General features: G+C 33.4%; 2 protein-coding genes and 1 long non-coding RNA gene across 3 annotated transcripts; 2 read left to right on the plus strand and 1 right to left on the minus strand.

Moving 5' to 3' along the window:
* Positions 1–14,649: 14,649 nt before the first annotated feature.
* Positions 14,650–67,443, plus strand: LOC119080266. Its single transcript, XM_037188524.1, has 9 exons — positions 14,650–15,105; positions 42,858–42,967; positions 43,069–43,167; positions 43,691–43,826; positions 46,354–46,487; positions 52,478–52,622; positions 55,530–55,677; positions 63,061–63,281; positions 66,167–67,443. Exons 1-9 carry the CDS (start codon positions 15,045–15,047, stop codon positions 66,346–66,348), a joined length of 1,236 nt encoding a protein of 411 aa, XP_037044419.1. The 5' UTR covers positions 14,650–15,044; the 3' UTR covers positions 66,349–67,443.
* Positions 67,444–76,637: 9,194 nt separating this feature from the next.
* On the plus strand, positions 76,638–91,513 carry LOC119085705. Its single transcript, XR_005089337.1, has 3 exons — positions 76,638–76,648; positions 80,047–80,056; positions 91,200–91,513. It is a non-coding gene; the product is annotated as an uncharacterized LOC119085705 (long non-coding RNA).
* A 3,447-nt stretch (positions 91,514–94,960) lies between these two features.
* On the minus strand, positions 94,961–121,171 carry LOC119085682. The gene is made up of 4 exons (XM_037196129.1): positions 121,102–121,171; positions 120,175–120,373; positions 116,512–116,638; positions 94,961–96,011 (listed from the first exon to the last, which is right to left on the minus strand). Exons 1-4 carry the CDS (start codon positions 121,169–121,171, stop codon positions 95,055–95,057), a joined length of 1,353 nt encoding a protein of 450 aa, XP_037052024.1. The 3' UTR covers positions 94,961–95,054.
* Between the last annotated feature and the right edge of the window lie 23,008 nt (positions 121,172–144,179).

A 144,179-nucleotide genomic window follows, 5' to 3' on the forward strand; every position in this document is an offset into this window, starting at 1 on the left:
AGGCCTGACAAGATCTCTCATCTTTAATTTTTAAATGAGACAAATATTTTTTTTGATACCAACATCGAAAGTTGATACTTTCGCCTCGAAATCCGGGGCGAAAGTAAAAAAATGCAAGTTATGTGTTTGAGCGGGGGAGAAAGAAAGAACTACATTAAAAGGCCTGACAAGATCTCTCATCTTTTGCAAAAAAATATTGTCTCATTTAAAAGATTTTACAAAAAGAAAATCTATGAAATAGCATTACCACTCAATTTCACACCCAAATCACATCCACTCTAACTTAGTCAATATGGTTTAACGAAGAAAATCGTCGTCAATGTCGTTAATCATAACATGAGTATTGTTTTGAAACGTCAACAACCAACACAAAAATCAGATTTTGTGCGGAAATGTGCTTCTTGTACATTACAATCATGCAAACAAACAACAATATTGTCGTTTGGTGTGTTGTGAGGTTCAAAAGAGATGACCCAGTAGAAATAAAATGTCGGCGGTAAGCTTAAAAATTACGTTTAAGCGGAAACGCTTATATGCTTCTTCTTTTTTGATACCAACATCGAAAGTTGATACTTTCGCCCTCGAAATCCGGGGCGAAAGTAAAAAAATGCAAGTTATGTGTTTGAGCGGGGAGAAAGAAAGAATACATAAAGCGAAAGTCAATATACATAATGCGAAAGTCGACTACATAATGTAATAGTCGACTCTTGTCAATAAGTGTACTGCGATCAAAATTGAAATAAAGCGTGGCGCCAGTGCTCTTATTGAAATTAACATACGAAGTTGATACTTTTTGTTGCTGAATGATTTGTTAGTTATTTGTTAATTTTTGTGTGTGTTGTTGTTGTGATGGCAAAATAATTAAATTTTTGATATACCAGGGGGCTGCCGCCCCCTGGACCCCCGCATTTTCTGGCTAAATGCCTTCATATTTCAATATTTTGTTCTGCTGTTTGCGATACGTATCAACTTTCGATGTTGGTATCAAAAAAAATAGTATGAACGACTCGGGGCAAAAGTAAAAAAATTCAACCTGTGCGATTGAGGCCCTTGCCTTCGGCGCGGGCATCAACTCTCGCACACGGTTGAATTTTTTTACTTTCGCCCCTTGTCATTCAATGTACTATTTCATGCTTCGGGGCCGAAAATGAGGGCAATTTTTCGAATTTTCTCGGGTTTCCGGCCCTCTGCATGAAAACTCACATGTGCACCTGTTTGGGACGGTTGATTTAAGGCACTTTCGCTTGTAGACCTCACTTCGTTCGGCCTACAATCCGCGAAATTGCCTAAAATCAATCGTCCAAAACAGGTACACAAATGACTATTTCATGCTTCGGGGCCGAAAATGAGGGCAATTTTTCGAATTTTCTCGGGTTTCCGGCCCTCTGCATGAAAACTCACATGTGCACCTGTTTGGGACGGTTGATTTAAGGCACTTTCGCTTGTAAGCCTCACTTCGTTCGGCCTACAATCCGCGAAATTGCCTAAAATCAATCGTCCAAAACAGGTACACAAATGACTATTGAGAATGCCCGATATACGAGTTTCTTGTTTTTCGGGTTTCTGCTGACATGTGACAAAAAATCGCGAAAAAAATCGATCTGTCCCTCCCTTACTGTTTTCGTAATAAAAAAAAAAATAAACAGAAGTCGGCTCAAAAATATGTATGTAATGACTATTAGCATGCGAAAAAGGAATATTCATAGAAATTTCCGAGTAACGAACTTCTGAAAACTACTAACTTAGATGGACCTTGGGCAAAAATAAAAATGTACCAAATGAAGCTTATGCTCACTTTTGCATAGTGATTCGAAGATAAATGATCTAATTTTCAAAATATATAAATTCTGATAAGGAACTATTTACTGTTAAGTTATGGCAATCGAATGCACTCTCAGATTATGTTCGTTGATACCTAGTATGCTGGTCGTACATATTATGTTGCGTGAAAACATAGTCGGCATAACTTTGTAACATAAAATCATTCTGTAATAAATCATTCTACCAACCGGACGTGTCGAAGTTTATTCTGAATCACCAAGAGGTTATGCGCCCAGCTTAACCAGAAATAAGAAAAGACAATAGCAGTGGGCTATTGCCGGTAGCAGAGGGCTGTCGCGTTTTGTGTTGAAAAAGTCGTTAGCAGTGGGCTATCGCCGGTAGCAGTGGGCTATCGTATCTGAATTGGAAAAGTCGTTAGCAGTAGGCTATCGCCGGTAGCAGTGGGCTATCGTATTTGCATTGGAACAGCAGTGTGCTGAAATCGATTGCGGCAGTGGGCCACAACAAATTCAAAATGGAAATGGAAGACGAAAAGAGTGAAATCAAGAAGCTGTACCTGTTCAATGGAAAGGACTTCAATAATTGGAAGTTCCGAGTCGAAACGCTGCTCAAAGAACACGACGTTGAAAACTTTCTAGTCCAAGCATTGGATGAACACGAATCGATCGTAATAACGAATGTCGACACTGCAGCTGATCGAAGGAGGAAAGCTAACTTGAAGGAAACGTTGAGGAAGAAAGAGCGGAAATGTTTTTCATTGATTGTGCAACGAATTGGGAACGACTACCTCGAATATGTTAAGGACAAGACAAATCCGAAAGAGGCGTGGCAATCATTGTGTGATGCGTTCGAGCGTAAAGGAGTATCGAATCGCATGTTCCTTCGGCGTAAATTGTCGTCGTTGAGAATGGACGATAGCGACAGTTTGGAGACCCATTTGCTAAAGTTTGATAAAATCGTTAGAAGTGTGAAGTCAGTGGGTGCCAATATGGAGGAAGAGGACATTATTTGTCAGCTGCTCATTTCACTTCCCAAGATGTATGATCCGGTCGTAACAGCACTCGAAACGATGAAGCCAGAAGAACTTACGTTGGAGTTTGTCAAAGGACGTTTGCTCGATTGTGATGTGAAACGAAAAACCAATGCCATTCAAAGCAATCAAATGTTACATCTGTGGCAAAACTGGTCATTTTCAAAATGATTGTCCAGAAAACGCGAATCGACATTACCGAAACAATGGTACCGGATGCAAGAATTGTTGTCACAGCGCTAATCAAGCGCAAACAACTGAAAGTCGAGACGATGGCGATGGTGACGGTAATAGTTCTTTATAGACGAGCATACGATTGAGGAGGTGTGTTAAGTTATGGCAATCGAATGCACTCTCAGATTATGTTCGTTGATACCTAGTATGCTGGTCGTACATATTATGTTGCGTGAAAACATAGTCGGCATAACTTTGTAACATAAAATCATTCTGTAATAAATCATTCTACCAACCGGACGTGTCGAAGTTTATTCTGAATCACCAAGATTTACAAATTTTCAACCTGGACTTTTAGAATACCAACAAAATCTGACAATTTTTCGCTAGCTAACCTTGACGTTCAGAAAAATGTATTAACGTCGAGGGGTGACGCACTTCCATTTAATCCAAAAAAAAATTTTTAGTTTTACCGAAATAATTAGGCTACCCACCTGAAAAATTTGTAAAGTAATTGCGAAAAATATATTTGCACGATCCCCAGCTCGTTTAAGTACTCGTGAGGTATAGGAAATTTTTTTTTTGTTAAAAATGGTATTAAATTTATTTAATCCATTTAATCCACTTTACACCAAAAACTCCTAAAAGTGGATTTTTTCGCTTTTTAACATTGTAGTATGAGTTGTGGTACGTGGTTCGATCAAAATCAACAATTTTTAAGACTTCTACAGTATTTGATAAAATGGACTTTTTTCCTATTTAATCCATTTAATCCAATTTGTATTCCATTTAATCCATTTAATCCATTTAATCCATTAAATCCATTTAATACCATTTAATCCATTTAATCTAGAAGTGAGTCACCCCTCGATTAACGTGTCATTTTTTCACCTGTTGGGTGGGCCAGATCTCTTGACTGTTTGTCTGAGCTTCTCAACACTATTTTTATTGGCAATGATTTATTGATTTATTTTAATGAAATGTAATTTTGTATGTTTGTTGATGGCCACAAAAACGCATTTAGAAGAAGAACTACTAGAACGGTCTAATAAATCTCTCATTGATGATTTAATTCTGTTTAGTTTCACTGAGAATCTTCGAAAATTTGTATATAAAATGCCCCGGTAAAAAATGACGTATGTTTTCAATAAAATTTAAACTCGTGTAACTTCACACTCTTTAATTTTGGTTCTGTTTTGTTTACAAGGAAAAATCAAATAACAAGACTCCAGATCGTTTTAACAAAGAGTAGAAAAAGCTTCTTTCGAACTACTCCGAGATGGTTGAACCGATGCCACCCAATTAATTTTTGTTCTATTTATTCGGTCTTGTTTACAAGGCAAAGTCACATAACAAGAAAAATACTATTGAAATAGATACAAAAATTCTGTCAGCAACATCAGCCTGTTCGTTAGACCAACATAATCTATCGTAGAACCTAACCTCAGGAATTAATTCCGTTCTCCACCAAACATGTTTTTTTAAATCGGTTGAATTTTGCTCCAGTTGTCGTGTTAAAAAGAGCAGAAAAGGCTTCTTTCGAGAACTACCACCAGATGGTTGAACCGATACCACCCATTTTCGAACTTGACCAGAGTATTTCAATACTTCGTCGAATAAAAAAAAACGTTTTTGAAAATCGGTTGAACTTTGCTCCATTTATTCCCTTGACTGTAAGTCAGGGTCTAACGGCGGAAAATGAGGGTCCGTTACCAAATTTTTTTTTAAAGTTGTAAATGAGTGTCCGTTACCAAATTTTTTTTTTCTTTGAAAAAATTGGGAATGAGTGTCCGTTACCAAATTTTTTTTTAGTTGTAAATGAGTGTCCGTTACCAAAAATTTTTATTTTTGAAAAAGTTGGAAATGAGTGTCCGTTACAAAAAAAATTTTTTTTTGGAAAAAGTAAGAAATGAGTGTTCGTTACCAAAAATTTTTTTTAGTTGTAAATGAGTGTCCGTTACCAAAAAAAAAATTTTTTTTGGAAAAAGTTGGAAATGAGTGTCCGTTACCAAAAAAAAAATTTTTTTGAAAAAATTTGGAAATGAGTGTCCGTTACCAAAATTTTTTTCAGTTGTAAATGAGTGTCCGTTACCAAAATTTTTATTTTTGAAAAGTTGGAAATGAGTGTCCGTTACAAAAAAAAAAATTTTTGGAAAAAGTAAGAAATGAGTGTTTGTTACCAAAAATTTTTTTTAGTTGTAAATGAGTGTCCGTTACCAAAAAAATTTTTTTTTTGGAAAAAGTTGGAAATGAGTGTCCGTTACCAAAAAAAATTTTTTTGTAAAAAATTGGAATTGAGTGTCCGTTACCAACAAATTTTATTTAAAGTAGAAAATGATTGTCGGTTACCAAATCTTTTTTTTTGAAATGAGTGTCCGTTACCAAAAATTTTTTTTTTTTTCAAAAAAGTTGGAAAGTTGTCCGTTACCAAATTTTTTTTTCGAAAAAGTTGGAAATGAGTATCCGTTACCAAAAATTTTTTTTTGGAAAAAGTAGGAAATGAGTGTCCGTTACCAATTTTTTTTTAAAGTTGCCAAAAAAAACGAAATAAAGCTCCTTCAGGAAATGCTTGTAAACACTCTAGATCGCGTAAATTTGGTATGATTTTTTTGAAATTGGTTTCAATCGAATCGCAATTGAATTCTACGGGCTAAGTTCGTCAATGAGTTCAGCCGACCGAGTAGATACGGATTGGTGGAATGACATATCTGAGTGTAAGGGCAGGCCGCTAAATGCTTTTAGACACTCTAGATCGCGTAAATTTAGTCCGATTTTCTTGAAATTTGTTTCAATCGAATCGCAGTTAAGTTCGTAAATGAGCCCGTTTGGCCGAGGAGATGTGGTTTGGTGGGATGACATGTATGAGTGTTAATCAAACGAATGTTACCAAATTAGAATAAATGTACACCAAAAAAAAAGTTCTACGTTTAAATCGCCCAAAAACGCGATAAGACCAATGGTTTACTTATCCGTACACTATGTACATTTAAAACGTACAGTAAGTGTTATACAGGCTATGACGTTTAATTGTCAATTTGAGATTTGGTCGAAGCTTATTAATGATTCGTAATGGTACAATCATCTGTTTTTTAGTTTTACAAAAGGCTCACAAGCAAAAAAAGAAAAAGAAAAAAAAAACAAAAGCTTTCACTGGATTTGAACCGGGTATCTCTCCCACGCCAGGCTGAGACTTTCCAGCTGAGCTAACAGGCCGTTGAGAGAATCGAAGTGGTGCTTTTTAAGTTTCAGATTCGACGTAGCAAAATGTAAAAAATCGTTGAACTTGTAAATTTTGTAAAAGTTTTTAGACCCGTACGAAGTACTGGGGTCTTATAGGTTTACGCATACGTTTGTAACACGTCGAATTGGACTCCCTGAGTAAGGGGAAACCTATTGTGGTTGTCTAGAGATGCCAAATCCGCGAAAAAAAAAATGTCCGTCTGTCCGTCTGTCCGTCTGTCTGTCTGCACGATAACTTGAGTAAAACGCATCCGATTTTGAAAATTCTTTTTTTTCCCGTTTGGTAATGTCAAAAGACAGGCTAAGTTCGAAGATGAGTGATTTTAGATCGACCCCTCCCGAGCTGTGGCCCAATAAGTGCTTTACGGTTTTTCGAAGATATCTCCGGACATTTAAACGTTAAACTTGTAAGGGATACGTCAAATAAAAGGTATTTACAATACCGATCGACAAAAAAAAAAGTTTATGGAAGTCGGATGACCGAGTCGTGAGTTAGACCCCTTGGTGTGGAACAGGCACAGGGCGGCAAGCAGTTTTTGCTTGTAGGTCGGCCACATTTGAACATATTTCGTTCGTTTTAGCTTTATTAGATAGGTATTGACCGTACCAATCAGGGAGCTAGGTCTCTTGGAGTGAGCTCTTATCTGGCTACTCGGCCGTACAGTGAACGTGGAGTATTTTGTCAATATCTCGAGTAAATTTTGACCGAATTTCATGAATTTTTTTTTTGTTTGAAAGGTATTAACGAATGTAAAGCGTCGGTACTATTTCCGGTCTCCTAACAAAATGGCTGCCGGCGGCCATATTGGATTTTATTAAAAGTGATATAAAGTGGGAAAAATGATGCTTAGAGAGTTTCTGTTAACATGGAAATAATGTGTTAAGTGTGAGGGGTTTCAGGGATTCCATATATGGACATCTATATATACCTATATACAGCTATATTGAGCTATATACAGGCATATAGAGCTATATAATAGCATATTCCTCTGTGAAATGTTTATTTATAGTGAAATATAGTTAAATATAGCGGTATATAGCTGTTTAAATAGGAATTTATGAAATTTGTCTTCGTAGGGGGCTGTCTATATTGCCTCCGGCAATTTAGTTGTATATGATAACAAGGCAAAGAGTGGATAATGTAAGTGATTTTAAAGGGAGAATAGTTTTTCAGCAGAGAAGAAAATGAAGTAAGAGAAATGAAGAGTTTCACATTAAAGGCTTTTGATACGAATAGGTGTTTCGTACTGGTCGGCGTTAGCTATGTTTTTTTAATATTTCCAATCTCAACAGGAATATAATTTCAAATTGAAGATGGCAAAATAAAATCTATAAAAAGTAATCGTTGATGTTAATAACTGGCACGATGCTATAGATCATCTTCAAGATACGGTACTTTTACAAGTAACCTTACTTAAGTTTCGTTCATTCATTCATTTGTATGAGATTTTTTAACGCGGTGTCCTTTCTTATCGTGGAGCGGCCTTGAAGATGATCTATGATTTCTTAAAACAATTCATAGCATCGTGTCAGTTATTAACATCAACTGTCAAATGATAGTTTTCTACTAGCAAATAGTTTGTACTTGCCGCACCCTGCGAAACTGAAATTTTCATTTTCGCAGGGGTTCGCAAGTAAAATACCTTACGTAATTGTTTGGAGATTGTTATTTTGCCACGAGGGATTATAACCCTCGCCTTCGGCTCTGGCTACAAAGCTCCCTCTAGGCAAAATAAAAATTTCCAAACAAGGACGTAATGAACTATTCCTACTTTAAGTCTGCAGTCACATTTGAACCTAACTGGTAGTGGTAGAGAAACTAGCTGCAAATTATACTAGTTACTAGTATTTATTAATTTTCATTTATCAACTACCTTGATCGGCCTCTACCTTATATTTCAGATTATTTTGTTAACATTCAACCAATGAAAATTACAGTTTAGTCTAAGAAAATAATATAAAAAAGATATCTAAGCGAAATGAGGTCAAATTGGGTGAAATATGTAAATCGAAATAAAATTACAAATTATGTCTTAGAAGAGTAGTATGGACTCATTTAATGAAGCTCACATGCAAAGTGATTGATATTCGTTGAAAATTCATCAATTTTATTCATGATTTTGTTGACAATTTTGAATTGAAGGATGTACAATGAAAAGTCCTAGTTTGGTGAGCGCCCACGTTTTATGAAAGTGCCCATGCTCTGCCCACCGCCCGCGAATTTTGAAGCCCATGACGCCTATGCCCATGGTACAAAAGTCTCTACTTGAAACATAATGTCATAAATACTTCCCATAAATTACTTATAAATCTATCTTGGAAACCCAAATTATCTAATATCAGTCAAGGGGCCTACCCGCCAAAGGCCGGGACCTAGTCGTGTTAAAAAGAGCAGAAAAGACTTCTTTCGAGAACTACTACCAGATGGTTGAACCGATACCGCCATTTTTGAACTTGACCTGAGGATTTCAATACTTCGTCAAATAAAAAAAAGTTTTTGAAAATCGGTTGAGATTTACTCAAGTTATCGTGTTAAAAAAGAGCACAAAATTGCTACATTTAACGTTTTTTCATCACATTTCCACACATTTTTGATCATGTGAACGTGTTACGTACGGTGTATTTTCTTTTGTAAAACCCATGACTTACAGTCAGGGGAATAACTTTCGCGTGCGAATAGTCCTTACGATGCTACTTGCATGGGAGTCTAGATCTAGAATATTTTCTGACCTGGGCTGTTGAAATTTAAAAATGTTTAAATAATTTCTAAAAACAAAAAATTTAACCTTTTAACGGGTCGCGACGACCGCTTATAGGTGGAACCGCGCCTAATGGTCAAATGCAAAACGTCATTACAAATATAATAATTTAAAAAAAAATGCAATACAGTTGTCCGGACACCAACAATTAATTAACTGTATATTATACTGTTAACTCCTTTGATCAGTGTGATATCATGCTGTATACACATATTTACAATTGCAACGATTAAAAGCCTACCCCAACAAAATCTATTCCCCAACAACGTATTCCATACTCGGCAATTCGCTCATTTACGAACGAAGAGTATGTGAGAAACACTTGTTGTTCGATTTCATTCAATACATTTACCTCACAAAAATATTCATTTATCCTTTTACCGTGTTCAACATAGCCATATATATAACTAGCTATACACTATCCATACATCCACTCCATGTATACGGTGCCTGTTGAAATCCATGCCATGTTCAACGTGAAAATGAGAATAAAAAATGAGAACATTTTCATGCGATTGGCAAGCATGCGCTGATAATAAATTGAAAATTGCTTAATAAAAAGGGCGTTTATGTTAAACCACCGAATGCACCGAAATTTTAAACCTTTTTTTGAGGTGCACTTGGTGTATGACACAGACTATAGGTATATGTTCGTTCTGGGTGTCTATTGTATTACAAAACATTTTTCCGTATTTACAGAGAACATACAATTCTGTACAAATGGCGGAGATACGTGAATATAGTTCACAAAGCAACAAGTCCTCAGGTAAAAGTCATATACCATAGTAATGGTATTTAAGTTTGGTGTTAAATAACATCATGAATCATGCAGGATATCACGGTTATAATTAATGAATGAAATTAAAACAAATTACTGTAAAGAATCTCAGTTTCAGTTCCGCACACTATATATCTAGAATATTTTTTGCTTTTGGAAAAAACCTTATTAAACATGAAATATATGCAAAAAAGATCAAATAGCACAACTAACTATTTTGCTGGAAAATGTAAAATCTAGAACAAAAAATAGTTACAATTCATTGCCGCTCATACAATATCAAACTAGTATATATTAATTAGAATCCCGAATCGAATGTACTATATATGCCTTTACCCCTCTGAAAAGATCTCAACTGAGACGAAATACCAGGTTTGTTTAGTTGAGTTTGTTCGTTTTGCCATTCGGGTAGGTATATAGGCCAGAATATGTTGCTGTTATTTCGAATGGTGTACATTGTACGTTGAAAATTAATTGCTTTTGATATAACTCGACATTGCCATGGTCGTATTTTTTTTTCTCTTTCCTTTAACCATATTAATAATGTAGACTGTGTAGGTGATGATGGATTTGGTTCAATCAACTAGACCTGAAAGGTGGAAGAAATCCAATTTAATAATAAAAAATGTAGCCACATTTTGGTTGAACGTTGGTTAAACCAATTGACAGAAATATTAAATTTTTAACCGAGTTCCAAGCGTCTTTGTCCGTTATTTTCAATATTCAAAACAAACTTTATATGGGGAAAAAATGCCGCCTATGAGCACTACCTGATTACGGGTCAATAAGTGATAAGAAGTACGTAGGTGATCCGATAGTTCTATCGCAAGTCTATGACATTTAGGATGATAAAAGCCATTAGCTATAACAAGGCCTATTTTTAGGAATTTATATCTTAAAAATTCGATAAAATTGTTAAATTCCTAAAAATAGGCACTGATCTGTAATATAAAGTTCTTAATGTTTGTTTGTCTCTATAGGAGCACAGACGAACAGTAACAGAGACTTGAAACTTGGCATACCGCTTACCAAGGCAGAACGCGCAAATTCTTTTATTCAGTCTCATTCAATATTTGACGCTTATTTTTCTGTTTGCATTTTTTTTTGAATGGGGAAACATTTTTGTAACGCGTTTTACTTGTGACGATTAAAAATATTTTTTGTGGAAAGTATATTTTTGACGCGTGAAAATATTTTTTCAGACGAAAATATTTAAAAGAAAAAACAATCGAACGAAAATACCTCTATTTATATTGGAAGTTTTGCGCTTCAACATTTCATATTCTAGATTCGTTGTAACTTGTTAGAATATTGATTAGTTCGACAGACGTACCAGATGCTGTGTGCGTTTTTGACTCGTTAATGTGTGCAAAGAAGCAATTGTCTGCTATTGAAGATGAACTCATCACAAAACTAACATATTCTGATATTTATGTCTAGAAGTAAATGTTGCAATGACTGTTATTGTTGTTGTATATCATCCTATCAGATTTTTTTTAAAAACAGAAACTCCTAAAATTGTTATACATTTTAAAGACCACTGTACCCTCTGTAGACACGACTAGTAACTCTAATTTGAGAGACTAGAAATAATTTCTAGTCTACTAAATTAAGAAGTAAGATGGCGATTAACACAATACAGAGTTCCTTCATAAATCAAACATTGTTTCCGTTAAGTATTCCGGGATCTTATTATCTACACAACCGTTGCAGAAATCAAAAGGTTGCAAATTTACCTGCACAATATCCAAACAACACCCGAAATACAAAATTACGATAACTTCGTCCGTTGTTTTGTCAGTAACTATAGGTAAGAACTCAGATGCAAAATACCAAACTTTAACACACAATCAGCCAAATAAATATAATCCGTACAAACATTCCAACAGCTTCGTTGCAGTCTCTCATCCTTTCCATTGAAATTAGTACAACCTGATTTCAGAGGATTATGTGTTTCGTATTATATGAAGCAAAATAATTCGCAAATTGCATATCAAATTTTGATTAGAACAAATCATCCACACCACCTACCAATGATGTAAATTATGTGTGACAAAACTACGAATATGCTGGAAACGTCCTTGAAAACTGTTTCGCTAATTGAGTAATGCTCTACATAAATGTGAATTTTAACTGGCCGATTAAATGCGTTCTTGATATCACAGTAAATTCAACATGCTGTAACGTTTATAGTTCGCCAAATATTACATCAAAACCGACTAAAATTGTTAGTATGCAAACTGCATCAATTCTCTACAAATTGAATATCGCATGAGGTAAAAGGTCACCTACTTCGAACAATGAATATAGTTATCGCAGGTGAGAAATGTTGTAGACTGAAAACATTAAATCCAACACACGATTTTTCAACTTTGACACCAAGAAGAGCATTGAAATAGTAATTTATGCATCAAGTTGCGAAAAGTGGCTTTTTTCGTCACTAGATGTGTGTACCACATCGTGTTACAATTTATTGATCATTTAGTGATATTAGGTGTTTAGGTCCTGAAGATTCGATTTTATGTTAAGTTTGACTGATTTTAGTTGGCCGATAAATTAATATGATTTGTTATCCGCTACCGCGTACTAAAAAACGTACTTGTCGGAATATCATAAGAACAATATAAAAGTAGAAACCCAAACAAATTTGTATAGAGTGTCACAATTGGTAAGCTTTTTTCAAATGTCAACGATAATTTTCGTTTCCACTGTGCGGCAATTTCTCATTTCAAATTACATGTCCACAAGCATATTACTACAACATACAATAACACCTACTCATATGATCCTCTGATGGTCCGTTGCCAATATGTAACGTTAAAAATATCGAATGTCCTAAAGCGTGAGGCATTTGTTAAAGTCCTGCAAAATGTCGCTGCTTCTCCCTTCCATATTTCTATTCTATAGTCAAAGGGGAACGACTTTTTCGTTCGTTAGTTAGTGTTGTATTTTGCAGGACTTCACAAATGCCCCACGCTATGTCCTAAACCTTTGATAATAACTTCTGTCGAGGGACTCATCATAGTGGAATGATTGTAGGATTAAGTAGCCTTAGTTAAGAATAAAATTGAATTTTCATCCGTGCGGATTCTCAACTGAAATGCGGTGAGAAGATGTCGTTTTCTTGACGTTCTCTCTGATGACAGTTCAGGTGAGAAAAGTTTTATTTTCTCACCTCTTGTTTCTCCCTTGGGCTGAACCAGAGCTTTTTTTTCTTTGTAACTGTCTCTTTGTTTTGGTTTTGAAAAATGGTGAAGCACGGTTTCGTGGATAAAAACGATTTTTCACGCCACGCACAGATGAAAAAATTTGTGATCACCTCGGGGAGAAATAGGATATTCCAACTCGCCTCGCTCTGGTCGTACTCTTTCTCTAGTATTGGAATTTCCTATTTTCTCCCCTTGGTAAACAAATAAAAGCTTAGAAATAAACACCCGGAAGGTAAGTCCGGTATTGTATTTGTAGTCCAGATATCGTTTGATATCCACAAGAGTAGCCAATTACCAAGCTCTGTCAATAAGAAATTAAAAAGTCTTATCATGTGAACTTAAGGTATAATTATTATCGGTGATCATAATTACTACTTAAGAAGAACTTTTATTTGTGTAAAATTAGTCAGTTTTTGCACCTTGCTTAGAGAGTCGTATTCCAACCCTGATGTGGGTTGGAATCAAGAACAAAAGATTAAACAAAATTCTTTGAAAAATAAAACGAACTTTTTAATGCGCTGTGACACCGTCACAGAACACTGAATAGAGAAGTTAAAAAGTGTACGATATGGTCTGAAAAAAAAAAATCGTAAAAAAGTGAATTGCATTGACTGATGGAAGTTATCTTTCGGTTTATTTACCGCAAATAAAATTGCAACCGGCCAGTATGGCACCATCTTCCGTCAATTTTTAAGGTGTTTTATGAATAATGCACCATTTTTGTTCACCTCTCACCTGCTCATTCCGTCAGTGCACGGCGATGGAAAGTAAAATAAATTTGTGTTGCTGTAAGTAAGTTTCAAAAACATGTAATCCTGCTAGTAAAATGGAGATGTGTGTAAGAGATGATTTATAAAATTTTGCAGCAATAAAGTTACAGCTTAAAACTTGCAATTCACAACACCGATGTGTGGTAAGGTGATCCATTCCGCAAAAAAGACATTTATACGGTGTCTGTATACTCAAAGTTGTGTTACCCACGCAATTTTTTATGTTTATTATATGTATCACAAAATCTACCTACTCAATAAATACAGCGCACAATCTTACGCTCCCATGTTGGTGGTGAAAGGGAAATTTTCCGTTGCTTTTTCCATTCAGTGGCATCCGTTTTTCCCCAGCTGAATGCTATTTTTCTCCTATTTTTCTCCAACCTGACGATATATGTATTTTGTACATGTAGCTATGTTGTTTACCGAAACGGATCGTCAGAGAGGCAGCGTCTTACCCCGTGAAAATGAGCTAGTTTAGTCTGGGCATAACTGAATAACAAGAAACAACAAGTGTTTTCAGGACTGCAATCGACACTGTTGCAATTAATTTAAAAAATTCAAATTTAATTATTATTCCGGAAAGAAAATTTTTTGTTTTTGATTTTTTTTACCTACGACAAACGGTCAGCGTATAAAAATTGGTTTACTAAATAAAAAAATAAAATAAAAAATTGTGGATTAAGTACTGGATAGTGAATGAAGGCACATCTCTATGAATAGTAATTTGTAGGACAGAGAAAGATTATACGCCAGGTGTGCGTTTGTGGTTTTATTTATTTTTTCTTTTTTGGGTAAGGATTCGTCAATTTTTAATGGAATCTTGATTTCTTTTTCTTAACAAAAATTAGTAAATTAATTAATTCATAATTTGTTAAGAAAAATATAATTAATTGATTCGCGAAGCCTTATCGAAATGATGAAAAACAATAAACAAAAATCCCCATTTGTTCAAATTAAACGGATCGTTTGATAAATTAAAAAAAAGGAGTGAAAGAGTGTGTACAAAATAGTTTCCGACTCGAAGTGAAATGCAAAGGTGAATATAATGCTTCAAACAAGTTTCCACTTAATTTGCTAAATGTGGCTTTGTGTTGCTATAATGTGTTATAAATGAAATTTTAAATGATCCGTGAAATTTGGTAAACACCAAAACCCAAACAGTGATCCATGAATGAACTTTAAAATCGGCGGAATGAATTTCAAAATGGGCAATGTTTGTTAACTTTTTTATTTCCGAATTTACATCTCTTCGTTATAAACAGTGCATAGATAGGTGAAGTGGATATTCAACAAGCTAAAATGGATACATTTTGGATACAGTGCTTTTTATGTGGATTATTTTTGCTGACTCATTCAACATGTGAGTTTAGCATTTTCTATGGTTGTTCTATTATATATTTAATGTGTCATGCAAACTGTTGCATTTCTTTTGATCAAAAAATCTGTGAATGTTGGAATATGCGAAATGGTCGTTTGGATGTGTGTATGGGGTGGTGTTTTTCATATATATATGGAAAAAATAATAACAACACACAGTCCTTCTGTGGTAATTTATTATTTTTGCTGTCAGAATGAGACACACAAAAGGATGCGATTCGGATAGTTTTTGTATAACATATTCGCTGTTTTCTTCAATTTGTTTAAAAAAAAAACCTTTTTTCAGTTGAAAATTTCCTCTATAAATCATAGGACAAGAAGCACATATGGCAAACACAAAATCTTTATATAGAATTAAATTGCTTTGGATATGGATGGGGATGAATTTTTGACTGATAGAGCTTTTAGAGTGGATTTTTATTATATGTTTTCAGGTCATTTGGATTTAACTGTCGTTTTGTTATATCGATTCAATGTTATTTTTATACGCTACAACGCTACGACAACTGACACATAAAATCTATTAATCCATTAATCGACAACGAAACATTGTAGGTCAACGAAACTTTAGGTTTTGTGATTCATTTTGTGTCTCGAATCTCTTATAGTTGGATAAGTAAAATTTCTAGCCTTCAGTTCGTTTGATAGAACTTTTAATAATTTTATCAAACAAAAATTAAAGAGAGTAAATATCTTGTTCGTCCTAAGTATCCTGTTTATTGATCTCACACCTATCTAAAAAAAAAATAATATAAAATATGAAAGTCTACACCAGCAGCAAACAGTGGGTAAATCCCCATTTGCATTATTCATTTTTATAAAAATAAATTGATAGGAGGAAATCTAGAACAAACAAAAAATGAGAAATATGACGAAAATACATTTGCAAATGCAAAAAGGTGGACCTCGATGGCGAAAACTGATTTCCACGCCACCAATATGAACTCTGTAACTAATTTAGATTCATATGTTTTTCATGAGTTTCATACACAATCTTTTACTTCATTTGATTTAACATGTATTTTTTGTATAAGAACACAAGATCGACCTCCTTTTGCTTGCTTTAGCCGTCGCTGTTGAAAACAGATGCCTAGTCAGTCAGTCTGACATTTATTGTTTAATCAATGATAAAATCTTTTACGAATCGAAGAACTGCACATACAGTCCGAGGACTGGTACAATAACCCCATTCCACATTTTAAAAATCAATCATAAGCCAGTAATCTAAAAATTGTTCTCGATGAACATCCGGAAATGTACTAGTAAAATGTTAGAAATGTTAGAGGTATGTGGTGCTAGACTGATTGATACACATTTTGATTTCAGCGTCATGTGGCTTTGACTCTCGATTTTTCTGTTCATTCCCTCAGGCAATATGAAATTACGAACTCGCTTGATTTTTTTAAAAGTTTTAAAACAACAGCAGTTCCAGTATATACAGCAGATACAGTACGTAAGGGATTTTAAATGCACTCAAAAAAGTAAATAAAGTCCGCTGCGAGCAAATCAGGAAAAACTCGAGGAATTCATTAAGGAATACTGAGAATTTTTCGACTCAAAATTTCGTTGCAAAACAATGCTTTAAAGCGCATTGATTCATTGCACATAAAAATAAATTCAATGTTGAACATGACACACAACAATGTGCTACAATATCAATATCACCCTCGGCGATATGAAACAACATTTTTAGTGTGTAAATCAATGAATTGGTGTTCTATGTTTTCCGTTAACAGGGAAATTTAGTTTGTTTCGTGGCGAATCTATTTTCCGTTACTTTTCTTCCTTATTTCGGTAGCTATCCATTTACCGTAAGTTTATTATTTCTATCGGAAGTTTGTTATTTCTGTCAGAATCATAGAAACGGAATTCATTTATCAAAACATTTCATGATTACTCTTTTTTTTCCCAGTTTCGTAATAATGACGATGAAAATCTTAATAAACAAACTTTGGATATATTATTAGCAAAAGCAATGTTAATTTTCCGTATCGTAGGACATACGTTAATCCCGACAGCTTAAAAGTTTTTCAAGGCATTGACTAAATAGCAATATGGAAAACTGATTAAGGGAAGGAAGACTTGCAAAATATCAGAAAGCAGCGGATGGGATTTATTGATGTCTTCTTAGTTTCTCTTGTTAAACAGATTTCCCGTTTGTTTTAAGTTTGTGCAAAAGCAATTTTGAAAGCGTTTAACATCGTAAAGAAAACCGCGCTGCATTAATTAGTGGTAAAGAAGGATGCAAAGTTTCTCTTTTCAGAAGATATTTGCTTTTTCGTTCGAATAAGCACCTTAATTTATCAGCATTACAGTCAGAGGAAGTGAAATTTCAGCATGACTTTCCTTCAGCTGTTCACAATGAAAACTGTTTATACGTCTTTGTACGGTTTTACAACTACCACTAGCAGCTTCAACAGTTTAAACAAGTACGGACAGTTTTGATAGGATGTGTTGATCAACTGAAGCAAATTCATGCTGATATTTCACTACTGTCTCTGACTGTAAGAGCTAGTCTTTAAACTTTCAGAAAAAATAATTGTATCGCCTTATCATCATGAAATCTGTTACTTTTTTTGTTTAAAGTAGAACCATATGATTCTCTCACTATTTAGTGAACAAAAATAATCAAAGCTCATAGCCAGTCCTTGCAGTTAATATTTGATTGAAGAAATCGGGTCCACCGAAATGGCTTATGTACGCTGTAATTCTCTATGTTTTTTGAACAGATTCGTTAAAGAGGTCTGGTTTTTGTGTTGATACTTATATATAAGGGAGCACATAGTTCGAGGCAAGGACTTTAAAAAAATTGTTTTTTTTTTGGAAATTTGAAAAAGTTTTAAGTAATATTTGAGAGACAGTTGGTTAAAAAATAGTCACCCGAAGTGTTTTCTTATTGTTGTCGTAATTTTCCCTAACAGGCGAACTTCATGCTCTTTCAATTGAAACTTTCCCTTAACTGCCACTTTCCACAACTCGCTGCAAGCTCTACGGCACATACAAAGATTTATTTTGTGTAATAGCAGTGCTGGTGAAAATTGGGGATATCGTGTGAGGGAAGCAATAAAAGGGTCGAGTGCACCAAAGGCAAATCTTTATTTTTCACATTATGTGTTTTAATGGCAGGTTGAAGCTATTGAAACATCTTAAACACACCCAGCCAATATATTTATCTGGCCAATAAAGTTTCGGATTTTTTTTATTTATGACGCACGCATGTAACATTCATTACACAGATATCATACCCAACTTTTGCCTTTGAATTTCGAAACAATTGCGTACTACATTTTATGTGCTAGTGGATGGTGAGAATGTGTTGGCTTGGTTTTTTTACTGTCGTAATGGGGACTAAACAGCACTTTATCTCTGGCTAGTCCATAAAAATGATTTCCACAAGCGAACCGAATTTTGGTACTTTTGGTCAGGAATTGTCCTAATTCTAATATTTGACATAGACAGAAATTTTATTTCAGTAAACCCATAACTCCACTCGTTGCCTCAAGTGAAGATGCGATGAGCACATGAAAATTACTTATTTCATTGCTAATGAAAAGCAGCTGTTTCAAACAATGCTTATAAACGCTTTCTCGACATGGTTTGCTTCCAGTGGTGGATACACATATATTATGCGGTACTAATTGAGAAAGTAATAAGTAGAGAGCTTAAAAAGTTGGAAAATGAAAAATTCATATTCTGTGCAGTTCACTCAGGGTGGAACTGGCAACCAAAAGGTGCAGTGGCTGCCAAAAGGCGCCTAAGGATACAAGTTTTAAATGAAAGATACTTTAATGTAGGAGAAAAGAGAGGAGAATTCACTAAATTAGATGTAGATATAAAACGTTTATTCCCCCTCTGGTAACTCCAGAAGTGTTACATCGCAAATTGACCCGAAATTAATTAAATCGAAAATATTTGTAGGCCAGCACGCCTATCAATTCAAATTAAATAGGAAAACAGAAAACAGCAGTAAAATAACTCAACAATATTTATATAAGGTTGGTTGTTCAGCAATTTTCTTTTCCCTATCACTGTGGTGTTTCTATCAACAAACAAATAACTATGCCATTAAATCTAAAGAAGAACGATAACCATAATTTGTGGCTGGTATTGTTTCACTGATATCATTCGCCTGGGCATAAAATTGTATACAACACATGTATGTAACTAGAGGTGTGCGCCGGCTTTGAAAACGTCGGCGGCGGTGCGCCGAGTGTTGAGAAGTCGGCGGCGGTGCGCCGAAAGGAAATTAGAGTCGGCGGCGGCGGCGTTTTCGGCGCGCCGAAATCTTTAATATTTATTCTTAAAATTTAAATTTTAGTTTTTTTCTAATCTAATATCAATTCATTAAAAATGTCGGGGAAACTGGAAATACTTTTTAGTTAATTAACTAATGTTTGACGTACAATGGAAACTCGAAACGTTTACAGGATTTTTAATTGACTTTCTTAAAAGGCGCCTAAGACCTGGAAGGGTCAAAGTCTCGATACCGACTAATGAAAGATTTGTACCACAAAGGCTTGCAAAACATTCTTTAAATCGGGTTTTCATTGTGAGGCCATAATAGGACATTTTTGTACAGAAACAGAAAAATATGCTAGACGTCAAGATCTACATTTTTCTCTATTCTCCACGGTGAAAAATCGATTTGAAGAATGGGTTGGCCAGAAATATGTCACTAAGTCTTACGAAAATTCAATTCAATTTTTAGTGTTAATCGATTATTGCGCTGTATCAACATTTCTAAAAATTCCTTCGAGTGAGAGTGGTTGATATCTAGTGCCAGATAATTTCATTAAAAACGTTTGTGTTTTTCTCCAATGTGTATTCCTTCGAAACGTATTTATCGAGGGGTATATAAATAATGGTGGTACAACTCAAAATTCAAAAATTATTTAGTGGAATTTACAAAATGTTTGGTAGAGATTATATCTAGTTCAATGACATAAAATTATTAAATCATTGATCTAGTTGTTATTTTATCACGTTATTTTGAAGCTTCAGATTTGAACTAGAACCTAGAAATTTCATTGTTTAATAACCAAATAGAGTTTCTGACATGGCCTGAAAACCTATCTGAAATCTTAAATTTTTGAAAGGACAACTAATCGACAAATCTTTAAACAGAAAGAGGAATTTTATGTCTTCAAGACATTGCCTAGTGTCGTTTGTACGGAGCATATAAAAGGAATATTTTTGTAAAAAATTGATTAATATGTAATATTTCGGCGCGACGAAAAAGGAATCGGCGGCGGCGGCGGCGTTGGTCGATTTTTCTCGGCGGCGGCGTTTGTCGGCATGAGCCAAAAATCGGCGGCGCGCCGGCGTAAAATCGGCGGTGCACACCTCTATATGTAACCTCAATGGTATAAAGAATTAATTTAAATTATGCAACGAATCAATCCATTTTAGCTTTTAAAAGATTATTTTTATTCTTTCGACATGCCTCGATTTTTGCTAGTTTCACGCTAAAAGATTGAAGATGTGAGATTATTTTGTCGTTGTACACCTGTGATACGTAGCAGTTATGCTTTTACGAAAGTATTTTACCGGCTTAGATAGGCTCTCTGCATACAAAGTTCTCTTGTGTTCATCTAACCCAGTCAAAGCCCGAGGGAGAAAAATAATATTTTCACATTTTTTTTTGGTTTCTTCGTTTCTTCTTTGTTCGTAAAAGATTTTATCGCTCCGGATGTTATGTCGTACGTGTAAGGTATTTTGTCATAGCCAATTATTATCACCGAAAGGTTAATAAATAAAATTGAACCAGAAAAATGCAACAGCAAAGACACCACTCGGCCTCTGATGTCCAATGGAATGGAATAGCGGCTAAATAATTGAATGAAAAACAATATTCTAAATCGAAAATCACACTGGTTTTCCGGTTGATTGCCCAAACATAAAATGTTTTTTTATGGCTGGAGATTTTTTTTTCCACATTTCCATCGATTAACTGCAAAATGGGCCACTTAAAGGTTACTACAGAACAATGAAAGGAGAAATAAACGTTAAATTGATGTTGAGCATTCGGATGTAATAAAAATGTACGAACAAGGCCGTTAGATAATCTATTTGAACAACCGCATTACTTAAGTGCATAGCTTGAAAACGATTGAAGGTATAAATTATTAACAACTTAAGGTAGGAAATAAATAAGGCTCAGTTCAGCCACGTCAACAGTGCAGTTAATTCACTTTCACAGTAATGTTTTGCCGTAACTTTCGATTTTTTTGTTTTCAACCATTTTTATTGCTCAATAAACATCCACTTATCGTTGTATATATTCCCTTACAACCATAGATAAAATCGAAAATTGAGTATGCCGTTTAAGTGGCAAAATCATGCCGTCCAGTGTCATATAGACTCAGAGGTTTTCTACCTTTGTAAACTTTATCAAGAATCAAGATCTCTAACTAAGGTCTCAATAAAATGTTTGTTTTACAGAGAATAATCTACTCTATTTAACGTCGAACAGTTTTTGTACCAGGCAACGTATTCACCATAATCTTTTTGAAATGACCAATCATAAATGTTTGTGAAAACCATGACAAAAAGAAGCGATTGGATCTGGGATCTGGTCGTTAAAATTTTATATAATAAGTGTTCAATCTAATAACGGGAAAAAGATTTTGCATCAAACAATAAAAAATACTTGAAACACAAGAAGGTTTGCCGTTCATAAAAGGTTATTTTTCCTGGTCTGTACATTCTGTATCGTAGATTTCGTCCCAGGTCCCAGTTCAGTTATTAAAATTTGATGCCCTCAGAATATTATATTACCTCTGGACATGATGAGGATCTTCGATCGAGGTGAATTAATGCGTCCGCGTGCTTCAGACATCTAGTTTTATAAGATTTTCCTTCGGTAAATTAAAGCAAACTAACAAACTGAAATGTCCCGGCCGATGAACTTTTTATCGTTAAACTGCACTGTCATTTTAGTGTTACAACGTTTGATCTCATTCTGTATTAAGAGAAGTTAATGACTGTAATACTTACATACTTTTCGAACATCATTGCAATGGATTAGTGCTTTTACAGAAAGCATTTAGAAGATGCTTCACACCGCAAACATACTTTTTCAATAGTAGACGAACTAGAATGTTCTCCTTGTGCTCGTACACCACATAGCATTCTATGTTCGCTATCTATCGTTTCCCATTGTGGAAAACGTATGGTTATTGAAATTGGTTCACTATATATTCGCAGTTATCCTCTAATCACATGGACATATATATGTGTGTGCTGTGAGCTATATATGGCTAAATCAACGTATGCTACACGTGAACTTATTCCTATAATTTTACTGTAAAGTGTAACTTTCACATAAAATTATTCTCTAGTGAATATGGTGGTTAAGAGAAGAGTAGGAAGATCAGAGGTAAGTGCCATTACAGGAATATTGAAAATTTAACTACACGTCTTTGCTGTCACACTTAAAGAAATTACATTTTGTTGGAGTTGAAAGCGGTTTTCAAAAATTTGTTTTTCGTTTAGCAAGGTTAAATTCAATTTCGAACATGGAAATAAAGTTTATCTGATGGAACATTATTATACATTCAGTCGGATATTGAAATTGGGAATTGTGCACGAAAAGTTCTTTTCATTCAAATAATTAAAGGCTGTTCATTAGTTGCTTCAAATTATTGAAATTTCAGATCATTTGCAATAATTGCGGAAATTTACGCTACGATAAATTTTCACCGTGCTTTAAGAACTATTTATAAAGCTCTTTTGTAATTAGAATTTTTAACTAGGAAGTTTCTTTACATTTTAATTAGGCTGAGAAGAACTGAATTCTTTCTCTTTGCTTCCACTCAGGAAATGGAGAACGAGTAATATTCCACGTTCAAATAGTTTGAGCATCCTGGATATTTGTTATTAGAGAATTTTATTATTTGCACAAGAAGGACTACTGAAGCGAATTAAAAAGAAATCATGGGAAACTGCAAAGTGTACATATTTAGAAATGGGCTAATCTTCTTTTAGTCAGAATCAGTGACAGGTTATCGAATCGTACTCCGTCCTGTGCGTGTACGAAACCAAATTTATCATAGAAACGTTTGTCACTTGTGGGAAATGACAGGACAGTTTCCCGAAAATGTATGTAAAATTTTATCACAAAAATTCACTGAAAAATTTCAAAGAAACTCACCTCTCATGCTTTCCATTGTATTCGGGCATAGTCTCTTTAGGTCGCCAAGGCATATTTGAACACTAAAACACTTTTTACTCGATGCAAAAACAAAAAGTTTTTTTTTGTTTTGTCGCGACAAAAACAGAGAAAATATTTCGACACAACTGTGACACTCCGCTACTATAAGTACTAGAATCAATGTTTGCTGTGTTCACTTCGGCGGTAAAATATTTTCATTCAAAAAAAGTTTCGGACATTTAAAAACAATCATCAAACGGTTGACAAAGGGTAGCGTATACATTTAATAATACTCATCGACCATTTTTTAAAGCTTTACGAGAGCTCAGCGGACATTCTCTCAACGATGGGAGAGCATTTATTAAAAATTTAGCCTCTCGTAAGACTGCGCTGAGCGTAAATAAATGTTCGTTCCTCTTTAGTAAGCTAAGAAGACTTCGCGAAGTCTAATTATGCCACCTCTTTGAATAAAAACCTCCGCTGAGCTCTAATAATTCTTCGCTGAGCTTTAACAAACCTCCGCTGAGCTCTAATAATTCTCCGCTAGGCTTCAGGAAGTGTCCGTTAGGCCTAAACAAGTTGCAGGAAGGCTTAATGGAGCGAATCGGACACTCAGGGGAGATCTGCCAAAGCTAAGTGGAGTCTTATTAAATCATAGCAACAATTATTAAGTATCCGCTGATGCTTATTGAGTGTTCGCTTAGCTTCATTACCTTACTACAACGTGCTAAGGTCTGACGGACTCTTACTGAAGCCTAGCGGATTATTAGAACTCATTAGAGGTTTGTCAAAGCTCAGCGGAGAATGATTAGAGCTCAGCGGAGGTTTGTTATTCGACCTCAGCCGATATTTTTGTTCGAAGAGATGGCATAATTAGACTCAGCGAAGTATTGTTAGCTTACTAAAGAAGTGGAAGAGGTTACAATTTTAATAAATGTCTACCATCGTTGAAGTGTCGGACACTTTTTTGAATGAAAATATTTTACCGCCGAAGTGAACACAGCAAACATTCATTCTAGTCCTTATAATAGCGGAGTGTCACAGTTGTGTCGAAATATTTTCTGTGTTTTATCGCGACAAAACAAAAAACTAAATTTTGTTTTTGCATCGAGTAAAAAGTGTTTTAGTCTTTAAATATGCCTTGGGGACATAAAGAGACGGTGCACGAATACAATGGAAAGCATCATGGGTGAGTTTCTTTGAATCTTTTCGGTGAATTTTTGTGATAAAATTTTCCATACATTTTCGGGAAACTGTCCTGTCATTTCCCAATGACGGGCCTTAAGGAAAAAATTGGTTTGTGGTCGATAACTTAACCCACTTGGAGAAACCTTTGGAAATGTGTAAATTTATGTGTTTTGCAAAGGTTTCTCCAAGTTAGCGACCACAAACCAATTTCTCCCTTAAAAGTAACACATTTTTACATGCTTTAATGGTTTTACTTTTTCAAAAAAAGATTTTAGTTCAGAGAAATCATCAAAAAACGAATGCTTTTGCGCACAAATGTAGGCTAGAAAAATGCCAAAGCATGAGCGCTCTTAAAAGGTGTACCCCGACATTTTCAAATTTAAATCATCGATAACTTTTGAGTATAATTCGAAACTTGCTTAAATGTATATCTTTAGAGATATGAATAAAAAAGGGAGGTCTTACAGGTTTTTCAAGTTCACTTGCATATTAAAATAACCTTGAAATACCTTGGCCATTCAACCGATTTTGTTCCTCTTTAAACTGGAAACCTTCCTTTCAAGTAAAAACGAATTTTGAAAAACTGGTAAAATTTACTGAATAAAACTGAACTGGAACCCTTCATTACCTTCCAGGGAAAAAATAATTATTGAAAAACGGATAAAATTTACTGATGTTATGCTCTTTTCTGGCTCATTAAACTTTCACGTTCGTAAGTCGAAAGCCACGTCCAATAAATCGACGACAATTATGCGAATTAATTATTTAATTTCGACCACGCTCCTCCGATACAAATGCAAACATTATTGTCCACTTTCGAATCGATGATAAATATTTCAAAAGCACTCCACTCAGTATGTACTTGAACAATTTACCTACCACCACAATATGAAACATTCAATTTTGTTGTACTTTATACAGCCAATTAAACTAATAAAGTGTACGGTATACAATAGCGATGTTCCACCAATCACGTTCAATTTCGACGAGCAAGACGAGCACAAAAGTGAATTTTTCCTCTTTTAAAGTTTAAATAGAATCTCGTTCCATCGATGGATATCTCGATGGGGAAAGAGGAAACATTTTATCTCTTTTACCTTTAACTTGTATAATATAAAGAATAAATATTTCCAAAAGTCAAGAACAAGTTTCCGAACACAAAAAAAAAGTTATTTCACACATGACTTGTTTTAAATACCTAAATATTAATCTTTTACCTCATTTATTTTATATAGATTTTCTTCCTTTTATTCCTTATGGCATGCTTTCAAATCTCCCATTTTCAAAGAACTTTCTGCTCAACTGAAAATCTTTTAATATTTGTAATTGCATTAGCTCAAATGAAATGAGTTTTCCACTTATTGTTTATGATACTATTGGGCTTTCAAAACATTTAAAGTTATAAAATACTTACTTGTGTTATTTCACTTATGACTCGTCTGAGTTGAAAATAGCTTCGCTATACAAACACACATTCGCTATATACACCACATATTATTACATAAATAGTAATCCACAAGGAACGACTATACTGCATTCTATCGATGTACTATGAAAATTTTATGGATGTTGCTCCATACGTCCCATTTATGCTGTTCTAACGCCGTACACAATGTGGTCAGAAATTGTGAGAATGATTACGTGTGTCCAACATTGTGGTTGCATCAATATTATAATTGTGCAGAGAAGCACATTAATGATCTGATACTTTAAGTTTGTTGAAGTGGTGAAATTAAATGCTTTGTTTGGCTGTTTACGTTTCTGTAATTAATTAATTCGCAGGCGATAGCTCATATATCTTGTTTTTGAATTGGATTTACATATGTAATCAGTTTACGGAGAAGGAAATATAAGGAGAGCAGATGTGCAGCAAGAAATGATCTCCACTGATGATGATGAAGCCATGGTTACAATTTTTTTTAAATCTATTCCGAGGTAATTTCAATGGTGTTAGTTCAAGTTAACTTTTCGGTTCACCAGCAGTAAGGACCCAAAATATAGTACATCTTCTGCGTCAATGGGTGAAATGACAACGGTTGTAAGTGTATGAAGTTGTAAAATTATTAAACTTTTACGTTCTCAATGCAAAAAGTGTGAATTAAAAAATGAATAATAATGGTGCACCATTTACAACCATGGGAAGTCTTTGTTTCTATTGAATTTATTTCTCCATCTATTTTGACGATTATTTTTAGATATTTAGTGGAAACTAAACACTCAGAATTCTAATACAAAACAAAACCAATATTGAATTTTCATTAATTGATGGCTATAGTTATCCTATGACAGCTTCTTCAATCGGACGCCGTCAGTAAAAGTTTAGAGAGAATTTATTGTTTTGACCACACTTAATTTCGAGATTCTAGGAAAGGATAAGTTTCGATTTGAGTGACAAGGGATTTTCCAAAAATTAATCCTCAGAGGATTTAAGATGATTTTTTGCGAAATGTTGGAGATTGGTTTCAGAGGACTTTCAATTTGTTAAGTATTTCAAATGAATTTTTATCTGCATCTGTATTTTACATAAACCGAAACATTGTCACAACAATAATTGATATTCAACCCTCACTAAAACACACTTAAAATGCTTAAGCACTATTCCTGAGCGCTCGTACAATTCCTTATTGCTATTAGTATTGGCTATCATTCACAAATTACGTAACGCTTTTTCAGTGCTGCCATAAAAATAGGATCTAACTCGAGAAATATTCTATTCTTCCATTAAAGGCAGAGAGTTGCTAATGTGACGGATGGGACACCGTTTCGACGGATAGAGGAAATATGTCGAGAATTTCTGAAAAAAAAATGAACCGTATGCCACCAGTTGTCAAATTGAAAAAGACATAACCACAGATTTTTTAAAAGCATCACCAATTTTAAATGAAATAAATTGCTAACATGATCCTTGTAGGATCCGAATGAACGTAAGACTATTTATCTGTAAATCAGATTCAGTATTCGTACACAATTTCCGAATTGAAAAATGCCGTTTTGTAGACCAATTTTTGAACGCGGATATCTGAGATAATACGAAATTAGCTTGCAAATAAATTCTTTACGTTAATTTTGACACCGACGCAAAAGTATTTCCATATTCTGTTTCTCGAATCATTGTAGTCAAAAATTAATTATTTTGTAAACAACCGACAAATTTTTGAAATAGTCAGCCATTTTTGTCATTTCATTCGTTGTATGGAAAAGGCTCTGATGTCACCTCTATCAGTCGAAACGGTGTCCCAACCGTCATCTTAGCATCTCTCTGATTAAAGGGGTATATAAGGAGGTAGAATGTAGTTTCAACTTCGCAGACCGCGTATTTCTCGAACTATTTAAAATTTAATTTTGATGATAGCACTGAAAAATAGTTAATGAATGATCCTTTAGTACCTAAGGTCGTCGTACAATATCGTCAAACTAACGTCCGAAAACCTCAATGTTCCCATTCATATAAAATAATATGCGTCTCATTCAACCTGTACTGGTAAATGAAGTTCTCAATTGTTTCTGTTCGCCTAATTATGTTGATGATTGAAAAAATCACTCCATAAAAATGTATGAAATAAAAATTACATGTCTGGCGTGTATACGTGTTGAAATTACATAAATATATCTCTTCATTTCGACTCTAACAGGTCAGAAAATATTTTAATAATTTAATGTAAATGCATACAACTAACCTGGAGACTAAATATAAAACAACGGCAAGCTATATGAACTTTTCGTGTTTTTAACATGCAACATTTTGCTGGCATATTTTTTTCCATTCGTATACAATACATTCCATCAGAGAGGCATATTTTCCACACTGAATGTGTTTAATGCCATCACTCCCAGCGAAAGAACACTGAAAACATATTTCAGAAAAAAACCATTTATTACGTTTTTATTTATGCACACGCAATATTTTCGTTTTTTTATATAAATAGTTTGTTTATATTTTTCTGCTCGCGAATAATATAAATTTTATTTAATGCTCATTTCATATATCCTGTTGTATGGGGGACTCTATCTGTACGTATAATATTATGTATACGTACGTACAACATCGTCATATATTTATTTGCCCATGAATGTATTTAGGGACTGAGAGGATGTATTAAGTTTATTATAACAGAAAGTTATCGCAATCCCTAATTTAACCAAATATTATGTTTAAATCAGAATGCTTAAATATACATAAAATATTCATTTATGAATTAAATATGTTGTAGCTTTAGTTATAACAACATAATTATTGGCCTTATAATAAGTTTAGCTTGCTACCCCCGAAAAGCGTGTTTAAGAAATATTAGTAAATTTTTGATTCCTTTTAGTATGTGGAATGGAACATTAATTTTTTTAGTGTAGTTGTCATTTTTATGCTTTCATAAAACACACCGTGACATCCATATGAATAATGAAATGGTTATCGATAAAATTCTCCTTCTCCTCTTTTAAATAAGGGAGAAGACATATGTCAACGTTTAATTTTAATAATATTAGTCTACGGTTATTAGTTTATTTTTTTTAGTTAGATGGGGTGATTCAAAACAATTTCGAGGCTCTTATCCGTTATTATCTGCACTTAGTGGATAAGCAAACATCAATGACTTCAGCACTCCAATAATACCAATTGCTATCACTCTCGTCGTTATACCACCATCACCATCGCATTAATATTATATTGAATAATAGATAATTGATTTGTTCTAAATAATAATATTGCTTTTTGCCATCGCACGTACATTGGGGGGTGGATTTTGTCTCGTCAAAATTTAATACGGGTCAATGGTTCATTTAAAATATTTACACAGGAATTGAAGGTAACAGAGAAGAGATGCTAATTAAATTATTTTAGTGAATTGAAAAGCCGCTGTAGCTATATTAATGTTTGACTGAGTGGTGTCAGACCTCGAAATTGAAATATTTTTATTCAGTGAAATTTTTCCGAACGCATTGCTAATTAGATACAAAAACAATATTCCATTAGATCCATGTCGATACACCGATCGAAAACTGTGCTAGCTGGAGATTAGGGTGAATTTGAGTTAATTAGAGTGTTTAACAGGCTATGTGTATCGAAAATACTATGATTCATTTTCACATTCCAGTTATGTTACATTAAACTCGCTGAATTAGAACCATTTTCCGGAAAGGTCTAATTGGCATAGATTTTACCCTTCGTTCATATACCACAAATCGGTTTTTTAAGGTCGATATATACCTAACCGGTTGTGAAATAAAATACCGAAGTTGAGAACTTGAGCGGATCAAATTTACTTTTAAAACCCAGTAGAGGCAGTACATGATGTTGTAAGTGTATTTTCTGTACTTTTCGATAACTTCGTTCTAACTTCAAGTTCTCAAAATTTAGATATCGCTAATAGATATACAATATTAAGTTGCCTCTTCAAGAATTGCCTTTTTAGCCTAACTTATTTGAAGATTTTTATAGATAAAATCTGACTAAAAATGTATGGATACATTGCTTCTTGCAAGAATCAACATCATCCCAAAATTTCAAAATACGTTTGACTAACTACGTCGTTGATGTACAATAGTACACTTTTAATATAAAATCGGATTCAACAAAAATATTTTTTCCATATTTAGATATTATTAATATTCAGAAATGGTGCTTTTAAAAGAACTTTTACATGCTACATGCATCGAAAACCGTACTTTTCATGTTTGAAGTACGTCTTTCGACCCCCTCACCATGTAAAATCCATTACATAACACGGAATAAAAATGAACAGTCTCGGCTTCGCCTCGGATCAATAAAATTCACACGAAAACTCTACTTTTCATCGTTTCGTTCCTAGTAATGTAAAATACTATTATCACATACGCGCGGTGTTCGGATGTCAAAATTACTTAACTAGAAGAATAATTCAAAAATTACACTTCATGTCTGTGTTGTTGTCTCGTTTTCGCTTACGTAATAAAATAGAGTACACACTTGTCACTATCAGTCTCGGCCAGCCTCGACTTCTTCTTGACATGAATCTACTACTTTCGACGCACTAGGGATAAAAATGAAAAGTGTCATTTTCGTGTGGTTTTTAACCTCGGCTACGGCTCGGACCAACGAAATTCACACTAAAACTCTACTTTTCATCTTTTCATCCCTAGTCATGTAAAATATTATTTTTCTTGGTTGAAAACCCATAAATTACATTGTATACGCTCTGCTTGCAAAAACTCATCAAGTCTTTTCATACAAACTGTAATCGTTCACAGTTTCACTGTTCGTAGAAATTGCAGTCGTAAAAGGTAAGAACTCTGACTTGATGATTCCTAAGTTATGTGCTTTTCGCATTGTCGTTAGTTGGATAAATGTACACAAAAAATAGTATATTACTATACAAGGGAAGGAATTTGATATTTCGTATCCAGATGGGTAAAAGTGTCCGAGGGCTTTAGCCCAAGGTACTTTTACTCATCGTGATACGAAATATCAATTTTTTTCCCGAGTGTAGTATGACGTTTTCCTTTACGAAGGACGGAGAGACTTTTCCCTATGGACGGAAAGTCCATTTTCACTCCCTAGTAAATTAATAGTATATTTCAACATACCCCAATACACACAAGATGTGTGTGCACGCGCGGGCGAAGCCCAAGCGAAAACACACATCTTGTGTGTATTGGGGTACTTTGAAAGATATTTTTCTGTAATAGTGAGAGTGTGTTGGCGCATTCCTTCCCAACCGTTACTTTCCTTCTCGACCGTTTACTTTCCCTACCGACCGATTCATTTCATAGCTCACCAATACACTCTCACGTATACAGAAAAAACAATTTTTCGAACCAAATTTAATGTTGCAAATTTGGTTCGAATATATAAATATTTGTCACAAATATTTAAAATATTTGTGACAAATAAATTCAAAAATATTTGTCACAAATAATTTTAAATTAGTTAAATATTGTTATGAGACACCGAAAGGTATAGCTTTTAATTATCTGAAGAGTGAAGTATTTGTACAATAAATTTCACAGAAAACATGCTTGACTATTGTTATTGTCACCGCAAAGACATGTAAAATTTAAACCATCCATTTTACGAACTCTCCCATCTCTGTTAGCTACAAAATCTCTGCAGAACGTTTCTATTTGACGAAAGTATTTCACTGTGAAAGTTGTGGCCTAAGAGAGCTGTATTCACTTTCCCGTTAAGTGCAGTGTCCATACAAAATACTTTCAGATCGCGATTTCAGTTTTCTATCTAAAATCATTTTTCCACAATGAACTGTGTACTCTTCTTTGAAAACTTTAAAGCATTTCTGAATTGGTTGTCGGTAGTATATTATCGTTGTACGTTCACTATTATATGCACTTTGCACTGCTTTTAAAACCCACAAAAGCAGACGTCTCAAAACTATTGTAGACGAAAAAATCTACTTATTTTCACAAACATTTTCACCGTTCTGACAAAAATCGTATAACTTACTAAATAAAACTTAAATGATGAATCCACTTACCATATCAAGTGGCGGAGTGGTGCTGATCTCATTTTTTCTATTTAAAGTAGCTTCACCGGACAGCTAAGCTAAAAAATTCCATCGCCTAATTGAAAAATTGAGAACATCGTCAAATTTGACCCCATAAATATATTAGCTAAAAATAGGTAAAGGAGCATTATGGTTGGCAGAAATAAGTAGATATAAACGTTAAAAATGAAAAATTTATCGTATAACAATGTGAAAATCGAACAGAGCCCCGGTTTCTGTCGCTTTATAACGTAATCCAAGATGTGCTCAAATTTAATGTGTGACTTCAATCGAATCAATTAAATCGTAAAATCGGTAGCCACCTAATCGCACAGCGGCACAGATTATTGGTTTTTCGTATTGTTTTGTCGCACATCTTGTTTAATGAACGAATAAATTTTCAGAAATTCAATTCTTTTGTATTTATGCCCCCGAGATCTCATTTTTTTTATATAAAACAAAATCATAATGATTCTACTGTGTCTGTGTGAGGAGAATATATTCTTTTCCTCACTTTTCTTTTTAACACAAAAAAAGCCAATAATTGTGCGGAGCTTTCCGTGATTCGTTCGTTAGGTGTAGCTGGAAAGCACAATATAATTGCGTGAATACAGTGAGAATAAGTGGATGAATATTGAATATTTAATTTAATTTGAACGAAACGATATGAAAAAAATGTAAATGTATACGTATAGAGATATAAATGGTGGGCTGGCTACATCCTAAATAAGGATTCAGTCTCGCAATGAGTCTTTCTCGTCAAATTTTGTTGAGATTTGTTTGACAAATTTTTGAAATTAATTTTATATTCGCAGTGTTTGATAGACGAATAAAGTTTACAGATGGAATTTGTTTTGAAGTCATTGACATAGACGAAATGTAAACAAGCGGTTCTTGCGGATTGTGACAAACAATCTGTTTTCACTTTCTTGTATTTTCACTTTATTAACTTTATAAATACTAAAAACTGGGGCTGGTGATTTCTGAGTGCGATGCCAACTCTTTTTCAACCATAATTTGATGAATTGGGATGTGGAACCCGTTCGGCAGCTTTGTTGATCTTTGTTTTAGTTGTTGAAGTAATTAAATTTTCAACATCATAAAAATGGTCACAAGTCTACCATTTTAATTAATTCGACCCACTACGAAAACCATAAACAATTTCCGATTGATCATATAGTGAATTTGTTTGTAAGGCTGTAGCATTTCTCAACAATTGATAGTGACGGTTAAATCACTTTTAAGACTATTGCAGGCCCGTAAACAGCTTGCAAGATCCACACATTTTAGAGGGGATTAAGGGTCAGAATTTTTATTTTTTATGATGCCATTACGATTAGTTTGAAGGAAGTGACAACATGCAATTGTCGGAAATGAAAATCAGCCAATCAAAAATTATTGCTTCCATTTGCTGAAGCTCAACTACAATAACCGAAATTAGCTTAGAAATTCTGTTTCACTTTACTTAGATACCACATATTGCCAACCCACAAAATCCACATGCCGCATATGTATATAAACATTGGTCATACATGCCATGCACACTTTTTGTACATGACACGTTTACATTGGCTTGTGTTAACAGGCGTGACGTAACAGACGGTGCCGTTAGTGAATATGTTTCAATAGATGGATTGCATTTGTGGGTTGAAGAACGGTTAGAAGGTGAAAAAATTTCTAACTAATTTTTGTTGAGTGTAAACCTAAAGATTACTTAAAATTGATGAAAGAATTTCCATGCCATTCGCAAAAGTATATGTTCAAAGTTTGTTGATGTTATTAGAATAGAGTGTTCGATGAGCGTACGAATTTCTCTCTCTGCGGTACTACAAATCGCAAAAATGTTATATTCTTTATTCTTTATATAACAGTCTTCGCAAAAGATTCTTTATATAACAGTCTTCGCAAAAGATTCTTATTATTAAGAAAAGATAGTAACTTCGAAATGAAAAAAACTAACGATTGGAATACACTTAACAAAGTTACTGAAGAATCACCTTTTCGTTTTCAACAGATTCTACATAATTTCTAGATCCACAAATTTGACAGTTTGTATATTGAATGGTGTTTTGGTTTTTATCGCAGTAAACTGGTCGTTATACGTGTGCGACAAAAATTTTGAGTGGGAAAAAATTAAAAAATTTCATTCAATATAACAGCTGTCAGAGTCTGTGAGAAATAGCAGATCCTACATAAAATAAAAATGTGATAATTCCTAATTTTTCATAATTGTAGATCATCTCTCAACGCTAAAAGCTACTATATTTCAGTAGAAAAGGTAATTTTTGGAGACATGAATCTAAAATATAAAATGTCAAAGCCTAAGTTTTGCAATATAAATAAAGCTATCTTATCGGGTATTTCCTGCGTATGTAAGGCATACATAGCATCCAACAGGATATTCATCAGTTTAATTAAATTTAGGTCGCTGTCGGTAACAGCTGTCCCGTTCATCAGCTTATTATCACTCATTTATTTCCACCGTGTATATACACGTCTTGTCACATCTTAACAATTGCGTATATTTGCAACATGTTCAAGTTAACATAAACATTTCTCTTGTGGTATGGCATCATTCATGTCTTTGTATCATTTTATGTATTGGTTTCCTCTTTTTCAATTTCAACTCGATCCATCAAAGCCTCTGAACTCTCCTTCCGGCGCCATCGTTCTATTCCACCTGCTAACCCCTAACCATTGATACAGAAAAATTGGATTGTAAATTGATGTATACTCGGTCAATATACTATCCTAACTACCGGCCCTGGCTGGCCATATGAGGTGGCTTGTAAAATTGCAAGTACGCCTTTAATAGTTTTAATTGAATTTACTATATTGTCGCCTTTCAATAGTGCTTTTTTGCTCCTTTTCTTCGGTTCGTCCTGCCGAACTACAAAAATGACAAACTTTTCCAAGAACAAAAAAGACAAAGAAATTCAAAAATATTTAAAGTGGCCATATTCATGAACGTAAAAGACATCCGTTTCCGATGGAATTTCCCAGTTGTATTGCAAAAAGTTTAGCATTTGTACATTCTGATGGAAAGTGTTTTGCAGAGGGGACCTTACAATTAAGAAAACTCATTCCCTCAGGTACAAAGACAAGAAAGACTAAACTCAGTCCAAGAATGGTGGAGAATCTCGTATTTTATTAAGCTAATGAATTCTCTGAATAAAATTTTGTGACGAACAGTTTCGACTGCTTTTTATTGTTTTGTGAGTTTTGTGTGTGTGCTGTGTGTTTTTGCCAATAAGACTGTTCACCCAAATTTATTTTTTATCAGAACTTCTCATGGATTTATTTGTCCACGCCATTTCTCTTTCTATTCAAAAAAAAAATCAAATGAAAGGAAATCATTCCGTCTCAACTAATTGACAAAACAACCTCCGAGGCTTGCCATATTTTCCTTTTTACTTGTGAAGTCAAATGAACTTTCTTTCGTTTTATATAGAATCTTTAGAGCATTCAAGGAAAGTTGAAGTCACGCCATTCTGGAATTTTCAACAAAGTTCTACTCATAAGTGAAAACTTGTCGGAATTATCAATGATTTTTCGAGCAAAAAAAAAAGCAGAAGCAGAAAGAAAACATTAAGAAAAACTATTACTCAGTGATGTTATCAAACATGACATTATCTAATGCGCTCAAGGATTGTTTTTTGTACGTTTTATATCAAATGAAAGCATGGTTACTTAGCACGTAAAATTGGCTTCATGACTTTAATTTCATACGAACGAACCAACTAACATATCATGTGGATTTGATAAACTTATATCAGATTAACTTCATTTATTTTATTTTGGCATACAAAATACTATAACATGCTCTACTCGTGGATTAGATGGTAAGCCCCAAGAAAACGAATGAGATTTTATGTGGGGTAGAATTAATTCAAATTAAATTATGTGTACATAAGTGGCTCTGCTATATATCTCTGGTATACCAAACCGTATATATATATATATGCCCCATAGGCTCTCTCTCTTTTCTTTTTTTTTATATTAACACAATGTGACCTGACCTATGTTGTCGTAATGTACTGTGTAAGCTTTGGTGTTGATATACAGCTATTATATAAGTGATGTCGATGTGTACTTTTGTTCGTAACCAATCTTTGTAAAAAGTTTTTGCAACTGCCGGAAAAACCGTGATGAGTATCTTGAACAAATTATGTAGAGAGCAACACAGAAGAGAAAAAAAAAAACGAAAACCCACCCGTAGAATCAGTTATATTATAAAATCCAAGTGAATTAACTTAATTTATTTTATTAGAAGGGACAACTCAATTCGGGATGGGATTTTTCTTCTTCTTTTTTTAAATCAGTTTGTTTTGATAGAAATTCGTTGTATAGAAATGATGTACACGACCGATTGTGTTTTACCAGTTCAAATTCAATAACTAAATCCAATATAATTTCTGGTTGAAATGTCCATTTATTGCTTCTTTTTTTCCAACGAAATTTTAGTTACAACCAATGAAGACATAAGTTAGTTTACAATAGATTGCGTGCTAGTGTTCTTAAAGGAATTGAAAATAAAAAACTGTCGACCTGAAAATAGATTATGCAAAACAACGAAATCACAAGCACACGGAACCGAATTTTTATTTTTTATTATACAGTTAAGTGCTATATTCGGTATAACATTAAGGGAATGTATACTGATAAACGACGGAAGAAAAAGAAGAAAAAAAAACTAATATCAGGCGACTCAATTCAACGGGGTGTCACCAGTCATTCAGTTCTATTTTGAATCAATCAAATGTCCGAAATGAACACACCTTATGAAACGGTTTGCTATCTCAATTTTCATCCCTCGAATATAGAGTTATTTTTTTTTCCTTGTGCAATCAGCTCACGCACGCATATCTTAACATTAAAAGAATTACACAAGTTTCGTCTGTTTTCTTAGTGTTACTGGAACAACCCTTAGGGTGAAACAACATACACACACATACATATACTATACATACAATTAAACATTATACGATTTTAGGAATGGAATACAACATGAGTGGTATATTGGGTGTACGAAAGAAACTGAACGTTTTCGCCCATTTCCTTTTTATAACAATTTATTTTTATGTTAACAAATGAAAAGTTTTTCTTTGTGTGTGCTGATTCAAGATTTTTACTTTCGCCAATGTGTTTCAACAAAAAAAAACAATTACTTGTGCTAAGCAATCCAATTTTCGTAATTTTTTTTTTTTAATTATACTGCATAGAGCACTGCTATTACGTTTGAAAGTTAATTAATTTAATTTACTTAGAAGCTTTAAATAACCACTAAAATGAAGAAAATTTCGTTCAGCAAAAAGAAAAAAAAACTTTTCGGCGTATAATTACAATTGAGTGGGAGTGTAATTGACATGGTTAAGTAATATATTGTGAAATTAAAGGAGTTTTAAATTGAATTATATTTATAACTGCATAGCGTGCATAGGTCTAATTTTAGTTTAAAAAAGAAACAATCACAATCAAGAAACGGAAATCAAAGTAAAAAGGTGTGTGTGTTTAAATATATAAATGGCTACCGTCGATGTTGTGAAAGGTGTTTCATACATAACCCAAATATCTTAAAATCTAATGTTCACATTTGATACAAAAAAAAAAGCGAAAACAAGGTGAACATATTAATCATGCACATTACACGTTACATACCTCAACAACACTGTAATTGAATGGAAAAAAGTCAATAATTAATGGAACAATCAAATTTATAGACATTCAACCAAACACTCGTAAATCTAGCTTACAACAGAAGAAAAACCAAAATCTTTACAGTCAACACAGAAACAAACATTAACCTTGTAAAAATAAGACCTCAAAGAGATCTCAGCCGGTTGAAAAGAGCTTAGTGACTATTTCCTTATGCATGAAGCTAGGTGATAGTGGCCGTCGCCGTACTGTTGTGCGACCTGTGAGTGTGTGTTGTTTAAGAAATAAATCCGCTGCCCCGTGGGATCAAAGATCCGGCAGTAGTGCCACTTGTTATAATCTTTTTGGAAGAAATGTGTTTGTTGCTTGTTTGTGTTCTTGTACAACATTGACCATTGTGGTGTTTTCGCTTTTTTTGGCGTTTACGTTGCACGGTATCCAGTTTAGGATTAACTTCGTTAATTTCTCCTATTTTATGTTGTTTTTCTTGGTCTTAACCAACGGCAAAGAAACACAAAATAACAATTTCTCCTATTTTTCTCATTTGATCATATTTTAAAATGTTTCCGATTTTTTAATGCAGACCGAGTAACTGCATTTGTAGTTCTTTTTGAGAAAATATCTCCCTGTTCGACATACAGTCGACGTCAGGGAAATTTAGACATGATTTTGCTTCAGCTGTTTTTCACCTGGTTCACTCATACAAACATAGTTATTTGTTAACAGAGGGAAAAATTGTTCGAAATTTTATTGCGAGGGTTTTGTTTGTGGCGAAATCTCCTACTTTTTTCCCCGAGGTCAACACAACGTTTTTCACAGCAAAGGTTTCCAAAACTTCAGATGAGGTTAGAAAATTACCATATTTTCGCCAGCGTTGTGAAAAGGTGCTTATACATCTTTACACGAGTGAAGTAGTTAGACGTACGGGAGTCGTACTGGTAAAGCCGTATAAAGACGAATGAGCACTTTTGTTTTTATCCAAGACGATTCCGTATGCTTTATGGGATACCGATCGGTAGTTTGTACACATTTATGTATTACAATTTGAGATTAGCATTTGTATCACATTACCATTACACCAGATTTTGCGTTTCCCTCCTCTCCCTATCGTTTTATTAAATCACATGTCTGTGAAAATAATTTGTCAAAGAATTAAATTTAAAACTTGAGAACATCAAAAATCCAATTATTTTGTTTTGTTGGAAGTGGTGGTGATGGTTGTTGTTGTTGCTGTTGTTTCGGCCGGTGTTTTATTAGAGCGGTGAATATGAAAAGGGGATTCTGAGCACCTGTGAGTGGACCAATTCCTGTACATTTTTAGTGATTAAAATGACTGCACACAAACTTAACATAATTTAAGTGCCATATTCAAGCTTCACTTTGTAGTACGTACGCACGCAAATTTATAAGACACAGTCAGAAATGTTCTAATACAGGATACGGTACAACAATGTTCCCAGGAGACGCCATTTGTCTTATCTCTCGATGGAATAAAGTAAAACCTGGAAATCATCTATATTAGGTAAAACCCGACATAATTCGATGGGTGCCATATTTCTTGAATGGGTGCCATATTTCTTGAATTTAGTCCATTTAGTACTTATTGACTTATTTAGTAGTCTATTTAGCTGTGTAAGAAGGATGGCACCCCTGTACATAATTAATAAGGTACATGTAGATTCTAAGCTCAGCAATGTTAATAATGTAACCCTCCTCAGCTCCAATGTTAAAATTAAACTTCATACAAATCGGATACGAAAATAGTTTTTCTTGCAGCTGTGTAGGAAAACAATTCGAAAAATGGGCTTTCCCTTAAAACAGCTTTTTCACGTCACATCAATAAGGCATGAGTTGGCAAGTGTAAATTGTTTTTAGCGTAAATCACATTCCACAAAGTTAACCGTGCAAGCATTTCATGAACGGTTTAAATTTTGAACAACTGAAAGTTAACTTCAATTTTAATTTAGCTTTTAACGAAGCTCGAAATGTATGTGTATATGTGTATGTAAATTATGCAAACAAAATAGGTGCTATGTATCACATATAATCATACACCACAACACTTTATTACATCACATGATTAAATTTTAATTTTAATTTAAACTTTTACTTGGCTTCGGAATTTCTCAATATGTCCTATGAAAAGATTAATTGTTAAATTCTTAACTTTTCGAAAGTTGGGGGTTCCCTTCGCTGTCATATTTTACCCAGTTGATTCGACTTGACTTGATTATAATTTTCTGTGTGTTGCCATGTTTAAAGTCAAGTGTGTATTATATCAACGAATATAAATACAATAATTAAGCAGCGTCTATTTATGATACGTATACTTATTGAGAATCTGGTTACATTTAAACGACTCGTTAATTACGAATATAGCTGCCGAATAAACAGCAAAGTCGTAAGAAGTCATTACCAAAATTTTATAATTACATGGCAACAGCTCTCCATATTTTGGATGATCAACCTGTGTGACATTCTATATTTCGACTTTGATATTGCTCTTTCGGCGAGAGATATGTGCTTGTGGCTACATAATGAATTACATTTTCCTTACAATTTTTTCTCTATTGTTTCCGTCGCATTCGTTTCCATCTTGAATGTTTTCCTGTAGTTACATGAACATAGGTAATCTTTGTGTTCCTTTGTTTTACGTGACACGTGTACTGGAATTCAATTAAAACGAAATATCCCCAAATTAGGCTGCGTACATGAAATTTTACTGAGAATTCAATAATATGTTCAATCTCGAAGCCCTTGAGGCTGTAATAATGTTCAAAACATTTTCCATGCCGTACTATCACGACCAATTAAACCATGCTCCATACATTGCACTGAAGAAAAAACCAGCACAGGGGAACAAATATCGAATATCCGTTATCCAACCATACGTATCAAATGTTTGTTTTAACGTTTATCTTTTGTGTCCTACTCTTTATATTATGCAAATAGTGCGCACGCTAAAAAAGGCAATTTTTAGACCCTCCTCTTCCCCTTGGACGCAAAAAACACTAGAAAAAAATCTAAATGTATCTATCGCACGCTTCGGACTGACCAACCTTCCTATGTTGGTGTTCATTCAGTTGAATACACAACCATTGCAAAGTTTCTGGTCATCAACACTAAAAAAGCAGTAATCGTTTCCACGAAGACTTTTTCCTCTTTATTTTTGGCAAAGACCAAATTCAACTTTCGGAAGGGGCTGGACATATCCAAAATTTCCCACAAGGATCATTTTCGCTGGAGGCAAATCGATATGTAATGATCAACTTTCGCAAGGGCAGGCAATAAAAGTATTGAATCAAAGGTAGTTATTCAAACGGTAAATTATACAAATTCCACAGTTTCCAAAACATTTGAACAGTAAAGGGATATTCATAAGTTACGTAACGTTTTTTCAGTGTTGTCATCAAAATCCTAGCTCCCATTTAGGTGGTATATTGAATATTTTGACATTACATTCAATAACAGTCATTTACGTATCTGATTCCCGAACAAAGTGAGGGCGATAAGCGAAAGTGCCTAAAATTCACATTCCACAACTGATACAGTACAATATACAACGTTTTATGCCGAGGGCCTAAATTACGAGAAAAATTCTGAAATGTGTGCTCGACTTCGCCTCGGCCTCGGGTTGACAATTTTCCATGTGACGAAATGTCTTTTTTATGAAACTATGTTTCTAATTAATCCTCAGAAGGTGGCTTCATTCCAAATCTCATTTAATTGAATAATTTAAAAAAAAAATGGAAATCCACAAAGTGTAGAAACAGAGTCAACAACTTCAAAATTACCTTATTCCTTCAGTATTTTAGGTCGAATTATTATTAAAGATCTAACAAGCGGAAGAATTTCAAGTTTTTTTTTTATTTTACAACAAATTTCGCAGCAAATTCCGTTCTAACTTTTAGAAACTGCAAGTACCTATATAGCTGTATATATGAACATTTAGCTTGCTACTTCGGCTAAGTATACTCGTTTTAAGTGCTTAATTAGATTAACTTTACCTCTTTGCTTCTTTTACTAAAAAATAATTTTACCGAAACTTTAAGGCCTAGTTTTGCCATTTTAATCAAAAACATACGACGACGTGATTATCCCTAAAACGTGAACGCGAAAATTTGAGCATATCACATCAGTCGCTACAATTTACAACGATTATAGCAACAATAATGAATACTTACCATACCATATTGGTATTATATACGTTACGATCAATTTAATATTAATTTTCAAGATCAGAATGTTATCAAGAAAACGTTAAACGGAATGACATTATCCTAAACTTCGGAGAGAATTATGTATCAAATAAATTTAACTCTTTGATGTTCGACAAGCTGTCGTCTCACCATATAACACCTGAATTGATTCGTATCATAATTGTTCGTGATGTAATCATACCACTAACTGTTACTCAACTCAATTGGTAATTGCGTAATCAATTTTCAGTAACGAATATTGTAGAAATTCCCAATTATTCTGTGGTTTGCTCGAATAGAAGCTATATGTTAATGTTAACATAGTTATAGTTATTCACTGTGTGCATCATTCATTATCAATATTAGAAATTAAACAGATAATTCAGATGAGTTTTCAAGAATTCAGATAATTGTCTAACAAATTTATAGTTGGTAATGTTTTTGTTCAACGTATCGAAATTCGAATAATGTTTTGTATAGGTAATAGGGTGGGTCGATTTTAACAACTTGAAAATCCACACCTAGTGGCATGTGTAGCTTGCCAAAACTAGTCAAACTGCATCATTACTGCAATAGTTGCGCGTTGCAGAGAAAATTGTGTTTTATGTATGTGGAACGAATAGCCTTATTTTATTCAATCAAAATGCTTGACAATCAGGTGAAAATTTTCTTTTTTCTCAATTCTTTCTCTCTAATGAGAAGAAAATAGAAATTTCCTCACCTTTAAAACCAGTTAAATTTAACTGATCTCAGCTGTCAAAAATGTATAAATGGAAAAATAAATTGAGAGCTAAATTCAGTTTAAATCTGTTTGCAAGTTGTTTCATTTTGACGTGTGACCTCAAGATTATTTGAAATAAAGTAGTCAGGAATCGCTCTCCTTTAACAGCCTATTATACAGAATTCATGTCGCATCGCTTAGTTCGCGAACTTCGCTCTTTTTGGAATGTCCTATTTTCTCTCAAAGCAAATAACAATGTGACGTCGGTAAAAAAGTTGATTTTTCTACATTAATGTTATTACAATTCTGTTGCAACTCAAACTAATTTTATTTCCGTTCTATTTACAGATGGACAATCAGATGTTGAAGTACACTTAGTAGTTAGAAAATACGTTGAAAAAGGATCAAGTGTCACGTTGCAGTGTGAACATAATGTGCCAGAAAAGATACTGTACAAAGTAAGTGAGACTGATTGGTTTCTAATTACAGTAAAACGTTCAAATCGAACAAAATATAACTTAACTTTTCATTTCCATTTACTATCGCCATTCTCTCACAGGTTACATGGTTGAAAAGTGGATTGGGAAAATTTTTTCAATACATAAATGGTAGAAATCCGCCCTTTAGAAATTTCAGCATACCCGGAGCCGAAATTGATGTAAGTAGTCTAATCAAAATTTCATGGAATCGATAATGTGTTTTTTTTCCTTTTAAGACATTTTCGCATTTCTATGAGAAACCTCTAGTTATACGTATAAAACATCTCATAAATACCTTAAGACACATACTACACGATATCCATCAGATCAACTTAAAATACATGAGAACATAAATATTGTGCGAAGCAAATGAACATTGATACGTATATTGTATATATATGCTAACGGTTCTTCCGTAAAAGTAATATCCATGCATTAAAATGCCGTATATACAAATAGACCCCACCGATATAGATATATTTTCGTTTATAATTTGTGATTTATATCGTTTTATTCGAATTTATCACGCTAACTTTCATCATCATTTAGACACCTGGTGTAATATCTAATTTACAAAGCGATTTAATTGCACATCATTAAGCCATAGACGGAGAAATTTTGTGTTGTTAATTGATTTAAAGACAAATATTGAATTTTCTTATTTATTTCCCTCTATTTTCTTTCCTTTTTTATGGTATTTAGACAAAGAATTCCGACGAGAGTCAGGCAACATTGAAAAATGTCGATTTCGAAGCGGCTGGACTGTATACGTGTGAAGTCTCGACAGACACTCCGATATTTACAAAAGAATCGAATGAAGAGCAACTTCATGTTATTCGTGAGTATAATTTTGTTGTATTATCTTAGATTAGATTGAGGTCTCATGAGAGGCCACTGTAAAACTAACAAGTGCCACAGGGTACTAAAATATGAAGGGTAACACAAGACTTTCTCAGTGTTTCGATTGTCATATTATATGAACAACTGATTTAACTGTTTATTGACACTTGTTGGTTAATAGCATAACAACTGTTCGATTGTGGCAGAATTTACGGTAGTTGTTCACCTGTTCTTTCCGGAGGAAATGGAAATGAAATGTTAATTGAAATTCTATAAATTATTCGATTTAATTTTTTTTTGCCATTTTCAATATCGGAGCTAAGAGTAGATTAACAGGTGTTTGCAAAAAAATGCACGAACCCATATTCCATCAATACGGTGACGAGTCATTTGTTATAATTGACCCTATGGCTGCTACTTGGGAAGAGATCCAAAAATGGATCCCCCTGCATCCTAAATCTTACTATACCATTAGTTTTATTGGAATGTCCATCCCTAACCCTACTACATGCTGACTGTCCATTTTCTACATCAGAATCGTAAATTAACAAAATTAGCAATGTTTTATTTATATAGTATGCTTACAGCCAGCGTAGAGCCAGCATGTATCATGGACGGACACGTTGTAGTTAGATTGGTATTGCCCCGGTTTATTAACTATTAACTTGTTATATTTTCAAGTGATGCGTATATTCTATGTTGTACAACCTACATTCGCGCCGACTTCCATTTTGGCTGATGGGTGCCGACTTTTTTGCACATATTCTTAAAAATAGAGAAGAGAACTTATCTTGAGCGTAGCGAGTGAATTTTTTTCCTTCATTGAACCGATATTATTCCTGTGAACGAATTTTATAATAAAAAGTAATGTTGAGTTTCTTCGTCAATTAGAAAATTTTGCTATTTTTTAGAAATAATAAGTCGTCTATAAAAGGATGTCAACGTTCATTCAATACTAGTTACTAGAGTGTTTGTACGGGTATTAAAACCTATCAATCCACTAAACTAAGTTTTTTATAAGTGGTCCACTGTGCGTTATTTTTTGAACTGTTTTTTCTATACCGTTCGGCGAACTCTCGACATCATTTGCAACCTTCTGCTTGACTATTTCCAAACCAAAAATAGGTTCCCTGTGTAGCCTGATAAATAAAGGTTAAAAAAATTCAAATACAAGTGATTTTGACTTAGATATGTTTTTCGGACTTACGGTAGTATTTCAGTTTATTCCAAAAATCTGTAGTAAGAAAGCAGAACTGGCTCGAAAAAGCCATTCGGACAAAACTCGAAAATGGTCGTGAATCTTAAAACCGCGTCGATGGAACAATCCCAAAGTGAGCCCAGAATTTTTTTTTGTATTTATGGTAGAAACCGCGAGCGAAGCGAGCGCGAAAATTTTTCGATTTGGTAACGTTAATGAAATCATTATCGATATTTAGATAGTTATCGATGATTCAAAACAAGGCTACACTGTTGGGGAGGCAGCGATCATCATACATATAATCGGCTCGAGTGACCTCAACATAGAATTTTTTTTTTATTGAGAATCTAATATTTTGCAAGCAAAAATTTCAATCGACCTAAGCAACACATGTCATGCGCGGTCGATGTGGTCTGTTGAGAGAGTTCAAGGAGCGCCCTCGATCGTCTCCTCAAGACTCCAATACCCTCTAGTAATCTGTGTCGCGTCAGGTCTTTTTCGACTTCCCATAGTATTTTTTTTAGCTGGAGGGTGCCGGAGTGTTGAGAACACTCCACTTGAACTCCCTCAACAGGTCACATTGACCTCGCATTAATAAAAGTTTATTCTGTTGCCTAGTGATCGATATTAATTTCCAGTAGTCTCCAGTGTCAATTAAATAAATGAAATCAACGATAATCCAACTAAACGTAGTTTGTACGTTAGGCCGCTAACATTCAATCGTTGACTCGGACACGACATGAAAAAATCTGTTAACATTTTAAAGGATTTCTTTCTTATCTATAACAAAATATCCATATCAAAGTAGAAAAAAATCTGATGGGTGCCATGGCACCCATTGCCACCTAGAAGTCGGCGCGCCTGACAACCTAGACTACTCGGTTGTAATAGATGTGAAAATTGCCAACCCGAGGCGAAGCCGAATCAAATTGGCTAAAACAACGTTAACTTAATAGTGTGCCGGAAATTAGCGACGAAGTTGCAATATTTCAACACTACATAAACAAAAGTCTTACGACCAAGCGGAAACTATGGTTTAAATTTCACTTAAACAAACTATCAATAAATTATTTGACCTGTCTATTCACCTAAACGACGAAAAAAAGCCACCTAAATTACAAATTAACCGAAACATTCGAGTATTAAAAACCCATGCCACAATATCAATAACAATTTAATTTCCATTTTTCATGGTACATTACCGTAAATTTTGCGAAAACAGTAAACAGCTACATCCGCCGTTTATTTTAATTATCATAATCAACATAATTAATAAAGTGAACATTTTTTTCCTCCCTTCGTTTTTTTTCCGCAATATAAATTACAGTACAGCAAATAGGTCCACCCAAAATATCATTTAGCAAACGACAATTTGCGATGGGCGAGAAATTATTGGCGAATTGTACAACATCAAAAGCACGTCCAGCACCGAAAATTACATGGCTGATTAATGGGCAGAAGGTAATTGAAAGACTTTTTTTTTTCCACAATAACTATAAATTGTTATCATTCTTCGAGATAATATAGGTAGTTGTAGACATTGGTAACTTTTATCGATACAAAGGCAAAAATGCTTATGGGACAATTCAAATAGTTTGTACGTTTAGACGCCCTCCCAAAATGTATGGGACCAAATTTCCGAAAATTGACTAATTGACTAATTAAGCTCAATTACTTTGGTGGGCCAGGTCTTTTGACTGTACACAAAAAACCAACTATTTAGGATAGAGGCGACACAGATTCTGAGATAGCAAGTGTTTTTCGACTTACGTGATCAGACAGTTTCCACCGCTTCACACGGATATTTGGGACGTTTACCTAGGGCGCAGAGAGGTGTTTGAGGGCGCGAAAGTCTGTAATTCAAATGACCCGAAAAAAGTCTGTTCTGAAATATAAAACCAATCAGGCGTCATATACAAAAGGTATATGGGACGTCGTTGTTTTTCAAAAATTTATAATAGAAATGAAATCTCTGTTAGAATCAACCCTATTACACCGGACATGAAGAACATTCCTTTTTTGCATTTTTTTTTGTTTAGTTATTTCGTCTTCTTATTTTCCAACCCGACAAGACACATTACACTCATTTCCGGGAAAACAACCGATGTACGCAAACATCGTGAGCATTAACATGAAATTTCGAATTTTATTTTTCATTTGCCCTCCCAAAACAAAAGCTACGAGGGAAAAAAATGGCTAAATCGCTCCCATTCATTATACATGACGTCATAAATTCAATTAAATTTTCACGAAACCTATTCCAAAACCATTCCATAACAAATGTGGTGTAACGGTACCATCAAACACTGAAGAAGTGTAGTAATGCGAAAAATAAACGATAATTCTATGGGTGGTATGTACGAGCTCATAATGCGTTTGTTAACAAGCTTTTTGGTCCCCAGACAGTGAAATGATCGGGAGTTGCTGGATATTTTGCGGCTCGACGTAGGAAGTCAGAATATAAAAGAGGTTTTATCAAAGATTCGGTCAGACTGTTGTGGCTTTATTTCGATTTTTTATTTACTACCGACAATAAACAAAATAATTTAGACTTACGAGAGGTACCTTGGGTGCAGCTAGCAAAACATACAAACGCATAAGCATTTCGTTGAATTTGCCAAATGTTTTTCGTGTTTCAACGGTTAAGGCCGTTTGCAATCATGCCACCCGTTTTACTGGATCGGTATCGTGCAAAATGCCAGACCATGCTGCTAATAGCAATTATGAGTTAAGGAGCCGAAAAGTTCAATAGAAAAGAGCGAGAGAGAAACTACTCATAGTCATCAATGCATCACAGAACTCATCTGGATTTTTTTTTAAATTGTTTATGCAAACTAATGAATTAGTTCCTACTAAATTGAAACGCTTCACCAAAAATCTGGCTATGGCTATGGACTGTGATATCATTTGACCAGGATGATCGAAAATTTCTAGTACCGGTATTGTTCCCCATGTGAAATACGTTTTGTTTGCATAGAGATTAGAGTATTTGAATCACTATTTACTTACGACTTTTCACTTCGGGTCTTAGCTTCGGCCAAAAATCGTCTTTCTGTAAACGAACATCTAAAAAATATCGTCTCACTTCCATGTCTCGTCCATTTATAATTTGTAAGAAATTATTGTGCGCCTGCGACACCGGAAGATAACGCGAGAATCGAAAAGCCAAAGTCAGAAATAATATGAAAATTCTCGAACGGATATAGACGTAGGTATCGAGATTGTGCAATTGTGTCAACTATGAACGAGTAGGCACAGGTCAATATACTCTATTCCTCTTCCCTTTCTCTATGTCAACGCACTTCAAGAAGAGTCACAACAACAGATTTTTTAACAGTCAAAAAGCCTCCTATTTTGGTCCACGCAGTCGTATTATACCAACATAAAAACTAAGTTTATCTGAAAAATTCTGACTTCTGCGTCGAGTCGGTCTCTTATTTTAAATATGTTCTTGTACCTGTTTTGGAGTGCGTGGTCTATGTATACATCTATAGAAAAAAAGAAACTTTTGATTTATTGAAAAGGAATTCTTCCCATCTAAAGAATCGAAAGTAAATGAACTGAAGAAACTGCGATTATCTTTATGATCGTTGAGCGCAGGTTTCGATAACATAATGTGCTGTTCACTATTTATCAGGGTCTATTTTAAGGATATTAAATTTCCAAAAATTCTTACATTTTTCCATCACTTTTCGTCATTTTATCTAAAAACCCAACAGATTGCATCGTAACTGTTGTTTTTACTGACTTTTTAGTTGTTTTTCATGTCTTTGAGCTTAACTAATTACTTTGCAATGAGATCTAACAGAAAACAAAATTTTGAAATTTTAAGAATTTTTGTGAAATTTGTGAAATTTTTGGAAAATAAATTCCCTAAAATAGGCCCTGCTATTTATTACCACCTTTGTTGTTGATCTACTGATTTCAGAGAGCTTTTACACAATCAATTGGGGAAATTCCTTTGTCACAATCAATTGTTGGGAAAATTACCAAAGTATTTTGGTTATTGTTCGCGCTGATCTGAAATAATTTCACCAAAGGGGTTTGATTCTTGTCAAAACATAACGGGCGAACATGTTCAATAAACATTAAAAACGTACATGAACATTTAATGACACTTAATTATTTGAGGAGAGACATTTTGTTCTGTATATGAAAGGTTCTATGGTGGCCTTCCGGCGATCAAATATTAAAAACCGTTACACAACATGTCTGTTGATTGACTATTTAGATTTACTCAACATCGAAATTAGTGCCGACTAAAAATAATATGAGCAGACGTCGCGTCGTATAATGAACACATTCGGTTATTATTTCGAAATTAAAATATTATTATTGCTCATTATGTACACACCGAAAAAAACGCGTGAAAACGTGAAAACATATCCATGTTCCTAAATTCCGTGTAAATAATTCGGTTTTGTTGAGTTCTTTTTTTTTGGTTCGTTGTCGTTCATAATGTAGTACATACATGATAATTTATATCCTCAAGTGGCTGGTTCATTTCCATATCAGGACGATAGCATCAAATTTATGTTACGCTAGCGTATTTAAACGGCGTTGCATGTGAATTTTCCGAGTATCTACGGCAAGAACCACATTAATCAAAATTCGGCCAAATGTGTCTAAAATCCAGATCCGAATCGGTTTAAATAATTAATTTTTACAGCTCTCTAAATGCATGAATAATTATACCATCGTCGATAAATAATTAATTTTTACCGTTATCTAAATGCATATATAATTGTACCATCGTCGATGGGATTATGTTTTCAATAAATTATTTGTGTGAACTATTTGTATCGAGCTAAGACTACAAATACATAGCCCAACCGATAAAACGTTATTTACCATCTTTTGCCCAATATGCTTTACGTGATTCTGGTCGGCAAATGCGAAAAATGTACTCAAAAATAGTACATTACTTACCAATGGAGCAAATTATGGATACGGTACTTCTTGTGTGTTTATCGATCGAGGCATAGCCGATTTTTCGCATTTACCGAGCATAAGCATGTAAAACATAGTACGTACGAGGTTCCAAATTTTTATTCGGTCGGTAAGAACACAAGAAGTACCTTTTCCATCATTTGCCCCATTGTCAAGTAAGGTATTTTATTTAAAAAAAAACTTGAGGTAAAGTTTTGGCTCCGTGAAGGAAAGTTGACTCAAGTTTTTGAATAAATTCCATTTACTGACCAGAAGCACGTAAAAGTACTAAATATAACCCACTGCTGTAATATGAGCCATATACTTTGAGCCTTTTATTCGGTCGTTCGCATCATAGTAACACACAATAGCGACCGAGTCAATAAAACTGATGAATGTTTAACGTGGTTCGGGTTCCAATAGTTGTTGCATATAGGCCAAGTTCGCCGAGTTCCCACGTACATATCAGTTTGTCACGGTTTGTAACTGACACTCACGGTTTGTTCTGACACTGACTTCTTTGTGAACGATAAAATCGCCCTAATGAATGGTAGGCTTACTGTAGGACATTCAATCTGTTAGATTCGTCTGTTGTGGGAAGTATGAATACATGGTCCAAGTATTTACCGTAAGGTATCTCTTGACAGGAAACAAAGCTTCTTTTCGGATGGAATTCTTATAAAGCAAACGTCTCATTTCAGAAGATAAAAAAAAAATTCTGTCGAAATTCCGAACGACCTTTAACTTCCACATCTATTGTATGTCTCAATATGAAGTAAAATGAAGAATAATGAAGTGTAATTTATGCGGACAAATTGTATAGCTGCGATACAACGGCTTTGCGAACGAAATTACTAGACAAACAAGGAAATTTGTTTCGAAAAATGAAGAAAAAAATGTGAGGTATAATTTTCACTGTTTCAACTTTCAACAGGTATGCTCCGTTAGTGCTTTTTCTGTATGAAAAAAAAATCCGATCGATATCCTAACGTAACAGAAAATCGGCGACTATTACGAATAAAAAATTGTTATCTTTTATTGGTCACTATGGCCACAGTCACCATTTACATAAATCGTTATTGCTATTTGCAGTGATGAATTGTATGTTTGCGATGTGTACATAGGCTTTGTGACGTCGCTCTAATATTGACTGATTGAAACAGTCAGACTACGCACACAATAATTACAGAAAATTACTACATAAACGAAAAACGAATCAGATGTATACTGTAGAAAATACACAGTGAATTTTATGGTATGGCTGACATAAGAGTTTTACCACAAGGCTTCTCTAAATTACTCTATTTGAAAATATCCTGAACTCGACAATAATTTATCTATTATATTCTCATGAAATCCTAAAAGCACCTCTGTTGCAATGCAGGATTTTTTTCGGATCGCTAGAAGTTACGAACGATTACTAAAACCAACTAAAACCTCGATGATGCGAAAGTAATACATTACATGAAGTAACAATTTGAAGATAAAATCAATTTACCGGTAACTGTCTTTCCGAGCCGAAGGCGAGGTATACAACTACACTCGTCAAAAAACCGTTACCGAAGCAAGACTTGACGCTTTCAGTAGCAGCATCCAATTTATTCTGGGTTATTGCCTGTACCATGCGAAAGTTGATCATCACAAAGTAATTCACGCAAAATTACCCGAAAATATTTTACATGTAATGGATCACTTTCCACTGCTTTGTAATGTTCAACTTATGCATGGGATAGGCAATAATAAATATTATGCACGTATGACAAAGCGGTCGAGGCTTGCCGAGACGGCTTGTCATACGTGCATATTCATTTTTATCGCATAAGCGAAAACGAGACAACAAGATATGCGAATGACACTTTGACAATTCACAGAAGTATAATGTTTGTTTATGTATCCTAAGTGAATAATTTTTTCGGGGAATCACACCGCGTATGCGATAAAGTAATTTAACTCACTTCCATCCTTTTACTTTATTGAGCCATCGGTTCGAGATACCAACACCACAATCGTCGCACTCTTTTCCCGTCCAATATGAAAAATACTATTCGTATCACGGACTAAAAGTCTTTTTTAGCGAATTCGATTGCAGAGCTCGCCTTCGGCTCTGTCTGGAAACCTCTCACACGCTAAAAAAGACTTTTAGTCCTAGGTACGAAATGTACTATTTGTGAACAATATTGTTCGCAATATCTCGTAGCAAAAAGATGCAAGATTAACTCGATTACTGCTTTCCTATGAAAAAAAAAATCCAATTGTGAATCACAATTTGTGATACAGTGTAGCTAAGCCAGACTAAGCAGACTAACAATAAACTTTTTAAATTGAATTTTTCTCTCGTTTTATAATAATTTGATTTCAAGTAAAAAAAGAGTAAAAGAAATTTTATTACTCTGATACAATTCATGAAAAGCGTACAATAAATTAATCGGATTCGCAAAGTTTTTATTTTTCCATTTTTTTTTACTTTAAATCCAGCCACCCACTAATACATTATATCGCACTAACTATTGTACTATCAACAGGTTGAAGACAAACATACGAGAACCCTTCATTTAGGTTCAAACGGAAAATCTGCTCATCGATCAAAGTCTCATCAACAAAACAATCCATCATATGACAAAATGGAGTCAAGTGGAATGTTCGCCAAAACATCAGATTTTACTAAAGGTAATGTTGTATGCTGTTAATATGTATAACAGAATATGTGTGTACTGTACACGAATACGAAAATGTCTATCAAATTTTGTTCCTTTTGTATAAATCGCATTATATATCCTTTAAGAGTTTATATGAATCCTCGTATACGTCTATTTATTTTTGTTATGTCTTTAATACCTTATACACCACACCATGTTGTAACCTAATATTCCGTTGTAACGCTCACAGGAATAATATGATGTTGTTGAGACTTGAAAAGCAAAACGAAATGTGTTTGCCTTTTGCAGACAAGCTGTAGTTCGAGTGTGAGCGTATTATTTTCACCGAAATTGAAATCAATTAGAAATATTTTAACATTTGAAAGAAAATCGCACAAACAATTTATTTCTGATCCCCCTTGTCTGCAATGACATCAACGAAAATCGGATCGCTATGACTTACGTAATGATGGTTAAACGTTTAGTTCGTTGGCAGATCAGTTTATTAAAAAAAAACTGATGCTCATAGGATTTTTCAAGGATTTTCTTTTTGAATTCTTTCTTGTACCATCAAGGATTTTAATTCTCACATAATTTTTTTTTTGAAAGTTTTCTCCTACATTTTCTTATTTTTTAAGATATTCCAACTTTTCATTGCTATTTAAGAATGTTTGGTCGCATTATAAATTGATGTGAACATTACCCTGCAATATAAAAAGGATATGGGTTGGCTTGCACTAAGTTGTACGGTTAGTTTTTGGGTCAATTTTCTTTTAACCCCAGTGTTTTTGAACATAAACTGTGTAGGTTGAACCGTAAAAGTAAACAGTGTATCTGGCAGTGCCTATTTTACGAAAACATGTTTCTCAAGTTTCTGAAAGTTTCCAAAATGTTTCTTAAAGTTTCTTAAAGTTTCTTAAGGAAACTTTTCTAGAAACTTTAAGAAACTTTAAGAAACTTTTCAGAAACATTTGGAAACTTTCAAAAACTTGAGAAACATGTTTCCGTAAAATAGGCCCTGGTATCTGGAGAGATAATTTACCATTTCGATATAACCGATTTCGAGCACTTGTTCTCACTCTCTATATATACGTCATTTAAAGTTTAAATTTTCGTTGAGAAGCTGATGTTATTCGTGGTTCCATGAATTTTGGATAGTAATACTTTTCGAGTGCTATTTCGTTTTTCCCGTGTTACAATGTTTATTCGCACCGCTCAGAGTGAATGTTGTTTAACGGTGGACAGCCATAGCTTTGCTCCCGATATACCGCTGCTATGTGCATTTCTCTATTTTTATGAGTTTAGGGTAGATAAATCGATAATCTGCAACGCGATCGCGTCATTATTAAGTATCTCTTACCTGGAATGAATGTTCATGCTAAGCTATTTTAATAGGAGATTAGACGAAGAGTAGTTCAAATGTAGAGATTTAAAGTGGTGCAATGTAGTTTCAAGGTACACGACTTTCATAGACATTTATTTAGTACTCCTTCGTAACGGTCCCTATGAAGTGTATTAAATTTAAAATGCACCGAAATGCAATGAAGCAGATTTACTCTGAATTTAAACTTTTGACATTCTATCAATCGAAAGCGACGAGAAAAATAAGCGATCAACTATGACTTGTTACGTCGTATCTAGCAAAATTTATGTGAAATGGAGTAATAGCATTAATTTTTTGGTAAAACGAGAAAAGTATCAGGCGTGATATGCTTGCTGTCTGTGATAGTTTTACATGCTACCATCCGGTAAGCACTTCACAGTCACAGTGATAAATAGAATAAACGAATAGACTTCTAATGAATACTCCAGGTACCAGATTTTGCCTAGTTATTTGCCCCTTGAGTGGCTAAAGTTAGCTACACTTACAGTTTCTTAAATAATTCATATTGCATGCAAAGTAATTGAAAATGTTAAAGGTAAAATGTGTTTACGTTTTCATTGCTTTTATAATGATAATTTGAGTGATTTTAAATGGCTGCCGATTAGGAATTTTCCATTAAAGGTCAAACTTTAAAATTAGAAAAATTTACAACTTCACGTTATTAAGAATGATTTATGCATAAGAATTCGGCCATCATTGGCACGATGAAGGGGAAATGGGTGTAGCGCTAAAATTTTATAAAATAAATTGACGTCATTTGCTAGCGGTTCCAATTCTTCGAACACTGCACCATCAATGATGTCAACCCAATTTCGAAAATAATGTCTCGATACCGAACCGATGACGAAATTGTTCAATGTTTACTTTCACTTTAAATCATTATTTCCGGGGATATTTTCGATGCCAGTTCACCAAAAAAAAAAAAGAAAAGAAAAAAAAACAATTCATCCTTTCCATTATATTCACAGCTTTCGTGTCGTGGATGTCTCGAATTACGTTTTATCGATTTAAGATTGAACATTTTCCCCATCATCACGTTTAGTGGGCTAAGCGGTGTGTCTTTATATTGTCAGTTTCGAGTAACTGAAATCCCGTTTATACCCTGTAAATTTTTGAACAGGCAATCAGGTCCTATAAGTCATAATAAAATGCTATCAACAATTTTTCATTTAAACCATGAAATATATCACAGCATTACACTTCATAAAAGTAATAAAATCGGACCGATAAAACTGAAAACGGTCAAATCTCTGCCACAAATATTTTGAATGTTAGTGGCGAACCAAAATTTTTTTTTTATATATTTATAACACAGCCACAGACACATACAGCCCGAATTTTGTGTGTTCTCCGTTTCTTTATTTTATAAAAGTTATCTCTATAATGCCTTTAAAGATATAAATGATTCTTCGTATGGCATTGGCATAACAGTAGAATGGCATTCCATGTATCTTTTACCCAGTATAAATTTATTTATTTAATATCGTTAGTATAAAATTTAACGACGTCACGACAAAAACATAATATTTTCCTCTTTCATTTTCATCTATATAGAAGAACCCGTAGACTCTAATGGCAACCACTTGGGATTCGAAATACACCCGAATTCCGGTTATGATAACAACGCTTTTGACACTGGTAACATCATGGAGACGTTTTCTGTTTATTTCGATGATAAATATTTTGATTCAAGAAAGCATCGGTAAGTGTATATTTTTCGCTATTTTTTTTTCGTCTTTCGTTGCTTTAAAAGATGGAAAATGTATGCACGATAAATTGTGATGACATAATGTAAAATAAATTTCCTGTTCTCCCATAACTTTATGCATAATATACAAAGCTTTTTCCTCTACTATACCCCATAGAAAGTTTTCCATTCGGATCCATTCTATTTTCTATGTGACTATCGCAATCTTCTTCATGTGTGATATGCTGATGTACAGAATTTTTTTTTATGGATTTATAATAGTATATAGCAGCGGCGTACATATCTTTTAACCGTACACCCATCCAAAGCCTGTGACATCACATCATACACATAGTCGTCGAAGGGACTTTATTATACATACAGATTTCCTTTTTATGTCTTTATTTAAATAATAATATGAAAATGCTGATCTGGTGAAAAACATGGATATGAATACTTATGGTTATGCTGTAACGAAATGGCACATGATGCGTATGAGTTATGTATATGTCACAACAAATATTGTGGAATAGGGAAGAGTTGTTGAAAATATTAACTCGTTCCCTATCTGAACTCTCTTTTTCTGGTATAAATATGGTCCATGGATTAGTCGGCACACAAAAAGTTTTTGATTACCACGAATGAATATATATGCTGCAAACGAACAATTGGAATGTTCGGGCACTTTGTGGGTTTCGGTGTCGCATAATGAATTTCGTTAATCTTAATTGTTAATCGGACACACAAAAGGTTTATTCGATTTTATTTTGTAGTTGGTTTCGTTGGTCGTAGAGTTGATACGGAAAACCTTCTAGTTTTGGGGTTTCGATCATTTGTAAAATCCGTTAGGTACGGTAATTACTCATTGGTTGATTGTTTCCGAAGTTTTTCTTTAATCTCTTTGTAATTTGGATGGCTGAATAGCTCATATTATTCTTAAACCATATCCTACAACATTTTTATTCACCAATATCTAAGTTGTCCTCGTGTATATCGGTAACTTTTACGGTAATCGATTATTCTACTTGAATTTCGTAATTATTATTCTCATTAATCATTAGTAATAAGGGACTGTTCAGTTCATACACTCCTCTTCACTCACAACACACACTCCACGTATAATAGCAGCGGAGTCAAAATGCATTAAACTCTTGCTAAATTACAGGTCATATGTCGATATGTCAAAATAATGTTCAAACAAATTGGTTATCAACAATGAATTATGGTACCTTCCATACATCACTATTCGATTCATTTGGAACCACTTGCAAATCCACAAAAAATCGAACTCTATTATCCGTAGAGTGTCAAGGGAATTTTTATTCCGAATAACCACGGACAGAATTCCGAAAAAATTCTGAACTTTCTTTTCGTATTTTATCGGAACTTCTAATTAAAACTCGCAATAGAGATTGTGTCGATTGTATTGAGGCTATTTATCTTGTCGCAAATTGAAACATCGCTTATCTAAGACCGGTCATCGTTCAGCTAAAAAAAAATGACAAAGCCAAGAGCAAGATTTTAAGAGTCAATTCGCCAAAACTTCGAACAACTTAAAAACAAGCCATCAGCGATTTTCGGCGGTACACAGTAATCGATTCAGGCGAAACTCCTGAGTCATTTGCAACAAAAAAAAATCCTCGAAATAATTATGTTTTCACGCCAGAAATCATGAAAAAATGTACTGCGCGAGGGTGACCAAAATAGTTTTTGTTGCATATCACCAAGAATACGTAACGCATTTATCTGAAATTATGGTCATTGGTAGAGGTGTTGACGCCGCATAAGCTGGCCTTTAAAACATTTCGAAATTTTTCGTGTATGTGGTGCAGTAGCTATTTTAGGGGAAAAAAATTCCAACTTTTGCAGAGTGTTTTCAAAAAGTTACAACGATAGACTTCGAAGATATGGGTGTCGTTGGGTAGGTAGTGACCTCTACTATCCATGACACCATGAACCTACCGCGGCACGACTTTCGTTGAGCTTCAATTTTGATTGAAGTGTACTAACACAAAAATTCTCTAGAATTCCACTTTTCTTCGCGTCTATTTCAATTTTTCTGACGTATGTGACAATTTTAAATCAGGGCTGCAGTTACTGGCACCTTACGCTTCGGGAAATTTCGTTTAGGGCCTATAAAATTTGAAACAAAACCAACTGATTCAATTGTGTCATATGTTCCTCGGGTATCTCCAGACTTCCTAGTATGGCCAGTGCGGCACTGTGGTGTTGAGGAATTTCGCGCCGCGTCATTCACAGTAACCCACAAAGTGACATTTTCCTTATACAAAATATGTCATATTGTCAATTATTGTGAATGACGGGGCGCGAAATTCCTAGCAGCCGGCACTGTATCAAGTGTTTACTAGCATATTAGAATCATATTTTGTACTTTAGCCACTTACCGGAAGGATTCGTACATTTGTGAAAATTTTCCAAATCCTTCCGGTAAGTGGCTAAAGTACAAAATATGATTCTAATATGCTAGTAAACACTTGATACAGTGCCGCACTGGCCATACTAGGAAGTCTGGAGATACCCGAGGAACATATGACACAATTGAATCAGTTTATTTTGTTTCAAATTTTATAGGCCCTAAACGAAATTTCTCGAAGCGTAAGGTGCCAGTAACTGCAGCCCTGATTTAAAATTGTCACATACGTCAGAAAAATTGAAATAGACGCGAAGAAAATTAGAATTCTAGAGAATTTTTGTGTTAGTACACTTCAATCAAAATTGAAGCTCAACGAAAGTCGTGCCGCGGTAGGTTCATGGTGTCATGGATAGTAGAGGTCACTACCTACCCAACGACACCCATATCTTCGAAGTCTATCGTTGTAACTTTTTGAAAACACTCTGCAAAAGTTGGAATTTTTTTCCCCTAAAATAGCTACTGCACCACATACACGAAAAATTTCGAAATGTTTTAAAGGCCAGCTTATGCGGCGTCAACACCTCTACCAATGACCATAATTTCAGATAAATGCGTTACGTATTCTTGGTGATATGCAACAAAAACTATTTTGGTCACCCTCGCGCAGTACATTTTTTCATGATTTCTGGCGTGAAAACATAATTATTTCGAGGATTTTTTTTTGTTGCAAATGACTCAGGAGGATCACCTGAATCGATTACTGTGTACCCGCCGAAAATCGCTGATGGCTTGTTTTCATGTTTCATACAACTTGGTTGAAGTTTTGGCGAATTGACTCTTAAAGGCGTCCAAATTTTTTTCTTTAAAATGCCATTATTTCACATAGACTTTTAAAAGATTACATATTCCTACTGGTATGGCCTGGCTTTGACTGGCATCAGACCAAAATAACGCGAACAAAACACAATCCGAGAAAATACAGCCAAAAGTAATTGAATTTTTTTAACTAAAAATTCAGAATCCGAACCGCAATTTATTTTTCGTTATTATTTTGCTTTATTCAAATTAATTGGTGGTTGAAGGGCTCGGTTCGGTGGTTAGGTTTGTGTGAATAAAATTCCATTTACTTGAAAAAATATTACAGATTTTTGTACAGACATAGTCTGGTATGTGAATAAACCGACGCATAGCTGAAACTATAATTTTTTTTTAAAGATTATTGAACTGTGTACAACCGTGCTACACATTCAACAATTTGCATGACATTACCAAGAATTTCCAATAAAATATTGGGTAAACTTCATAAAATTCGTGGAATGTTAATAGAATTTAAAGGTAACACGAACACCGAATTATATCTATCGACAAGAATTCGCCCTTGATTCGATGGGTTTCCAATCGTCTGCCCGATAAAAAATTAATAACGAAGTGATGATTTGACTGGGGTGATCTATTGAACTTCTATCGAAATTGTTTTTGTGTTTTTGTTTTCGTTTCTTTTTTTAGTTTAAATTAAAAAAAAACTTTTTATGAACAAACCCAAAATCGAGATACGAAACCATTAACCTTTAAGGTTTTCGTTTTATTTCATTTTTTTATTTTGTTGGTAAACGTTGTTGCTTTCAGATTCCCTTTTCGTATTTACGTTTTTTTTTTCTTCTAAAATCCAGTAAAAAGTTCATAATAAGAAAACGTTAACATTGCCTGGAGTTAAATAAAATCAGAAGCATATAACCCTACCGTCACTCAACGGAACGTTTATTTTTTTCATTTATTATCCGAAAGATGAAAAGTTCATTAGTTTTTTTCTCTCTTGCAATTGTTGGTTTTTTTTTATTATTTCCCTCGTTTGCTAGTTGGTTATACAATGTATTATGCTATGCAAACATGTCAGCTCCTTCAAAAGGCTGTTTAATTTACCGCACATATATTTGATAAAACCTCAAAGGATTGGTGCTGTATCCCCTAACCGAATAAACACGATACCCATTTAGATAACAAGATTACAAAACCAAAATTTATTCAATCACCTACAGCTTTGTGTGCTACGACATTTTTATACGTCAGGAGAAAATATAAACAAAGATTTTCATCAATAAAATTTCCAAGCAAAAGGTGAAAGGGTTTTCGTCCTTTTTGATAAAGTCGACTTATATATAGGCGCCGTGTATGTATTGTATACTCAGTGCAAATAAAATTTGTTGCCATTGTACATTTTTGGCTTAATGGATGAGCACCGAATTTTACAGTAATCAGATTTTTGGCATCGTACAAAATAAAAAGGAATTCAACCAAAAATATTCGTGCTGTAAACTTTGCACAAGTAGAACACAATGTTTATCTATGCACGTCTGTAGACACTGTTTTCTGTTGGAGAAGTTTGGACTGTCGTTTTCACACTAAACTAGTTTATTCGCTCAAGTTTGACATTAATGTTCATTTGTGACACCCACTCTAAGAAAGCAGCAATTTAATATTCGATAGTAAAGATGCCTTTGGATGGAGTTGCACAAGCTTTGAATAAGTTAGTAGTGAAGGGAGTGAAGTTAAAAATATTGTAGTCTGGCATATAATTACCCAGTAACTGCTTTTAAGGCTGATGCACTGATGGCATTCATTAATATAATTATGCTTTTTACTTCATTTGTAACTGTCCGGTCATTTCACTACATTGAATAGAGGTTATTTATCACTTGGAATTTTTCAGCTGGCTACAATTACAAAAGAAAACCAATTTACCCCTTCAGAAAGCATAATCATTTAGTCTGCTTTTAATTAAATAATCTCACAGCTCACCAGTTTTCTGGTACTCTGCTAACATCGTCAGAACAAAAAGGGTCTGACCTGGGAATTGACACATAAAATTAATTCTACTTTTTCGTTTATTAGAAGAATTAAAACGTTGAAGTGATAGAAGAGATCATATAGAAGTAACAGAGAAAACTACTGATTGATTCGATCCTTCCATAGAATTTTTCGACGAAATTTTAAGATTGATTAGGTCTATTCCTTGAAATCCTTCAGAACGTTTTTAATTTTTGTTCTAAGAGTGGTTACATGAAAATCGTTGCCATTGGTCTCATATTTGATTGTGAACAATATTTACTTGCAATTAAAATGGTTGCATCAATCGACACATTCGGTACTCATGCAACATTCCTTCACTATAAGATAAACGAGAACATTTTCAAATATTTGCATTATACCTAATAAAGCGCATGTTAAGCTAAATTCATGCACATTTTGTACAAAACAAAGAGCCATGCTATAAGATAATTTAATAATTTTAATTATGGCGTTAAACGGATCCCCAAAATTCAAGCAGCTCGACAAGGCCGTGTGTGTTCACTAAACTTTCAAACATAATCTACGTATTTTAATTTAACTCTACGTCTATGTTTAGTTTATCTACTTTGATCCTGATTAGCAACTAACAAGCTGTTTGTGTTTAGATTCTAGTTACAATATAACGTGTAATGTTGAAGTTAGGTTCAGTATAGTACCGTGGAAAACGCGTATAAAATCAGATAAGGCAATTTTGTACATTATTCAGAGCTGAAGCTGGAATAATGCGGAGAGCAACGTAAAGGGAAAATTGAATTTTTCTTGGAGTGGAAACATTAATCCGTTAAAGCATGAAGCCGATAAGTCAATCGAATTATTACTTTCGGAATATAGTTGGAATTTAGTTCTTGAAATCGTACAATTAGTTCTGAAGTTCGGAACAACAACTTTAAAGGAAATTTTCTCTATCCAAATACGTTGAAATTAATTGACGATGAAGAACACACCATTAACACATTGAATATTTGACTAGCTAAAAGAGGAACTTGTTTCTGAGTTTTATGGCTCTAAAAACTAATTGATGAGTTCTTGTTAGTCTTTTTAGTAAATGTTAAAATAAACGAAGTAAAAGATTTTGCACGAAATACTTGGTGAAACCTTAAACATAAACCTTTTTCATCGTTATATGCTTCTTAGTTTGTAAAATGGTAAGAAAGGAAATCATAGTCACATAAACGTATTTTCCGTTCTGTCCTTAGTTATCTTAACGTTTTTATTTGACGCCGTTCTATATCGATTTTTATATCCTTATGCCCTGTTCGTGTACTTATTTTAACAAATTTGTCTTTTTGTAAGGACAACTAAAACCCCTGTGTTGAAGTAATAATAGACAAGGTTGTTATAACGTCTACCAATTAACGGCTGAACCCGAGGTTAAGCATATTTTGCTTCGGTTTCAATCATTCATAAAATAAATCAATTCGTTCGGTTCGTTCGATGTTAGGTCAAAATATTTATTTATGTGAATGTCAACATTTTATTTGTACAAAAATATTTTTTCTTTATTTTCCTTCTTTTTTTCCTTGTTGTTGCGAATAGAGTTACAGAATTATTCTAATTTTTTTTTTTCGTTTTTTTATGTGTTCTTGTGTCAGCATTTTTTTTTTTATTTTGCCCTTTACCAAGAATTCTTCTACGATAATAAAGGAAAGAAAATGTAGAAAGGAAACAATAGCGTGAAAAACAAGTTAAATATCTCTGTAGTGAAAAAAGGTCAAGTTTGTGTATATTTGAATGGCTTGTACGGGCACTTGTATTTGGTATACTACATTACACTGGGATCTGGATTAAGAGAAAAAAAGGTAGACGAGTGTACCTACGTTCGTGGTACGAGTGCTAAATAAATTCAGTGTTTAAAATTTTTCTTTTTAAATTATATATTCCATGTTGTAGCCGTATAGCTGGAGAAGCATAAACCTTTTGACATTATTTTATAATTTCCAACCATCTCTGGAGGAAAAATAAATTTTCAAGTTTATGCATATTTGATATGACACTATTACATTTTTATTTGCCGTGTATAGGATTCAAGTTAAGTTGATTACCGTTAATAGGTTTAGAATAACCCTAAATATGATTTGTAGGGTGTAGATTATATAGATTTACTCAAACATCGCTCATAGATGATGAACGCTTTAGATTTAAAAGTAAAATTTCTAATTATTTTCTATCTGTTTCAGAAGTTTGCGTAACCATAAAAATCGACGACACGTTAACGAATTAAACAATCGCGAACGCGCTGCTCATCGAACCATCGCTTCAGGCAGTCAACTGAGCATTGAAGTTTCCGACTTGACTAAAACACATAACGGTCGACTAGAAATAACATGTCTAGCGACAATTCCAGCCCATGTAGGTGTGGGCGAACAATTCGCCGATTATAAGACTTCTTCCGTTAAAGGTAAGTGAATTTTATGCTGTTCATCAGCACAAATTTAGAGAATATTTTTCGCGAGTTACGAAAAGATTAAGCATTACAGGTACGAATGCATCTCTACTTACACAGTTTCAAAAAAGACTAAAATGAACCTAAAAAGTACAAAATGATTACTGAAACTGTTTGTCTTCCATAAGCATTCCTGCATTTTTCATCACATTTAAATGACTTGACATTTTACAAGAAGAGTTTAATGTTCTCGGTGTATCTTTGTTGATGATAGAGAGAAAGCAGCTACATAATGCGTGACGTTATTTCTGTGACACACGTATCTACATACGAGTCATTAACCTATTAAAGAGAGTATATTTGAAGTCTATTACGAATAAATATTCGCTTGAAAACGTGCTAATTTTCACCATAAAGGATTGATATTTGTCATAATCGGTTAGGTCACCAAATTCTACACGGTGGGGCTGAACAACTTTATTTTGCGAAGGTCGTGAACATGGGACATTTTTATTGAAAATGATAGAGGGATATGCTACGAGTAATTATCAAGCGAAATCAAAATCATTTAGCAGGGATAGCATATAAAATCTCCATGTAGTAACCCTCTAATGGGACACATGGGATACTGAAACACATCTAATGGAGTTTTAAGAATCCAAGTGGTGGTATATGAATGAAAGAAGCTCCTAACATTCGTTTTAGACCCAATACACAAACATTCAGCCAAACGAAATTCAATTTGAGAAGATTTACAGAAGCAATTACAGATTTAACCAAAGTACCGCTATATTTACATTTATTCAACGTTTTTTCCATAATTTTTCTCTTAAAATAAAAAAATAATAAACCGAAATCAACTAATCACTTAAGTTTTCCTAAGAATGAAAAGAATTTATATCGAAAACAGCTTAAAATAAACAGTTTGAATATTCTTTGTGTGCAGGGTCCACCTGATAGTTTTTCCAGTGCGATTTGAACTCGTGATTAATAGACTCCATAGCCTGTTCACTTTAAAACAGCGAGATTTGTTATATTTTCTGCAAATTTTTAGGAAGAGTTAGTTTTAAACCTTAATCTAAATGGTTTCCTTATATTTTTGAAAGAAAAATGAGAATTTTTGAAGAAAAAATGTTAAGTGCCTTGAGATGATGTCGAATCTTCTCAAATTGAATTTCGTTTACATGGAGATTTTATATGCTATCCCTGCTAAATGATTTTGATTTCGCTTGATAATTACTCGTAGCATATCCCTCTATCATTTTCAATAAAAATATCCCATGTTCACGACCTTCGCAAAATAAAGTTGTTCAGCCCCACCGTGTCTACGTAAAATTCCTCAATTTTTTCGACGTCTTTTTTACTTATTCACTTCTCTTCTAGAGTCAGAGGCAGTAGAATTTCAGCATGAATTTGCTTCAGCTGTTTTTTTTTGAGCTGATCCACAAAACTGTTTATATACGGTTGAAGTAGCTACAGGCAATGACAATTTTGGTTGTTTGTATGGATCCGCTGAAAAACAGCTGAAGCGAATTCATGCTGAAATTTGACTATATCTAACTGTACATATTGTGGATTTTAGTTTTTCTTTTTTATCTGTCGTGACGTCGTGAGCCAGCTGATTGATTAATTAACTTTGAATGATATTTCTTAAGATTAATGGACAAAAACACCATAAGATAAAATAGGCAATGGTATCAAGTCATTATTGAAATTATTATTGACAATTAAAACACCCCACTCAAGAGGTATTTTATAAGTAAATTGTGAACCGTTGTGCACAAAGTCTTCAGTTTTCCACAGGGCCTATTATGTAGAATTAATTCGCAAAATTTGCAAAAATTCACAGAAATTGACAAAAATTTGCACACGCTTCATTTTCAGCACATTTTGCAAGTCTTTGCGTTCTTTTGTCTGTTATAGTACAATTTAAAGTGAATAAAGCAATTAATTTGACTTTGAAGGTGTGTAGAAGTTTTTTTTTGAATTTTTTTTCAAATTTGTGAAGAATTTTGTGCGAATTTTTGCAAATTTAATTCTACATAATAGGCCCTGGTTTTCCATATGAGCGAAGCGACAAGATCATTCACAATGAACTTTTTTGAATAGAGAAATCGCCTACTGTGGTAAATCAGTTCGATTTCGTCGAGGCTGTTCTCTAGAAAATCTCTTGAATTCGTCAATTTATAGTTTTTCAATTTCAATGGGTTGTGATGAAAGTTCATGGTTTGACCGTCGAAACTGATCGCCAGCGCCAATGTCAACATTTTCTTTTTGATTTTTCACTTCAATGATCTATTGAAATTGAGATATAGAGTCAATAAACCAAAAATCACAACCCATTTACTATTCTGACTTCCGCATGTCAAAGTCGATATCGAGAGTAACGTTTCTTTTTGTCTACGAAAAATTAATTAAAAATATCAATGGCAAAAGTCCAGAAAATGTTTGCTCATGTTTGATTGATAAAAAAAAAACATTGACAAAGATCAGAATTAATTTTTATATTCCGGAAAGAGACTCATTTTCCCAGAAAAATATTACATTTATATAATGTTTGCGAACTCTTCGAATAAAAAAAGAGGAATAAAAACCGGAAATGCTTGTTGATACTATCGTTTTCCGAAACATTTATTGTGGTTAGGTTCTATTTACCGACTTGTGCTATCAGTAAATAATTGAGTCAAAGAACATACCAATGAAAATAAATTGTATAGAGAGCAAAGTTGATTCCATTTACGTTTTAAGCAGAACACAAAATGAAAATAATTGAATAACCGTTACCGGTTTTGATTTTTATTTAACATGAAAAATAAAAACGTAAAAAAAATCTTTGATTAAATATCGCAACGTTAAAAAAAGTGTTTTAATTATCTTGAACATTTTATTCGCTAATAAAGTCGATATAGATTCAACCGAGACCACTTCCTTGATGCCAGCTATGAGTGGAATGGCTGCTTTGGGAAATTCCTCTAATGGATCAAAATTATTTCACTCAAAAACTACCATCATTCCGATATGTCTACCAATTTCTGTAATTCTAATTAAGCTAATTAATAACTATGGTGTACGATTGATTTAAAGAGAACGGATATTAATTTATAAATAATTGGGGTTTGGGATTAATAGTGTGTGGAAAATGTGTATTGTGTATGGTGTATTATAAATGAAGTAAAACAGAAAATTGAAACAAAAAAAAAATATTTCTATTAATGTTTAAGTAAAAAACCATGAAAATATTTAGTGATTTATTGATAATGTGAATAATATATATTTTATATACGATGACTTACTGTACATACGTACTCTAAGCGACTTACTGTACATATTATGTCAATTCGAAATGGAGTTTTATCACGCTTTTAAAGGCACGATATGAGAGTGTTGTGGGAGTAAAATTCGAACGAAAAATAAGATTTTTTTTCATTCTTTTTGTAAGAAACATTTATCATCAGAGAATTCTTAAGTGATATAAGGTTAAAGTGTTGAAACCTGAGGTGGTTGCAATGAAAGAAATAGAGATAAATGAATGTGTTTAGGCAACAGTCCCCAATGAAAAGACGAAGCAGAAAAAAAAACTGTTGATGAAGAATCCTTATTATTTTTTCCATACACATAAAGGAAAATGAATATTGAGCGCACTGGTGGTGAGGTTGAATTTCGTTCTATATATAAACAATTGTCGGATGGGGTATTCTCCCATCTTCACGTTGTTGAATTACGAGAATCGTAATCTGTCTGGACGGTTTAGATAAATTGAAGCCATTGAATTTATTGTGGAAAATGGTTTTGGTTCTTCATACCTTATCATAAAAGCTTTTCAGATGACACGAAGGAGCTTAATCAGAGATCAGGTGTGAAAAAATAATATTGAAAATTAGTGTAAAAGCAGTGACGGGAGACTGTCGACGACAGTGAAATTTCGATATGAATTTGCTTCAGCTACTTTTCACCATACAAAAAAAAACTGCTCATCCGTCTTTATGCGGTTTGTCCACTATGGTGTGTGATTATTTCACCCCTATGAAGACGTATGAGTAGTTTTGTCTACATTTCACTGACGTCCACGGTAAAATAATTTCATAGTTCGAAGTTCTGACTATCATTGGCTCATAACTACAAAATTATTTCATTATCTCTGACAGTGATTAATCCAAGAAAATTATCTCTATTCAAACAAAAACTCTTTGTATTCGTGTTTGTTCAATTGTGCCGTACATTATCCATTCACATATGCATTTTCCTCGCTCATAAACTATTCCCAACGATGCTCCACAATAAATTTGTTATTGTGAAAAGATGTAACCATATTGTGCATTCGAAGCATTCATGCCGGTACAGTATTGCGAATGACTTTTGCTCGTGCAAAATTTATTTCATTTTCAAAATTTTAAGTGCAAGTTGATAATTGTTTTCTCATTTTATTTGTTTAGTTTTATTGGATTTTCCGTGTTTTCATTTCGCTGCGATGAGTCGAGTTGATACTAGGTTAATGATTTAAACAGATAAACATTTGTGAAACTCAGAACTGACTCTGAAGTGGTCATTGGCGTTTTATGACGACCGCTCTAAAATTTCAGCTCATCTGAGCATTTAAGCCAAAAAAATTTCCGTTTTTAGTATAATGATACTTTGTTAAAAAAAAATTTTTTTGTGATTAATGTTTGCCAACTCAACACTTTATCTGCTCAGTTACGTTACCTTAAATGATAATATATATAACAAAATGGAAATACGAAATAAGATGAGAATATTTAGTGAAAATTAAACCGAAAATGCATCCGAAGGCTAATCAGATAGTCTTTATTGCAAAATGTACATTAAAATCTATGTGCAATCTGTGTTCAATTGATATTTACCACAAGAATTATGATAGCTGAATTTGAACAGTTCTGAACGATAATAAATTGCCGGTAGCCAGTAGTCCAACAAATAAGTCAACATTAAATTTTCGCATTTACTTTCTGCAATCTACTTTGCTTCACCACTTAGCAATGGCTCTTAGCTACCCTCCAGTGCGCAAACATGCAAGTACAAAATCTTAATTTAAAAAAGTATTTAATGGGGTTTTAAAATGAACTAAGCTAAATTCACCAACAGGTTGTAAAGGAAGAAAAAGGTGGTGACTAGTGAAAATTATCTTAATTTACACTTGATCCATGTATATTTAAAAATACTTTTTACATGCTATATGCATCAAAAATCTTGCTTTTTACGTTTCAAGCACTAATTTCGAGGCGCTCAGCATGTAAAATCAATTGCATAACTCGGTATAAACACAAAGAGACTCGTTTTCGTGTGTTCAGCATCGCCTCAGATCAACAAAACTCACACGCAATATCTACTTTTCATCCCTAGATGTGGAAATTACTATTTTCTCTCGGTTCTATTATCCTAAATATCCGTTTCTAATCCATCAGAATACTTTGAAATCTCTAGGAACCACGTTTAATTTCATCAACAACATAAATTCTCCAACCAAAATTCCGCTTGAATGGGCTCATTTCGGTGAGCCTACGTACGCCTACATACACACCCACAGATAAAGCTTCTTCTTTTGCGGAAAAATGATTTCACTTAAAATTATTATATTTTGCTTAGTAATCCGATGACGACGTAAACATCCGTTCTGATTGTTCTTTGCATTAAAATAATATTAACAACATTGCCATCGGTAATAAAAGAAGGTATAACATCAACGGTTCATTTCTTTTGAAATTTAAACCACTCTAAAAATGTATTGTATTACTCCCACCACCATGAAGCCATGTGTGCTGAAACAAATTTTGTCGGTGGCCATATAAAGTCTTTAAAAGAATTTCTTATCCAGTTCTTTTACGACTACTCCCATGAACTTTTTTTTTTTAGATGGAAATCACTTTACTTTCGTATGCAACTCTTAAAAGGATTTTTTTTCTCTATTAAGTAGTTTGCAATTTAAATAACTTTTTGGATGCAATAAAAAAAATTCACGATTGCTTCTGAAACACTTTAGCGTTGGGAGCAAGAACAATACAGATATCACCTTAGTCTCTATGTGTACGAAGAATTAAGGACACCGTTTGTGATAACGACACGACACGAAATAAATTAGTTCTTATTGTACGTCTCATCTCGCTGCTTTCCGTCGCTTTGCAGCATTTAACGAAGCTCGGAGACTGAATAACAAAACGAAACAAATACGGCAACTTACACGGTTGTTTCGCTGCCGTACCAATTCACATTAACCTCCTCTCAACATCTTTTGAATTTAAATAAAAAGGGAATTGTCTTTTTTATTTCAAATTAGCTATACAGCGCGTAAGATAAATGCATTCCGTGTCCTATTTCACTTGTTGTTAAGCGAAATAAAAAACGTAAATAATTGAAAAAGAGCAAAATCCTGAAATTTTATCCCGTACACAACAAAAAAAGGAAAGATTCGTTGCTAAAATAAAGAAAGAAAATTCACAAGTAGATATTGTTTTGAGCACAATTTAATTATCTACGGTGGAGCCGAACGAGAAAAAAAAGAATATCTAAGAACAGCCAACCGTTGGCAAACAGAGATATACAACACCACCACATAGAACTTACACCCATCCAAACCAAATAAAATTATATTTTCAGATTTTCTTTTGTGACTTTTCTCTCAGATTTACCTTAATGTTGAACATTCATCTGCGGTATACCTATAGCAACTATAAAATTCACATCCCAAACTTAAAAAGTATTTTACTTTTACAAACAAAAAAAAAAGAAAATTCTGTTTACACAGCGTTATTTGAACGAGTCGTATAGTACCAACTAGTAACTCACCTATAGTATAATACACTGAATGAATAACATACCATCTGTGTATACATATATCGTGTACACCTAAAAAATTTAGAGCATAATATTCACGTCATTTTGTCTACTAAATGTAACAAGATACCCGGAGCTCAAATTACCATATAATAGTGGTAAAATCAGCAGGAGGTTTTGAATGCTTTTGTCACCTGAAAAAAAAACTGTGTAACTTTGATGGCATTAAGTTTCCCTTTATTTGTGATGAAAACTGCGCATGGTGGAATTGTAGGTGTGCTGATTTATGACAACATAAATGCATGGAATTTTGAACTTGATGCACTTTTATAACAATTGGGTCACACTGTCCGACCAGTAGAGTGAAACTAAATAATTGTGATCGCGCTGCTGTGAGTCAGATCAAGTGGTCGTAAATCTTTCCACAATGCCCTTTGTTCTATATATGCTTAGCCTGGATTTCCTTTTCACATTTGAATTACTCAAGAAAAACGGAAATTCCAGTCGATAAAAGAATTTACGAGAATAAAAGAATTATATTCAATTGCGGTCTCTAGGCTATTTGCAGCCGTTTTATGTGCAATGGTGGTATGGAAAAAAAGTGAGATGATTCAACGAAAAGCGATAGTGGAACAAATAAATTGTAAGACGAAAATGTGAGACCATGTCATCTGTTGTCGAATTATGGAGTAAAGTTTCGCTTAGAACCGAGATAAAGACGTAAATTATTCAGATTAGCTAGATAAAATCAGTTACGCCTTTATCTCAGCTTCCAGGAAAATGATATCGGTATAAGTGTTGATGACGATATCGCAAACACGTGGAAACCATGTGACCCAAACTTAAAGAAGTGAATGATTGCGAATTACATTATATGCATTTCATAGGCAACGACAATAGATTGGTCGACATATTCGAGCTATTTAAGTTGTTTATTTAAATATTATGGTGCTCAGTTAATACTCATATACAGACAAACCTTCAGCAAAATCGCTTACCCTAATTTCAGGTTCGACTTAAACGTGAAATGATTCGGCCCTTAAACTGAATTTCCAATTTCGTTTTTAAAATTTGGAGATCTCATCAGGAAATTTCTGGTTACCTGAAGACAACCTTATTTGAACTGAATATTTTCAAGTTCAGGTCAGGTTCGGGTCAAACTCGAAATTTAAAATTCTGTTTTTGAGTGAGTTGGGATTGCACCCGAAATTGAAAATTGAGGTTCAAGTCAGATTCCGGTCGAATCATTTAGGTCAGGTTTAGGTCAAACACAAAATTAGAAATTCAGGTTCAGGTCAAGAATATGTTTCCGAGTAGCCTGAAATTAAACTTAGTTCTAGAAATTTGAAATAAAATGAACGTAAGCAGGAGGACGAGATAGGCAATAACGTCTCATCGACAAAGACCTTGTGTTATTTCTTTCTGCTTCGAGAAACCTACACGATTTCTGCGATTTCGATCAGTCATTTGTTTTCCATCAAGTCATATTAGACTCAACATTCATTTTATCTCCGGGGTGGAATAAAAAGAACCTCGTTCGAGGTGTCCCAATTTTTTTTTTGCAGGATTCGATTCCGTTCATTTTTCGTTTGAATTTTCGCTTGAATACTCTCTATCAGCCGAGATGGAAAGAAAAGCTTAATAAAAACCACTAGACCATAAGCATATGGAAGCATTGATGAATGAGTAATTTACGATTAATATGATATGTATAATTGACGGATTATGATAATAATTTTCTGCAGCTTTTTATACGGCATTATAATTACAAAACGACTTGAATTAGGATTTTCTTTGAATTAAAAATTTAAAGGAGAAGAAACTAATTAAAAACGAAAAATTCAAAGACGACAAAAAGACATTGAACAAAATTACTGTAAAAAAGAAATGAGAAAGATAACAAAAAGGAAAAAAAAGGAGATGAAAAAAAAAAAACTAAAATAAAGACAGAAATATTATGACATGTAACTATATTTTTCTATATATCAATAAAAAAGAATATAAAATAAATATTATTACTACCATCTCTAACCTTAATCAAAAGCTTTTTTTGAAGAAGAGACAACAAGAAAACTAGGTGAAACATTTCGGTTCTATGAAATACTATTTGGATGTTTTGAAACACCGGATCTATATATTATTATATACAAACAATTACAATACCTATTCAATTCTCATACTAATATAAAAACCACTTATAGCACAAAAACAAAACAAAACAAATGCAGATGCAAAGAAAAGAATAAAAATTGAAAAACTTAATTAAATAAAACGAATATATTTGATGTAGCTTTTAGGTGTACCTGTCTGAAATAAGAAATCAACAAACACACTACAGAGTAAAGTCATTACATTCAATGTTCCAGCAATCAGTAATTAAATTATCTATGAATAATAAAAAATAAACAAATGAAAGAAAAGTAAATCCAAAAACTAAACCGAATAAGAAAGCCCACTATTTATGAATGTATTTTCCCCACATACAATAATACTGATACTGATACAACAAAAATAACAAAAGAAAATCTTAGTACCCGATATATGTATGGAAATTATACCCCCATTTACCCACTCATCATTTCGGAAACTATATAAAAACTATTGTAACTAACAAAATGGTAAAATGAATAATAGAAAGAACCAATCAAGAGATAGCATAATATTCCTGTAATTAATTCAATTCTAAGTACAACTCAAATAATTTTCTCGTAGCCATACATTACGTTTTTGATAAACAACAAAAAAATACATCCAAACAGGGGGAAGTTACAAACAACTCACATCAACTAACTTAAGGTTTCTCTCTATGTCTGTCTCTCTCACAAATACTCATTCCTAACACTCACACACAAAAATTGAATGCACTTCATCATTGCTGAAACGCACTGTAAGAAAAACTTACGATAAAAAAATCTGTTTGGTAACACTGATTTTGAGCTAGTTGCATGTCAAAATTGCACAAGACGATGTAGTGCCGACAGCTATACAGCGCAACACTTTACAATCGTCTCATACAATTTTTACATGCAACTAGCTCAAAATCAGTGCTACCAAACAGATTTTTTTATCGTAAGTTTTTCTTACAGTGCGTTTCCATATACAATGATTCGCTGGCTTTCTTTAAAATGAAAACACTTTCCTACGATCAAATACATTTCACAAAAACTGGAATCGCAGTCACTCATTTTAAAGGATAGCACTCCGTTTTTTCTTCGTTTTTATCAGTCCGATTGCGTGATAGCTGTCCAGCCTACAAAGAAAAATTGAATACGATTCAATTTTGCCTCCGTTTAGTTCACGAAATTCATTTTGATTCATCGGCTTTTTGTTTAACTGCCATGTAAATAAATGAACTATTTTTTGAAAGGAGTGAGTGCGAGTCTAGCTTAATTGTATATCTTGTATATTGTTACGTCACTTAAATAAATACCGAAGTTTTCGTTGATTAACTTATAGGTCGAACCAGTAAGATTTTGATGCAAAAGTCTAAATCAAAGATAAGTTCAGCATGAAAGCTGTAAACAGATCAGTACCTTGGGTACTAACGATAAAACGAATGTTATCATTTTGGCAGGGGAAGGTATCTAAGATCAATAGGGTCCACAGATAAAAAAAAATGTGTGATCTCGAAGCATATGGGGTTCTTAACAAACTAAACGAACTTTTACAGACCATTACGAAACAATGTTTTAGACAACGGAATTAGCGGACTTTATCTTCCATAGTTTAATGAAAATGAAATTGTGCTTTCAAGATATTTAAAAATACACAAAAATCGCCATCAAATGCACTGCCACAGCAGCGAGTGCAATATGATCTCCATAGACATGAGCGTTGTTAAAGTATCCACCAAATTCTCTCCATGCATGAAGTGCATTCACAGACAAAGCCCACTAACCTAAAAACTAATTCAAACCGATTTTTTCGTACGAATTTTAATCCTCTTATCATTGACAATCGATGTTAATCACATACATTAAATTATGAATAAAAAATCAAGTATTTTCGAAAGTACTTATATTTAACTCTAAGTTAAAAAAAAAAGAAAAAAAAATATTTTTGACAAAAACCATCAGACAATTTAAATAAAAAACAAAAACAATTCTATTATGAGCTATAGACGATTTCATAAAAGCTTTAAATGTTGTTTGAAAAGAAAAAGTATAAAAAAAAAATAAAAATAGAAGAAAACCTATAATCTAAACATTAATAAACTTATGACACATTGGACTGGTTTGGTTCATTTTCGATAATGTAACTAAATATTTAGGTGTAAAATAAAATAATTTTAGCGAATAAAAAAAACAGCTAAAATTACTTATAATATTGTGTGAAATATTGTGTGACACAAAGAATATTTCTCCTATATAAATAACAAAAAAAAAATTAAGACATAGAGACTCTTCAGAGATTATTCTCTGTAACAAAAAATATTCATAGAATTTCTTATATTAAAACTAAAATGAAAATTAAGTAGCAACACGTGAACGTATTAGTCATCATTGTTTTTTGTTCATATAATTTTTACTTTTGATTACTGATTTTATTTACATTTAAAAAAGTATATATTTAGGCTGATAGGGTGAGTAATGGAATTCAATGATCGTTTTTACTGTACAAAATGAAAAGGCACAAGAAAAAGTAGTTGAAAAAAAAGTATTTTGACCATAACAGTTAAAAGAACATCTAAATAGAATTTTAGAGTTTTCTTATTAAACGAAAAATGAATTAAAAACAATGTGAACATCAGACGATTCATTTGACTTTATTTTTCCAAACACGTTTTTGTTTCAAAAGAAATGCACTCACGGAATTTTGAAAACCGACACATTTTCTGTTTCGTGGTTTACTGGTTTTTCGTGAATTTTGAATGTATTTTTAAAAGGAGTAATCAGAAACTCAAGTAAAACGCAGAAACAGAAAATGTGTCGGTTTTCGAAATTCCGTGTGTGTAGTTTCTGTAACATTTACCTGCTGTTTATTAAGTTTTTTTGATCTCAGCCCAATTATTACACCGAACAAAGCGTTTTGCACAAATTGCGTCCGAACCTCGTGAAGTTTCAGTTTAGGCTAGGACCAGGTCCTATTGTAAAACTAACCCAATTGACTTGTGCAGCAGAAATCGGCAATAGTCGGGAATTGACATTAATTTAGTCGGAGTAACTGTTCTTCTTTTGGACATGTCGATGTTACATGTTACTGCAGAAACATACAGCTTGTAAACCAAAGGCTTATGCAGTATCAGCAAGAGCTGAACTTCACCAGCTGATCAAAAAACACACTCTACTTGTATAATATACAATCAAAACACATTCTAAACAACAAGTTTACTACAGTCATTCGTGTTACGTGCGACTTTAAGGTGTGTATATACACTGTATGTAACTTGCCTTTGAATTGTTTTCGATACAAAGGTGTTGTCTTTGTCGACCAGCTGTTGCTGATTCTGCTTAAGCCTTTGATTTAATAATTGTATTTCATGTTAAATCAACTTGTGGCTAACCTGACAGGTAAAAGGAGATTGAGGTAATTTTGACCTACATTTGACCAAAATCCGATTCTTAGAAAAAAAGATTTTCTCAATAATAATGTGACACCAACAGTCAACGTCTTAACAATAAATATTCAATAGTAATAAGAATGTAGCTGAGTTCCAGATCGCACAATTTTTCAAGGTTCGAGCTAATTTCTAAAATCTACATCCCATATTATAATCAATAGTCATGACCACTAAATTACACAAATGACCAAAACGGTTTGTAGTGCAGCTCGTTTGAAAAATAAATGATTCTGTTTGTTGTAGCTTGAGAGACTGATAAAAAGACGTAGAATTCCACCAATGTTTCAAAAATAAGCTTTCGAGACTCTTTGTTAACTATTTCCAATCGTGTAGTGTAGCAACACAATTGACTTTGAGCTAAGGAGCTTCACTCTACAATGTCAACTTTTTGATTGAGGCAAGTTTCATTTTCTTTCCAGCTAAATTTACGGTCATCTTAGTTTCCAACTTATTTCTAACGAAAACTTTCGTAATCGAAGACATCATTTTCCATAGTTTCACACAGCTCCGGAATTAGTTTTGCGAAATAATAAATATTTGTTTCCCATTTCAAAGCCATATCATTGGTGGGCGTGCACAACGGGAGAGAGAAACGTTTGTGTATATATAATCAAAAAATAAAATAATATAAAAAGCATGGCAATCAGTGGAATGAATATCAGAATTTTCCATTCATCCGCATAAATAAAATTGATTGTCAGACGGTTTTCGAATCTTATTTTTAATGCAATATAAATGGGATTTCACATTTTTGTGACGTCTATGCGATAATGTGTGGATTGTGTGGATAAAGTGTCTAATGTTTGTGAATGTTAAATTTGAATTTTGTACGACTAAAGAGAAATTGTGCAGAAAATTTATCAAACGAATATAATTGGCTACACGGTCAAAGAAGAATTTAATATTTAAATTATTTAAAAAATGGATCTGATTTAGATACATCACAGGCTATGATTCAGAGCAAGAATTTTAATGGTTTTTTTCTGTGTGTGTGGAGAATGTTGATAAGGACACTGGCAACACAGTTTACATATTCGTTGAATTGTGATAATTAGTAATTCGCATAAACTTTGATATTTGTAACCAAAATTTCATATGATGGCCAGATGAATAACAATTGTTTCGATGCGACGCTTTGACCTTCTAAAAAAATATTGGATATGCCAGAAGCAACGTTGCAAATGTAATTTGAAATACCAACCCTGGCTGGATTTGTTTTTCTGTTTTATGATTCGAAAATCTATTCTCATTATTTACAAAAATTGTTCCAATCGCTCTGCTTTTCGACTTTCAATGGTATCCATATATTTCAAATCCACTTTAGATTAATTTTTAATTCCATTTCTGTATCTCCTTTTGAGATGTTTTCGTTTTTCTTATCCGGTAAATATCTAACAATCTGATGAAACACTCAAATGAACTCATTGAATTAAAAACGTAAAGATGAAAAAGGTTCATCAGACTAAAACATCGTCATCGTCAAGAAAAGTTTCTAAAAAAACAAACTTCTACGTAGTTGAATGGAAGCTGATGCATTCATTGATCGCAAACATGTTTTTTTTTCAAAGTTTTTGCTTTTTACTTGTGAATGGAATGGTTGCATATCTCGAAACAATTTTTCGTCTTTCGTGTCCAGGGACACATATTAGAGGAGAAAAAGAATGTCGGAAGAAAGAGAAAATCAAGAGATGAACTATTTTCCATGTACGACATGTGTACGATGTACGATGTGTACATATTAATAGTTACACACTGAACACAAAATGTTGAAATAGTAGATTATGGACTTTTGTTCAAAATATTTATTTTGACGATTTGACGACTTTAGCTCGGCACATAAATTTAAAGTAATCATTTTGGACAGATTTACGCTACGTCGAGAACATATATATCGAGATAAAGTTTTTCATTAGATAGATTAATGCGAGATTAACGTTCTAGGAAGATCCTCATGTTTTTTCAGGATTTTTCTTCGCCTCATTTGAATATTACACATCATATCAAACTCCCACACGTCATTATTGCATTATTGACTAACTCATATTCGACATCCAGATGTACGAATAATTTAAAGAGAAAAAAATATTTGCCTGGTTACATAATTCGCATTCGCATAAGAAATACATGGCGCAATTATCTGTCGCAATAATATTTCGAGCGAATCCACATTAAATAAGTAGAAATAAAAGGTTCGCTTGGTAGATATGCCATAATATCTCTTGAGCTTTGAGTTAAAAAAAAATAACGACACGGGAGGCACATGACTCGTTATGAAACCACCTGTTCCTAGTCTACGAATCAATAAAGAGCTCAGAAATGTTTCTCTTTAAATTCGTTTCATTTTTCTCAAGCATAACAAATCCTATTTCTGATATCTGGGGTAGAAGAAATTGTCAGAAATGAGTAAAGAATATTTAACATTGTTATGAGTGTCAATTCTTCATCTTGAATGCTTGCTACAAACGAACACAAAAAATCAAAAGCGAAAAAAATTCAAGTCAAAGTCTTGTTTCTCATTTTTTTTCTTTTATTTCTTTATACACACAACTAGTCTTTTTAAGACCATTTCTATGGCAAGAGTTGACACACCTTTTGTGTCGACAATGTTCCTTTGACATGATTGAGAAAAAAAGCGACGATGATGATGATGATAATGATGCAAACGATCTGTGCTTTTGTATGATTTGACACAACTAATTCATCGGCTTTTTTATCTCAGTTGTTTGTCGATTTGATCCTAATTTTATCCACAAGTATTGTAAAGGAAAGAGAACATCGATGAGAATATTTTAAATATAAGGTGTGAGGTGTGAAGACATGGTTTATGGTTAGCATGAATGGTCATAAAGTCGAGACCCTCATACATTGAATGAAACATGATTTTGACAAAAGAAAAACGGTCAAAACTTTATTTCACTCAGTGTATAATTCGTAGTTTGCTTTCTCCACTCTAACGGCTACTGAACAGGTTTCATTTTCAGTATATTTTGTTTTCTTTAAAATTTGATCTCTTATTTTAACCTTAACAGTAATCTTCCCACTTGAAATAACTTTGAAACGAATTAATCTATCGTGAACAACAGCCCATAACCCTATCTTCTTGACAGAAGTAGAATTGTGCTACAAAGAAAAACACCTCCAGGCGAAAAGAGAAAACCCCGTCATCTTGCAAAAAGTTTTACCCACCACGCACAAAAGTATTCTCGCAACGAATAGGAAAAACGAGGTCTTTTTATAGAATGTCCTCGGCTAGAACAATATTAGTATATTGAAAGTTTATGTTAAAGTTTTCATAGATTTTTTATGAATCAAACGACAAGAAATTCTGTTCGCAACAAAAGAGGAAAACCTGTACTAAACAAAAAATTTCAATTTTTACGTTTTACCCCTCAATGCCATTTATAATTGTTTCAACCCTATTCACCATCTGTCACATAAGAAAAATCAATATACATTAAAAATGTACAATATTAAATGTTTGTTATATTTTTAGCCCATAGCAAATATTAGCTTAACACATCTGAAAATCCCATCGGCACAATATTTTGTTCAGTCAAATTGTATTTATATCGAAACCGAATACATTATGTATACATACACATACAGTCAACGGATTTCAGAACTGTGCCGAATTTATATCATCTGGATTAGATGGATTTTATTGTTTTTTGGGTAAGAGAATCCATCCTCTCAAAATTATTTTTTAGTAATCTTCTTCTTAGCTTCGACTAGCGGTAGTCTTTTTTTTAACTTTTCCTTGGCCGTGATAGTTAATTATTTTTAAGACTTTAAGACTCCAAATTCATTTTATTTTGCGAGCCTATTATCCTCTAGTATGACCAAATCGGGGTCTCGTTGTACTTTGTTGGGGCTAAGCTAGAGCTTCGTGGTACCTTCACCTGAATGTGTTGGTATGTTGATGAAACGATACGTTTACTTTCATTTCGTTTATTATTCGCCAAATGTGTGCATGCAAAAAGACATGACCAACATTCTAGAGATTGATTATTACTTTGACACTGTTACGCAGTGTTTATTTTTTGGAACTTTAATCCTGACAATTCAGAAAAAAAATCAGATTATGATGGACTGATGGAATGCGGTGTTTTTGTAAAATACAGCGATGCATCTAATCAAATCAAAGATTTAAACGTAAAGATGTATTCCAATCGCTCGTGTCTAACCTTTTTTTATTTTTATTTTTTTCTGCTCAACGAAAAATAAATTCAAAATATTTTATGTCGCTGGTTGTTCACATTGACAAAAAAAACAACAAAAAACATAAAAGTAAATAAAATTAAAAGAAAAATATTACTGACATGATGGAAAATAAGATTTCTGCGGGAAATTTATTATTTTTCACATTTTACCCGTAAGTGAGTGTCGGAATGAGCATGCAATAAATCGAAGGTGTGTGTATAAATTGTGTGTAAGTGTGTGCGCCGTGCATACACAAACGAATAAATAAAATATTTCTCGAAGATCCTTATTTTTTAAACATATCATGTCTTATGCAGGTATTGACGTCTTCCTATGCTACGCTGTCTATTATTACGTATTTATTAATGGTTAAAATATAACACACACAAAAAAAAGAGAAAACAAAAACAAAATGTATTTAATGTATAAACGAAAATGTGAAAAATTAAATTGAGAAAAGAAAACAATTTTTAAGCTTTTCATTTATAAGCTATACTATTAACTCAAAGGAGATTTAATGTATTGTAACACGAAAAATATTACAAGAAATAGAAAAGAGATAAACAAAATCAATATTAAAAGAAACAACAGAACTAATCATTTAAACAAAATGGAAAAAATAATTACAAAAACTATAAACAAAAAAATCGAAAATGATTTTTAGTTAAACATTTTCAATTGAAACATTTAAAATTGCAGAACAAGAATTTTGTTTTGCACATTGATAGTCGTGTGTTCCGGTTGAACGAAACAAAAAGACAATTCGGAACGTAGTAGATCGCAGCGACGTTAGCAACGTACAAACCCACATTCCATGTGCGTATACGTAAATCTAGTGTGATACCATATATGAATTAGAGATATATACGACATGTATAGAAGAAAAACGTGGGCTGGAAATTTATGTGTTGGTCACACAGTTTTTTTTTTGTATCACGAATATTCAACTTTGTCGCATATATCACTCTTACATATATATATTGTGATACACATGCCTAGTGTCAGTGTAGTAAAATTCATATCTAAATACGAATAGAATTCGATAAGTAAGGACCACTGACGTATGGTCTTTCTCTACGTAATGTGCATACCGCAACTACGAAAGTCCGAACGATTCTAAACGAACATTGCTAAGGCAAAGAAAATTTCTACTTTATCTCATTGATAATTGTGACTATTTTGAAAGCTTTGTGTTGGCGACATCGAAGAACCCAATCATTAGAGAATGTCTAAAAAAAGAATAACGTTGACTCCAGCCCAGATGCAATTCCCATATGTATACACGATTATACGTAAAATGTGTACACGTTTCCATACTCTTTTTTTCGTACAATTTTATTGTTCAATTTACGTGCACTCAATAAAATCAATACCTGTAGCTTTTAGCTTTGTGTATCGGCAAGAAAAGACGTCATTGAACTTCACTTTTCCTTATACGTGGAAAAAATACCATTCTCAATGTCATTTCGAAAGGATTTCTTGAAGCAAAACTAAACACCCAACCCATGGATATATTAAGGCAGAGCTAACTGGCAAAACATATAGAGTCACTTGTGGATTGTCAATCAGTGTGATGTTGTTTAACTGTAAATGGGAGAAGTAGATAGATACTGGTAGATTCAAGTCAGAGGATTTTCCCGAATTCATCTTGTAATTCATAAGAAAGTTATTTTTTGATTTTTTTTGTTAGCACACATATTAGGAAGGGTGTAGTCTAGAATGGTAATTTTCGAAAACATTTTTTGTTAGCAAAAACGTTATTTATCAGCAAAAAGAATCTGTCGCCACAAAGTCTAAGTTTCTTTTACGTTTTTATGTAAACAAGTCATGCTTGATCGGGATAAATGTTTTAACCTTAAAAAACAACCGTTTCTGCATTCCCCAGTTGTTCAACTCAACAACTCAATTTTACCTCTTCGATTTGTAAAAGAAAGTTTAAAAAAAAAAGTGAAGAAGAGAGGAAAGAACTTAAATTGATGTCGTGTTTTAACAACATAACTTTCCAATAGACACACAATGAAATGAAACCCCCCTAAACCAAAATAAAACATCCTAGCGTGAAATTCACACTTTATCTATTACAAATTTTCGTGCGCAAAAAATCAATAACTCATTTTTGATGGCTGAATATTTTATGGTTATCGAAGTTATACCAATTTAGTGTTTCTAAAAATACACCAATACGCCGGCATAATGTCTATTTACATCGGCATGGTAAAGGTATAAACCGTGGTGTAAGTAGATAATAAATAAAAGTTAAGAGAAAATGGGAACAGAAACCCATCAGCGTCAAACCCCCCTATGCTTTCTGTTTTTTTTTTTGCTGGCAAAAGGGCGCAGTTATTAGGTTATAGGACTATATGCCATTACTAAAACAATATAATAAGCAGTTTTTCATTTTCACTTTATCTATATACTTGTTACTATCTCAACTTATCTAGTTTTGTTTATACCCTGGGAATTCGGGAATTTCATGAAATGAAGGTTGTCACCAGAAAGAAAACGAAGGCGCTCTATCTTCTTTCTTTTCTGTTTTTTTTTTAAGTTTATATCTCGCATGGAAATGGAAAAGTGTGATGAAAACTGGATATAGTTTTGTTTGGTCGTCGTCGTTCTTTCGTAATACTTTTTTCCCCGTTCTGTGTTTGAATATAAAACTTTTTTACTGGAAGCTTTGAGCTGGTTTATTGTGCACATAAAATTTATATTTATATTTGAGTAAGAACTGAGAATCACATACTGTGCTTTTAGATTAAGCACACCACATATAACTAGTTATGTGCACAATATTTTGTTTTTCTTATACGAAAGGGAGAAAATAGCATCACATTTTACTTCATAGATCTGCGTACGGTGATTCACTGCGATTTGTATTAGATGGAATTTGTCAATATTTTGATGTATGGAAATGAAAATCCGGTTTTCAAAATAATTCGACGGTGATACTGTTCGTGGTCTTGTGGTGTATTTCTGAGAACACAACTGGCTGCGAACTCACAGGAATTTACATAAGTAACCAAACCAGGCTATTTATTTCATCAATTGCTTCTCTTAGACCATAGCAACCTCACTTCTTGGACTAAATTGAAGTTTAGCACCAAGAGGTGTTAATGACATTTATTCCCATACGATTTAATCCATTTCGTCCAGGACGTACCCCTCACGTTTAGAGACATTTTGAAAGGTGGCGTTTGCACATGATATCAAAAAATAGCAGCTCGTCTCGCCTCAAATAAGACAGGAGTTTAACTATAAGATTTAAAATCATAGATTTTGTCATCTATTTTTGGTAGGAAGTGGAATAGTCTAAGGTCACAAGAAGGTTTTTAGTTTCGAAATCTATTTATATTTTGTTTGAACTACTTGATTATCTAAGCTCATAAAATTTAAGTTACCAACCGAACAGTTAGAAAATCGCGTTACAAACCAAATTTTCATGAGTTACAGATTTGCGTTAGACGGAGACAAATTACTTGTGTGTTTTTGTTTCACGATGTAAACTTAACTAAAAGTTAAGTGTTGACAACATGACATATTTAAGAATAGTTAATTGTATGTAATGTAATGTAATTCAATTCTACTACGAACAGGAACGAATAGGAAATAACTTTAAATTTAAAAGAGAGTGGACACCACTACGTTTATATGCTCTAACATTGTACATTATTGTAATGGTATTGAATTGCATCGATACCACCACAAATCACGATCACTTACCCTAAACAAAAATAAAATACCAGTCTTGTGATCGAAGCCTAAATCACGATCATTTACCCTAAAATGTGTTTTTCTTTCGTTGTCATCGTTGTTGATACGTAACAACAAATATACAATTTTCGTGTTGTTCGTCAATTCGTTTAACCAAAAATAAACACATAAAAATGTGTAATAACAATAAACCAATATTATAGCAAAACAAAATTCTTGATCTCCGAACGAAAAAAAAATAATAATATCAAGCGCAGTTATAATATGGAAAAAATAAAATAAAAATAAATAGGAAAAAACAACACACCGATTTCGTATCGATATTATTATATATATGTAAATGTTTATAGAAGTGAAAGTGATAAAAAAAATGTGCAAACAAAAATTGTTATTTGCATGTTTTTGTTATAGCAGATGATGAAAATAAAAATAAATAAAAATAAAAAAAGAAGCAGCAACATTATATACACTAAAAGCGAGTATATTTCTGACACATGGTAAAAAAAAATCGAAAATGATTATGATCTGATATGGCGCTGGAGCTTTCAAAATATTTTCGGTTTTTGTTTTTATTTTCTTATTTACTATGTGCTTACATGAGAATTTTATAAACATAAAATTTACACAAAAAAATACTTAAAATTTCACAACATGGCTTCCATTAATTAATCAAAATATTATATGCTAAAATTGTTGAGACTGAATCGATTATAATTTTTTTCCAAAAAAAAATATTTATTTTCAATTTAAATTTTCTATTCATTGTGTGCGATTTAACGAAAATCGGCGAAAAAAAACCAGAAAAACGAACAAAAATTGGTGGAACAAATTATTGGGTAAACTTTAACGAAAAACCCTTATAAAAATGCCAACAGACGCGCGATGGCATCTGAATGACATTGTTATGTGTTTCCTACTTTAAACGTAAGTGACAAGCCTATTAAATTCATGCGAAGAATCTACGATACACCTGTTTGGATGGAACGAAATGAAATTCGATTACATCCTTACCGTTCAATGTTATTCGCTTCTATGTACGACGACATATATCGTACGTTGGCGAAGGAAATTCTGTCTTGTGAATTGCGAGCAAATTTGTTTAAAACATTGAAAAAATGAGAACTGGATTCAGCTGGCTTAACTTCTAGTAAAGATTTTTGTATGCGACTCAGTATCATAATGTGCAAAATTATCTTAGTTCAGATATCCTCTCTTGCATCAAGTTTTTCGAGAATTGTATCAAGAGAAGTGGAGGCTGACAGCGCATCACATGCACAAAATTTCAGTTAATGAACATCATGTTATATACGGCAGAGAAATACTTATTTCTACACACGTCACTTTTACGCACTAGTGCGTAAATATGAAAATCCATTTGCACCCTGACCCGATCGCAATCGCACTGCAGTACATAAATATTGTGATAAAACATACTCACAGTTCACACCAATGTTTCTGGTACTTGAATCTAATTCTAAAGTGCGCGGTATTTTATCGTATAATAACGTAACGCCACAGGCGAATAATATTTTACTCTTTGTGAACTAGGTAAATTTAATATTCGGAGTTGTTTTCGTTTTCTTTGTAGCTAACTTCTGATGCAATTCAAATTTCCTAGCACAATTTTATCCCGACACCTACAAATAGTAGATTTTCAGAGGAAACATTTGGACGGAAATTTAAAAAAAAAAAAAAAGAAATTTAGCTACAGCCCCGTCAAATATACCGCATAGCAAACAGTACAATTGTTGAATGACTTCCACTAGGATTGTTTGAAGTGCAATGAAGTTTTTAAAAATTTCCTACATTTTATACATTGTATATTTGCTTCCGCGTACAATTACAAAAAAAAAGGTTACCGCAAACACGGGAAATGTTCAAAATGTTCGAATGTTTGAACATTGCTCAAAAGCAAACTTAAATAACTTTAAAAACAAAACCAAACACGATGAAAAGCAAAAAAAAGTGAATGAAATGAATAAAGCTTATTCACACATACTTCAAACAAACATGCCGTTCAAGGGTTACTACAGAGCCACCATACACGATTCATAATTTCTATATTTTTTCCTTCCTTTTATGATGACATTGTGTGACTTTAGTCACCTTTCTTGCATGCTATAATTTACTACAAGTTTCAATATTATGCAAAATGAACTACTAGGGTTTTTCTTTGTGCATTTAAGACATAACATGCCTGTACTAATATCATTTACATTTTCAATTTTTTATCGCAACAGACACTATTATCAAAAGGGCATTAGAGACTATTCGTATATGACATGACCGTGTCATTTCTCGTCTTGGATATGGGGAAATGTTAATGCATTCCGATCGGAATTGACGTGCTACATCCAACAAGTAGTTATGGTTTTTTTTTTCCTAACGCATGCTAAGAGGCTTTTTTAGCGAATGAGAGTTCGCTAAAAAAGCATCTCAGCATAAGTTAGGAACAACGTTTTGTTTATAGTGTGTCGAAAATGAGCGACGAATTCACGATATTTTGACACTAGATAAACAAAATAAAATCAAAAAATAGAGTGCTTTCGTGAAAAAATGTGTTTCAGTATGACGATGCAATTGAGACAACGCAATAATAACGTTGCTAAATCCAAATATAATTGTCTGAGATTTTGAATTATTTTTTTCGCGAAATCATGAAAATTGTGAAAGTCTACGAAAATGTACGAAAACTTGTGAAAGCGTACACCTTACAATCATTTCTAATCCTTCATTGAACGAGAACGTTGCCACTTTCCGGTGCAGTGGTGTAAATTTCTGCATTGTTGTGCAGAGGTTGTTTTACCTTATCGAAATGATAAGTATTCAATTACTAACTGCACTAACTCTAGCTAAACACAGCAATGCGAAGGAGCCCTAATTTAAATTTTTCCTTTGTTCTGCTGTCAGGTTTGACAGCGTAACAAAAGAAAAATTTGAATTACGCTTCTTTCGCATTGCTACGTGTGGCAACAGTAAGTTCGTTCATAGTTGTATTACAATGCATATTTGTATTGGTCCTACTTCCGATAAATATCACAACGATGTGTTCGATGTGCTGAAATAGTCACAAGCTCTCGTATAAACTACGACGAGTGTTAATGTACTATTACGTACACATATGGATGGTTTCTGAACTGTTAAGTGAAAAACGATTTTCATTGGGAATTTGAACTATGAATTATTAAGGTACTTCGGTAAGTGATCAGGATACGTTTTCTGAGCTGTTGTACTTATTTGACATTTTTTATTTTTGTCAAGTTCGGATGATCTTCATCGTTTTGGTTTCCGTTCCAATCGAGTAAAACATTGTTCATGATAATTTTTAATGAGTTTCGTCTATGGCATGTTCTTTTGTAACATTTTCGTGCATGGTGTTTTTTCAATACAAAATAAAGATATTGCAAACATTGGAAATGATTTGAAAACTGTTTCTTAATGATAAATGAGGATGAATCTTCAAATTAAGACAAAAAAATCTAAATTTTTATGCAAAATCTGCCAAGTACAACAAAATCAATCGTCGTTCCGAACGTTTCTAAAGTGAGAAAAATTGTATGCAGTCATCGACGGCAAAGGTGTTTTCTTATAGTTTCATAATTAAATTTGAACCATTACTTAATTTAAAAATAAGAAGAAGGGCAAAACTTCATTTTAATCACAGATTAAGTTAAATTTGATTGAAAAATTAATATAAAATAATTAAAAATATCACCGTTCCGAACGTTTCCTTAGTAAAAAAATCCAAAACATCATACCGATAGGCAAACATTTTTCGAACAAACCGCTACTAAAGTGCATTAAATTGGTATACAAATAGCGCTTTGCGCGCTATTTTACATTGAAAACAAAAGATTAATGACGCCAAATACCGGTAGCAACCAAAAATCCGCTACAAATTTCTGTAAAATACCGGTAAATGTATATTTTTAACACTAGTACGACAGTCCCTGTGTGTTAGTACAAATTGTGAATTCTCACTGAGCGTGGAAACTGCCCTATACATCGTATTATATAGTATACGTAAATAACAGATACCGATGTGTACATTTGAAACTTAATTCGGCTGAATATGCCGCGAAATTATTAATGAAACTTGACATTCCATTAAAAAAAAATTGAGCGAAAACCACCAAAAGCGATATAATCTGAATTATGCCCATCACCCAGCAAACGTTCTGGCATATCGAAACAATTTTGGCATATAATATTTGATTCAATATATACTAATTAACAATTCTTTTAAGGTATTATTATGTGGGCGGTGATAAAAATCGGATCGGAATCATTGCAAAATGATATAACAAATTCATCCGAATTGTGTCACCGAAAAAAAATGTATTTTACCTTTACACTTAAATTAAACAGCAATGCCTTATTTATGAGAAAAAAAAAGTATAAAGAGAAAAGATTATTGAAATTTTTTTTTGGAATAAAAAATAAATTTAAAAACCTCATTGATAATATTGTTAAATGTTAGCAATACACGAAACATATCATAAATGTTGTAATAACACTAATAACACTGTTACAAAAAAAGAAGAAAATGGGTGCAAAAATTGATGAAGAAATTTAAGAACAAATAAAAATGGCCAATAAAATTCCATATGATTCAGATGAAAAAAGCTCTATATATAAAATGTATATAAAATCGGTGCGTTGAATTAAATAAAAAAAAAAAAAACAAAATAAATCTAAAAAAAATATATTTACGAAATTGATTAAAATTTAACACACACAGTGAGTATTTTGAAAGATTAGTGTTTAAAAACATGAGCATAATAAAACAATCAAGCGCAGAAAATATTAATGGAACATACGAATATGAATGTAAAACGCTACTTAATTAATTAAACAAATCATAAACATGAAGAAGCATCTGAAAAAAGGCAAAACAAAAATATTTAACAAAGAAAAGATTGAGTTTTTAAAGTATAAACTAAATTAATTAGCATGAATTTAAAGAAAAAAAAAATTAAATTAAAAATATAAATGAAAACCAATTCTGTAATGTCTATATTAATATGAAACAAAACAAAAAAAAAGAACAAGAAAATTAAGTATTTATATGTCATTACTTCTCATTAATAAAAATGAAAAAGAAATTAAATTTAAAACCAAAAAAAAGGGTCGTCGTTAGCAAAAATTGGTGGAGAAGATAAAATTGAAATGAGAAAAATAATAAAAGAAAATATTATACAGCAAAATCTGTTTTATAAATTGTATGTAAAAATAACAAAAAAAAAAGTTTACGAAATAAATGTTAGATCGATAAATCGAATGGTTTTACTCAATGGCCTACCGACTTTTGGACAAATTTCGTTCTATTCCGGAAAATCGTTGGAAATTTAAAAAATCAGATTATAGCCGAATGTCCTGTATCCAACTTACAACAGCACCAGCTCCACCAATCCTACTCCAAACAGGTTCGCGTAGGTATGGATTCGATCATGACTTACATTTTTGAAAATATCAGGCTGGTTTCGGGCAGTCATTTTCTATTTTATGAAAATATTTTACGTCTTAAGCCCAAGGTCTATTTTTGAACAATTGATTTGCAGGATTTGCTAAATGTTTGCTAATATTTTCTACAATTTGCGAAGAATAATTTGTCCTGTAAACTCAACTCAATTTAAGTTTGCAATTGGTTAGCATTCTATATTTGTCAACAAAAGAAGAGTAAAGAATGTGGAATTGAAGAAACGTAAAGGCAAACGCTACTTGTATGTGGCGGAATACTTGTGGAACAAATAAAACGAAGGAAACAAGGAAAATTTTAGAACGCTTGGACCGCGCGTGCCCAAAACAAATTTGAGGTGAAAAATTCTGATGAATGTAAAATTTAAGAGTGGTACAATGCCAATGGAACGTCTGCACGTCTGCTTACCAATTTCGAAACTCAAAAAGACCCAGTTTGCAACCGATATGTAAAAAAAATCAAAGCTGTGGAACCACGTCTTCAAAACATCTGAGCTCGTACCTACCAATTGATGACATTTCGATTCCAGTATGATATATAGTTGTCTTACCTTCTTTTACTACAGCTACCTTAATTTAGTCTTTCAGTATTTCAGTCTTTCATTCTTTCAGTATCATCTAGACTTCGAAACGTTCAGCCACGCGTAAAATAACTACGAAATGGCGAACCCATATCTTCGATTATAACGCGTTTTATAAGACCTATATAAATCAAAAATGTGGTCCAAAATACCTCAAACAAATGTCTTCCTATTACAGCGACTGACAAAATGCGGTGCAATGGGGGTGGTATTATTATGAAAAAATTGATTTAATACAAAAAAAATCTTAGTATTTTAACCTGTCACAGACGGCAAGCAAATTAACAGTTTTACTATCTGATCTTACACTTCATTTGATCGAAGATTTTCAAAAATTAATTTCAGAAATCTTTTACTTCACATGTTTTGAACACACTTTTTGCTATATAAGACCTCATTAGTCAGATCTTGTCGTTTATTACTGCTGTCGTTGTCGATAACAGATGACAGTCGTCCATAATAGGTTAAAGACATACCATTCATCACACACCACTGCAAGCTTAACGATCATCTTCACTGATAGAAGTAGTGAGGTCAGTGAATTGGGAACAAACGATGTTTCGTCTGGGTTCAAGCTTCTCGATTGTAGAAGCCTTCCAAAAACTCTAATCTATCTATCTATCCTATTCGAATAGGTTGAAAACGTCATACCTACTTCCCACAGTTGTTCACCTAAACTTCTATTTATTTCTATTTGTAAGTATTCTCCGTGTATTCCTTAACAAGAAAGATTTTTTTTCCTAGCGTTGATACAGTGTTCTAGATGAGAGTCTTAATTTGCATGAACTCAGTTTTTATTTTCAACTATCGTTCAGGTAAAGTATCATCTGACAGTAACTATATATTCGTAAGTGCTCTTTGGTTGTAACGACTTTATTTCGTTAGCGAAGTATACTGTTAGTGTTCACATTCAACGACAAGTTTAGATTTCAGTGGATGCATTGGTATGTTACAGCTAACTGCTCATCAAATTCAAAAATGCATTTCGTGTAATTTTAATGTTTATTTTATTTTACTCAATTTTAATTTTTTTTATAAATAGAATTAAAACTAAGTTTATTCTTATTCTTAATATAATTCTTTCTTTTTTTCAAACACAACAACTGTGTCAGTGTGTTTCACTAATTTTAATTGTATTAAAAGTATCGCTACCATCTAATCATAAAAATTTTAAATGAATTTTTAAATGTTAATATTGTCAATACATCAAAGAAAATAAAAGTTGAAAAATACAATAAAAATTTATTTAAAACGTAAAACCGAATTTAAAATTGAAATTGGACCATCATTGTGTGGATATAGCCGTTGCTTTAATGCTACATGTATATTATATTCAATGGGAAATATTTTTTTTTTCGTTTTATTGGACGGAACAGCATCACCCCAACAATATCCAACGATAAGCTGCCTCTCACATAAGCATCCAGTCCACTCCAATTATATCACTGATTATCATTTTACCTAAACTGTGTGAATCAAAATGTTGTATATCTATTGCTCGTTATTTTCATACACAAAACTAAAAACAAGAAAACATTTTTTTTTTTTTAAATAAGTTTATGCGGAAAATTGAAATTGGAATAAAAATTCCCTCGTTGATGCATTTAAACAAATATGCAGTTTGAAGTTTGTTTTACGGCTTTTGAATGGCATAACAACAAATGTATGAGAATCTATGCTAAAATGGCTAAGTAAAAATTTATCCGACAGATGTTGATGTTGCTCGTGCGATTTGTATTTCGTAACAGTAGTATGTTGATATTTGCACAAGGATAATTGGTTTTTTACATGTTGTACATTTGGAATTTCTGGGACAGTGACTTCAAAAGAGCGGATGTTGTTGTTGAATAGTTTGGTCAAGTTTTGAATACAGACAGTTCATGTTTACAGCTTGTTGTTTAAATTGAACAATAGTCTGGAACGATATTATCATCGGGATACTATAAACTGTTAGTCGGTCATGGACATCGAGAGAAATTTTTGAAGTGATACGATTGAAAAATTGCTGAACCATGAAGCTTGGTTTATTCACAAATAGTAATAATGTCTTCGACTATCACTTCAATAAGATCAACTCGTTGTACAAGTATTTAACTAAAGAACTAAAGCCAAAGACACAATAGCATCAGCTACAACATTTCGTATGCAATAGTACGGCGTGAAGCGCGCTTATAAGAAGACTGCTACGTCACATAGAGCCAGACAGGTTTGTAAGAGGTCCAAAAATTACAAATTTGCATACAAAAAATCGAAAAGGCCTTTCGAGAATCGTCCGAATTTACAGGTCAGTTAAGGAAATCTAAATAAAAGGAATTTTTAACTTAGGTCAATTTGATTGACTATCACGTTGACCTACCGACTATTATAAAGACACCATTAACAACTTAAAACTTTGAACAATATTCGGCAGCTGTTATTTACAATGCCGTTCAAAAATTTCTTAGATATTTCGGAGTAATTTTGAGAGCCTATGAGTGCTTTTACGTCTACTTGGTTCAGGTAGGAGTGTTAAAAAAACACTACGCCACCCTTAAAAACCGAGAACATTTGTTCAATTCAGAGCAAAATCGGATTAAAATAAAAAATTGGACTGATTTCACATTACACAATTGTGAGCCCTCTAGCGACATGGAATTCAATGATCCAAACTCGTACATATCCATTAAAATGTTTTGCACATATTTACGGCGAACGAGAATACGGAATTTTTTTTTATTATTTGTTCAAATGAAATTATCGTTCATTCAAATCAACAGAAATGCGGCATTTTTATTTATATAAGTCGCTTTGCACATTATTAAAATGAATTTGTCAATAATTTAACTTTTTTTTATAATTCTCTGTCATTCATCACTCTTTCTTTTCGTGTATATCACGTTGAAAATGGATTGAGACAAATTACAGTGGAATACTTTCACAATTTGCACAAAATATTATCACCGACGGAAATGGAATGGAGAATACGGACAAAAAAAAGAAGAAGAATGAAGAACTCAAATGAATATATGCCGGATACGGTGTTGTAAGTACACAGTGAACAAATTCACGTTCTCTTTTTTCTTGGTGTTACTTTGAAATTTATGCAATGAATTTCTTTTTTTGTTATTAATTTCTAAGATTTTTTTCGTTAGGTGAAGACGGTGAAATTATACGATTCGTATTTGCCTAGCGTAAAATATCAACAACAATACATCAAAAGCACATAATGAATTCGTTTTTATTGTTGCCTTTTTTCTATGTCTATTACACGAACGATGAGGCCCTGATTTTCTGCGAAATTTTCTTTTTATTTTTATCAGGGGATTCGAATCATGTTTCGCATGTAGCATTGCATTTCGGGGGAGAAGATAATCGGTACGATTATTAAGTTGAATTAATTTCAGTGTAACGCCTTTTTATACAATGAATTTTGTCTGGTATGCGTAGAGCCCAGGGTAGACACTTTACCAATTAGACTTAGATGTAATGCCGGGAAGTGTTTTAGCAACACTTGTGGACGGATTAAGTAATCATATCCTCAAACAATGAAACGCAGTTCCAAACAGAATCTTTTAGAAGCGGCTAGCAATCTGTGGTCGTCAGTAACAATAAATAATCGACATATATTATGTTAAGACAATTGAAGTCGTAGATTTTGCATTCAAAGTGTACTGTTATATAAGATGCACTTATCGTGTGTTAATAGGTTTTCCACCAAGAATATTAAAATTAAAATCATCCGCAAGGTGAACCTATATGAATCTGCTTTGTTGGGATCCAAGGAAAATAATGAAAGAAAATACGAACAACTTGAGATATTAAGTGATGTCACTAAGGTACAGGTTATGTTATGAAATATTTTCTTAGAATAATTTGTTTGAAAATATATTTTTAGCTTTTGTTGTTTCATTAACAAAGAACGACGATCAGTGTGCTTCCCTATATATCTAACAATCACACGTGAGCAGAGGATGTAACCATGACCACTTAAAGTATTTTTCGTTCTAATAATTTAACCTTATTACCAGCATATAGGTTTTTCAATGGCTCCAAAGACCAGAATAAACGACAAAACGACTATTTTTGGAAAAACAGTCCTTTACATTTTCTCAAACTTTCACACATTTTCCAAACTTTCCACAAAAAAAATTGTGAAAATTAAGGAAAAAATGGGAAAATTTGAGAAAACTTGAAAAAATATGGAAAAACTATTTCGCAAAAAATAGTCACTGAAATTATACAGGTGATTGGGTCCCAAGTGTGAAAAGTAGTACTGTAATATTGTGACATTAAAAGAGAAAAATGGCTACTTCAGCCTACCAATCCAATGATTGTCATCCTTGACAACTTCCAAAATAGTACCTTACATTGATTGATAAATTTGTTGTTTCGAAGAGTTGGAGTTTTACAGTTCGAACCATAAGCAAGGGTTTTCTCCCTCTTAAACCAAACAAACGAATTTTCAAGCACTATTGCAGTTCGTAATAATATTTCCACAAATCCAAATAATTTAAACCTTGCCATCCCGAGCTGTTCGAGCATTAACTGCATATTTGTTTAAATTGTGTCAACTCTGAAATTGGATATTTAATTGAACAAAATTGGAAATTTAATTAAAACATCTTGCCACAACCCCAACTTAGTGTTAATTAAAATTAAAAAAAGAGCAAAAAGCAAAATCGTTAAGACACTTAAAATTAATAAATGCTGTGTGATGACAAAAAATTAGTTTGTTTACATATAAAATGATCTTCAATCTTAATTTATTTTCTTAGCTTTTGAAATTTGAAATAAAAAAAAAGAATTTTCGATATTATAATTAAGCATTAAAAAATAGTAGCATAATGGATTATTAGCAATGATTACAATAATGAACGTTTGGGAAAAAAATACTTAAATAAATTCTTAACATCCGTCATTAACATTCGGATCATAAAAAATTTGATTGATTTTCTCTTTCGTAAAATCAAAAATCAAACTTATCTTAAAGATGATGATACAATATGGAACAATATCAATTTAAAATAAAAAATAACTTTGTGGTATAGCGAGGGTGTTGTATATTTCGTTTTGAATTCATAAACATTTTAAAATGTCAAAAAAAAAACATTTAAACGACAAACGAATCTACTACTTCGAGACATTATTTCGAACAGTGAATAATCTACGACATTACCAGTGTTAGTTCTTTCGAAGTGGAAAAGACTTACTCTATCTCTAATCATGTTGTCCTTGCCGGCCATCAAAGGAGAACAAATAATAGCTAAACCGATCTACAGTAATAATATAATCAGAAGAATTATATTTACGAAAACGAGACTTAAATGTTGAACATTGTACACAGAATTTGTTTGTGTTTCGTATTAATTTTTCAAAGAAATTAGTTTTTTTTCTTCTCTGTTTGTTTGTGAAACTCTGAGCACTCAGATTCTGTCGTACGCTAGGTAGTGTTGTAGTTATGAAAGTTTTTTTTTTTACTTGGAGAAGAAACGAAAATTATTTCTTCTTGTTTTTCCCCTTCTTCTTCTTCTTTTTACCACTATTATTTGTACTTTTACCAGTCTCAGTCAAAACAGTTTCCAAAACTTCTTGCAAACTTTCGTCATCCTGATTGTTTGCATCATTATTCGCTGTTCGCATTTCGTCAACATGTAGTTCCGATAATAACTTTTCCTTTAACTTTTCATCTTCTTCGCTCAATTTTTCATTTGACGGCGCAAAAGTTTCATTAAAGTAAACTTCAGCACTCGGATTTATGTATACATGACAATCATCTAAATTGGAGTTTTTACCGTCGTCATTATCCGGACCGCCATCCGTGTTATCATCGGTACAAACGTTTTTATTCGCATCCAATTCATCCGACGTAATTAAATGAGTGGAAAATGATTCCCTGAAATTGCCATTTGTCGTTCGATTTTCCTGATCAATAAACTCTTCCAAATCTTCGTCGTCATCAATGTCAACGGCTTTGCCGGTTAGGCTGCGTGACAAATTCATTTTGACGCGATCATCCTCCAACAGCTCTTGGAGCACATTTTTCATCTTATCGTTCAGCGATAATTCGGGTCTGCCATCTGCGTCATCTGCATCATTGTCATCACCGTCGTCTAACGACGAATACTGGCAATCCGATGATCTGCCAATCGCTATTTTATTTGCTGAACCATCGCCACTAATTACTGGATTCACAACTTCAACAATCGTTTGCATGGTTGACGAACCCACCGTACCAACCGTATTTGGATGATGATGATAATGGTGATGTTGCAACATAAACGTATTTAATTTGGATGGGGTGTTAAGTGCTTCGTCATCAACAGTAAATGTTACATTTTCAGCATTGCTGCGAACCGTAATGATTGATGAACTATCCTCGTCGGAAGGTGTGATTTGCATTTCATTGGGATCTTGTAGTTCCAAGGAAATTATCTTTTCCTGACATGTTTCCACCTGTATAAAATGTGGGACGGTAAAATTTTATCAAATTTATAATACACTTGGCAGTCAGTTTGATACGTTTTCGTATCATTTTACTCGAAATAAACTTTACAATACAAATGTGTGCGTATATAGGTACATCTACATTCAGAATGATGTATGTAGTACATTCAGGAATACATTTATATTCGTGTGTATTTACACCAGGATGTATCAAGAAAAAGTTGGATAAAAATATAACATTCGAAATGCGGTTGCATGAATATAGAGTACGTGATATATATAGATGTTCCTGCGATTTATGGTTATATTTACTGTATGTGTAATATGTAGGTGAGCAGGACAGCAACCGGATAAATTTTGAGCGCAAGAAACAGCACATATTCTTGGCTCATGGAATATGATAACATGTACGGTTCGGAATACAATCAAATTTTCCTTTCAGAGAGAAAGTTTACAACTCGGGTAGAAGCGATACCACAAAAAACCACAAAAATTGAATAGGTGACGCCAGTTACGTCAATTAAACTTCCAATCACTCAACAATAACAGATTTGGTGTCGTATTCTGCGCCTGAGCGCAAAACAAAAAACTTTTCAACGAAAATTTTAGAAAAAAAAAGTTGTTCTAATGAAACAGGCGCTCAGAAGTAGATTGAAAACATTTCCCTGTTTGACTATCATTTACTATCTCTTGCAAGGGATATGTGCAAAGCACAGCACGAATCAAATTTCGGTTGGTTCAAAACATCGAACAACATCCGAATTAGTCGATGAATAGGTAAAATTCGTAAATTTAATATGACGACTGCACAATTGGGTATTTTCTGTTCAGATATATTATTCCCTTTCGATAAATATTTTGACCTAAGAATATTGCTGGTAGATGGAAATTCTTCTAATTCAGATAAATAAACGAGCCATTCAATACACACTCGTAAATAATACAGTGAGTTTTCCTCCTTGCCCACTTTATTCACCATTCGACTTTAAATACCATGCTATAAATATAAAATGTTCGGTTTTGTATTTATAAGTTTTTTGACTCACTTAGATTACATTTTCAGTTGTTCGATATATATTTTCCATTTTGTTAAGTTTAATTTTCGATAAATAATTCAATGTATCAATGAAGAACTTTTAAGTGGATTAGCATAAAGCGTTCTATAAATATTTTCCTTGGATTGATTATAATGTTCGAGATATACATCGACATAACATAATAGCCCAATCGAATATAATTATAACGAAATATTCCGTCCGTACAGTTTGTTGCAATAAGATTCGTCAGGGGGTAACATAAAATTCCTTTCAAACATTTTGATAGTTTTTCCTTCGTTATTTCGATATTAGAGACAAATCATGTTTAAAGTGAATTTCGATTCGACAAAAAAGAAACAGTGAAAAAAAAACGGATGCTTTTGACATCGTGTGTGAAAAAGATAATACGAAGAGTTGATGTATAGCTTTTAGGATTAGGATAATCTCAGCGGGATCGTTGTCTAACGTACACTGAAAGTTAGCAATTCAAATGCAGTCATTTTCGACTTGAAATTTTGTGTAGATTAGTCCATGCATAGATCATGCTATGTAGCTACATAGACGGTGTGTGAAGTCGATATGGCCTATTAACCTTAATTAATACGAGAGTATTTCGACCTTATTAGGATAATGTCTAAAGCAAATGGTTTTCATTGGAGATCGACCCGACGTTGATTTAGAAACACATTAAACAACAAAGAAGAACTCAAGACTCACGCTCAAGTTGTGACTCAGTCATAAGTATTTCTATTCAACTGGCAAGTCTTAACGTCTGTTACCAAGAAACCGAAACCGAACAGATCTCGTATAGATGCTGTCAATTAAGCGGCAGCAATTCGCAAATAGTTTTTTATTTTGACATTTATCCAAAGAAGCTGTTTGCTAGGAGCAAGGTAAATATACATACTGAAGGTAACGCAAATCCTCAGGGAATAGCAAGAAATACAGACCCCAAGTTCCGGGTGAATATAAGATTTGTTATGTTTGGCGTGATAATGTTGTTGGAAGTGTGTTGTTTAATATTGAGTTTTGGCATGTGTTGCAACCTAACAAAGTGAATTTGACTTGTGTCCATCATTATAAAAACTATATTCACCCGAAAGTAGGGGCCATTGTGGTCCAGTGTTTATATACTTTGGCTAGGAGTGCGTTGTTCCATTTTAAACGTTGGTAGAATAATAATTGGGACAATTTTCGAAAAAACATATTCCTAAATTTCCCACATTTTTCCGAATTTTCGCAAAAATATTTTTTGGGAGAATTTGGGAGAATTTAGGAAAATATGCGAAAATCTAGGAAAATTTTGCAAAAATAGTCCCTGGATAATAAAACCTAGAAACAATTGAAGTATTTCACCTAATTTCAATCAACAAGGTTCGGTGTCAGAAGTTTTTGGTTTGGTTATTTTTAGATATGACACAAATTAAGACTGGAAGACGGCGAGAGCGTCTCGTCATTGAACGGAATATTTTATATTAGTCCAATATTTAAAAAAATGAAAAGGTTTCTTAATATTGTGGAGGTTGCCAATTTTATCTTTCTCTAAAAAAGTTATCGACTAAGTTAAGTTATGTTTCGAATAAGAATTTGTCGTGTTTTCTGACTGCTCGTAAAAGTCCAAAGCCTTTTCTTTCTAACGATTCCATAACAAAATCAGTTGACCGCACTCAATGTTTTATATAACTGTCTGGTCTGGGGTCATTGCCATGCAACGATGCAGTGATAATGGTACCGTAGGATGGTTAGGCGGCGCGAAAATGATTTCTATTATTATCATTATTAAATTAGCTGTATATCTCTGTGAAAATGATTATAATCTCAGTTACGTTAACGCAATAAATTATTTACACAACCTTTGTTTGTTAAACGACCTGAATATTTTATAAAGTGAGACGATTTAATTGAGACTGTACACACGCAGTTTTGTAAGATAATATAGCCGGCATACGCATCGCAGGGCGCACATATATAATTGTGAAAAGAGTAACACACAAACGTGAGGAAAATAACGGTTTCAACGTCCGTTTTATTGATCGTGAATTTCCTTTTTCATGGTGCGTATAATTTACACTGTTAAGTGTTCGGTAGCATATTTTGTGGATGATATTTTCGGTTATGTTTTTGTTATGTTGTTGTAGTATAGACTCTCTTTCAAGATAAACATGATACATAACATAAATTACAGTTTCATTCGACTCAATGTTATATTTTAGGGGAAGTAAGGAATAAACAGCAACAGCAGAATAACGATGGTTTTTGAGAATGGTGTTATCAAAATAATTTATGGCTTATTCCATAAATGAAATGAATTTATTGTGATGGTCGTCTAACGAAATACTCTCAGCTCTTTGCGCAACGGGCTTACGTATTCTGGTTTATATCGAAAATGTTGGTCGTTTATCATTCGTGATTCTTCAGATATATAAAGAGGAATATCAGATGGAATTATGTCGATAATTATCGATATTGAATGCTTATTGAAAGTAAATGTATGGCTTTCGTTGTACGATGGTAATAGATTGATTGCAGATTTAATGGTGGATTTGCAGGAAAAAAAGAGCTTTCGGAATTGTTATTGTTTCTGACTGGACTAATTCAACCTCACCATGTTCGTATAATATTCTGCCGAGGGGTAACCGACTCGGGAAATTGACTACACACCCTCAAAGGAATTGCCGGAGTATCCGGTAAATAATTGGAATTGATGGAACTGACCGGAATTGATCTGAATTGGCAGGAATTGATCGGAATTGATAGGAATTGACTGGAAATATGTGGAATTGAAAGTAAATGAGAGTAAATGCTGATAAGTGTGATTATCGGAAAGAAGGACCAGCGAATGCAAAACCACTTTATTTCCTTTTTGTTTTAATTTTAAAAGCCCCCGCACAATAAATAACAGTGTACAGTGTTGATCAGTTCCATTTTAGAACAGGTCCAACGTCCTTTTATGTTCAAAATATGCACACTGAAGGATTCTTCTTCAGAGGATTCTTGTGAGTCAGATGCGGAAGAGTTTGAGCCGCAACAAACAAGTGAATATTCGTCGGGGGAATGTTAGGCTGGGGCATTGCCGATGCGAAATGCTCCAGTTTCAAACCAAATTTACAAAAAAAATGCATCACCGACAATATCATCTATTCCATCAACTTTTCAAAAGCCTAATGCTCAAAACAAACGAGACATTGAACACGTGTTTTTGGTCCTATTTTTCATGACGAAATTTTCGAAACTGTCAAATGAAGTATGTTTCATTTTCATATTGCAACCGGCTTATATAGACTTTTCTCACACACAAAACGTTCCTCAGCGCAAAAGTCCATCCTTCATACGCAAAAAAAAAACAATTCGTTCCTCCGCACAAAAGTCCATCGACTTTATACACAAAACGTTCCTCCGCACAAAAGTCCATGCTTCATACGCAAAAAAAAACGATTCGCTCCTCCGCGCAAAAGTCCATCGACTTTATACACAAAACGTTCCACCGCACAAAAGTCCATCTGCTTCATACACAAAAAAAACAATTCGTTCCTCCGCACAAAAGTCCATCTGCTTCATACACAAAACGTTCCTCCGCACAAAAGTCCATCTGCTTCATACACAAAAAAAAACAATTCGTTCCTCCGCACAAAAGTCCATCTGCTTCATACACACAAAAAACAATTCGTTCCTCCGCACAAAAGTCCATGCTTCATACATACAAAAAAGTAACATTCTCCGCACAAAAGTCCATCTGCTTCATACACAAAATGTTGCAAAAGCCCATCGTCCATAAAATGTTACATTTCTCTTGAAATTTTTATCGACCATAATATATACACGGAAGAACACAACGCACAATAATTGCGTGTAACATTTTATGGACGATGGGCTTTTGCAACATTTTGTGTATGAAGCATGGACGTTTGTGCGGAGAATGTTACTTTTTTGTGTGTATGAATGAAGCTTGAAGCATGGACTTTTGTGCGGAGGAACGTTTTGTGTATAAAGTCGATGGACTTTTGTGCGGAGGAACGAATTGTTTTTTTTTGCGTATGAAGCATAGACTTTTGTGCGGAGGAACGTTTTGTGTATAAAGTCGATGGACTTTTGTGCGGAGAATGTTACTTTTTTGTATGTATGAAGCTTGAAGCATGGACTTTTGTGCGGAGGAACGTTTTGTGTATAAAGTCGATGGACTTTTGTGCGGAGGAACGAATTGTTTTTTTTTGCGTATGAAGCATGGACTTTTGTGCGGAGGAACGTTTTGTGTATAAAGTCGATGGACTTTTGTGCGGAGGAGCGATTAAAGAAATAAAAGGAATTAAGAGCAATTAAAAGGAATTGACAGGAAGTACCTTTAGAAATTGAAAGGGTATCGAAAGGAAATTGAAAGGGAATTGAAAGGGAATTGAATGGAATTGAACGGAATTGAAAGGAAATAGAGCGAATCCGGCAATTAGACGAGTTGGTCCGGTAATTGAGGTAATTAAACGGAATTGAAAGGAATTAGAAATTGATTTGCCACCATTTTGGCCAGTCGGTTACCCCTCGTATTCTGCCTTTTGGTAGAATGAATTCACGATGTGATGTAATTCAGACTGTATAGGAAAATTATCATCGGGTTTACCTGCTGAAATTCCACATTTATGCACCGGATAAATATTGACACAGAGCAATTACCGTAGCACCGTTCAAAACTTCGACTTACACAATAAACCGAAATTCTCTAACATAACAGACCACCGAAGCAAGTAGAATATACACAAGAACTTTATGTACATCTTGTTGAGTAACTTTTACGACCCTATTTGCTTACATCATGTCCACATGTGAGACTTGATTATTTAATGAAAATGCAATTTTAGCGTCGCAACATCATTTTACGAACAGACTTTTCTGCTGATGTTCATGAATAAAATTTAATTCAATTGAGAGATGTGTAGAGGATGTTTGAATGCTTGACCGATGCTTTGCAACTGTGACAGCAAATCGTGTCGCCGAAGGCCATGTCTAGTTTGTAACACCTCATGATTCATGGCATTTATTTCTCTTCAGCGTATCGTTAGATATTACGAACAGTGCATAATATTTACTCTCAACGATATAGGGCACTTTACGGTTTATTTCAATTGATTAAGGAAAATAGAACGATTTTGTTGGGCGAATGATAATAGCAGATTTCTAACGTTTTTCTGTATAGAAATGAAAAATAAATGGAACAAACTTATAAATAAGAATCATTACAAGCGGTAGCTATCGATTGGAAGTATAATATGCCTGTAGGTAGCAACGAGAAAACGTTTTCCTATTTTCTAAATACTGACGGAATTGCTTTATGACTATCATTACAGGTGATATGCCTGAAAATGTGTGAACCTCTTTTGACCCGAACCTGTGATATAGTTTTTTGTTAACCTAACATGAAACGAGAATGTAGTGTAATCAGGTCAGACCAATTTAGGTTCAGGTCATGTCAGATTGCTTTCAGCCACTGGCCTGACACTATTCACGCTATTCCTCATTTTTCAAATGCTGCTATTCATAGTGTGTCCAGCCCGTGCTTTTGTCTTTGAAGTACAGCGACCGACCTATTGAGAGCTTTTTTCTAAAAAGTGGCTCAAATTCCTCTTTACAGTTGGGGGCAGTGAAATTTCAGCATGAATTTTCCTCAGCTGTTTATCAGTTGATCCACACAAACAATTAGAACTGTTTATACATTTTCATACGGCTTTACCACTATCACTTGATTGTATGTGTGAATCAGCTGAAAAACAGCTGAAATTTCAATGTCTCTGACTGTACCGACTTTCACAACTTTTTTTTTCGATTCTCGTTACGAATTTCCTCCGGCGCATAAAAATGGTAATTTTTCGATCTAGCCTAACAAGTCCCGTATTGTTCGAATGATTTGTGCTCGGATTTGTGTAAATTTTTGAAAAGTTGTACGAAACTTATGATAGCCGCTTTTAGCGGACGAAATTCTGTTAAAATTTCATGAGAGTGATTCATTCATTGTCTGGCTTTTTTCTGCTGACTTTTCTCACGTCATCACTCTTCGTATGATTCATTGAAATTAAAATAGACGGACATGTTCCATACAATCCCTTATCGCAACAAGTTGCATTCCGTGCAACGAACTCCATCCGATCCGGTTTTGTCTAACTGAAAGCTCTTAGACATACGTGTAATCGGAACTATAGTTTCAAAATACATTGTACCAATCCTTGACAGTATCCTTTTGTATATATATATCTATTAATGACGACACTTTCCATATATACCACAACGACCACCAGCATAAAATGGATGTAGTGGTATGTGGCTAGATACATTTTATTACGATACTAAAATATTGCTGATCTTTCAGATATGAAAAAAGACACGAACAGCAAAAAAAATGTTTATTTGGTAATTTTGTCCATCTCCCGTCCGTGCTATATGTACCAAGGGTATATATCATACAACTACATAGATTTACGGTTACATCAAATGCAAAGATAAATGCGGTTTTTCGATATGCATTAATAATACTATATATTGTATAAGCAATGTTTATGAATTCGTGTTATCAAGTTGTCGGATTCGATGGAACTGAATTTATAATATTTACGATATAAGCAAAATGGTTGTCATGTCACTGTAAGACAACAATTGAAACTACAAATCAAATATTAGTTATTCAAATATCGATTTTAATCTAGTTTTGCTGCCAAGTATATTATAATCGTCGGTATACAAAATACGAAATGTGTTTGTATAATGGTAAATATGAGAAATGACTGAATCAATAAGTAATTAATGAAATTGTGCTTTCACATATATATATATATATATATATACGTAACGAAATGTATTGGTCACGTAACTTTCATGTCCGAAATAATAATGATTGTGTGTGCGATCAAAAAGGATAAAATCCGTGTGTACACATACCATAACTATATATCTCTCTCTCTCTCTCTACATATGATATAGGTATGTGTGTATCCGTGTGTGATTAATGAAACAATGAACTATTAATAGGTGAGCGGATACACCCTACTTCTACGAATAGAATAGATCAAATTACGACGATGACAACGACGACGACGACGATGACCAACATCGTTAAAACCTGTTGCATGTAGAAGCTTGTTGATATATGCTTCCCTATTACCCAATGAATTAAAGTCGAAATTCATATTGAATTGGCTTTTCGGTTCGATTATTATTATTGTAGATTTTCAGGTCAATCAAATTTGGTGTATAACAGGCGTGTGACACTTTGAACGAACTACAATATAACCAATGAAACGCAGATTTTGGTTTTTGTTTGGTCAAGTTGAATTTTAGTGTAGACACTGGCTGAGCCACGTAAATTGCCAACCAATTTGACTCGTTAAACCCTAAACTTTTTTTAATTAAATTAATTAATTTCTGATTTTATTTTAAAAAAAAAATCTTTGTTACGAATAGAACAATTCTTTTGACGACATTTCCAATTGCATCCCAGAAATCGGCTAAATTTAAAATTTGTCGATTAATTTGACTGCGTTTGCGGAAGGTAATCATAATTCCAGATCATAGGAATTGGTCTGCTCCAAAGTTCTTTTTTACAAAAAGAATCCGATTTTAATTTATTAATTTTAGAGAACTATGGGTGGGTATGTTCGGTGTTAATTATAACACTGTAATGTACCATCCACCACAAATTACGCAGTTTGTTTTTTTTTTTTGGAATTTCAACCTAATAAAAACGAAAAAATCTTCTAGTCGGTCTACCACAAAATTGTGTTCGAACTTCGAAGTATCACACCCCAGGTGTTTAATGACTACCAATTCGGTGTCGAATGGAAAATTCTGCTTCATGGTAGTCTATTTTTAGGAGTTGCTTTCAAAAATTGACATTGAAAATGCATAGAATTAAAGAATTGTTACCATACCACAGTCAGGGCCTAATATTGAAAAATATTTTACTTTTCACCAAATTTCACAAAAAAATTTGCCAGATTTAGTGAATTTTTTGTAGTGTAATTTGGTGAAATTTAGTGAAAGTTTCTCAGTTTCATGCTCTCCCACAGATAGTATTTAATGAAACAATCTCTTAAAGTCCTGATTAGAGTCTACGAAAATCATCATGGCAAAAAAATTGTCATTTTGGATACATGTTCGTACATGTCAATAATAATATTGTGTCACATTTTATCGGCGGGGCGTTGTATTACCATCTCATATTTTTGACGGTGCTGTGCGCGATTTATGGAGTACAATTAAGTAGTAATTGGGTTAGCATCTAAGTCACGCCATCACAAACTCTTTTTACTTTACTTTTTTTTTAAGCAGAGTAAACGAAATAGCAACGTCTAACTTTTGCATCAATTTTCCCTACTATAAAAAAATATTTTCCTTTTTTAAATTTAAACAAAATTTAAGTTTTCCTACTTCGAATTCACTCCGGCAAAACTTTTCCAAGAGATCTTATTGAATGCACAGCACATACACTACACCTATGTACAAAGAAAGCTTGGCGGACAGCACCAATCTCCATGCAATATTATGCAAAATGGTAAGCTGACAACCAATTAACTTCAGACAGAGAATGTGTTCGGATCACGTGACTGAATCGACGATACGTGATTTGGTTATGCCAGTGTTTTCTTTTTTCGTTTGAAAGAATCAGCAAATAAAATTTTTAAGTTGGCTTCAATACAACAAAAACAGAAAAAAATGTGTAACCGAGGCATTAGTCATTCCAACACTAGTTGTTGCATTATTCGTGAGCTACAAACTTATACAATGTCACATCCGTTGCGTGCTTCATGTTACACTGGTAATTTTCTATTTGAGTTGTTTTCCGATTTTTCGCATAGAGTAAGGTAACATATACATAATGCGACCGGTGAAATATACAGCAGACAAGTGTCAATACTGCACTCGATTTCTGGCACAGAGAAACGACAAAAATAGATTTATTTCTCCTGACTGGTGAAAATGCGCTGGAAAACATGTAATGAACATGCGAAATTCATTTTGAAAAAACTGTAAATTTTTGATTAACGATCTGGAGAGGTACACTCACTGTGTTTCATTAAATCTTCCATTTTAGAAATATTAAAACATATTTCGCATTATTATAAGGAAGACAGAAGAAGCATAAACATTTTCCGCCCGCTATTAATCAATTTTCTGAAGGGATTTGTATGTTTGAACGGACGTTCTAAATTTATTTAACGAAAACAAACCGGAACAAGCGACCCAAAATGGGTATACCAGGCGGGTCGTCGGATAAAAATGTATCATTTAAAAAACGAAAATGGTGTAACGTTCGCCATATAACCAAGGTCTTTGGTGTGTTGAAGTAAATCCTAATCACACCCACCACATTCCAAACCTCATTTATATAAAAATTTCTTATTTTATGCTTTTATATCGAAAAAATAATCGAGAAAAATATAATTCAGTTTCTTCTCATGCATAACATTTTATGCTTTTTTAATCTTGTCGTCCTGGCAAGTTTTCCATCGGTTAAAAAAACATAACACAAACAGTTGCAGTGAGAAAGTAAGAATGGTGAACAAGAAACATACACAATATAGCGCAATTTAAAAACGTCTAATAAAGGAACGTGCCTTGTACTGACAAAATCTTTAACAACAAATCTAGTAGCAAGTTTTTGTCGTTATCCTAGCAATGATACATTTTTCAAATTAATGGAAAAGGAAGCGTCCAACAATTTCAATTCAAGCTATTCATCCCACATGAGTGAAATGTTTACATGGCACAAAACAGAGTCACTTTGCGAAATTTTCGATCAGCTTATATGAAATTTGAAACCAAGGGGTCTCCGATCTTTATGAGTTATATCTCGTTCGAACGTTTTCTCCAGACTGAGTAGTTTGTAGCAGAACTTTTTACTTCAAACACTTTCAACTTAGGTGTACCCGCCTGAAGTAGTTGCAAAAGAAGTTGCAAAAATCGTAAAAGGAAAATGTTTTTTGCGACAACTTTTGCAACTACTTCAAACGACTGGGAGCAACCTGAAGTAGTTGTCAAAGTAGTTGCAAAATTCGTGAAAGGAAAATATTTTTTCCAACAAGTTTTGCAACTACTTCAAAAGGCTAAAATTTGCGTCAGCTGTTCTACCAGCTGGTCCAATCTTACATCAGTTAAGCTAAATAAAAACAAACTTTTTCTGATGTGACCTTTAGCCGATTCGTATTCTGTTCAGGCCATTGTCGATAAAAAAAGATCTACGAAAGAAGAGACGTTCTTAGGTGATGACGAGGGTGACGCTTTTAAATAGGAAATTTATGACAATAAGATACTCATACTAATATCAACATTATTTGGCAGCCTTTTTCTCTAAAAAAAAACTGTGTCAAACATCAAGCCTTTCACTCTCGCCTCTACTTTAATAAACTTTATCGAATCGCATTACAACGGATCACAAATATGTGACACGACGATGTGACCCTTAGCATTTTATTTTATGAAGACTTGTTGTCCATTGGGAAATCTATGATTTAGATAAGTAGTTCCAAATTTGTTGGACTGTTTGAAAACTGAAAACTATAAAAAAAGAAAAAGAAAAAAAAATAACTCAATTTACGTGACGACTTTATATTGAGTGGGACGGTGGTGTAGAAGAAGAAGAAAACAAATTCGTCCCCTTCAATAGTTCAAAATTTAGTTTTGGAAAACATGTCGATGAAAATAGCAATTCATATCAAGACGGGATTGATTAATGGATTGTTTCGACAAGAATATCGGATCATATACTTCAATATGACTGATGGAGAGATGAGAAAACTCGAATGGACGTCATACCCCACACCCATTAGTCAAATAGCAGCCGAAAACATAAATTAATTACATTAATTGAATAAACAGATAAATGGATGGTCTTTCAGTTTTACTGTATGGGAAACCGATGATGTCCCGAAAGAAGAAGAGATGAAGAAGAAGAAAAAAAAGAACAACAACAACAGCCGAGACCAGACGTCGTCAAAGTTTCTATTACTTTGTGGCTGAACACCGCCGAACATACAATAATATCCAACACTACACCGAAATGTACATTGTGATATCATTTGTTCAAGGAAGCAAACATTGACTGTGATATTGCATAGCGAAGTGATGTGGTTCTATCTACTTATTTATCGTGCAATATCTGGAAACTGGTATGGCGTACATTATTGTATGTACTGTACACACGTTATATATATAAACCGTGGGTTCTACTATATATATGTAGAGAAAATGATGTTTGCTGGGGAGTTAGAGAGAACAGAGCTTTAGAGGTTATAAAAATCGATTTTTCTTGAACTTACTCGTACACAAATTATATGAAGTGTATGTGTGCCATAAGGAACGTGTCCATAGCATACCGTATGTATATATATATATATATATAGATGGATCCGTTGGTGATGTAAGCGTATGAATATATATATATAAATCCATCTCCATACATCCATCTATATATTATCCAATGAAAGGAGCATACATTCCGTTTGTGTAATGTTATACGATAACAACCGATTTATTTTCAGAAAATGTGATAATAATTTCATTTGAATATATTGTTCTCTTGAATTTCCCCCCCACCCCACCGAAAAATATTATTTTGAATCGAAAACATTATGGAAGGCAATCCAAACCGATTTCATTTCGAATCCGATGTAATGACTACTATTATGAAAAGAGAAGCCCCGTACTCCCTAATATTCATAAGCAGGGAGTTTTTAGTGATACCTCTCGACCTATCTATCCGATTTATATGCTGTATATAGGCACATATGTGTATATACAGTGTATGAAAACCGTACAATTGACTTAGACGTATTATTCTATATGGATCTGTATGTATGGGATATGTGTTTGGTTTTTATGTGGCCTATGTGACTATATCGCGCCAGAGGAATACTAAATTTGTTTCAAAACGAATTCTCTATATAGAAATTGAGTGCTATAATTTTTGTGACAGGTAAATAAAATTCAATATAAATGAAGATTTGTCACATCTTCTTCGTTCGTTTTTTTTTTATTCTTTACTAGAAAATTGTCGCATTATTCAACGTGTTCTTTTTTTCATCTTTTTATTTTTCATGAAAATAAAAATAGGGAAAATATATCACTGTAAAATAGACATGTTCGCTGCTACTCACATTTTCCTTCTTTTTTTTGTAACTTAAACATGAAGCACCACATAAAATGGTAAAATAAATGATGAATCGTATATGTCGATTAGTTGAAGGACAACTTCATTTTTTCTCGATTTTTTTTTTCGTGCTCCCCGTTTAAACGTGATGATGTTGACATGTTTTGCTTCTTCGTCAGACATATATATGAGAGGCCATGTGGATATTATACACATTGCATGCAAATAAGGCGACGTGAATTTTTAAATTATGAAACAAAAGACAACTCAAAATCGGAAAATAAAAGTTTCCCGTGGAAACGGAAAACATAAAAACCTGAATGCAAATATTTAGGATCAGGTATTAGTGAATGGAAGTGATTTCGAATTCCTGTATGAGTAATGAATAAACAAGTAGTGAAGAGCCATCTTTTTGAGATATTAGTTTATGCCCTTGCAAAATAGAAGGAAAAGAAATCACCATCCAATGGTGACTTCTTTTCCGGCTTTGTCAGTTTCATGTTATGTTCAATGAGAGATTCGCGGTGGAATTTTAAACGAAATTTATTCACCCAAAATATTCAGTAAACAAAAGTAATTTTCCGAAACCACATGTATATCTTGCCACACAAAACAGCCAATTAAGTACGTGCACAATTTCAATAGTCCCATTTTTGTACTACATGCCATACCATTGTGTTGGTATTAGGGCCAGGTATTTATATCAGAAAACAACCATAGACACGTAACCGTACACTCCCACACTCTTAAAAGTCGGAAACACATTTACCTTTTACCTATGAAAACGGACGCATATAATGCGCTGAACAACACTCTAACGAAGTACAAGTTCATTTCATTTATCAAACCGTATAATGTTATACGTATACACATCGTAGAGCAGGGATAATAATGATACGACTAAGCTTGCAAAATACAATAAGTGATATTGTTTGGATGTTTCACCCAGCAATATTATACAGGCTAGAGAGATAAATTTGCCTGAAGAAAAAATGCTGAACTTTGACTAACCCAAAAGTGTGTACGTACTTTGTTGCAAAAAGATAGAGAAATGGCATGGAATCTATTTAATTTTGCACATTACGCTTATTTTCACAACTCGCTGTAGCTTTAATAAGGAAAAAGGTGTGTAACAGAGATGGGATATGCAATTTTGAAAATTCGGTACTGCGTTGTTGCTCAACGAAATTAATGCAAAGGAAACGGAAAATGGCAACACCGAGTAGTAATAAGTTTGCTGTCAAAGATCTTATAGTCCTAGAACGGTAAGAAAACTATTACGATATTGACGTCTACCTTGAGCTTTAGAGCAAAAATTGAATGAGTCAGTTTCTTGCTCAAGTGAGTCATGATGACATGATTGTCAGAATAGGCGAGTGTAAATGTTTTAGATACAATGGAGCGCAGCGAAACGAGTAGAATCTTAAGAATCTTTACGAACACACTCAATCAAACAATAATTATGAAGTGATCGGTCGTAAGGGCTATAATCCTCCGAGTAGATAATATATATTACACACTTGTCACGAAGAAGTCGAGGCTTGCCGAGACTGATAGTGACAAGTGTGTACTCTATTTTATCACATAAGCGAAAACGAGACAACAACGCAGATCTGAAGTATAATTTTTGAATTAAACTTCTAGTTAAGTAATTTTGACATCCGAACACCGCGCGTATGTGATAAATAAATTATACCACAGAATCATAAGGTAACAGCTAAACGAGCCACTCGATTCACGTCTCGCAAATTCTTATATAATCAAGATTTGTGCGGCTAACCGAGGCATTTAAAACTCATTCACACGATCAAGCATTTTAGGATCAAAACGTATAATTACATGCTAGGTTTGATTGAAATGTGACTCTGTGTTTGATAATTATATGGTTCAACTTCAAATACAATTTGAAGGGAGATGTGTTTTCATTCCTAACTGGTGCTGATAAATCTTTGGTATATTCTCCAAGTGGCATGCAACCACTGTAAAGTTGCTTCCGTAACATATATTTCATTTTCGAATGAAACTCGAAACAGCTCAGTGTAATTAATTCCGAGTTTCATTCAAAAATTCTATAGGTGTTAACGCTCAATAGTAACCACATATATTTTGTTAGCACTATCTAAATAGCGGTGTTCAAAGGGGAATATTTTCAGACGTAAATAGTTGATCAGTTCTAGTTGAGTACCGCTTTGACATAAACTAACTAACTAAAAAACTAACGAAAGCATTTCGAATTTGGTTGAAATTAGAGTCTATATTTAGTATTCTCGCTGATATAAATGTTTACAAAAACGTTTTTGAAAACACAGTTGGCAGTCTGATCAATTCTGAGGATAATCAACAGTCTGCCTAAAGATTCATAAAACTTACTGACATATTTCTGGCCAAGACATTCTTTAAATCGATTTTTCACCATGAAGCCATGATGGCTCTTTTTTGGTCAAATGGAGAAAAATGTAGCCCACAACCAGATCTACATTTTTCTCTATTTGACCAAAAAAAGAGCCATCATGGCTTCATGGTGAAAAATCGATTTAAAGAATGTCTTGGCCAGAAATATGTCAGTAAGTTTTATGAACCTTTGCATTTCTCAGTGATGGTTGAAGTGTCACGAACAAATAATTATTTTTATTGAAACTACAGTCAAAGGCAGTCAATTTTCAGCATAAATTAGCTTCAGCTGTTTTTCAGCTGATCCATACAAACAATCACAACCGTTTATACGTCTTTATACGGTTTTACCACTATCATGTGCGTGCGTGCAGCAGCTTCAACCGTATGAACAAGGAAAACCAGTTTTGATTGTATGTGTGGATCAGCTGAAAAACAGCTGAGGCAAATTTATGCTGAAAATTGACTGCCTTTGACTGTAACACACTTGTGGTTGTAATTGATTTTTCTAAAAAGATATCAGTTAAAATCCAGTGCTTAAGATTAATGGACCATTTGCAAATGTGTAGCCTACATTTAGGAAAAAATACTAATTTTTTTAATGACGTCTCCGAACCGGAATCTTTTCTTGAAAAAGTAAAACCATTAAAGCACGCCAAAATGTGTTACTTTTAAAGTAAACATTGGTTTGTTAGTCACAACTTGAGAGAAACCTGTGCAAATGGGATAATTTATCATCCAGTGGATTCATCCACACATCAATTTTTCCTTAAAAAGTAACACATTTTGCGTGTTTTAAGTTTTACTTTTTCAAAAAATGTTTTTGGTTCAGAGAAATCATCAAAAAACACACATTTTTCCGCCTAAAGGCTACAAATTTGCAAAGGGTCGATTGCTCTTAAAAAGCGCCCGAATGTAGGCTTTTCAACAAAGCATCCATGTCTCTTAAATGAAAATCTAAACGTTTTATCGTTGCATCCATTTAAAAGGTTTGTAATGCGGGACGTCACAGTTGAGTGACCGTAATCAAATTGGTATTATTTATCGAAAATATTACGGAACAAACAAAAACAATTGTATATATCGAACAACATCGGTAAACAATAAAGAATTAATAACCCAAAAAACTGTTCATCCTATCAGATATAAAAATATATCAAAATCAATGCTTTAAGCTTCGCAAAACCATGCAGCAAAATCCTCAAATAAAACCGAAAAAAAAACCGTTTACACACAACTCGAACCTAGATATGTGTCGTTCTAGATATGTACAGCCGAATTTATTATATAGGGAGAATTAAGTGGCTAAAGCTATTTACATGGCGCATTTTCTGTGACATTTTTCGGTTGTGCTGCCTTAAAGCCAATAAGTTTAAATTGGATTTGGTCTGTCATAAAATCATGATCTGATCAGAATATATTACACAATTGTGTCATTTGATTTATATTATTTGTGTAAACCACAAATTGTGAACATATTTTTATAGACTTTCTGTGTTTGTGCTTTATTTTGTTGTGTTGTGGTCTGCTTTTATTAGTTAGTTTGTTTTTGTTTCACATAACGTTTTTTTTTTGTCCGTTGTATAAATATCAACTGGTGTAGACAGATAATTGGTGGGCTTTTAACAACAGAACGAAAGATAAATTTCAATTCATGGTGCAATAAAAATTTATCTAGTGCAAATAAGCAGGAAAAAAAATAATACTTTGTGTGAAAGCGAGTGTAGGTTCGTCATTTTATTGCAACAATAAAAATATCCTACGTGATGGTTCTGGTGCGTAATAAAAATTGAAATGTGCCAATAATTTTTATCGTTTTATATACAAACATAAGGTGTGTAACAAAAACATTTTAGGTTTCCCTTTTTTTTCTGTTTTGTTTTTCCTTGTTACATTCTTTTTTAAGCTTCCGTAAAATAGAAAAATAAAAGAAAAAAACACAGCGAAAGAGCATATAAGATAAGATAATAAAAAACAATAACAACAAAAAAAAAATTTATTCAAATCTACTTCGAACCAATAAAGAAATGGAGGAAAAATTGATAAATCTAACCTCTGTTTCGATGACCTTCTCAACAACTTCGACGGTTCTTAAGTGAGGTACTCCCGTTATGGGACAGGGAAACTCTTCCGTTCGAAGTGTTACCTTTTCGTCGACCACCGTTTCGGTTTCGCGTATAATTACCGCACCTGGACTGGACTTAACGGCAATACGAGGAAAAACAATTTCCTAAAGTAATGTTAATGGAAGCATATTGGTTTAAAATAGAAATAATATTGGATTTTGTAATAAGTGCACTGAAAATGTGTAAACTCTGGAGTCTGGAGTAAAGAGGAAACGGTTGATAATTCCTTGATTGATCTATTTAAAATTGACAGTCGCATTTTAGTGGAAGATGTTCAGTAGAAGTTATCGTTTCTTTCACATATTAATCTTTTTAAAAGGAATTCGTTTTCGAAACTTATCCAAACCGATTCCTGATTCCTGAATCGCTAAAATCAATCAATCAGCTAAAGGTGTCAATCGTACAAATTGTGATCCAATGAAAAGACCGACCACAAAAAAAAACGTTTCTTTCATATTTGCAAAACGAAACATGAAATCCATAAACGTACGCTTTCATATTTTCCTTCATACCTATTTCATCCATCACAATTTCTTTAACAGTCAGACTTTAGTAACGCTAACAATTACGAAATATACGGTATGCTTGAGAAGTAGACACAATTTCGTGCCTTGTGTACAGAAGATATTTTAGTTTAATTTACATCACTAAAACGAAAAAAAGAAAGATGAACTGAGTAGGAGCCCAATCGAACAGCATTTTAATTTCCGGAGATGGCGCTACGATTGAAATTCAATAAACTAATCGAAAATGGGATAGGTGTAACAGAAAACGAATTCAATGCGCTGCATAATATTGAAACGGTGTAAAGGTTTCGATGGTAATTGAAATCTTCCGTAAATGCGATCAACATGAAAACGAACGAACGATAATTTTTGTTGGCTATCGCTTTCGATGTAAATAAGAAAATGATTGAAGTTTGTTTCATTTTTTGCAAAATTGATAAATACTACGTGATGTTATGGTACGACAAGCATATCTTCAACATAATTTTCGGATCTGGTACTTCTTTTTGCCCAAATACTTTCATCTGCATGTTAAAGAATCTATTACTTCATTATTTTAGTTATACATTTTGCTTTATAAGACGACATTCGCCAAAGTAACAGTCTATTTTTGTCATCGTCGTCAATAACAGATGAAACATTTTCAATTTCAATTCATTCAGCAATGTTCTGACAGCTAAAATATACATTAGGTGAGCACACTATAGCGTCAAGTCTATCGATTTTCTGTAAGTTAATCGAACAATCTATTCATCGGTTTAAGTTAGTTGTTCCATTGAACTGTGGAATGTCTTTACATACAAAAAACACCTTTCAGTGTCATCAAATAGGACTTGTTGATTGAAAGAGAAAAGAAATAATAGAATGACAGCCACATGTTTGACCGGCGTAACAGTATACAGTTTCTTCCTGGACCATGTGACTTTTAAGTGATAAAAAGTTTGTGTCTGTCATATTCAATCGAAAAGCAGAGTCTGGAAGAAACGACAGCGATGCTGATGCTGGGGTACTTTTGAAAATCACGGATCATTCTACATTTTGGGTGGTTTCGGAGAGGTACAGTAGCTTTGCGTTGTTGTTCATGTCATGCCACCACCAGTAAAGAGAGCCTATAACTGCATTCTAGCAAGTGTATTTGTCCAAAAAATAATAAATTTTCGAAAATCTCATCCGTGGTGCTATTTCATCGTATCAACGACAATGAAAGGCTTTACATAATTCCATACAAATCATAACCGTAAATTTAATACTGAGTGGGTAGAGAAGGAACAATAAAATCGAATAATCGGAATAAGAGTATGTTCGAAGCATGTATGTATAGGTATGACGAAGAATGCGTTTCAAATATTGAATACCGTTGTGTTGTCATAGGATGGATCCCACATCATATTCCGTTCGAACCTGATTTTCTTTTTTGGATGTCGATTTTTAGCTGACTTGCTAACACCTACTTTCCTACCCAAAAAGAGTTAGGCACAGTTTTAGCTTTCGTATTTATTGTCTCTTGTCATCGGATTAATTCGTAATTGAGTGATTTATGAACATTTTTCATCTCCGCCGCACAAAAAATGTAGTTGTAGTTTGATCACAGACCAGGACCAAAAAATCCTCAAAACCATCAATTAAAATAGCATTACTTCATTAACCAAGGCAATTAAAACAGCAAGGAATTATCAACCTGAATTAAGTCTTTTAAATTATCGTTTAACTATCAATACAGTCATGTCGTTCAGAGCGAGAGAAATTGAAAATATTTCCAAGAAATTTTCTGTAGAAGCTAAACACCTATCCATCCAAATGAAAACAGAGGCCAACGAATCACTTTCGAGCGTGTAAACGATGTACACACATTGTGTACGAAAATACGTAGAAATTTGGAAAGTAATTAATTTTGAGCTTTCAACAGCAACTCAAAATTTCCAACGCCATATACCATACATCGGCCATGACACTGACACAGACACACACCACAACCCGTATACACGAAATTTTGTTTAATGCACATTTAATTCATTTTGATATTTTAATGAAACAACAAATCAGAAATTAATTGCTGGTAGGTAGTTAAAGTACAATTTGATATGTTGCTTTTGCCCGGTATTAATCAAAATATGAAGTGTAAATTGGGAGGTCAATTAATCAATTACGATGGATGAAACTAGCTGAGCATGGGTAATTAATAAAAAAAATAATGTTTTTTCCATTTTAATTTTTGATTGGTGACTGTTAGTAAAACGCATTAATTTGTGTAACTAAAATGCTGGGATTAGCACACAAAACAGGGGGTTTCAATCAATGGGTTATTGCTATAAAATTCAATGAAATTACCTCGTTTTTGGAATCAAGGATATCATCAGCTAATTCGTTCATACTTTGTATCATTTTTTGAGCTTGTAGTGCATCTTGTTCCAAGGATTTCATTCGTGCTTGACGCCATGCCGAACGTTCTTGAGCCCTGTAAAAATTTAGAGAACATAAAGATTAAAACTCCGTTTCGTTTTCCTATTTTATCGTCTAGATGTTGACTGTATAGCTGCGAATTGGGCATGTTGTATATACACAGATTGTACACAGCTTTTTTCTTCTTGGATTGCCAACAATTTCTTATCCTTAATGTTCGTATTTATGAACAAATAGCACGTGCAAAGGTTTTTATTCAAGAAAGTGGTTTCATAAAAGATTTAGAACTCTATACATAAATCAGGAAAAAAAACGTGTACTTATTGCCCCGGATATCAGACATATTCTCATAAATATTGATTTTAGTTCATAGCTAACCTTGTGTGTAGCATTCCATATCATACATAATTTGTGCGCATACCGCACATATTTATGATTAATGTAATCACATATTATATTTAAGGTGATCATAAATTATCGATACAAAGCCACTACAAATGTAATAAAAAATATAAAAAAAGGAAATCAGTAAAAGACATTTAACGGAAAAATTGTTGGGCCGTAACAAATGACAAATTAAACGCTTCTACTCAGAACAATAAATTGACGCTGGAAGAGTTCAGTTACGGCTAGGGGTAATTACTGGCTTAATTGCATCAAATAACAAGCACGTACTTTTATTTTTAGAATTAGACATAATGAGAAGGGTTCTGCTTAACATATATATGCGACATTTTATGGAAAAGACGACGTTGTAATGTGCAAGAAAATAGGTCGCCTCCAAACGGAATTTCTGATTTCGAATGAGATGAGTGCGTTTGAGGAAAGAGAGAAAGAAAAATGTTTAACGTTCCTACTACTTTCTTTCAATAAAGTTTACAGAACAGTGATTAAGTTGAAAGTAGATTTTGCGTGACAATGGTGACAGAGCATGAAGAAGTGAATATTTTAATGAATCAAAATAAAATGAACCTCATGCACATATGTACGTACATACGATGCTTCACGACCTCAAAAAACAATTATTTTGCGATAATTACAAGATTCTGTCTGTCATGTCCATCGTAAAATTAACTGAATCCTCTAAATCATTCCGCTAACGTCACATTTTTAGGTTTAGTGGAACCCTTAAGGATTTACAATATTCTGTACTCTCTCAAAAAATTCAACACCACTCGAAGTTGCTGTTGGGGCATTCCCATTAGTGCTCGTTTTTTACATTAATATTGAAAGAATTTAGTTTATCACAACATTAAATAAAGTTTGAAACAGCTTATTGCAGAGCTGTATCTTCCGGAACATAAAACTTTCTAATGGGCGAAGCACTTAACGGTTTACATGTTTTATGGTTCTCTACGAAAAACAAATTACATTCCAACTAAATCGGGCGGCATTCATCAATAAAACACAGATTTACCGACTGTTAGTGTACAATATGTTTATGGCTGACCGAAACAGAACATCTAAAACAAAAAAAACTTTATCGGAATTTGGGAAATATGATAGAGTGATTCCCTATGAACGTAGCATTTAAAAACTGTAATTTTCAATTGAAAGTTGGCATTAAAATAAAAAGCCTTTCACAAGCATGTCTCATTAAAATATTGCCCAGTTCGTATGGAAATAAATTTTTCATGCTTCGGGGCCGAAAATGAGGGCAATTTTTCGAATTTTCTCGGGTTTCCGGCCCTCTGCATGAAAACTCACATGTGCACCTGTTTGGGACGGTTGATTTAAGGCACTTTCGCTTGTAAGCCTCACTTCGTTCGGCCTACAATCCGCGAAATTGCCTAAAATCAATCGTCCAAAACAGGTACACAAATGACTATTGAAAAGTCGATATGAAGCCGTGAAGTTTCGTTCACTTTCGTTCAGAGTGTGTCATTGATAGTTTGTTTTCAAATAAGTTTTATTTTTAAAAATTATTTGAAAACACAAATACTTCCGAATGAAAAACGATAAGAATAACAACAAGCGTATAGATATTAAATCTGTCTCTTCTTTTGTTTTAAGTATTGCCTTGTGCTTGATAAAAACAAATCTTTTACTTCATTTTGTTCAAACATAAATTTTGCTACTTAAGACGATGACAGCCAAAGCTCATCACTTATTTTTGTCATTGTCGTTTATAACCGATGATTAGACGTTTTGTGAAAGTTCGCAGACCACAACAAATTGCAACTATTGTCTAGATCATAAGAAATAAAATTATTTCAATTAATTTTCTAGAAACTAGCATTAGCTATAACGATGAAATGGTAACCTAAAATTAACGCTTATATGGCAAATATGTGAAAAATATACATATTTGGTTGAACCATTAGCATGGAATTTGTGAAATGTGGATCCAAAATGCTGACAAGAATGTTAATCCTAAGACTGAACTATGTCGGATTGCATTGTTACCGGAATAGTTCAGATTGCATATCCAATTATTATTTACAATGCAGCTCAAATTGTCATTTATTTTTTTCAATCTTGTATCTTGTGAACTGCTTCATTGCACAGTCAACTGAAATGCGTTTTCACAGGATGTCGACACCATGTTCCAATTTAATGTGAAATTTTCGAATGTCGATGTAGGTTAAGAGTATACGGTGGACAAAAAGATTGACGCTTTATAATTTAACCTCGTCGAGTGAACATAAATTACCCGAAAAAAAAAACGGTCGGCCTACCCAAAAAATATACCTCAGAGGATTCGACAAACCGAGAGACCGAACCAGAAGTGGTAAATTTGAAAGTTTTAAAATCGTTGCCAGAATGTTGATCATTTAGATGTCCCCATATATCAAAGTGTATCCGTATCAGGCGTACACTGTGTAGTATACAAAGTTAACAAAGAATTATTTTGTAAACAACAAAAGTTATTTCCGAAATTACAGCGACACGTAGAGCACTCTTAATTAACACATAAAAATCACTAATCTTATCTGTAAAATTTCCACCACTAAAATATGAGCACCTCTTGAAATTCAAAACGGTAATTCTTACAAAAGCCTCACAAAGAATTTTATACATATTCAACGGCTGTGGAATATAAATAAAAATTATAATTTCATCAAATATTCCAACAATAACGCTCTAATTTGAATTTCATTCACACTTGATGATTTTATTTCTCAGTGAGCCCGGGTGTCGGTTATATTAGATTGGCTGTATGTGTTATACATATATGTGGAGGAAAAAGTGGCGAAAAAAGATTTAGTTATCTTTTAAGCCTGTCATATGGGAGTAATATACTATTACATGTAATGCGAACAGACGAAGAGCTTTTATTACAATCATTTCGTATTTCGAATGGGTTTTACCTTGTTGTAACACGATGTGATTTTTTTTGTGTGTGCATGCATAGTGTGTGTATCACACACATCTCACTAATAAATGCTTAGTTTAATATTCATTTCGTAATGGGTAATAACAACGTCCTGTAGCAACAACAGCACAACAGCGACTATATATTGTTCTATGTCTTCTGTTTTGTTTAAACATTCATTTACAACAAGTTTTTTTTTGAAAGAAAATTATAAGTAAATAGCTAGGGATGGGGATATTATATCTATGTGTGTACAAATCTACCCGTATACTTACTTCAATGCTCTCAACTCCAAGGGACTTAATTCCCTTTCATCTTTTGTAGTTGTTTCACCGGCATTGTTTTCCTGTTCACGTATTTTTTTCTCAACACCAGTTGTTCGTATAGGTATACGACTTGGCGTGTTCGAAAGTGATGGCGGAGGTGTTATTCTTCTGAATTGGCTTTGTACGGAACAAAAGAAGATTTTATGTTCTTATATTTTCAATCTTGATTTGCAATTGTTTGTCAAAACATTTATGATAGCAACAAGCATTATATTCGTTAGACATAATTTTCGGCAGCCTTTTTTTTGATAAAATAATTTTCTAAAATGTCTTACTCAGCGCACATTTAATTATAACGGATTAGTGACAAAAGCTCTGTTGTATAGCAACAATGTATGTTTGATCGAAAGGACTATAAAATAGGATTATTTGCATATTATTTTGTAGATATGAGATACACTGCAGCTCGTTTTTAGTTCACTGAACAAGCATTAGCAGTAAAACTCTTTAAAATTCGCAACAAAGCAAAAGTTTTAAAAGCTTTTAAAGCTTTTTTTGAGAGAAGAGGAAAGTTTTTCGAATCGAAATTGGTTTTAAAACAATGGCTTTTAATGCACACTGTGGCAGCAGAAAAATAAATTATTAAACACGCGGATTCGCAGATGAGATCTTGGTAGATATTAATTACTCTGTTAGTAAATTAATGTCTGCAGGTATTAGCAATTTCATCACATATTGAGCATAAAAGCAAGCATAATTGTTTGAAATTAGTACACATATGTGTTCAATAATTTAGTGACGGCTTTGAGAGACACAACGTTCCATTATTTTTGGATACAAAGTTTATTTTAACTTGCTGTACCAACTCAAAAGAGCGTGGCGAAAGAACAAAAGAAAAAGTTGCAGCTAGAGTTAGTCGCTATTTAACTGGTATACTTGACCGAAGTTGTAATTCGACCACCGTGTCGAGATTAAGAACGTCTTTCGACTGTTTGCAATGATACATAGTTCAAAAATACCATATACCAACAAACCATCGCATAGCGACACTGGTACTGGTACAATGTGCTAGGAACACTATATCATTCTACACACAACGAACTCTAGCGAATCATAATTGAAAAACAAATTTGAATTCATCACTAAGTGGGCTACCACGAAGCGAAACAACTTTAAGCTGTAGAAGAATCTAAATGGGTAATGCGTGGCTGATAAATTTGAAGTGGTAACGAATTTGACGGTCAGCTCTCGGCATGAATTGTATCATTCGTTCGGCCACAACCAGCAGCAACGATCGACATTTAATGAGTACAGCCCTCCTACTTTGGTGTGATGGATTTTCAAATAAATTTTATGTATATCTCTCTACTGTAGAGTCTACACAGTAGAGCAACTCTTAACACACAATTCTACGGTTGTACAGTATCATTACTAGTATTTAATGCAATAATGATGTCTTACGATCCCGTGAAATCTTTGAGCTTTAATAGCTGTAAATTGATTTTTGGTTGGTGTTTTCTTATATAGAGGAATGAATGGCGAAACAAAGGAAGTAAAAATATTTCATAATAAATATGGCAAAACATTTCAAACCGTACATGGTATAGTATACGAAAATTTATTCTCAAGTTCTTCCAAAATTCTTAAAAATTCATTAAAATTACTAAAAGTTTGAGAATTCTTAAGAATGTTAGGAGCTGCAACTTTACGAATTTAATTCTTAAAATTCTTACAGAATCCTAAAAACTCTTTAAAAAAATATTCTTTAAAGTTTTTTAAAAGTATTACAAACTCCGATAGTAAGTCCTGCCATAGAAGAAAGAAATTCACTGATCACGCCGTAATACGCATGCCATTTTTTTTTTTTTAAAGGTGGAAAAACATTTTACCATAATAAAGTCCCGGTCTACAAGACGTCCAACAAACAAACTACGACACCCATGCAATATACGTACGATATTTTATCACACGTTACCTCAACTTTAAACAGAAGGTATACAGAATGTGTACATAATAAGCCCTAGTGTGATGTTTCTTTTATTTATAGCTTAAATTCGCATGTTCAGTGCATACAATTTCCTGTAGCACGTCGACATTTCTTTTATCCTACCATTTACTTGAAGTTTTACTACATTAATTGGCAAATAAATAATCCATAATTATTTAGCCATATTCTGCCTTTAAAACTTTTCCATCCACACAAGTCTACTGAAATAGCAAATTCGCCATAATAGGAAACCACACTTTAAAACTTGATGAGGCAACTTCTTGTTTCAATTGTCAGATTTATGGCTGGCACAATTTAATGACAATACTTGATGTAATTGTGTTCCATCAGCAAAAATTTGTGGAAAATAAAACTTAATAGATGTGATTTCAAGCGATTTGAATAAACTCAGGAAATTTTTAATTGAATTGTACACAGAACTAGGTTGTTGATGAGATTACAGTTTTTCAATCCGCATTTATGTTTTTTTTTATTTTTATTTCGAGTGGCATTTCCTGTTCTATTGAATTCATTTAATCGCATTTTTCATCGTCATTTTTGCCTCTTTTTACCATTAGAGTTTTGATAGTTTTGTATGGTTTTTCCAATGAGATTTTCAAACTTTATTTTCATTTTATTTAAAAATCGAACCTCGATTGGTATTTAAATGTTACAACCCATTAGGCCTCAGTTTATATCAAATCAAATAAAACCAAAAAACAGTTTGTAAATGCCTAAAATAATCGTGTTCATTTATTCCAGCACTTGTGCATTGTACAACATAATGCTATTCGCAAACAATCCAATAATTTAACCAGAAAATTCATGTATTGCATGAATTGTATCAGTGCATTTTGTTGTTAACTTCCTTTGTTGCAAATACTTCACAGTGTTTGATATACGGAATCGTCTACGTTATTGGCTATACAATTTGCTTTATGAGGGAATACAAGCTAGAGCTACATCGCTTATTTGTGTCGCCGTTGTTGCTGACGAATGACAAGTCGTTTTATGATATGAAGATAAAGCAATTTAAACATTAGTTGCTACTAGTCTACAGAAATCCCAGCTAGGTCTACTAAGCAGAATGTATCATGACAAATGTTGAAACTCTAGATAGAGTGAAAAACCCCACCAGAAAATTTCTTTCAGTAAATGCTAAGCAGTTCAAACAATAATGTTTGCAGCGAGACTGATCGACGCTGATCGCCACTTTTTCACTGGGGCCGTATCGCAAAAAAATCATGGCAGCTATCGGTAACTCTATCTGCATTTCAGTACGAAATTTCAATTGAACTGAAACTGCGCTACAATTTTGTATGCAAATTACAGCAAAGTACAGTGGATTTTTGAGATAATAGCTATCGGCGTAACCCACGCATATACAACATTGGTTTCCAGTGAATATTGTAGTCGATAATGCAGTTTTTCATAGAAACAACTTCAATCTCTCCCAGTATTCTAACAAATTAGATATTAATACGAGATCCACATACGCTGTATTGCATGAAAAGGTTAAAATCAATCGATGATTCCCTGAAAAGTCTACTCTTGTGCACGCTATTGATTTCAGCAAAGCATTCGGTAGACATAATTTCAGATAAACTCAAAATAATTACGCCTCGTTCGCCATTTATCTCACAAAAAATATCTGGATGCACCATTTCGTGTCGAAAATAGTTGCCATCCACAAAAGTGGTCATACTGATAAATGGATAGAATTAACCTACCAATTATATTCAGTATCTGTCCTCTCCTATATTTCAGTTGCAACTCATAGTCATCAATTGTTATACAAATTCAAGTCCAATTCGAATGACAAACACGTATGGCCAGTGTGTAATATTCGGATATGAATTTAAAATTCAACCAGAGTCACCCAAAACAATCATATTTCCATCATACCACCGAGAATTATTTTCATTTAAATTAAAAATCAAATTGCTTTACAACGCACTGGGTTATTCTCAGCATAAAACGAACAAGGGTGGAAAAAACCCCGAAACTTATGCACTGTTAAAATCGCTTCAAACTCTGAAAATCCCAATTTTTCCACACTTTTTTTTATATTTTATGCAATTTTCTCTTTTTGTTGTAATTTTTATCTACCAACTCGCCCAAATTACCAATGGATGCGCCATATAAACTGTATAATCCATTTTTTAGTGAACGTGCATTTTTTCCTGTTTTAATTACAAAATTATATTGTAAACGGAAATTAGACACTCTACTTTCGAGCATATATAATATGCTCACATACACATATACGTGTTAATTACATTTTATGAATTCCATTCGAAGGCGCACGTAAATGAGGTGCAAAATTATTTCATATTACAATTTTAATAATACGATTCGATAAATTGGTTTAATTATGCGATAAGGAAAATTGATTACGACACATACCAAATGAACTGCATTTTGTGTTAAGAATTTTAAAGGAGGCATATATGGAGACTAATTCAATTTTGTGTAAATTATTACAGTATTTCGATTCTTTTTTTTAAATCTTTTATAGTTAAGAAACCCCGTTTTCCATAATAAGACAATACAACGATGGGGTCCATTTACTTTTATCGGAAATCGAGAGTATAATATAACTCCTTCAGCTAAATACACTCTCGAACCAGCCATAAACACGGATCAAAACTTAAAGCCGATATTCAAACAATAGTAATTCGTATCTAAATTGCCGAAACGCCTGAAGGCTATAGACATTATGATCTCCGATGGATATAAATCAGTACTTGATTTCAAAAGTCAATAAAAACAAATACATAGCACATTAACTGGCTTATCTTCTGAACATTTTAAATTTCGGCAAACAGAGAAGCAGAAAAAAAAGCACACACAATGTCTGTTCTTTCTGTTGAAAATTCATAATATTAACACACCCAATACAGTGTGGCATGTGTATGTTTGTAGTACGTGTCATTATCGTTAAGTATACACATCGCTGCCGAATATCACACAGAAAACTCCTTTCGTTGTCGTATTACGAAACGGAGAAGCAGGAAAAAAAAATCGAAAATTCCGAACACGTCTGAAGTCTTGAAAGAAGGATAAAATACAAAAAAATACGTAGGTTGAAGACTTTTTCTACTCAATTTAGAAGTAAAGATTACCCTATTGCTGAAAAACATTTTTTTTTTGCTTGGCTCTCTGAATATATATTGAAGGGATGTCCTAGTGAAGACTTCACAATCATCACATAACAACCGTATCATTATGTAAGCAGGAGAGGAAAAAAAATCTTTTCATTTCGGCAAATATATGAAGTTTATGGACTACACAATCCATCGCATTAAAGTAGTGGACACCGGACCATCAACATTTTATTTAGTTTCCCATCCAGCTCATCGAGCAATTTCAGATAGAAATCTTTATCGTTAGTCAGACTATTTTCCAAAGCACCTGGAACCATTCCACATTGCCCGTAGAAACGGTCTCGAAACACTCTACGTACATTACATTTTAATTTATTTTTGCGGACGACTTTATACAGCTGACTGTAAATACATTGTAATCATCAGGTGGTTCTTTTTCGCTACGAAAAGATTTATTTGGTGAGCATACGCCAGCAAAATAAGGTTAATTACCTTGAGGCAATTGTGGAACACTGTGTGTGTACACTGTAGTTAACGTATGTACTCCTCAATTGTCTAGCTTCTTTCATTTGACTTTCATTGAGGGTAAGCCAACGAGAAAAAAAAATCGTATTCCACCCGTGCTATTTTATACCCATAACTTCACTGAAGCCTATACCACCGTTTATTCGATTCGTTTACCTACGACGCTGTTCTATTCGAGGCTCTTATATCGATTTAAAAGTGAAGTGAAATTCAAATTGAACCAGTGCGTAAATTGAACTTTTTATTCTTTCTTCATAAACAAAAGGCCATAAATCCTTCACCATTAATTTCATTAAGTCGTTCAAATTATCCCTACATTTCCAATAAAATAATTACCGTCTATACTTCGAACTTAATTTGAAGTAGATTCGGATAATTTATAGCCGTACGATTCAGGGTATATTTTCAGGCAAATATTTTACGATGATTATCTCAATCAGACAAGAAAGTATATTTTTCTATTCACAACAGAACGAATAGAGTGGAGACAAAATAGTGATTTTGGATCGGAGACTTTTGGGCTATTATCTTGTGCAGGGATAAGAGGTGATTTGTTGCATTGATCAACTAGCTATTTTTCCTCCTAGTCATACACAAACCTATTTTCTATCTATAGCCGCTAGCGTGTGCTTTTGTGTATACAAAATCCCTACAAGAGATTGCATTAAGCTAGATGGAGTTTGCGAAAACAAACTTTTAACATTCCCAAAAGGCAAGCAAACTAATTCTATTACTTCCTCTGAGCTAAATATTTTCTACAAATTCGTAGAAAATCCATCATTTTATTTGTTATGACATTCATTTTGCTGTTAAGAGGAATCTACACATATGGCTAAATTGTTGCCTACATTTCGGGGCAAAATTATTAATATTTTGATGATAATTTTGGACTCGCATTCTTTTTGGAAAAAGTACGAACATCGGTTGGTGCTAAAATGTGTTAGTTTTCAGCAAAAAATTAAATGTTTGTGGTGATGTAACCTAACTCAGATAAAATTCAAAATATGTGTTAATTTTCATGAAATATTGAGTTTTTCCGGACTGAGGTTACATCACCACAAACATTTAAATTTTTGCTGAAAACTACAACATTTTAACACCAAACGATGGTCGTACTTTCTCCAAAAAGAATGCGAGTCCAAAATTATCATCAAAATAATAAAAATTTTACCCCGAAATTTTAGGCAACAATTTAGCCATGTCTTTTAATATCTCTCTCTCTCTCTCATCATCATCATAACCGTGAAAATTTATATTGAACTCAGAAATAGAAATTTTTTATGCAAAAAACAAACGTCTCTCAAGAAAATGAAATTAATAAATTGCTGAGCCAGAGAGACACACCATTTTCTTTCAATCCCCAAAATTGACGTAATAATTCGTTTCTTACCTTGAAATTGATTTATCAATCAATCTCAATCAAATGCAAATATGTAAAACAACAGCATAACATACAATTTCCTAGCAAAATTATGTATTCCTTTCCATTTAATATGTACCCATTGCACAGATGATTTGAAAATGACCATGGCGAAAATAAATCTTAAAACGAGAAATAAATTTAACTTTTGCACGCTGAAAATCTGTTTCCATTTTACCATTGTCTATTTCGACAGCCCCATAAAATCCTCTATTCGAGAAAAGCGTAAAAAATAATTCACAAAAAATAAAGTAAATCCAACAGTTTATCTGTACCAAGTGGTTTTTGGTGTTTTTCTCTCATTCCCCAAATAAAAAGCAAATTTCATTCTGTGTTAGATCTAACGAAAAATAACGGTTGCATTCGAGACTGCGCTAACTCTCATTAAAACACCAACATATTTATCTGTACTCATTAAACGAAGCTAAAAAACATCTAATATTCTAATATCAAATACAGCCATGAATGCTATTATTCTAACAATGTTTACCATCTTGTTGTTTTAAGAACTTCATGAATTGTAAATTAAAACTCTTAAACCAAATAAAGTCTGTTCGCTCGTTGTCTAATGTTTTAAAAACTCAACAGGTTCATTGAGCTGGCATGTACATACGTATGTTATGTGGAACGGTTTGTTTATGTGTAAACAACAGCGTTTCTGGTACATAATTTACCTGAATTTGCTACCATTAAAATATATACAACATAAAACACAGCATATTATAACATTTGCTTGCTTTGATGAAACTTAAAATGTTGATAATTATAATTCCCTGTTGTTAAACAAGTCATTTTTATTTTGCAATAATTCTCTGTACATTACCCTCCAGATATTTATGGTTTATGATTGTAAGGCGGTAGTATAATGTGTTGTTGTAACTTTTATTCGTTAGGAATGGGGTGGGCACGAAGACAGTGCTTCTGGTAGATGTGTTGCCACAACTGTGATAAGATTGTCTTAAGAAATATTGATCGGATATTAGTTTCTACTGTGTATTTACACAATCAGCATTACAAGATTAAGCAGTTTTTTGAGGTATTGTTGAAGAAGGTCTGTAGCTACAACTCGAAATATAAAATTTACTTGAACATAAAATCCTTTGCGATGACAAATTTAATTGTCTCCTAGATAGCCTGACTAAACTATAATCTTTTAAGGCGATATGGGGGTTTATAGTTATAGAGCAGATTATCAGAAAGAAAAACTTTGTTCTCTAAAGGAATAAATTACTATAAGATGTAGGGAGACTAACAATAACAACATTTGTTTGAAATGTAAAGCATAATAATATTCAGAAGATCTTGAAAACGATGCAAAAATAGCGACATTTCTCGATATACCGCCAATTTATAAATGAAACTTTTCGAAATCAGTTATTCAGGGATTACCTTTTTATTGCCTCGACCTTTCTGACCCATGATGAGTTGTTCATCTCAGAGTGCCTACCTTTATTTTTTTCTACTTTTTTATTACTTTGAGTTAAAAGTGGTTCAATTACACCGTTCGCAATGTATTAAAAGACTATACTTTACGCCCACACGTCAATTCCGTTCTATATAAATACGGAAAAGTGAAGCCGTAGAGCACTTTTAATTTGAATTATGAATGAATGAATGGATAGACGAACGAATATATGCAAAATCAACGTAGATGTTTGGTAAATAAAAGGCTTAGGCTGCGTCAAATACACCCTGAAGGCTGCACGAGAGTAAACAACTTAAAGATGGTTGAGACATCTTTTAATGAACTTGATTTATTACCAGAATTCGTGTTTTTGATTGAAACTGATTTATCACAAAGATATCACAAGTGCATTACAGCTTATGAATAAATTAACAGAATCAGAGGCCAACTGAAATTAAGGATATCGTTGTCATTGCATAATGTAGAAACAAATCTGTCGGCATGACAATGGACTTGCAACACAAGATAATTTCTTATACAAAATGAAACTAGAGTCAAATAAAAAACCTTCAAACATGACAGGACATGTGTTTCATTTTTCTCGATCTAGTGAAATACTTTTGGACTACACTGCCTAACATTCTAAAACCAGTCACTGTGTGGAATTTAAATTTTTCAATGTTTTTGATCCAGTTCTTTTAAAAGAGTATTAAATTAAATCGGGTCAATAAAATCCTTTTCTTTAAATACCTCCTTTAAGTCACCGACAATTTCTGTGATGTCACAAGTATTTTGTGTTGTCACAAATTATTATCATTAATTATTAATAACGGAGGGTGTAGGGGTCAGAACGTTTAAATGTCACTAGAAAAATGGGTAAAGTCGAGTAAACATTTTAAAATTAAACGAGAATTACTCTGAGATAACCATGACAACACCTACGAAATCCGATGTTATTTAAATTAGAACTGTTCATTTTCAAACAATGAAAACCAAGATAACTTAAGAGCGCTCACTCCTTGGTAATTTTCTAGCCTACATTTGTGCGCAAAAGTATAAGTTTTTTGATGATTTCTCTAAACCAAAATCTTTTTTTGAAAAAGTAAAACCATTAAAGCATGCAAAAATGTGTTACTTTTAAGGGAAAAATTGGTTTGTGGTCGATAACTTAACCCACTTGGAGAAACCTTTGCAAAACACATAAATTTACACATTTGCAAAGGTTTCTCCAAGTGGGTTAAGTTATCGACCACAAACCAATTTTTCCACTAAAAGTAAAACATTTTTGCGTGTTTTAATGGTTTAACTTTTTCAAAAAAAAAGATTTTAGTTCAGAGAAATCATCAAAAAACGAATATTTTGCGCACAAATGTAGACTAGAAAATTGCCAAGGGGTGAGCGCTCTTAAGCTGCAATCACACTTACACCGTTTAGTTCTCCGTTCATGTCTTAACAATGAAAAGTGGAAAGATCTTCTATTGTTCGTTCGTAAACGGATGGCTAAACGGTGTAAGTGTGTGGACATCGACGTCATGTCCGAAAAAAGATTTTCACAAAAATACTCTAGATAATGATTTCGCGGCGAAAATCAAATTTAAACTCGTAGCTCACATCAATTCATAATTCAAACGTAATTCACTCATCTTTACGGGATAGTCGGGTAGTAGGTGATAATTTGTGAAAAAAGGCGATCGAAATCCGCTGAACAGCACCAAGACGGCTTTAAAATATTTGGAAGGTTGTGATGATATAATAAATCCGACCAAAATATATGAAGGTTGTGACGATATATAGAATCCGACCAAAATATATGAAGGTTTTGACGCCTTCGGCTCGTACATAACTTCCAAATCGTCAAAATAAACATTTTTATCGCATACGGTGTGTGTGTGTCTTGTGCGCTATATACACGACGTACATAAGAGTATAGCTATTTTGCTAACTAGTTAGTAAATGGGCTTGTTTTGCGCATTAGATGTGATTTGCCGATACGAGCTGAGCGAGTTCGGCAACACATCTTGTGCGCAAAACCCAATTTACTAACGTGTTAGCAACAAGAATTTATCTACTGTTAGTTGAAATGTTCATAATTTTCAATCAAAACACATCAACACAAAATCCTGCGACACATGATCGTAGTAGGATTCTGTCAATTGAGTGCGCATAAGTTGCTATATTGGTTATATGTATAAAGCATATAACTAAAAATATAAACTTATGCGCACGGAAATTTTAGTGTGTAAAATGACTGTCTTTGCTAACTAGATTCACGCTGAAAATTATGAATTTTTTCACCTTTACAGTAGATAAAACACCCTATAGAGCTAAAGGTTTTGCAAGCAAAATTAAATCACTAGAAAAAGAGATGTTTACTGCGATAATATACCTCACTGAAGGCTGTATATAAGAGACTCGTAGTAATACTCGCGCAAGCACTCGTATTCGTACACGTCCTTATATACAGCCTTATAGCAGTAATGTACTACAGACATAGGTGCATAATTTACTATTTAGGTAAATTTTGTTTGTGTAAGAAAACTCGCTCTAAGAAAATCCGGTCTTAACATCATAACGTCTTTGGTCGTTACTATGGAAATTTTACTTCCATTGCTGTCCAATAAAACCGGTTGGATTTTATTTTCTCTCTATGAGAGCAACTGTACCTTACAATTTATAAGTTGAAAACTATACTGCATTTGTGTAATCCTAACAACGAAAACAGACAGTTTTACCGGCTACAAGACAAAATACTGGTTGTATAAGTTATTTGATGAATAAAATTTATTTTTACAAAAATACGTTTTTCTTCTTCTTCATATTGAAATTACAATCAAAAAGTTTTTTTTTTGTATTAAAAGTGGATTCATTTACTGCTACTTACAACTAATCAAAATAAATCTAAATAATTTATGAAATGCAAAAAAAGGGAAATTAAAATTGTATAATAAATAAAAAGAAAAAAAAAATGGTTTTACAACATTGGAATACTTAACGAGTGGTTTTCTATTCATAACTGTGGATAGGTTCATTTTCGCTAAAAAATTAAATATAAGAAGATATATGGACGAATTTTTATTAAGTTAATTAGGGTGGTTCAATAATGTCAAAATTTTTTGATAATTTAGAGCATAGCTGTTCATCACTATTGAATTGACATAAATTTGAATTTTGTGCTGTAATAGGTACTTTTGTCTCCTTTCACTAAAGACCATTTGCTTAAGTTTTTCTTATCTATATTACAATAGTAGATACTAAGAGGAAAGAAAAGTGACTGTCCCAGTCAATAAACACAAAAAATTTAAATTCTAAATGCGTTTAAGAATTTAAACTTTTTGGCGCACTGACGTTTTCCATGTACGTTATCACAAACGAAATCGAATAAATTAATTCATTGAGATGGAAAATGATGTTTATGTCGTGTTTCAAGTACACAGAGCATTGTTATATAGGTAGCATTTCCGATACTTTCATTAGCTTTTTGATGGGCGAATTATTTGCTGTTTTGTTTTTCCTTTCTTTCCATTCGACGTTAAGATGATGACCGAATTATTATGTATTTTTTTGTGTTCGTTTCTCCACGTCTGATTTTTGTGCGTATCCGCCTAACTCACAAGAACAATGACATGATAGCAAATAAAATATGTAAAATATGTAAATGATTGTTGAATGGAAGAAAAGTAAAATTTACAATGTTATTCGTTACGACAACTCCAGAGACTATCTGGAGGTATTCAATGTGACAAAGAAGATGGTTAGATTATTATTTCTGTGTTAAAGTGCAATATGGAAGTCTATCTTCACAAACTACATTCGTTTTGAGAAAATAAATTTACTGAACTCTTAATGGAAACTGTCTCTTTGAATGGCTTTCGTACACACTCATTTGGGTTACGAAAATGTTTCGAAGATCAACGTATCGTAAAAGCGGGTAACAAAATTACGAAAAAGTTCAAATTTGAATAATAAACTTTTCACGAATCTTATTGCGGTTACCAATATAATGATCGCACTAAATGAAATACATAAGTTCAAACGCTAAGAAGTGGTCCGTAAGGAGCGATTTATTTGTATAAGTCAATTATAACAATCAGTTGTTTGATTGTGTCCTCTGACTGTACAACATAAAACCAAACGGCAAAATTTTAATGAAAAATTAGAAAATTTATTTGAAATTCAAAAACGGTATGGCAATGGAATAAAATCTCCACAGTTACGGTTGAAATTGGAATTGGAAATTGGAAATAAATTTCCATAGAAATTCAAATTCATTTCATTGCCGCATATTATTCCGTTGGAAATTATATATTCGATATGATGTTTTCGTTTTGACCGAAAATCCATTCAAGTGGATGCGGTTTATGGACATGGTGTGTGTGCTTAATAAAGCCAACAGTAAAAACTTTTTTTTTCTCTTGTAACGGAATCAGATCCTGTCTTCAGCAAAAAAAATATCTTTGGTTTACTGTGTGTGTGTGTGTGGATTCACAAATGTTGGTGGAAACATTGGAATGTTTCTGTCACAAAGTTCTTTATTTCATACTTTATGGAAGGTCACATGAGACGCATATTTCCTTTTTTTGTTTTTGAATTTTTTCTTTGTTATTGCGAAACTAGGACTTACGATAACACCCACTGACTCAATGATTTTCATGTATTATTTATTCCAGCTGGCAGTGTTATCATGGAACGAACATGAGTTGACTTACTGGTGAAAGTCTTAGGTTTTTTTTTCGTCCGAATCTTTAGCTCTATGAGTTTCACATCCAATTGATGTATAATTTGTTTATGGAAGTGAAGCCCTAGTATTCTTTTTACAACAAGTTGAATTCGTACGGTTCCTCGAATGAAAATCACGTAATATTCTTCATGGTTCGAAATTTTAAAAGAAACAGTCACCGTCCAGTACCTCAAAACAAGGCATCCCAAAATGTGAAAGAAAAAAATGTCTAAATATAGTTAACAACAATCCGATATTTATTCAGAGACCACAACAATGACAATTCAATCAGCATCAATTTGTGAATTTATTCAATGAAAGATTTGTGAATTTTTTTTCTCGTTTTTCCTTTCTTTCTTTTTTGATAATTTACTTTTCCGATGTTTGGTATCGCAAAAAAGTGCAGTGTTACGACGAATATTGAAGAGAAAAGAGAAACAAGATCAAGACGAAATCAAAACGAAAATTGATTTTCAAATGCGATATAACTTATGTATACATCTGCCGGAGAACATAATTGAAATAGCTTTTCAAGTCACTTAAAGCTCAATATAAAAAGTCATGGAAATGTTACAATACGTGTATAGCAAATGTAAGCTTGTACGTACACAGTGTTTCTATATGGTGACGTAGGAATATGTGCGATAATGTCAGAGATAATATTTCGATCAATTCAAATGGTATATAAATATCAAAATCTTGTTGTCAAGCATAAATAAAATATTGTTGTTGGATAGTCTGAGGATTATTTTAAACGGTATACAAAAGGGATTGGAGATATATAGAAAACTGTCAAAAAAGGGTTTTACTTTCTATCGACAAAGGATCGTCATTTTGAATAAGTAATGTGTTGCTTTCAATTAATAATCCCTTCCATAACGAAGTAAATGGCTTTAATGAAGGCCATTGAAATGTAATTTCCACCAAAAGTTTTGTGTACAACTATACGGATACGCATCGTACATATTATACTATTTACATCATTTTCGGATCGACTTAAGTAACACAACACCTTTGTGTTTAGTCAATTTAGAAAGGGAGAAAAATGTTTACAGATTATGTGATAATATTTACCGTTTATTATGATGAGGGTGCAATATTATACAATAAAATTGTTGTGTGGCGGTATCAATAAAAGGAAGAAGAAAAAAAATTTATGATTTTATATCCGGAAATACACACACATCCCCACGACCACTCAACAAAATGATATATATGATTTTAAATAAGGAGAATAAAACAGGAAATTTAATAAAAACGTAACGTAACTTTATTCACAAACCATCCGATGCCCCATATCAAAATCCAACCAACATAAATTGCGTTTTTTTTTCTCGAAATTATGCAAATTGAATGGAATAAAAAAAAATTGTGAAGCATCCAACAAAACAATAACAGAAAAAGGTATTGAATGTTGGGTAGCATCGGATGGTCTTTTTTTTGTTATTGTTTCCTATTTGCCGTAGTATACCTAATTTACGCATTTATTTGAAGAGTCGAAGAACTGTTCTGTATCAAACGAAAAAAAAGAAAGATTTTTTCTCCTATTTCCCAATAAAAAAACGTTTCAATGAAAATCGGAATACTGGTCGTAAGCGTCGACACTACATGTTATAATATGTAGATATATGTCGATTGAAACGAAAATATTGTATACGCATTCAATGACTGATTTAGAAAGAACAAACATTGGATTTAGTATTCCGTTGATAGGGTCTGACGATGAGATAAAGTCATGTACTCGATGTGGTTTTTTTCGTCTCTTCCTACACATTTCCATTCCACATTGTTCTTTTCTCTATCATTTTCAAAAATTAAATTTGTTGCATATAAATTGCGATGTGGGTTCATGAATTATGTATCGGTTCGGTTTTCTTCGCATAAATTTCAAATTTTCAAATTATATTAAGAAAAATCGGAATTGAATAATACGCTGGCCGCAGAAATGATCTCTTGGGATTCTTTAAATGCAATGAAGTGACTGAAATGACTTCGCGATGAATTAGTAATTTATAAACAACAAATTGTTTTTGTCCCTTCTAAGAACATGTATACAACTCCGAGAAACGTCTGAGTCAGGCGTGTACTTATTAAAATTGTTGGCAAAATGTTGCAGATCTCAAACAGAACAATTTTCTCTGTCTGCGCCCAATTTTAAAACTCAATAAAAAAAATCATCACCCGCCTCACCATTATTCTGTTCCCAGACATGTTCGACAAATCAAATGAAAAATCGTCTGAAATTTACGGCTTCCCTTAAACAAGCTATAGCTCTCATTATTATGATGTCAATTTTCATCGACGAAAAGAAAAATATTGCTCGTTTCGTCGTCAGACAAGAAAATAATTCATTCCAATCGATCAACTTTATATTCTCAAGTTTTCAAACGTTTAGTCGCTTCATCGCAGGAAAATATACAAAAGTTCATCTTAACTTGGAATAGTATAACAGAACAATTTTGATTTGGACGACCAAAATTATGGTGAAAAGATCAATCGTTTTATAATTTTAAAATGAATGCGAAGAGTTGCGATTTTATTAAAGTAGTTTTGATTGTAAAGTACGGTTGATTCACTTTGAAACTTTATTAAAACTTTACTTCTTCTGTGGTATTCTTTACGTTGTTGTAAGTTCTTGTCGCAATAAAACTTTTGATTGAACACAATGTTCATCGTTGTAAAAATATATCTTTTTTAAGACTTACTTGCTTTAAGACCTACAGTAAGTAAATATTCTGGTTTGTCCTGTCTAAATACATCAATAAAATGTGAGTTTCTCCGACAGCATACGAACTTGTAGACGTTAAAGGGAGTCTCGACAATTCCTTTTTACTGTTCGTATTTTACTTTCTGTATTTTGGATGTTACAGCGACAGTTTTTATGAACTACTCACTTCACCTGTTTGATAACGAAAAGTAGAGAAACTTTTCATCAAACTATTGTTTACACATTCCCAATTGACTGCTGCAGATGTTTGGTATATTTATCTACTGTGAAATTATGGAAATTAGGCTCTGCATAAACATTTCGAGGCAAAAACGGAAATAAAACCATTTTGGGTCCCACTAAACTTTATAGGAAACCTAGCTGTATAACAGACTAAAATACTACAACAATGGGAAACAGCAAATTTTTGGGCTATTTGTTTATTGTACGTAGAGCCGAATTTGATGTAATTTTTGACTTTAATTGTGGATAAACAAAACAGTGGCAAAGTCGATCTAGCATTTAAAATTAACAATTTATCTATCTTTCTGAAAAATGTACATACATCAAATTAGTAAGTCCGGTTCATGTACGTCATGAGGGATTCTTTTGAAAAACAGCCTACCGAAATCGGACGCATTTTCTTTTGGAATTTTTTATATATACCTAGAAAGGACTTCGGCCCTAGAAGCCAAAACCACTTTCAAAAACAATCTTCGAAGCTTGTGTGGCCGGTGAAAGGTGAGCAAAAACCGAAAAATTGCAATTTTCTTACTAAAATTTCTCAAGTTACACGTGCCGTACAGGGTGTCATTAGAAAGGTAATCACATGTACTACTGAGCCGAATAGGGACTTGATGGTTTTAAAATTCATCCACATTGAAAAATGTGCAGTTGAAGTTTTCAACCGAAGACTTACACTGTTCTTACAGAAATTTCTCGAGGTACACAAAACGTACGAGGTCGTGTGGGGTATCATTTGAAAGGTAATTTTATGTGCTTTTAGACCAAATAGAGCTTATGGGGTTTGGATGCATATGCGATGAAATATGGGCACTTAAACATTTCAACTTCTATTTCGTCGCATATGCATCCAAACCACATAAAAACCTATTTGGCCCAAAAGCACATACAATTACCTTTCAAATGATACCCCACACGACCATGTACATTTTGTGTACCTCGAGAAATTTCTGTAAGAACAGTCTTCGGTTGAAAACTTCAACTACACATATTTCAGTGTGGATGAATTTTAAAACCATCAAGTCCCTATTCGGCTCAATAGTACATATGATTACCTTTCTAATGACACACCACACGACCCTGAACGGCACGTGTAACTGGAGACATTTTTGTGAGAAAATTGCAATTTTTCGGTTTTTGCTCACCTTTCACCAGCCACACAAGCTTCGAAGAATTTTTTTGAAAGTGGTTTTGGATTCTAGGGTCGAAGTCCTTTCTAAGCACATATAAAAAATTCCACTGGAAAATGCTTCCGATTTCGGTAGGCTGTTTTTCAAAAGAATCCCTCCATGTTTCTCTAACTGACTTATAGTTTTTCTCACTAAAGTCGATTTACTTTCCCCACAGTCCTAAGTTTCAATTTTTTTGGCGAATTTGTCCTGAATTAAGACTTCTCGCACCTCTTATAATACACGTCACGAAATTGACGTACGTCCGTCAAACACAAAAGGCCGAAAATTGATTGTTAAATCGATAATGTGGTTGGAACGGAACAGTTTGTAGTGGCCAAGAGTATTGTATAGTGTTCTGCTGGTTCTTACAATAAGGCTAATCTACGTAGATAAGCGGTAAATTTACAAGTGCAACAACATGACCACCCACAAAATGTTGTCCATCAGCCGATTTGCATTAGCGTTATGATTTTGAGCAATATTGTATTAATTACAGTAGTGAAATTTAAGTATGGATTTGCTTCAGCTGTTTTTGAGCTGATCCAATCAAAAATGTGTATACTTGCTTGTACGGTTGAAGCTGCTACAAGCACGCGGGTGGTTTTAATTTTGTGGATCAGTTTAACAGTTTTAATTGTGAGTATCAGCTGAAAAACAGCTGGAACAAATTCATACTGAAATTTCACTGCCTCTGACTGTATCGCAAAAGTAATTTAAAATAGTTTTGTAAATGTTTCGACTCAGTGAACATCATCCAAGTATATACTTTCAAGCGTAGCATAATGGCTTTTTATCTTGTTAAAAATCAAAGTTTCTTCTCTTCATCTGGTTTTTTTTTTAGTTTGTAAATAACAAGATGGAAGGATGGGAAACAATTTATGTGATGAACTACTACTATTACGAATAAATAAATTATAAAAATATAGAACAAACACCAATGAACCAATAAATTTTAAAAATACAATTCTTATTTTGTGTAATATCTAAATGGTTAATAAATTGGAAAGCTTATAGAACATTATAATTATTATAAAAATAAAAATCCAAAAAAAAAATAAAAAAACAAAAAAAATTAAGTCAAACTCATAAGAAATTATAAAAGTTTAAGTAGAAAAGAAAAGTAAAGAACTAATCGTCTGAAGTATATAAACAAAAGTTTTTTTTTCTCATTTCTTTAGCAATACAATTGTTAGTTAGAAATACAGTTTTTAGTTTTAGCTTTGGAATACTGCTTCAATTTCGGCAAGTGGATTCCTAAAAATGAAGAAAAGAAAATATGGAAAATCATGTTGTGTTAGTTGTGAGATAAAAAAGCACCAAAATAAATTGGATTTGTTGTGCGAAATTAATTATAAATCAAATAGTAAAAGCAATTTGTGTCATGAATGTTTCGACTATAATATAAATTTTGCATATTGTACAATAATTGTTTACTGTGATGCAAAATAAATGATTATTACGTTAGAAAAAAAAAACTTAAAAAAAAAACGAAAAACTTTCACGAAAGTTGTGCTTTGACTACAATTTTCTAATACTAGCTAAATACGCCATACATTATAATATATATAAATCATACCAACGAGTATATATATATGTTATATGTGGATATGCTTGCTGTGTAATAAGCGAAGTTTTAATATTCGTCTATATATGTTGCGTTGTTATTTTAAATTAAGTTTAAGTTTACATATTTTTCGTAAAATATTATAGAGTACGCCACGAATTAAGAACTTTCACAAACGCCAATTTTCGAGATTATTATACAATGTTCGTTCAGATTAAAATTATGTGTCGTGGATAGGGTTTCGAAAAAAAATTCAACGAAAACTAAATTCACTGAACTCATTTATTAATCTAGTGCATCAAGGGAATATCTGCAATCGGCGCGTAGAATGCGTTTTGACCGACAATGAACTGCTATAGTTTATAATATTTAGACAACTGATATTATGAGTGCTGTGTAAAACGTTTGTCAAGCACTATTGCGTTGCGAAATAAGCTTTTCAGAACTCGGTAACAAAAAGCAAAACTGTATCTCGAAAAATACTGTTGTATGCCACTCGGTCGTAACGTGATAGCTCGAACAACACGATGTGCATCATTAGACCCGGTATGCGGCCGAGTACATATTTATTTTACGCATCTTACACACTAGTGCGAGAAAAAATCATCAACAAATTTCCAACGACACTACGGAAATATGAGCACTAGGTAGTGGAATTCAAAAAACGTCACTGTTTGTGACAATGAAGTAGTTATTTTCGTATCAAGTATTTTTGTTTACTCGCCAAAAATAAACTATCTCCGAGTTACGACTTTTTACGCCGAAGAGGGTAGTGAAAGTGGATTTACCTTCATTGACGGGCGAAAGAAACGATTTTCGCTACAAGGCACGAATTAGTTTTTTATGTAACAAAAATCGTATGGAGGTATATTATCGCACACGATGTCTTGTCAACCTCGGCTTCGCCTCGGATTGGCAATCTGACATCTAGTGCGATAATATACCAGCATACGATTCGTGTTGCATACAACGTTTAATGCAATGAAGAAAATCGAATAGACACAGAAGATAATCTCAGTGTGACTTCAGTAACATACGTTGCTTAAACCCCTTGCAAATCCTTTATCGCACTAGTGCGATAAAATACGTTCATATGACATTGCACACAGGCGGCGTAAGTTACAAATATCATCACTGAATTGCATAAATGCACTTACCGCCTGCTAGCATGTAAAATAACTTACGTAATTGCTTCTAATTATTGTTTTGGCTTGTGTGACTACTTCGTTCGGCTTTCGCTCGTTCTGCAACCCTCAAACTTGTCAAAACAAGAAATTTACTAGCAGGCATATCATATACTATTAAAACGCAGCCCTGAAACTAATCAGATGCGTTCACAAGTTTGTTATCTGATTTAGCCATATAATTAGAAAAAGAAAATGGTTCGGCACACCAAGCACATAATAATCACTATGATTTTGCCAGGACTAATCTGAAGTTTTCATAAATAATGGAATAACGGAAAAGCGGCGAGAGTAAGTGAATAAATAAACAACTAAAATATACGGTGGAAGTAGCTCTCTTAACGAGGCTAAATTTTCCGATTTATTGTTTGAAAAAACAGATTTTATTATTACAACAACATCATTTGTGGTGCTATCAAACATTTAACAATTTGAACAAGAGTAGCAGAAATACAGTCTAATGGAATCTTTCGACCCACTTGCCACACTGTCGTCATTCACAATTTTCCCGGTATACATTCATGCCAACATTCTTCACGAACAAGAAAACTAAATTAACAAACACTCAGCTTTTAGGTGTCTTTCATGAAGTGTCTGAAAACATTTTCTGTACATATGCTACATAAATGTCATGCAATAACTCTATCTGTAACCACATTGCTACTATGCGATCATTATACAGACAAACGGGGTGACGACAATGGTAGACGTTCGCGTATGAGAATCTGTACTTGTGAAATATAAATGGTCAGTAGAGTAGAGCCGTGAGCCGGAATGGCAACGTTTAGACAATATCAGGTATGTTACAGGTGTTGACATCTTTGATATGTTTTAAGCTATAATAATGAAATTTCCAACATAGACTTATAGTGAGACCATGAAGGAGCAGTGGTAAAAGTAAATTTTAAATTGACAAGAAATTTAAACAAAATCATTTTGTATCTTCTGGGAATATTTTAAAACAATTAATGTATGGGAAGCAAGTGTAACATCCCCTTCTTCAGTTTTCTTGTAATTTATCCGAAAGCTCTGACCTAACTATCTTGAAACTATCAATATGGTGGGCTATGACCGAAAACCAAGTATAACGTTTATTGAAGAGTCATTGTACGCAATTCAATTTCGAGTTGAAAGGTGACAAACGCAAGACTTCAGCGCTAAAAGAGCAACGACATGTAAAACAGCATCGTTTATAAATACTCTTGCTCCGATTCATTAGAATACTTTGAATGAAACTTAATATTGAATCCGAGACAAAGATAATAGACGACATAAGTCGTACACATTTGAAACACTTACGAAAAACACTCAATATTATCATCTTAGTAATACCAACGAACAAAGAGATGTTATATGTAACTTACGGTCGTCTATCCTTGCGTCTATCGACTATAGTAGAATATAAATAACCACAACTTTGTTTACCATATTATTTATGCTGTAAGACAGATGCCTACGTTGATCAACATCAGACAACACGTACGTATGTGGCGAATTAGATTTAGAACAATCATGAGCTAGATTTGTACTGTGTAAAGCTATTGAAAAATTCTTGGATTGAAATTCTTGAGGAATAAAAACTTTAGCTGGCAAAACTTGCAAAAAAAGATCGACTTAGGTTTGGGTTGGCTTCGAAAAGAAAAATTCTGATGCATTGCCTAAGTGCAATTTAATTGAAGTGTAAAAAGTTGAAGCGTGTTGAGCCGCAAGTGTGAAATACAAACATCAAAACTATTTTTGATGAGTATCAAAAAGTGCTTTGAAACATTTCTTTGAAACAATCACAAATGTTTCTGATAGAAGAACCACTCTTCGATTCGTGGCAGAAATTTTCACATTTGTGACGGTTGGACGGTTGATGTGCAATGTGCCCGTGGCTGCTTCGAATTCAAACGAAAATCGATTGTAGCTATACCAAGACACAATCCTTTTTCTAGTCGACTAGTCGAAGTATATATATATATAGAGAATGGTAATGACCGCTATTCAATATAAGTAGATGCCACAGAATATCAACCAGACAGTGACAATCAATTGAAGAAATGACGCAACAGATAGGCGCATGAATTTTGAATTTGATTTAGATTTCCAATCAAAATACACAAAAGTTTTGCATCAAACTTTCGTTGAGCATATTTGTTGAACGTACATGCATGGTATATGGTATACGGTATACGGTGTTGTCATTATTTGATATGTTACATTATACAATGAATCAATAAACATTCAAAATTTGAATATTTAGGTATTCTTCGATTAAAATGAAAGCATCAGTCATTCAACCAAAAATTGTAAGTTAGCCCAACATAATAAAAGAGCTGGAGCAAAGAAAATCGAATGGATATTTGTATTTTTATCAAGAAAAGAACTGCACAACATGGATTTTTCAATCGGGCTATTTTTCATGTGTATGTATTATATGCTTCTCCATTACACTTAGATTTTCAATAAAGATTCTGCGTTTTATTTTTGCGAAGCTTTATGTTATGGTCTGCTGGTCGAGATTTTATTACTTATGTATATGAGGCATAAGAAGAATTTTACGTTGGTTTTTTCTCTGCTAAACACACCACTCAATCGTCCAAGGGCGAAATATAAAAATGATTTTAATCGAGACGCTGGTCTCGGTTTATTTTTAGTATGGTTATAAGATATCGTAATTCAACATCTGTCTGGTGGCTGTCCACCTCTTCGTTTGACTTTGATTGGGTCGAATAGAAATAAAATTAATGAATCATCCCACCCATTGGAAAAAATACTTTATAAATAATTCTTACTGTAAACGAGACAGGCACAGTATAAAATGTCAAGGTCTAAGCGATGAGTTGTGGGACCAGCGTTTGTATAGAAAAATATACAGTGAAACTAAGTAAACACTAAACGATATTAGAAACAAAAGAAGTACCAGATTTAATCGTCACAGATCTACCAAAAAGGACAAATTCATCGTCGAGTGGCGTTATTGGCATGCTAATACGGTTTCGGGAATTCGTTTGTCAACAATTTTAGCGTAAATTTATCCTTTTCGGAGACATGCACAATGCGACTAAAATTGTGGTGCCCTCGGTCGCATAAAACCTACAACACAACCATCGAACGCACTCATCCAATCATCAAATTAATTCCAATCACCAGCTGCGCCAGATGATTAACTGAATTGTCATTACGTTGTCAAACTCAATTCTGTTTTTGTTGTTAAAACAACTAAATTACGTTTTCTAGTTCAGACCAAACCGTGTATAAAATAGCTGGAATTAGTAAATAAATTATTCATTCTCCATTTGGATTCAATCCTAACCACAAGTCTTTCACTTGTAAAGTAGCAGGATCCCATATTGGTGACCCCAAAAACGAACACAAGTTCCTTCGGGTATTTAGTATAAGCAACGAGCTTTCGTACTACAACACAGAAATTCAGTCGACCATCGTCAACTTTACAATTTCTGCTCTCTTAATCACTACTAATTATGGCAAACGAAGACGAACTTCCTTTCCAAAACGCTCAAGATAACGTTCAGCAAAACGGTGAGGCTCAGCAAGATGCTCAGCAAAATGCCCAGCAAAATGTTCAGCCCAACGCTCAGCAAAACAACGCAGTCAATCGCATCCAGGTTAGAGTTCCTCCCTTCTGGAAGCAAAACCCCCAGCTGTGGTTCCGCCAGTTGGAAGCGCAATTTGCGAACTCTAATATAGTCAGTGATCTGACCAAATTTAATACGATTGTCGGCGTTGTTGAGAGCGACATTCTCACCTCGGTTAGCGATATAGTCCTCAACCCACCTGTTGGAAATCTCTACGAAACAATAAAACAGCGGTTGATAAAGGAATTCGAAGACACCGAAAATAAAAAGCTGAAAAATCTTTTCAGTGAAATTGCCATCGGTGAGATGAAACCGTCCAGCTTACTTCGTCGAATGAGGGAACTGTCTTGCGGAAAAGTGGGTGATGACCTATTGAAAACCCTCTGGTTACAAAGATTACCC

This window comes from Bradysia coprophila, chromosome X (genome assembly GCF_014529535.1).
Source record: "Bradysia coprophila strain Holo2 chromosome X, BU_Bcop_v1, whole genome shotgun sequence".
Lineage (NCBI taxonomy): Eukaryota > Metazoa > Arthropoda > Insecta > Diptera > Sciaridae > Bradysia > Bradysia coprophila.

Bases quoted from the DNA above. Each gene is read 5' to 3' on its own strand.
- LOC119085682 (XM_037196129.1), bottom strand. From the start codon at position 121,171: ATGTATCATTGCAAACAGTCGAAAGACGTTCTTAATCTCGACACGGTG. The intron at 120,374-121,101 runs GTATACCAGTTA...TGAAAATATAAG, and splicing joins CGAATTACAACTTCGGTCAA to AACATAAAATCTTCTTTTGT. The intron at 116,639-120,174 runs GTAAGTATACGG...AAATTTTTACAG, and splicing joins TTGGAGTTGAGAGCATTGAA to GGCTCAAGAACGTTCGGCAT.
- LOC119080266 (XM_037188524.1), top strand. From the start codon at position 15,045: ATGGATACATTTTGGATACAGTGCTTTTTATGTGGATTATTTTTGCTG. The intron at 43,168-43,690 runs GTAAGTAGTCTA...TATGGTATTTAG, and splicing joins TACCCGGAGCCGAAATTGAT to ACAAAGAATTCCGACGAGAG. The intron at 55,678-63,060 runs GTAAGTGTATAT...TATCTGTTTCAG, and splicing joins TTTGATTCAAGAAAGCATCG to AAGTTTGCGTAACCATAAAA.